The following is a 140,755-nucleotide window of genomic DNA, read 5'->3' on the forward strand; positions in this document are numbered from 1 at the left end:
CTAGTTCTGCTCCTTCCTTCGTTTTGCATGCCAAACCTCTGAACCAAGGGTGCTACAGCCTCTCTGGAGCCTCAGTTATTTGATAAAACAATGTCACTCTCCAAATAAGCCACAAAATGCAAATACTCATGGAACCTAAAGCATTCTACCAAAACAATATCCCTTAGAGCTAGCTAGCCTTATCTGCTCTATTCTGACCCCTTTTATATTCAGACTATTTAAACTTGTGTTAAAGTCCAAATTCCTGTTTCTTGTGGCTGGTGATGTGTTTGTTTAGAATCCTTTGTAAACTCCTTATGGTGAAAACTAGTACAATTTTCCTTCCACTTCTAGAGTCTTGGTGCAATTTTAAATTATCATCACTCTAATTTATTGTTTCTTTTAGAGCAAATTTCCTATAGAGTTTCCTTCCAGTGGACTAGACCTATACTAGAAAGTGATTTAGGTATAAGAAGATATGGCTTTTGAAACCAGTTTTGGTGTTTTTCAGCCAATAATGCCAAGATCTGATTGGTAACTCCTGGGAATAAGGAAGAGCTAGAATTTTCAGAGAGGTGGTCTCAACAAGAAGTTAGAGATAGATCTTGACCTAATTCACTCTAAAGCCGCTTGGTTATGCAAACGAAGCCATCAGAGGAGGGGGAGAGAGAACTCCTCTGAGGACCCTGAAACAAATGGGCCACGTGTGACTTTCAGTTTCTGTAGAGGTTCATGTGCACTGACTGAGAGTGTTCAGAGAGCATTAGAAACACAAAAGCCTTAATCTCAGACTTTCCTTCTCACTCTGAGAGCCATCACCCAATGCCCTTAGGGTAAATGTTGGTCATCCTAACTTCCAGGAGAAGCTCATCTCACTGCCCTGCCTCCCTGAAAAGGAAATTAACTATAGTCTATTAGGTCATCCCTAGAAGAAGGAAATTCTAGGGAGTCAAGAGAAGTTAAATTTTAGACAAGTTGGAGGTTGGAATATACTGCAGTTCAAGATCACTGGCTCAATGAGAAAGCAGATTAGTCTGCAATTAAAACAGAGCAAAAAGGTGATTAGAATCAAAAAGAGATAACGTATAGGGAAAGCAGGCTCTCAAAATATTTGGAGTGGAAATAGGTACAATGTTTCTGGAAACTATTTTGTCATCATGCTTCAAAATGCAAACTGTATACTTTTTGAGTTGGTAAATGATGCTTATATAGAGATCCTAATACCATGGGAAAATAATCAGGAGTAATGTTATATAAGAACTTTATAAAATAAGAAGGTATTTTGGGGGAAAAGTGTGTTGGATGGATGGATGGATGAATAGGTAATGTTAAGAAAAAATAAACTACAAATAGCATGTGCAATATGATCTCAAATATAAGAAAAATGCACAGAAAAATGGAAGGTAACATGCTCAAATATTAATGCCTCTGGAAAATGAGCTTATAATTGATGTGTTCTTTTTAATATTCTTCTAATTGAAAGTTTCTATAAAAATGTTCTTTTGATATCAAAAGAAAAATAAATTAAAATATTTAAACCTGGGAAAACAAAAAACTAAACTGAAACAAAACAAAACAAAACAAAGGAGCACACAAGTCCAGAGTGAAAGATATACATGCCAGTAGTCACCTTGAAGGCAGAGGGACAATGCCAAAAGTGTTACCGCCAATCTGATGCTGAGTGATCGACTATCTGGCTCTCTTTTCATCATCACTTGGTCAGAATCTAATGTCTCTAGTGCTGGGCAGAAGAGATGAGGAATCCCAGAGACCTAGAATTTTCCAGAACCACAGAATAAAATGTAAAATGTTAACAACGTAAAATGCTGAAGAAGAACCAGAGCTCTGAGACCTCTTAGAAATGACGATAGTAGATGAGAATTTCCCTGGTTAGACATGCAGCCAGGAAACTGATTATGGCTGGAAGACTTCACCACAAATTGGGTTACTTGTAAAGCTCACCCTGAAGCTTATCATAAAATAATTAGATTTCATTGAGGCCTAGAGTTTCTTGGGAACTTAACAAATAGCAACTAAGTTTTGTTGTTGCTATGGTTATGATATATTAAAGAAGACTTCTCTCTGGTTTCAGGGCCAGGGAATTCTCAATCAAAATCTCAATCAGAACCTAAGAGAAATTTGTAGTAGGCCAAATTTAGCCCCTCAGTTATACTCTAATTAGAGACAGTTGATAATTCTATCAGATTTCATAGTAAAGCATCAGTTAGGAATGAAGAGGACACAAGGAATATCACAAAGGTTACAGTCCAACAGATAAGCCAGACTTGAGTTTGCCACTTTGTCTGAATAACAGGATTTATTCTGAAAGTGGAAAACTATGATCATGTGCACAACAATGTTCATTGACAGCATTGTTAATAATTGAAAACAAACAACCTCAATATCAATCAATAGGAAAATAGATGAAGTGCGATGTCATCATATTGAATACTTTATAATATAGAAATGAATTCAATGTATGAAGTAGAGCTACCAAGACAAATCTTAAAACATTACATTGAGAAAAAGGGCAAGTTGCTGAAGAATATGTACCACTTACATAAAAATGTAAAACATATAAACCAAAACTAAACATTCTTCTGGATACTTACATATGTAGTAATGATATAAAAACATGCGTAGGAATGACAAACACCAAAGTCAAGATACTGGTAACCTCTAAGTAGGGAGGGGACTGATTGTGGAGGAGGGCACGAGAAGGTTTTGAATCTATGAATGGCACTTCTAAAAACACTGGAAGTTATTATAGCACAATGTAGTACTTTATAGAGGTAAATGGTGATACATATATATAATATTATCCTCTGTATTTTTGTCTATTTGCAACATTTCGTAATATAAAAGAAAGTATGTTCAATCAAAGGTTTATATCCACAGTAAATAATAACAACCCAAGGGACAAAAAGTAGGAGTTCCACCAAAACCCTGAGCTTTTATCCCATCAACAATGAAAAATCCTGAAAAGGGGACAGCGAATGACTCTAGGAATTCACCAGTTAGGATCTCCTTGTGGAAGATTTAAAGGAAAATGTAAGAAAACCTGGTAGGACTGAGAAGAGTCCTCAAGTGGGAAAAAGTTCAGTTGACAGTTAACAAGGCTGAATTATCTTTTCCAGCCTGGAAGAATACTGCAGAGGAAAGTGCTCCATGGTCTTCTCTCATCCCCTGCACTTACCACCATTTCTTCTTTTGCCAAATGTTCCTAGAAGATAAAGAGGGTCTGTCCCAACTGCTGTTTGATGATAGACATGGGTAATGACAGGATGCTGAGGTAGATGGCATTGTACCTTGTTGAAGGCAAATAATAATAGTAATAATAATAATAATAATAATAATAATAATAATAATTCCTCTGAGAAGTAGTGATGCACCACAGAAACAGCAAGGGCTGTGGAGTCCAAATGGATGCGGTTGGACAATAACATAATCTCCATGAAACTGACTCCCTTTATCTGTTGTGAGCAATAAATGAAATAATGCATGTAAAATGCCTGACAGGTAGACTGCACTGAGAGAAATAGAGTTATCTTCCATTTCCCTGGGGAGAAAAAGGAATGACCGGAATCCTGCTAGGCAATTAAGTAATGCTTTAAAAGAGAAATAATGAGAAAATACTGCTTCTTGAATATTCTACTAAGTGGTTATTTAAACTATGACTGACTTGTTATTTCTAACTAACATCCCCTAGACTCTTCCCAATCATAAGCGGGCTATAAAGTCTTCTGAATTTTACTCTGGTGTTGTCCCTAATAGTGTTTTATCCTAGCATGAGTAAAGATAGGAACCAAGGATTATTTAGTTTACTGATTCTACAACTGCTATTTATATTAACTCTTTGGCATAGTGGAGTTTGTAAGATGGCTGAACTGTTACTACTAGCAAGCATCGTTTTTCTGAATTCTGCTGCTCCATAGGTTGCTGGGAGGATACAAAAGGTGACCCCATGAAGATCCTTGCATTTGTAGTTTAATAAAGAGAACATTATAATACTGGAATAATTCTACATTTTAAACGAAGAGCTCTATGTATTTCTATTATTCCCTCCTCCTCTTTCTTTATACGAACACCGTGTGTGTGTGTGTCTGTGTGTGTGTAATTCATGTCACTTCCGTTTCCACCCTCCGAGTGAAGTGCATGGTCAGCCCTCACAGTGTATCTTTTGTGGTCGAATCAAGTCTGTAGGCTGCTGAAATTGCTAGAAAAAAAATAGGACCTGCTACAATAAGTACCCAAAGAAGCTGCAACTGCCCTCTGGTGTCCATTACACACCAGCCTTCAGGAAGACATAAAGATGGATACCTCTCCTTTCACATTATTGCTTGATGCAGTGGTGACTAAGTAAGAGCTACCACATTTCCATGCTGTGTGTGTCTGAACTGGATCACAAGGAATAGGAGGAACGCGGTTAAAGAAGGGGTGACCAGGCCATGGAAATCCCAGTAATCCTCCAGCTCAGTGATCTAGAGGTAGAGGCCATTTCAACCCTTGCTCACAGGGGCGATGGCAAGTGAGAGGCTTACTTCCTCATACTAAGACTGAAACTAAACCTTACCTCAACACTGACACTTGAAAGAGAAGAAGGCTTCCTCTTATACGAACTAGATTTGTTCCAAAAATGAAAAAGATCAGAGGCAGCTTCCAGAAAGACCTGTCTTATAGGAAATAAGAGCAGAGACCAAGACTGAAGCAGATGTTGGGTCTGAGCAGGGAGTGTATCCACCAAGAGTTTACAATAAATCTAAAGGTAAATTGCTGGATGTGCTTTTCTCAGCTAAAAGAAGCACAACTGAATGTGCTTTACTGGGCAGCTTCTGATCTAATTTACTGGTTATGCTATTCAGTTTCTTTAGAGTTTTATTTTGTTTTCTATAATTTGAGTCTTTGATGGTGAAGAGATAATTGGAATTCATTATGAGAACAAAAGCAATATTATTACAGAGATCTCGGTTCCTGAGAATAGAGCATTACTACTTGATTACCACTACTTCTGAGCAAACAAATAATTTTAATGTTAAAAGAAATCTCTTTGGGCTTTGAGTTGAATCTGAATGTTGGAAAGGACTCTCTTGGTTGTAAACCCTTATCAGTTTGTCATTCCTGTGAAAGACCATTTAAATCAGGGAGTCAGAGAAGAGAGCTATGTGGCAGAGTGTGGGGAGAGGTTTGTTCCTTTGTCCAATCTTTCTCGAAAGATCATTTACAAACCATTGAACCAATCCATCACCAGAAGACAAGGGCATCCACATAGTGAATCATTCCGAACATCCCCGGTGTTCCTTTAATCTATTTTTGTCCCCTCAGTATGATAATAGAACCTTCTACACCACAGGAAAGAGCAAAGCAATGGTGTGGATAGCCTCATGCCTCAATAAAAACCACTCCTTTGCTTTCTTGGTGTGAGCAATAATCTGTGCTTCACAGGTAGAAAAAAAAAAACCTGCTGACTTTATTTATTCTGCTTCCCTGGTGCCACCAAAAGTATAAAGAGTTTAGTTTTAAAGATAAATCACCCACCCCAAACAAAACTTGACAAGGAATGGTGATTTTTTTTTTAGTATTTATTTAGTGTCCATTTTTTGTGACGGTATTTATATTTTCACTTTACCTTTCTAATGAAAATTTAGAATTAGTAATATAAGATAGTGCATAAACTTTAAGCAAATAATTAATATGAAGTGTTGTTTTGTATGAATAAAAAAACCATGGTGACTTTTTTTTTAGTTAGTACTAATATCTTTATTATGGAAAGGAAATAATTTTTATCACTTAAAATGTTTCTTTTATTTAAATGTTCTACAAATTTTTATTTTTAAAATTATGGTAAAATACATATAATATAAAATGTATCATTTTAACCATTTATTTATTTATTTATTTTAAATTTTAATTAGTTTCAAGTATACAGTACATTGGTTAGACATCAATATAGTTAGTAAAATGTTCCCCCCAATTGCTCCCTCCCCTGACCCTCCACCGAGCCAATGTATTAATGCTAATTCCCATCCCCGTGACCATCCGTCAGCTACTAATTTGTACTTCTTTAACCCTTCACCCCATTCTTCCAGCCCTTCAAACTCCCCTTCCCTCTGTCCATCACCATATTGTCCACTATATTTGCTAGTCTGTTTTTGATTAGTTTGCCCTTTCCATTCCTTAAATTCCACAGATAAGTGAAATCATATAGTGTTTATCTTTCTCTGTCTGACTTAAATATCTTCTAGGTTCATCACAGCAATATCTTTTTCCATCCCCTTCCTTTTCATATGTAGAGGTCTTGTTTTCTTATCCTTTTAGCCGCTCCATCCCTTGGTTGGAGTACTTAATTCTTTTCCATTTAAGGTACTTATTGATAGGAATGTAGTTGTTACCATTCTTTATTCCTATTTTTGATACATGTTTTTTCTTCTTAAAGAAGTCCCTCCAACATTTCCTGTAATTCTGGCTTGGTGGTGATAAATTCTTTTAGTTTATTTTTGTGTGGGAAGCTCTTTATCTGTCCTTCAACTCTAAATGATAGCTTTGCTGGATAAATTATTCTTGGTTGTATATCCTGGGTCTTCATTCTTTCGAATATTTTTTTGCCAAGTCCTTCTGTCCTGCATAGTCTCTCTTGAGAAATCAGCTGCCAGTCGTATGGATGTTCCCTTCTATGTAATTATTTTTCTCTTGCAGCTTTAAATTTTTTTTCTTTGTATTCAACCTTTGGCATTTTAATTATGATGTGTCTTAGTGTGAGCCTCTTTGGATCCCTGATTTTTGGAATCCTCTGAGCTTCCTGGGGTTTTATGTCCATTTCCTTCACCAGGTTAGGGAAGTTTTCCATCATTATTTCTTCAAACAGTTGTTCAACATCTTGATTTTCTTCACTTACTTCACATGAATATTTGGAGCCTTAATAGTGTCCCATAGCCTCCTTAAATCATCTTTATAGTCTTGGCCTCTTTTTTCTTGCCATCCTGTTTGAGTGTCCTGATTGGCGTTCCTGTCCTCTAGAAAGGGCATGTGATCCTCTTCTATATTCACTTTGTTTATTCTTTTGTTTATTCCATTTAATATGCTTGTCATCTCAGATAATGTGTTCTCCATTTCAGACTAGTTCCCTCTTATAATCTCCATCTCCATTTTTATCTCTTTGTTGGAGTTCTCTACATTTCTCTAAAGTTCATTGAGCATCTTTATAACCAGTGTTTTGGACTCTGTAGAAGTTACGTTACTTGACTCCATTATATCTGGATCTCTGTTCTGTTCTCTCATATGGTTTCTGATTCTTTGTCTTCCCATTTTGGCTGCCTTTCCATGTCTGTTTCTATGTACTAAGCAAAGCTCCTAAGTTTCCTGGTCTTATTAGTGTGGATTTGTGAAGTAGGTGTCCAGTGGCACAGTCCCGAGAGGGGCTCAGCTGCAGGCCAAATTTAGCCCAAGCCTCTACCCCTCCAGGGCCACCCGTTAAGATTCAGCAAGCAATCCACAGATGCTGTGCTTATAGTTGCCTCAAAAGGCCACACCAGAAACCGAGGCCAGCTGCCTCCAGTGTGAGTCTAAAGACTGCTCAGCAAGGAGCACCTGACTTGCTGAGGATATACCTGGATGTGGCTTGGTTGGAGCCATGAATTGGGGGACATGGGGTTTCAGGAATCCTCTGAGTGGAGCGACCTCTGTTATCTAGTTTGATGACATCACAGTTATGGCGGCTCTGTGTCCGCGCACTGAGAGTGGAGTGGGCTCAACAGGGGACAATGGATACCGCCAGCAGTTCTGTACAGAGAGAGTCTTGCCTCAACTCTCACATCGACAATATCTTCCTGTAAGTCTCTCATGCCCCCTGCATGCAGACAAACAGGCACTGGTGCTCAGAGCGAGCAGGTCCGTCACCGTGAAAATCCCCTCGCAGATGAGGCCCCTTTTAAGAGATGTCTGCTGCTGCCACTGTCGCTGCCACTACCGCAGCTTCTGTCTCACTCAGCCACTCGAGACCGGGCAGCCCCGCGTCCTTGCCCTGTCCTGCCTTCTGCCGTTGCAGGTGATTTCTTAGATTTCTCCCTAGTTGTGTGGCTTGTTCACCTAGATCCCAGGTGATTTTTCTTTGCTGCTGCTCCTTGTTTCCATCGCAACTTTGATTTGGTCACTAGAGGGATGAACAGAGCCTCTATCGTCTATGCCATTTTTTTTTTCTCCCCTCTCCCATGGTGACTTTTTATAACTTTCTTTGCCTTTCTCTATTTCAGTTACCTAAACTAAATCTTTCCGGGGTACTGTAAATTTGGAGAGGCTAATCAAGTTACTTTTCATAAACGATCAGAGTTGACACCCATAAGAGTAAGACAGTTGCATCGCTTTTGCATGATGCTGTTTAAAAAAACTAATGTAATCGGAAAGATGGGGAAAAGCCAAAAACAAAAACAAAAACGACTCCCTCCCAAAAAATTATTTTTCAATTTTAAAATAAAGCTTTCATCCTTTATAGCTCAGCCAGTGGGTGATGGGCAAAATCGGTTGGGCGGCAGTTAGTATACGTCTATAACTGCAGGTGCAGCCTCCATATCCTTATTAGACCTCTTGGTTACAGACCTCAGTGGGACAATGTTTGAAAAATTATATTCACTGTCTAGGAAACTGGGAACTGAAAGTCCAATATCTGCCTCACTGGAGTTCTGGCACCTGCATTATCCCTTCTGGGGATATCAGGGTCAACAGCTGCACAGAGACTTTTGCTGTTCACAGATTCTGCATGTATCATAAAAGGGCAGTTAGTATAAATTTGCCTCTAGACATTACCTAGCACACAGGTACATGTCATTTGGCATCCAGAGTGCTCCAAGAACTCAGTTTATGTGAGTTCACAATGTAGAACCAATTCCTCCAATTCAATATTCATCTACTATACCTAAAAACTGACAGAGATAGGGGATGTGGAAGGTGGATGGCAAGGTAGGAAGAAGGTCTTTTGTTAGCTTTATAAGTTTCTGTTCCATTCGAAACTAGGTGGCTAGGCTGAGGGGGAACCAGGGGAGATGAGGATTAATGTGCTGGGTTGACAAGAACTTTCATTATCAACAGCAAACAAGTGAGCTCCAGAAATAAGAAGCTATGGCTGCAGTGATACTGGAGAGCATCTTTCTGAAGCGATCCCAGCAGAAAAAGAAAACATCACCTTTAAACTTCAAGAAGCGCCTCTTTCTCTTGACTGTGCACAAACTTTCCTACTATGAGTATGACTTTGAACGTGGGGTAAGTTTCTCTGCTGTGAAACCCGAGTATCAAAAACTTGGCCTTAGATATCCGTTGGGGAGGAAGTAGAGGCTTTTTGGTGGGAGGAGGAAGATGGAAGGGGCCCAAGTACATTTCAAACTCAGCAAAATGTTTCCTAGCCTAGAACTAGCTACAGCCATGCTGGAAAAAAAAATTCAAAGGTACTGGGAAGCCGTGGGGAAAATTTTACCATGGGATCTTGCCATAGGTGAGCACTCATTAAATGATTGTTGAGAATGAAATCTAAGACTTGGAAATTGCTTTCTTATTTTTTTAAGATAAAGACAGTCATCCACTCTTCCATAGTATTTCCCCTCCATCTGGTACTCAAAAAAGATTAGATTAATAGATCTGAAAGTTGATTTTTTCAAAATGACAGGTCCTGATAATAGAGTGTGGGTGTCACCTCACTATGTTGAATGATTAGATAACAAAATCTAATCATCTGGTTGCTTAATCACCCTTAATCTTTCTCCATTTTCTTCCTCATTCACTTTCTTAGAGAAGAGGCAGTAAGAAGGGTTCAATAGATGTTGAGAAGATCACCTGCGTTGAAACAGTGGTTCCTGAAAAAAATCCTCCCCCTGAAAGACAGATTCCGGTAAGGAGAGATTATTGTCAGAGGAATGGGGTGGGAGAGCAGTTAAGAAATTTGGAACACTGCAGTTCTCTGTAAATAAACTAGTGGTGTAATGTGGAACACAGAAAAGCTTCTGTATAAAATTCTTCACTCTGCCATGTATTGATTATAACGAGTCGTAGCATCTTTCCCCCAGATGCAGAACAACTCACTTAATCTAGAAAATTTGTAACACCAATTTTAAGATAACATCATATCAAGTTTACAAACTGATCAGAGATCATGGGTTTTACTCTTTCAGGTACCAGGATCAGATTTACAGGCTTGAGTTTTTCTCCACTAGCAACGCATACAACCACACTAAAATATATGTTATATATTTGAAACATAGAATTATACTACACATCTTGCTTTGCAAACTACATTTTCAATTTAACAACATATGAAAACTTTTCCCAATGACAATACTCTTTAATAACATGAGTTTCGTGACTGCATAGTATTCCTTATCTTGGGTATATTGTATTAAAATTTGTTTAATCCATTTACTATTATTGCACATTTAAGTTATTTCCAATTACTTGATATTATAAACCATGTTGGAGGAACATCTTTTCATGCATCTGTACGTGCTTTTATTTTTTTCCTTATAATAATTTCCTAGTAGTAAAATTTTGTCTTCTCTTTATGAAGTCTGTGCCTTTTGGTTACTTTTACCTTTTTTATTCTATTTTGTTTTCTAGAAGTGAAATTTGAATTTCATACTCTCCTACAAACTATGTGTGAGAGTTTCTATTTCTCTACATTCTTTTTTAATACCAGATTTTTTAAATTTTTGTTAATTTGGCAGCCAAGAAAAATGGCATTTCACTGCTGTCTTATTTTGCAATTGTTTTTGTTACTCATAAGGTTAAACAATTATACATCTATAGCTTATTTATATTTTTTCATTTGCAAATTGCCTGTTAATTTTTGCCCATCTTTCTACTGAAATGTTTACCTTATTCCTAGTAGTTTTTAAGATATTTCAATATATTAAGCATATTAATCCTTTAACTGTAATAATATGTTGAAAATGTTTTTTAACCTTTTCATTTATCTTTGAATTTTGTTTATGGTGGGGGTGTTTTTGTTTTTGTTTTTGTTTTTTACCATACAAGGTTTTAACGTCTATATCATCAAATTAGCTTACTTTTTCTTAATGATTCTAATCTTTAGCATTATATTAGAAAAGCCTTGCAAGATTATATAAATGGGTAAACTTTTTCTCAGTCATTCCTAGTTTCATTTTTTATATTAAGCTCTTGAATCCATCCAGAATTTACCTTGGCATATGGCATGAAATAGCTACCTAACTCCTCACTACCAATATCAGTGGTTAATGTTCTAGCACCATTTATTGAGTAACCTCCCTTTCCTTAATGATTTGAGATGCCCGATGGTTTTTTAAAATTTTATTTTATTATTAGTTTCAGGTATACAGCACATTGGTTAGACATTTATACAGTTTATGAAACATTGGTTAGACATTTATACAATTTATAAAACAACCCTCCTAATTGCTTTTTCTCTCCTCTGGCTCTTCACTTAGCCATTACATTAATGCTCAATGCATTCCCTATGCTATGCTCCCCATCCCCATGACCATCTACCAGCTACTAATTTGTACTTCTTTAACCCTTCACCCCATTCTCCCAGCCCTTCAACCCCTCTCCCCTCTGGCCATCACCAGACTCTCCTCTATATTTGAGTCTGTTTTTGATTGGTTTGTTCTTTTTGTTTCTTAGATTCTTAGATTCTTCATATAAGTGAAATCATATGATATTTATCTTTCTCTCTCATGTTCTGGATTCCATGGATATGTGTCCTTATCGGGTTATAGGAATTAGTCACTAAGAATTTGCATTGTCTGTGCAGGGGAGCCTTCTGAAGCTACAGCGAAGAATTCCCAGTACCTAAGAAAATCCAGAAAAGAACAATGCATCAACTAATAACCATGTTTTCTTCTTCTTTCATTGCAGAGAAGGGGTGAAGAATCCAGTGAAATGGAGCAGATCTCAATCATTGAAAGGTTCCCTTATCCCTTCCAGGTGAGGTATTTTCTCTCACCAGCTCTCAAAGGGACTTGTAATTGTTAGGGACGGAGTGGGAGATATAGGGAAGGATACTAGGTCCCAAGGAACAGAAGTTGAGGTAGACAAGAAGGTTGGACTGAGAAATGAGACTGCCATGGGCTGAGAGCATTTGCTTTTTTATTTTCCCAATCTAACATAGTTTCTTTTAGTCTCTACACCTCAGAGACTCCATAATGGCATTAATTCTGTTATGGTGTGTCTTGTCTATGATAACTACATTGAGGAAGATGCTGGGTTTGTTGAGTGAGCATTTCGCTTCCTTCTGGTTCTGCCTATCTGTCTAATGGTGGTCACGTGAGTTGAAAAGTCAGAAAAGGGGAGAGAAGGAGTAGTATTAGGAAGTTTGGTATGGGGAAGGCTTATTAGACTTACACATAAATTTAAATTCTATTGTAGTTTGAAATAACTAAGGAGGCACGTAGACATCTGTTTGGTTGATGCATTGTAAGCCATACAAGAGAACGAGAGCTTCAGATTTGGCTTGCTTATGTCCTGAGAACTCTGTAGGCCACATGTCATGAATATAGCAGCCTCTGCAACAGTGAAAGACAGAAAAGGAAGTGGAAAGTCTCAGGGGAGGGGTCTTTCTGTCATGGATTTATGAGCACAGCAAGACTAAAAAGCAAAAAGAAAAATGTAAAAGGATCTTGTCCATGTCCTTGATTGTATCAAAGTTTACAAAACCTGTGAAGGAAGGGTGTTTTAGACATACTTTTGCTACCGTTGTGTTTCAACAAGATGACATTGTTTAGCTGGGCTAGTTGATAATGGTAAACAGATAATTCAAAATTAATTTACATTTGACTTTAGAATCCATTATATGATATCTAGTAAGTCTGCGAAACATCTTATATGTTTTATGCACCTCCACAACACTTAGCACAATGCCTTGTATATGTGAAGTGTTAAAAAAATCCTGACTGTTTGATTTGATGACAATGCTTAATTTACTTTACTCTTTTTGAAGTAGGGTTGTGGTTCCAAGTTTGGTTTATTTTGGCAAATATTGGCAAGGGGAGACTACTAGGCAGTGAGGGGAAAATTAGCCATGAGTTAAAATTTTACTTCATATTTTCCAAGTGAATAATCTGTATGTACTAACCAAGACTTAAGTTATACAAATCATTACTTCAGTTCTTCCTTATACAAACTCAAAGTTTAATAAGGTCATAAAATAGCTTTTGTTGGTTAAACAAAAATCTTGTCTCCACCACAGCTGAAGGAAACGTCGTGAACTAAGTTTACATACAAATTGAAACATAACTCAAGAGAACCTAGGAGTATTCAGTAAGCTAAGACTTCCTAAGTCCTACATCCTGAATTTGAATTGCTTAGGAATTCTGCAGATAATTCACATGACACTGGCCCAGTTACTGACTGAAGACTTTGCCTTCCTTTGTTTTCCACTATGCATATACAAAGTTGTAGCTTAAGATTTGATCCTTCAAGGGTTTTCTTCTTTTTTTTTCTGAATTCTAATTGCTGAAGTCTGTGTGTCCATTGTCTCAGGTTGTATATGATGAAGGGCCTCTCTATGTCTTCTCCCCAACTGAAGAACTGAGGAAACGTTGGATTCACCAGCTTAAAAATGGTGAGAATTGTTTGTAAAATAAACAAGTTTCCAAAGAAAGAAAGAAGGAAAGGAAGAAAAGCGGAGAGAAGCGGGGGCGGCAGAAGGGGGAGAGATTGGAGAAAGAGAGGTGGAAGGGAAGGAGGACAAGAGAAGGAGGGGGAGCAGGAGAGAAATAATTTTCCCCACATTACTGATGCAGCTGAGTTTCACATTCCATCATATGAATAAAAAAATTACACGCTAGACTAAAAATTTCAACCCAGTTCCACCACTATCTCTGTAGTGCAATTTTGTCATTGTAGGTACCTCCATTTCCCTATTTACAAAAATCTCCATTCTTTACACTGATTACAAGGGTGAGGTGGGGTGGCATTTAAAGGTTATTGAAATATTTTGAATCCTAAGTATGTAATACTTGGTCCCAAAAAATTAAATAGATGATTATGAGAGTGCTTGAAGTCAGAGTGGGGAACCTTATTCCAAGCCCTCTTCTACCACTAATAAGCTGAATGACCTTTGACAAATAGGTCAACACACTTATTTTAGGCTCAGTTTCTTCTTCTGATATAGGAATAATAACGATGTCTGCCATACCTACCTCCAAGGTTGTCCTAAGGATCAAATGAAGTAATATATGTGAAAGCACATGGAAAACTGTAAAGCACTGTACAGAAAGCACTATACATATCTTCACTGTGGATGAATATTTTCCAAGGAACTATTTCATATTCCTAGCTTTGTGAAGACCTAAAGTTAAACAGTTTCAGCATTTCATATAAACCATACAGTGTGCTCAGATAAACTTGACTGTAAATGCTTGTAGCACAGGATGCATGCACACACATTTGAGTGTATATATAGCCACATGTCAAGTGACCGAGAGATTAACTGGTTGAATTAACATCAGGAAAGGCTGCCTAGAGAAACAGGAAGGATGGCAGACTGATAACAGCATGGTTGGGTTATTGCGTGACAGCAATAACCTTTGTCTTAATAAACATGTAGATTCTGATACCTGGTGGCTGACTATACCAGCTTTGTTCACTCCTTTGAATGCAAGTCAATTAGTTGAAATAAAAATGACCAAATTTTTCAAGCTGAAAGGGGAAAGGAGTAAGGAAGAAAAGGGTCATTTATTGAATTCTTGCTATGTGCTAGACTCCAAGCTAAATACTTTATATTTATTATTTCATTTAATTCTCATAGCTACTCTGGCAAAACAACAACAACAATAATAATAACACTTAATGAGCACTTACTGTGTACCAGGCTCTGGGCCAAGTGCTTTGAATATAATAGCTCATTAAATCCTCACAATAAGCCTATGAAGTATGTATTATTCTCTTGTTTACAGGGGAGAGAACTAAAGCTCAAAGAGATTAAGTAATTTTTTCAAAGGCACACAGCTTGTGAGTGGGGAAGCATGGATTCTTACCACATCCCTAGGTCTATATGATTCCAGAGACTAAGCTCATTACATAGTTTTATGCTGCTTAGTTCTCAAGTTCAGAAATTGCACTTGTGGTTGGTAGCAAGATACAGCCATGCACTGCATAAAGACATTTCAATCAACAACAGATCACATATGCGATGGTAGTCTCAAGATTATAATGGAGCTGAAAAATTCCTATTGCTTAGTGACAATGTAGCCACCATAATATTGTAGTTCAGTGCATTACTCACGTATTTGTGGTGTTACTGAGCTACCAGTTATATAAAAGTAGAGCACGTACAATTATGTACAGTACATATTACTTGATAATGGCAAAAGCGACTGTTACTGGTTTATGTATTTACTATACTATACTTCTTATCATTATTTTAGAGTATACTCTTTCTACTCATAAAAAAATGTTTTCTGTCAAAAAGTGTGCAGTGTTGTCTACAGCCATGCCACCCTGAACAAACCCGATCCCATCTGATCTCAGAAGCTAAGCAGGGTCAGGCCTGGTTAGTACTTGGATGGGAGACCACCTAGGAAGACCAGGTGCTGTAGGTGTAAAAAATAAAAAATAAGGGATTGTAAGCTGGCAAGGTCTTTGCAATCTGTGAGGTCAACTAAAGGTTGCCTCACCTAAAAAAAAAAATGTGTGCAATGTTATACAGGCAGCAGCCTCACACATCTCATGTTTACCACATCTCTTGATTACATCATTTTCTCTTATACTTGATTTCATCTCATGTAGTTTTATACAGTAACTTGCTGTACAGGCTTGTAGCCTAGGAGCAATACATTATACCATATAGCCTAGGTGTGTAGGCTCCACCATTTAGGTTAGTGTTGGGTGTACTCTATAATGTTCGCACAATGATTAAATCATCTAATGATGCATTTCTCAGAATTCCAGTCATTAAACAGTATAAGTCTGTATTCTAGAGTAAGGCTATGCTGAGTATTGCAAATGGGTGATATCTTGCACCATACAGTTAAGTTCTTAGTATGTTTTGAGATAAGAGGCCTGCATTAGACCTTGGGGTACAAAACAAGCAAACGCTTCAACAGTGCTTATTAGGATCCAGGATCCTCTAAGTTCTTTACATGTGTTAAGTTATTTCTTTCTAATATTAACCATATAAGACAGTTGTTTTCATTATTCCCATTTACAGATGAGAAAACTGAGGTACAGAGAAGTTAAGTAACTGGCCCAAAAGCACTCAGTAAGTGGTAGGGTCAGGCTTTGAATTTCATGCTCTGAATGAATAGGCTATTTCCAAGCCAGGGAAATATTTGCAGAGGCTGAAATAGGAGCTCCAGAGGTCATATATATTTGTACTTCTTCAGTTCTCTCCACAGTGCCACACACGGTGCCTTGCACACAAAAAGGGGCCAATAGTTCTGTTAATTGATTTTTCTGTTAGAGTACACAACTACCACCAACTTGTGCTCCACATTGATGGACAGCTAGGATTTAGTTTGGAAACAGGGGAAGGTGGATATGTTAGCTGAGGGAGAAACAAAAGAGAAAAAATGTGGCATGTACAAGTTAGTAACTCCTTTACACTTCAAATACTAATTTCAAAACCAGTCGTAGGTTAGCCCAACAAATATTTATTGACTGCCTACTATATTCGAGGTATGAGTAATGACCAAGGATAAGAATATCCAGCTTATAAACTTGGTTTATTTACTCAGATATTAACCTTACTATATTGATTAGGCACTGCTACTAAAGTTCATTAGGTAAAATTACAGTAAAAATAAAGCCAAAACAAAAATAGAACACCACCACTTCAGTTGGGTCATTAGCATGAGTAGGTGCAATTTTGCCTTCTCTTCCTTTACGTTTTACTGAAGGCATTTTTTTCCAGTTATTCCAGACCTGGGTGTATGTCTTGTTGAACCTGCTTGGGCTGACAACATGAGCCAAGATGTAGATGCCTTGCAACAAAGATCATAGTTGTTGGAAGATTTAGGTGCAAGTTCTAACAACCCCAGGGCAGCCCAAGGTGCTAGCAATGCCAATAGAAAAATAGTCTAGGAGCCATAAAATCCCACTCTGATGATGATGTCCCACTTTAGGGTAAAAATGCACCAATTAAAAATCACTAACATGAGAAGGGGACCTCATCAGAATCCAGGTGCTGTGAAGGGGCATGAGGGAGCCTTCTGAAGTGCTGGATCTGAGTGATGGTTAAATAATTGTAAACAAACGTGGTTAGCTACATACCTTAGATCTGTGCACTTTATGTGTAAGTTATATCTCAATTTAAAAAGTAAGGTCTAAGTAACCTAATATCTATCTGCTACCTTTTTTCCGCAGCACTTTCAATGAAAAGTTGTATGCCTGAGAACTTAGCCATGGGCTCTCTCCTTTCATTTCTTTGAACATGGTAGTGGACAATTCTACGTTACAGCACCACAGATGTTTGGCTATATTCACTCTAGAATCTTTGTTTAGTCAAGCTGAATAGAGCCTATCCTAATAGCAACTTCAAATATAATCAAATGATGTGACTTCACCAAAATGAATAAGCATGGCCTTGGCAAAACTCCAACAACCAATATGGAGAGGAATAATTCATTCATTCCTGAAACAGAATTTTAAACATTATCCTGATAAATATGTATATGAGACAGTAGACCATCAAGTATTTGCAGAATGTGTGCCAACCATAAGTGCTTCCCATACAGGGCTGGCTCTATGCGTTGGTGAAGTAAGCAGTCTCTCCTAGCATTCCCACTTGAACACTGTCTTAATCAGCTCTAGCTGTCATAACAAAATACCATAGACTGGGTGGCTTAAACATTTATTTTTCACAGTTCTGGAAGCTGAGGAGTCTAAGATCGGGGTGCCATGTGCTTTGGTTCTTAGTGAGAACTCTCTGCCTGACTTGCAGACTGGCCACTCTCTCATTGTGTCTTCACATGGCAGAGAGAATCTCTCTCTTGAGTCTCTTCTAATAAGAGCACTAATCCCATCATAAGGGCTCCTCTCTTATGACCTAATTACCTCCTAAAGGCTCCACTTCTCAATACCATCACATTGGGAAGCTTCATAATGTGAATTTTGAGGGGACACAAACATTCAGTCCATAATAGACACTCTGCTTTTGCAATTCTCTCCTAAGTAGCTAAAAATACCAGCTCCGGATTAGCCAACAAAGAAAGGGCAATCCTTTTAAAGGGACCTCTTCAGAGGCAGACATTATTTGGTAATGTAAGCTTGGTTTTTAATGAGTATGCTGGAGGTGAAGAGAGCAGGAAGCCTTATGTCCTCTCATTATCACATTAGCATAGCTTAGTTTACGAGTAACTAGTTGTTAAGAATTGTTAGCATATCTACTGGTGCCTAGGCCTGCATCTGAGAGTTTTCAAATCTCTGGGTGAAGTGTAGTGCCATGGGAGGAGGGGCAGAGTGTAGAGGCAATAGAGATAATCAGTCCTTGCTGGGAGAATTATACAGAATATTATTCAGAATTTCCAGTGCATGGTAATAATAAAAGTCAAACAGACTTTTGGTTGGTTTTACTATTATTTTAAAATTCTCCAACAGCCATACCACCCTGAACACGCCCAATCTTGTCTGATCTCAGAAGCTAAGCAGGGTCGGACCTGGTTAGTACTTGGATGGGAGACCACCTAGAAAGACCAGGTGCTGTAGGCTTTAAAAAAAATTCTCTACAGACTGTGCAGCTCCTCACAACCTGGACCCCATCTGAATAGCTCCCACCACCTTGCATTTGGTACAATGGTGTAAGGGAGTGCTGAAAAAGTGAAGGGTGAGGGTAGGCAGGGTAGAGTAGATACAAATCTTCAAATACATGTTTAGAAAACATTAAGATAGCATTTTTTTAAGACAGCACTTTTGTTCTTTTGCCTTTAAAAAGCACCTGGCCACCAGAAGCTTCTAGGCCTTCCCCCAAACCCTAAGTGAGTGGAGCGTGACTAGCAAGCTCTTAAGGGCTGGAGTTGGTCTCCACAAAGGAAGGTTTTGTTTGTTTTTTATCTTTTTAAAAAAGTTATGCAGGGCTTCCTAGTAGTAGTAAAGGCTGAAATGTGTATGTCTTCAAATGTGCATATTCTTAGACCACCCTAGGTCTTTGCCCTAATGCTAGCTATTGTCAATTATTTCAGTTGTCTTTGCTCCTCTGTTATCTAACAACATGATTCTAGGATGACTTGTCTAACCAACTTCATGTTAAGGTTCTTGAGTTGCCACAGTATTAAAAGCCATAAGACCAATTCCTCCTATCTACAGACCACTCTATTCTTTCCAAAGTACTTTGGCTTCTGGGATATCTTTTGAGCCTCACAACCCTGTGAGGGAAAAGGAGCCGCTGTGTTTATCTTCCGCAATGAATTCAACCCACCTCGGTGGCCCTAGGAAGATTGAAACTCTGTTTATTCTACAGGCAGAATCTAGAGGCAAAATCACCTTCATTTGCCCCTGAGCTCACTCTGTTGACTATTCTATGAACACAGAAATCCTGATGCAGAAGTTCTCATTAAGGCAAATATCGCTAAAAGATCACTCAAGGAGCTAGGACATTGGTATATTAGAAGCTGGAGTGAGAGTTTGGCTTGGGCAAATTGTGTCCCTTATCTGGAAAAGAACACCATAATCAACACCTGTCTTACAGGAAAATTGTAATGACTACCGGGAAAACATAGATAACGTGTTTTTGTTCTGGGCTCTGGAGACATCAGCTATTCTTATCATGTTGGTCAGGAGATAGTCATCATGGCTGACCACTGAAGATAACTGCACAGAAGCTCTCTGGGGCCAGACAACTGGCCCTGTTGTCTGCTTCCCTTCAGGGTAGCAGAAGAAAGTGCAGTTGTTTGAAGTTCACTACTAAGCTCAAAGAGGAAAACACGCAAATGTTGGATTTTCCCACATCTCAGATGTGATCTCTCTTCTCTCCTGTTACAGTAATCCGGTACAACAGTGATCTGGTACAGAAATACCATCCGTGCTTCTGGATTGATGGGCAGTATCTCTGCTGCTCTCAGACAGCCAAAAATGCTATGGGCTGCCAAATTTTGGAAAACAGGAATGGAAGTAAGAGATCTGATCAATACAATTTCTCCCTCTTTTGACTGTGTCATCCACTCTCTCAAGGGTCTATCAAACCCAGGTTTGTACATTTTGGTCACTGTACAAAAAGACCTGGGAGAAGGGATCTGTGGGGGCCAAAATTCAGCCGGTGCTCTACTCTCCACGCTGTGCAACTTGGCACAGGACTGTTATCCGCCCAGACTTTTCCTAACTTGCCTAAAGGTATTGTGGACCAAGAGCAAAGTCCCTAACCAAACCTAACCTGTCCCGGGACCCTTTCCTAAGATGCATTCTATACCATCACTGGTTTCTTATTTTGCAGGTTTAAAACCTGGGAGTTCTCATAGGAAGACAAAAAAGCCTCTTCCTCCCACGCCTGAGGAGGACCAGGTATACAGGGAAATTGGGTGCTGCTACTGCTCAAATGGAAACTTACAGTCACCCTGGAAGACATACCAGAGTCTTAGAATTCCCCTGGGATTTGGCACTGTTAATTGGTGCTCTTGCTGAGACAGGATTTATTCTAATTAGGACTTCCTTTTCAGTGGAATGATACAGGGCTGTTAGGAAGCTCTTGTTAACCATTTAATCCAATCATTTGTTTAAAGCAAAATAAAGCCCAGTTTTAAAAATAAAAAAATATTTTCAAACATAAAGTTGAAAGAATTTAATCACGAACACCCATATACCCAATACCTTGATCCTACCGGTAATATATTACTTTAAAACTTTACTTTTTGGTTACTTTTTGAGGTCTAGAAAGCCCTTCCTCATACCTAGGCGGACCTTGGAGATATTGTGAGTTGGGTTCCAGACCATTACAATAAAGCGAGTTGCAATTTTTTGCTGATGGGAGGTCTTGCCTTGAATTTGTAAAAAATGCAACATCTGTGAAGCACAATAAAGCAGGGCAGGAATTATGCTCATTTTACAAACAAGAAAACTGAATTTTAAAGCCACTTATTAGGTTCATGTACAAATTTAGTGCCAAATAGGTTTCCTGATCATATCTGTACATGGTTTTTGTCTGAAAAGTTTTAAAAATACTGACGGCTGGGCCCCATCTCCAGATATTTTGATGTAATTGTTCTGGGAAACTGCCTGGGTGTTGGGATTGTTAAATGCTCCCTAGAGATTCTGATATGCATTCCAGCTGGGAACCCCTGTCTAAGTACTTAAGAATGGCTGCTGAGTAAACTTTTATTATGCCTGATTTGGGTTAGAATGGTGTTTCTAGTAAGCCAGAGAGTTGGGAGAGGAAAGTATTTGATGTCTAGCCAAACTACCCTACTTTTTCCTCCTACCTACACAGATCTTAAAAAAACCACTGCCCCCTGAACCAACAGCAGCACCCGTCTCCACAAGCGAGCTGAAAAAGGTTGTAGCCCTTTATGATTACATGCCAATGAATGCAAATGATTTACAGCTGCGGAAGGGTGATGAATATTTTATTCTGGAGGAGAGCAATTTACCCTGGTGGCGAGCACGAGATAAAAATGGGTGAGTCCACTCCAGCCCTACACATGGCCACCTCTCCGAGTCTGTAGGGTCTGGCCCACATGTTATTGTACACATATAATCTATGCTGCATGTGCAGAAGCTACACACTTCATGGACCTAGCCATGTGTTAGTGACATGATCCTCTTTGAGGGAGAGGCGTGATTTATATACCTCCATTTGAGACTGGTTTTGAGCCCAGGGATGGGGAGTGCTGGAGGATCTACCACAATGTCTCCTCTACAGGCAGGAAGGCTACATCCCTAATAACTATGTCACTGAAGCAGAAGACTCCATTGAAATGTATGAGTGAGTATGCTTATGGTCCCAGCTCAAAATCTTCCAGAAGGAATAAAATATAGCATATACTTTTTTGTAGTTTCAACAAAATTTTGATTTCAAGATACTTATTAAGATCACTGCCAGCTAGGTCAAATGATGTCACCACCCCCAAGTTAGTAGTACCTACGTCTTACCCTCCTCCCAAACACCTTCTGCTTATGAGAGTTGGAGAGGTCACCATGCCCCCCAAATCCAGAAGAACCACACTCAAAGAAAGAATTGACAGCCTGATAGGAAACATTTGAAAGAGTGAACGTGTCAAACTTCTGCCGTCGTTTGTTCTCCGTAAATATAGAGGTGGATTGTCCTTGAATGCTCCATCCCTGATCCCTTCCCTGCAACCCCTGCCGCCTACCTTTGCCCTCTACTCTCCATATCTATGAATTTTCAGTGCCAACTAGGTTCTGGGAAAGGAATGCAATTGTGTTATGCACATGATAGGCACTCAATAAATAGGGGTTCAGTGAATTGACTGAATCACTGGCATGGATGAGCCCTAGAGGTCGCTCTAGTCTCAGAATCGCTTACACCATGGCATAGAAGCCACTCGAGCACTCTTTTCAACAGGTGGTATTCAAAACACATGACTCGGAGTCAAGCTGAAGAACTGCTAAAGCAAGAGGTAAGGGTGCGACCACAAACAAACAGCATTCTCCTTGTACAAGTGAGGATCTTGAGTTGAAGGCTTGCTGCTGCCTGATACCTCCATGCAAGGCAGTGTCAAGGCCATCATTTTATGGGGTTCTCATTACACTTTTCAGTATCATCACCTGAAACATGGAATGTGGCAGTGAAATCAGGGGTGGTTATATTTTCTCCCTGGTTTGGGCAGGTGGGATGCAGGTGTGGGCACCACTTCCTCCTTACAGTCAGCTTCTTTTTTTATTGTTTCAGGGGAAGGAAGGAGGTTTCATTGTCAGAGACTCCAGCAAAGCTGGAAAATATACTGTGTCTGTGTTTGCTAAATCTACAGGGTGAGTGCTACTGTTCCAAGGCCTTGGGGACAAAGGACAGGGGTACCCATCCAACAGCTCCTTAATGGCGTGTCTCTCCTATTTCCTTTGTCCCTAAACTCAAAACTCATCTTGCCTCACTTTTTGGGTCCCACTGACCCTTGTTCTCAAGTTGCTGACTCAGAATCCACTTCTTCAGGGACCCTCAAGGGATGATACGCCATTATGTTGTGTGTTCCACACCTCAGAACCAGTATTACCTGGCTGAGAAGCACCTCTTCAGCACCATCCCTGAGCTCATTAACTACCATCAGCATAATTCTGCAGGTGAGTATCAAGGGCACCAAAGATGAAGGAATGTGATAAGTAGCAGAAGTGATTCAGAACAAGGTGATGAGGGGAAGAATAAGCCTCACAGGGCAGTGCAAATCAATCAGTGAAAGTCAACTCTTGTGATGCTGGTGGAGGTCAACTAAAGAGTTGGTCAAAGGCAGACTTTATACCCATAGGGAGTGACTTCTTATTTGACGATTGATGCTCAGTACTAAGGATAGACATAAAAGAGACTGGTGATTAATCAATCAGCAAGTATTCATTGAGTTACTACTGTGTACTCGGTAGTAAAGGAGAATGCAGGAAAATTATTAACCGAGATCTTTGCCCTCAAAGAATATACAGGTTAGAAAACATCAGAAGACAGTTTCTCAGTACAGTAAGTCCACACTTAACATTGCCAATAGGTTCTGTGACTTTAAGTAAAACAACATATTACAAAACCAATTTTACCATAGGCTAATTGATATAAACAGGAGTTAAGTTCCTATGGTATCTCATCAACATTAAAACAAAATGACATTATTCAAGGACATGCTGTAGTGTAGACATTCTAAAAACTGGAGATTGATGAGGGAAAAAGCTTCATTGAGAAGGTAGAATGTGAGTTAAGCCTGGGCTGGGAGGTTGGGGTGTATTTAGTTGGGGAGTATATTTCAATTAGTATTTTCTCTTTTTTGTCCTTGAGAGCTCTTTTATGAGAGGAGACACTTCCAGACCAAAAACAAAAGGGTTTGTGGAGATCTTCTGGGATTCAAAATGTACTAGGAAAATGAACATCAGAAGTGTGAGGTTTCAAGTGAGGGTGTGTGAGGTATCCTACCTCCTATACTTCACTAGGAGCATGACCCTCTCTGTATGTTTCAGGACTCATATCTAGGCTCAAATATCCAGTGTCTCAGCAAAACAAGAATGCACCTTCCACTGCAGGCCTGGGCTACGGTAACTGCTTATTTCTCTAGGGTAGGGTGGACTAGCCAGCCATTTGTCCTTGCAAATCTACCTTTAGCAGATCCAATTAGACCTTGCCTCACAAGAGTCCTTGCAGCACACTGTTCTGCACCAACTGCCTCAAGGAAGGTTAAGACAGAGCCAAACACATTATTTAATGATTTTTCTCCCTCTTGTGGCTCCTACTGGAACTGCAAAAACATAGATTCATAAATTATTATTATTATTATTTTAAATTGTTTAAAAAAATCATAAAGGGTTTTAAGAGGTTGTCTAGTCTATCTTCTTGCCTTATGGCTGACTTGCATCTAAAATCCCCAGATTCTTCCAATCAGTAACCTCTTGTCCCTGACATTTACCCGAGCAAAGATGGATTAATACTCCTGAGAATTTCCCTTTTACTTCTTGCCTATTTCTGCACCCAGTAGGTATTCTTACCTATTGTAGGAATTATACATACATGATTCCCAAAGGCTCACACCAAGGCTTTGTTGTTATAGGATCATGGGAAATTGATCCAAAGGACCTGACCTTTTTGAAGGAGCTGGGGACTGGACAATTTGGGGTAGTGAAGTATGGGAAATGGAGAGGCCAGTATGATGTGGCCATCAAGATGATCAAAGAAGGCTCCATGTCTGAGGATGAGTTCATTGAAGAAGCCAAAGTCATGATGTGAGTTACAGACCAAACTCAACTCTTAATCCAGTGGCTGGAGTCTAGGAATTACCAGGACAACCGACTGTGGTTTAAGATGACTTTCAGAGTAAGAGATTTGGGACCAGGGCCTCCTTTGATTGGTGGGAGTCCTAACTGCTAGGGTAATCATTTATCTGCTTTAGATATTGGTTGAAATTAGTGTTGATCATGGTGTTTACCATCTCAGTAGCATTTGGGGGTGGTTGTGGAAAATGAGATTTTCAAAAGGAAGACTGATTCTGATTTACCCTTAGTGTTCATTCAGCCCTGGGCTTCTTTCCTGATCTATTAATGGGCTCCAAGTCCCTGCTCACTTCATATATTAGGCCCTCTTGGGGTTCAGAGTAAGAAGGAGGAAAGTCAACTTGCTATTGTCATCCCTTATCTGGCACTCTACACCCAGGCTGACCCCTTTCCACCCCAGCTCCTTTCTGACTGGTATGCAGAGCCAGAAGGTGTGGACTGGTTTGTGGCCTCTCCTATAGGAATCTTTCCCATGAGAAGCTGGTGCAGTTGTATGGGGTCTGCACCAAGCAGCGCCCCATCTTCATCATCACTGAATACATGGCCAATGGCTGCCTCCTGAACTACCTGAGGGAGATGCGCCACCACTTCCAGACTCAGCAGCTGCTGGAGATGTGCAAAGATGTCTGCGAAGCCATGGAATATCTGGAGTCAAAGCAGTTCCTTCACCGAGACCTGGTGGGGCCTCAGAAGGATTGGCCTGGGACCAAGGGCTGAGGGGTGGGAAGTAGCAGAGAAAGACGTGGATGAGGAGGGTTGCTGGAGCCATCATTTCAATTTTATCTAGAAAACACTAAAAGTTAGGTGAGCCTCTGCCCCAGTAGTCAGCCAGTAAGGATCTTCCTCCTCAACACTACAAGTTCTGTCATGGTGGGAGTTAGAGCATTCACTCACTCCCGGCCCCCTCCCTACCACATCAAGGAAATGGTAGGGGCCGAAGGACAATCCTGCTTCCCAATGGGACTACTCCTGGCACAGAGCCATCATTTGGTTAAAGCAGAGTCACAAACTGGGGGCCTGTGGGTATATATTTTTAATGTTATATATTATTTAGCAAGCACTTAACATTTCACATTAAAAAAAAAAAACTGAGTTTCCAGCTTTTCTTGAAAATCTAGACCATCTTGTAACACCGAGTCCACAGTCTCACACAGGGTATGCTAACAGTGGGCTGGAGTTGAGGAGCAGCTGCTTCCTTTAGACCAGCAGAGTGCTCTTAACTCTCCTGCAATCTCCACTCACCCTGCTTCACTCTTATCACTTTGCTGCCTGGCCTTCAGAAGCATCAGAGTTTTTGCCCCTGTTTATTTGTCAGGCCAAGGCTCATTGTCAGAAAAACAGAAAACAAAACACACTTGCCCTCTGTTGTTCTCCCTTAATTCTCTCAGCATTTCAGTGCAGACAAGGGTGTCATGGAATTGCCGACATGAATGAAATCATTCGCATGTCCTTAGTGTTTTACTTATGACTACACAGCAGGTTGCTTTACATGTGGTAGAAATACATCGACATTTCTCAGTGGCATCGATGGACTCCTATTAGGTGGGAAATGTCTCTAGTTGAAGGAGATGATGCTGTCCTGGCTTCACTCCCTTGGTGAGTGGAAGCTTTGGGCCTTTAACCTGTGTGCCAGGGATGGAGTTTCACTGCTATCTGTTGCATTACAGGCAGCTCGAAACTGTTTGGTGAATGATCAAGGAGTTGTTAAAGTATCTGACTTTGGCCTGTCCCGGTGAGTGTGCTTTTTCATTTTTCCCTCGAAAAGTAAAAATGGCACAGTACAAAATGAGGAGGCATTATAATTTGTAATCCTGTCCCTTTCTTTTATTCTCTTTCTAGTCTTTCCCGACATCTTTCTATACCTTTTCTTTCTCTGAATGATATGTCACTTCTTTCATCCTTTTGTTTTATTGTTTTATCTTTTTCTTCTCCTTCCCCTCTCATTTTAAGCGAATTTTCCCAATACCTTATCTTGATCCGATAGTCCTGTTCACTTTACTCCATCCCTCTTTCTTTCCTGATCAGTCTAAGTCCTGCTGGCAACTACAGAATAGAAGGTGGGGAAGGAGAAGAAAAAAAAGAGAAATAGAGGACGGGAGTACCTACTATATCTTATTTTATTCCATCTTTGCTGTTACCATATTGTCAATCAGGAAAGCTAAATCAGATAGGAAAACAGGAATATGTTAACAATAACATTCATAAAAGACACTGGCTGGCCTATAGATGTGTATTTATGTAACTCTTATGACTGTGCCAAGAAAACTTAAAGAAATATCAAGCTCTCCAAATCCTAACAGTAACAAGTCCTGAATCTTTTGCAGGTATGTTCTAGATGACGAATATACAAGCTCAGTAGGCTCCAAATTTCCAGTCCGATGGTCTCCACCAGAAGTCCTTATGTACAGCAAGTTCAGTAGCAAATCTGACATTTGGGCTTTTGGTGAGTGGATACGATTATATAGATTATACAGCTCAAAGGAAGAGGAAAGCATTGGGGAAATTGACACTTTGCAACCTGCACAGAGATTATTTGTTCTTGCTTTAATTCATCGAATCCTTAGAAAGTGCTTACTATGTCAGGAACCACAGGGTTTCTGAAGATAAAGCCAGCAAACTAGACATGACCCCTGCCTTCTTAGAACTTACAATATATTGAGGAGAACAAACAATTCATTCAGTGTTCGACAGCTTCTGAATACTGATTATGTACCAGGGACTCTGTCGGACACTATAATCACAAAGACAAATAAGATGCCGTCTCTCTCCTGGAAGAGCTAATGGCCCAGTGCAACCCTGATTATCCCCAAATATGGTCAGTACTATAGCAGAAGTTTGAAAAAAAAATGCAAAAAGCATAGAGTGGGGAATCAGATGAATCTAATATTCGAGGTTGATATAGAAAGATTAGGATCTCTACTCTCCGAAAAGACTGTAAACTGACTTAATACTTTTAAAAATCATTTTCTAGGGGTTTTGATGTGGGAAATTTACTCTCTGGGGAAGATGCCATATGAAAGATTTACTAACAGTGAAACTGCTGAACACATTGCCCAAGGCCTACGTCTCTACAGGCCTCATTTAGCTTCAGAGCGGGTATATACCATAATGTACAGCTGCTGGCATGAGGTAAGTGTTTTATTGAGACCTCTTAAATCATTTCCTTGAACCTACTTTCCCATTTAGCTGGCCTGGCATCCAGTCCCCACTCTCCCTGGCTGCATGGAGCTGCACACATTTTCAGACCGCAGCCTGCACCCCAACCCTTTGATGGCCAGAGGCTTTCCCAGGCCCACTCCAGTTCCCACTAGAGTATTACTAGCAGACCCCAATACCAACTCAGCCTTAGGCAGAAGGGTTGTTGTGAGGCTATGTCACCTAGCACACGCAGGCAGCCAAAGGCACTCAGACAAATTGGGCATTAAAAAAGAAAAGTCATTAAAATTCGTGTTCATTCCTTTGGGAGTCATTGGCTCTTTCTTTTAATTTACTAACTGCCAAACTTTTCTGGCTGTGGTCTTAAGTGAAATTTAAAACAAACAAATAAACAAACAAAAACTCCTATGACCTTAAAGGAAACTAAAATAGGTAGCGTTCTTTTTTTTTTAGTGTGGTATAATATGGGGCATGTAGATAGATGTGGTAGTTTGAAAATAAGAAGCCTGTCCCACTATTACTAAAATGCTTTGCTGCTATCACCTTGGATTCTTCCATTTTTCAGTAGATACTTGGCAACCTTACTTCAACAACCTGAATCTCTAGTAGGAAATAAAATGCTGTGCTCTTAGTTTTGCCCCTCTAGAAACAGGGAAAGACAGCATCCAACGAGCACATATGTGAATCTGGAGCCCATTCGATGGGGGTGAAAAATTGGGAATCTGGATCAGAGCGTGGCACTTTTCTCTTCAACAAATGACCGAGGTCACAAAGAAAGTGTGGGGAAAGGAAGACCCCGTTGGAGTTATGTTCCTTCTCTCCACTGTGCCATGCACGATTAAGGGCGATTGGCCATGCTCCCTCCTAACTAGGACATCCTCACCCTGCTAGTTAACTGCTTCAGACAGGCACTTTCTCCATAATTTGTTTAAAGTAGTAGTCTTGAAACTGGATGTACATCAGAATCCCTGGGGAACTCTTAAAACTACAGATGACTAGGCCTTATCTCCAGAGATTCTTATTAGGTAAGTCTGGAGAAGGACCCAGTAATGTCTTTTTAAACTTCCCAGGAAATTCTGATACTCAGCTAGTTTTGAGAACCACTAATTCAAAGTAACAAGAAATTGATGGCTTTTTGGTTCTGATGGATTGAGACCTTTTCTGGCAGGAATATGCCCTGAATCACTAAATACTTCAGGGGCTTATGGACCATGGCTATCACAAAGGGCCTTAGTCTGGAAGCCAGACAGTATAAATGAAAGATCCCAAGTGCTCAGGATGCCTGCCCAGTGATACAGCTGGTGGTCTTGAAATGTTAATTCTTTTGTTAACTTTGGCTATGAGATGGTAGAAACGATGTTTGAAACCAAATTAAAAATTATCACAGCTTGTAGTATTTCAGTTCTGTCAACCACTTAAACTTGTTTGGTAGCCATTTTTCAGTTGAAGATCCAAAATAAGAATGCATTGGTATGTAGTGATTCAGGACAATGAATTTGCCCTGTTTTAATCAATATGTTTGTCAGTTTAGTTTGCAAATTGTCCTCATCACATTAATAACCTGAGTTACTAAAGATGAAAATTTGTACAAGAATTTTATGGAACACAACTATTTTTTTTTCCTTTTTCTTTGTAATCTACAGGTTATGTTACTGGGCATATAGTGTATACTTAATAAAAATTTGCTGCTTACTACGTTTCTCTTAGATTCTGGATTCTAGCCCACTATAACACTCTACTTTTTCTTTGGTTATAGAAAGCAGATGAACGTCCCACTTTCAAAATTCTTCTGAGCAACATTCTAGATATCATGGATGAAGAATCCTGAGCTCACCAATAAGCTTCCTGGTTCTATTCTCCTCCACAAGCCCCAATTTCACTTTCTAGGAGGAAAACCCAGGCTACAGGTTCTGGAGCCTTTGTGCTCTAGCTGAATACACACAAACCCTTCTCTACATTTAGGACTGCCTCTCTTCTTTGATTCCCTGGGATAGTACCTCTGAGCAAAGGCTAAGGAATTATTGTGCCTGGTGCTGTCACCCAAGGAAATTTCCCAAGAGTATTAAGAGACTGAATTTGGGATAGAAACGGTTTGGGGGAGAGAGGGATGTAAATAGCCTCACAAGGGGTCCAACAGCTCTTTGGGTAGACATTAGAGCTTGGGGGAAGGGAGACCGAATTTGGCAAGAATATAACCATGTCATAAAAATGGGAGGAGAAGGTGTTTTGATAAAATAAAATTATCAGAAAGCATGAAAGTTTCTTGCTATCTCGATTAATCATGCAGCCTCCCTGGAGCACCCTATCCCAGTGTTCCAGGAAACTGTTGTCTGACATTGGTTTGGTATAGTCCTACTTCGACAACTGGACAGATCCTTGGCATTTAATCCCTCTGGCTCTTGAAAAATTCTGCCTCTGAATCAGAGATGAACTGACAAGCCAAAGCACAGTGCCCGGCACACAGTCAGCATGCAATATTCTGGAATGAAGTTGATGGTTGGGAACAAATTCTGCTGGAGACTCTTTTCCCCACATCAAGAGAGGACAACCATTACAGAGCCAGGGGCCCCAGACGGCTAAGAGATGAGCCTAGCAGTCCGGGCAGGGAATCAACACAGCAGCTGGGAAAGCGCGCGCCAATTTGGAAGCGGGCAGGGGCGGGGCCGTTGGGCCGGTCGGGAATGGGCCACGTGGTCTGCAGTAACTTCGTTTTCTACTTTTCTTTTGTTTTTGGAATAATGTCGGCCAGCGCAGTGACCCTGACACCTCAGGTGCTGGCGGGAGCATGGCCCGAGGGCAGCCGGGCAGAGGGCAGGGGTTGAGGCTGGGGGCGCAGTGGGGATCGGGACGCGGGGGCAGCTGGGGCGGAAGGTGCTCGGAGAAAGGGGTCAGGGGCTGGAGGTGTGGCAGATGGCACAAGCAGGGAGGAGGAGCGCGGCAGCAAGAGGGGTGGGGCGCATGGCTTGTGGAAAAAGGAGCACCAGTGGTGAGGGGCACGCAGCAGAGGGGCTGGAGGGCCGGCAGCGAAGGGAGAGGCTGACAGCTCCGGCAGGAGAGGACACATGGGCAGCCAGGAGGACCGCTTGGTAGAGAGTAGGGGGTGGGGCGCGCACGTGGCCTCGCGCAGGCGCATTGCGCTCACAGGGGGCGGTCCCTTAGGTGGTGGATTGTGGTTCCGGTTCCTTCGCCGAGACACGTGAAGGTCGGGGAGTTGGTACGGAGTTGGTCTTGGCACGCGTGGCGGCGCCGGGATGGATTCCTCCTCATCTTCCTCCGCAGCGGGTTTGGGCTCGGTGGACCCGCAGCTGCAGCATTTCATTGAGGTGGAGACCCAGAAGCAGCGCTTCCAGCAGCTAGTGCACCAGATGACGGAACTTTGTTGGGTGAGGATCCTGGGGCCGGGACCTGGCCACTGTACCTACGTTCCGCCTGTCCTTGCCCCGCGGGACTAGCTACGACGTCCGGGATTCGGGGAAGGGGAGCATTTGACAGTACCCTTTGGTTCCCTTAGGTTCTTCAGGCCCAGCCGGGTGGGGGAAAGGGTGACTTCGCTTCTCAGGGGACTGTCACTCCAGACTTCGGCTTTCTTGGTACAGAGGATTGGGGATCATAAGACTGGGGATTATACCACTGTCCCAACTAGCACTTTAGGCACTGAAGTTGAAGCTGCCTAGTGCTGCTCAGCAAGACTGATGGGAGTCCCCGATACTGGGCTCTAGTTTTTGGAACCCCCAGTCACAGGGAGTCAGTGAATCTCCTGTTCCGGGACTCCTCAGGGTTTACCTTGATTACCTAGTTCCTCTAACCGTTGTCCGTGAGAAACGAGTGGCTCTAGCCCACTATCCATAAAAGTAGTCTAATCTCTCCCAACATACACAGTTACTTGCCTTCTTGTTGGATTGTTGTGTAATATCAAGCCGTTTTGGATCTGAAGGTTGAAGAACTGAGTATGTCCTGTGAGGGGACTTGGGCAAAAGGGTGAAAGGCATCTGCAGTTTGGGATCAAAGTGTTCTCTGGCTGCCAAGGACAACATAACTGCCTTGACATACAAAATTCACAGAATTCAGAGGACAGGGGTAATTTTCCTTGGAGGCAGAGGTCCGAGGCTTCTGTACACAGCAGAGAATAATGAAGGAAATTCATTTGAATCGCTTAACTTGAATTATATACAGTCATCGGTTTTCATAGTCCTTTTCCCATAAACTTATGGTATTGCTGGACTCTGACCCTTAACAAATATTTAACTCTTGTCTCTTGGACCAGGGTGCTTTCTTCTTTTTTTTTTTTTTTTTAGAAATCTGTGATTCACTACATTTGGGCGAGGGGAGAGGGGCGGTTAAGGACTCCTCTAAGAATCTGTAAACTTTAGGAAAATTCATACCATTTCCCATTCATCTTTTTCCCCCATTCATCTTGAGAAGATTCAAGAACCTCTGGCTTAAGTAGACAAGGTCACTTAATTACAGAATCTCGGGTCATAGATTTTCCTTTTTTCCTTGGTAGGTTTTGGGGTGTCTTGCTGCAGTGATTTCTCCTTCCACCTCTTTATTCTGCAGTTAAAGGTATTTAATGTATTTGGCATTGTGGAGTTGTAACCAAATTCATTGGAGGATTAATTCACTTGTATTTTGCCATTTTCTTTGTTCTGTAACATCTCAGCTCCACAACTTTCTGGCCCTATGACTTTAGGCAAAATATCACTGTGCCACAGCTTCCCTCTTTGTAAAATGAGGATTAATAATAGTACCTATTTCATAGGTTTGTTATGAAAATTTGATGTAAGGCTATAGAAAATTGTTTGCCACAAAGTAAGCTGCTGCCAAATGTGAACTATTATTAACATATCATTTTACTATTTTTAGGTGAAATGTTTTCTTTAAACACTAAGAAGTTATTCCCCCTCGCCCTTTGTTTTCCCCCAAGTTCCCTTTGTGATTCTGTATTTTGTCCTGAGCAGGAGAAGTGCATGGACAAGCCTGGGCCAAAGTTGGACAGTCGGGCTGAGGCCTGTTTTGTGAACTGCGTTGAGCGCTTCATTGATACAAGCCAATTCATCTTGAATCGACTGGAACAGACCCAGAAATCCAAGCCAGTCTTCTCAGAAAGCCTTTCTGACTGACTTTAGTGTTACCTTTTTGTAAAAGGAAATTCGTTCAAGAAATGAAGAGTAGTTGATGGGATGGTTGAAGAAAAGGCCATGGGGGGATTGGCTCCCACCTTTGTCACTCTTGGGACATCCTGTCATCTGAGAATGAACAAAGACCAATTTTTTGTTTGTGTTTGGCGTTTGAGGGTTATATGCATATTTGGTTGTGTTTTTTTTTTTTAATGTTAATCTTGTGAAAACAATTGACAGATGAATGGCAAACTTTACTAGATGCATATTACTGTATGTGGGACTATGTTTTTCTCAAAGTCCCATTAACTGCTTCCTATAATTTGGGTAGTGGAACTGCTTTCTATAATTTGTTAGTGGGACCACATGGGTAAAATCTGTCATTTGTGTGGATTCATTTCAGATTTCTGACATGGATAAACATCTTTATGTCTCTGAGAAAGGGCAACAGTGAGGGAAGAGTAACTTGGTACTTAACCGTAGGCCTCCTGATCTAGTGTTTTGACCATCAGTGCTGGAAAAAAAATCTATGGGATATTCATACAATGCAGTTAGCTTTCTGAGTTATCTCCCTTCCTTATACTGTGATTGAGGTAGTACAGATAGCCTGAGTGTCTAGAGGCCTTTGGTTTTAAAGGCATCTAGCCAGTGAACATAATTCTCATTACTAAACTACCGCAAGGAAGAAGTGAACTTACCCTGAATATCAGGGTCCAAGAAATTCAAAGATGTGCCTAAATAAATTATGAAGATTTAGGCCTGTTGAAAACTAACAGCAGTTTCAGGTAGAGGTGCATGCCTAATGTTAGTCAGTATAGATTCCATTTACTGTGTTCTTTTGATTACTGAAATAAATGCTTCCACAAGATTCAACTCTGTGATTGAGAAGGCTTTTTATTCTGGTTATCACCTGCATCCTGGAGAGATTTGGTGTGGGCTGGTTCCAAGGCTGAAATGTAGTCAGTGTGGGTACCTGCTCTGGGCAAGGTACAATACAGTATTCCAGGGACCTCTCACCTTTTTGCAAGAAATGAGAACCTTTAAATGAGATGGGGAGGGAAGAAATTCAGTGCAGATAGTCAATTCCCTGAGTGTAGTATTAGAGGTTATATTGACTGGATTTCTCTCTTCTTCAAATCTCAGTAGACTGGAGTATATACCTGGAGTGGAACTATCTGTTGGGTGTTTCTAGTACAAGTCCATGAAAGTTGGGGAAATACACATTTCCAGAAGCCTCTAGTCCTTTTAGCTTTCCCCCATATAGGCACAACAACGAAATTTTTAAAAATCCTGATGAAAACAATTCGACCAACATTTAAGTGCTTACTTTGTGTCAGACACTGTTTTTGGTGCCAGGGATTCAGCAGTGCCCCAAAACAAAGTCTCTGCCCATTTGGAGCTTATATTCTAGTGAGAGGAGACAGGAAACAAACATGTAAATGTGTCAATATAATGAGTACCACAGAGAAAAAGCAAAGGGAATATTTGTGGGGTGTTGTTATTTGAGGTAAGATGGTTAGAGATGGCCTCCTTGGGTCAGTGGCATCTCAGCAGAGACCTGAATTAAGTGAACAAGCCAGGTAGGTATCTGGGAGAAGAACATTTCAAGCAGAGGTGGCGGCAAGTCCAAAGGCCCCAGGGTGGGAGATGCATTCTGTGATGCTATAGTAGAACAGTCAAAAGGTCAGTATGGCTGGAATGACATGAGTAAGAATGATAAAGTCAGAGAAATCTGCCTGAGATGGATTGAGGCTGGCAGTGGGGGTGTGCACTGATCACGTAGGGCATCGTAAGCCATTGCAAAAACTTGGCTTTTACCCAGCATGGGTAGCCATTTGAGAATTGTTAGCAGACAAGTGATGTGATATAACAAATTTTAGGAGGGTTTGGCAGCTGTATGGAGAACATGTGCCTGGTAAAGAAAGTAGTAGTAGCAGCAGCAGAGTAGTAAGAATAACGTCATTTTGAAGTCCAGGAGAAATCAGCCTTCTAGGTTAGGTGTCTTAACACATATACCTTGTATCTATATGCCCCTATTGATTTTTTTTCCGTACAAAATTTAGTGTGTTGATGTAAAACTTCAAGTCAAAGGAAGGGTCCTTTGGTCTTTTCCTTCTTCCTTTCTATTATATATTATTTATTATTTACTTTATTATATCAATATTCTTATTCTTTCATCTAGTATTAAAGTATTCTCATTACATTTAGAAACAAACTTAAATGTCTTCTACAGTTTTATTGCTTGCTCAGCTAATATACATAATGAGAAAGAGGTTCTGTCAGATTCACAAAATATGCTTAAGCACCAAGGATGTGTCCAACACTACTAGGCTCAAGACAATGAGAAAGAAGAGGTAGAATATCATTCTCAAAGAGGCAAAGCCTATACAATATAATTATGGTACTTTTGGCTACACAGAAACGCATAAAAGGGACAATTAGGATATAGCAAACCAGGATTCAGATGTGCTGATCAGGAGCACTAAAACAAAGCGGCCAACAATTTTGAGATGTATCTGCAATATGCTAATAATAGTTATGCTTTACTGGGGGTGTGCATAATATTTGCCACACATTGTACTAACTATGTTACATGGGTCATCTTTTTAAAAATTATACCAACTCTATGAGAGCGGAACTATTATTAACATACTCATTTTATAGATGGAGAAGCTGAGGCTCTGAGGGATAAACTTATTCAAGTTTACACAGCTAATAAATTGCAAGAATGGAATTTTAACCCAGGCAGTTTGACTCCAGAGCTCATGGTCTGAACTACTATACTAAATTGCCTCCTAATATGTATTTAAAGATAGGAAGTAATGTTTCTTTAAAAGGCAGGGCCGGAATGACCAAAACATTTCATTCCAGAGATAGCATGGTATAGTGGAAAGATCATACGTTTTAAAGTTAGCAGAACTGGGTTCAAATCCTGACTCTGCCAACACCTGTGTGACCTTAAGGAAGTCACTTAACCTCTTTGATCCTCAGTTTCTTTATAAAACTGAGATAGTAATGCCTACTTTACAGGGTTGAAGTATGAGATCACCTGTAGAGTGCTTGGTACACCGTAGATGCTTTAATTGATGATATTGGTATTCAGAACTGAGCATCTTTGATAACTCTGGCAGAGTCATCTGGGAAAACAAGAGAGAAGCAAGAAGTCACTTAATGAAGTTGACTAATTGATGAAGTGGCACAGCTAATGGAGCATGTAATATTAAGAATTTTGAGTTTTGCAATCAATGGAAACTGGAGGAGGAGTTTAAACAGTGGAGTGATATAATATTTGTACATTTTAATGACAAAAGTACTACACACTTGTTTTAAAATTTTAAAACGATATAGAATTACTTAGAAGTCCTCTTACTCTCACATATGCATTGAGAAAGATCACTTTAGCAGCTATATGGTAGCTGAATTAAAGCAGAGAAATAGTAATGAGTATTTCACTAATTCAGGCAAGGGAGTATGGAGGGTTCAGTTCAGATAGTGGAAGTGGGGATGGACAGGAGGAAACATTAGGAATATGGGGTTGCTGTGAGAGAGAAATCTGGAGTAAAGTGGAAAGGAAGTAAAACGGATGATAGGGAAGGAGGTAGGGTATAGAATAATGTGCCAATGCGAGGATGCTGTGGGGTTCGAAGGTCAGCAAAAGTGACTGGAAGAGAGGAAGATAACAGAACTGACCACGCTGAACGGGCCACAGAGAGGAAGTTACACAAATGGCACTCCCCAGTTCCATAGCTTCAGTATGTGGGTAAACCCTGGAGTTGTTTCTCATCACCTTCCAATTTAAGGACCATAAGAATACCCATAAAGTCAGAAATACTTAAAAGATTACTCACAAATATAGTCTTCTATATTTTTAACAGGAAAATTTAGAAACAAGCCTCAAGGGAAAAAAAGATAAAATATCACTTGAGTTTAATTTTTCCAATGCCAGATTTATAATTTATTTTTTAACATAGGGAATATTTTCTTTCTTTAAAATTAAGTTTATTGGAATAACATTGGTTAATGCAATTATATAATTTTCAGGTGTGCATTACAATTTGACATCTGTATATTCTATTGTGTGTTTACCACCCAAAGTCCAGTTTCCTTCAGCTACCATATATTTGATCCCCTTTACCCACTTCACCCTCCCCCGACGCCCTTATATTTGACCCTTTTAATCGTCTACCTACCCCCTCCTCACCTATCCTCTGGAAATCTCACTAGTCCATAGTACATGTCCATGAGTCTCTGCTTGTTTGTCCTGTTCATGTGTTGCTTTTAGGTTTATATCCCATATATAAGTGATATCATGTGATTTTTGACTTTTTCTGTTTGGCTTATTTCACTTAGCATGATTATTTCGAGATCCATCTATGTTGTCGCAAATGGCAGAATTTCATCTCTTCTCATGGCTGAGTAATATTCCATTGTATATATGTACCACCGCTTCTTTAGCCAGTCATCTGTCATAGGACACTTCGGTTGCTTCCATGTCCTGACATTGAATAATGCTGCTGTGAACATCGGTGTGCAGATATCTTTTTCAAATCTTTGGGGAAAATAACCAATAGAAGGATTTCTGGATCATATGATAGATCAATTCTTAGTTTTTTGAGGAACCTCGATACTGTTTTCCATAGTGGCTGTACATATTTGCAGTTCCACCAGCAGCGTATGAGAGTTCCCTTTTTCTCCGCATCCTCTCCAACATTTATTATTACTTGTCCTATTGATTCTAGCTATTCTAACAGGTATGAGATGGTATCTCATTGTGGTTTTGATTTGCATTTGCCTAATAGCTAGCAATGTTGAGCATCTTTTCAAATATTTGTTGGCCATTTGTATGTCCTCTAGGGGAAAGTGTCTGTTCAGGTCCTCTGCCCATTTTTTGATTGGATCATTTGGTTTTTTATTCTTATTGAGTTGTATGAGTTCTTTGTATATTTTGGCTATTAGGCCCTTATCGGAGGCGTTGTTTGCAAATATATTTTCCCATTCAAATGGTCTCTTTACCTTGTTGACAATTTCTTTTCCTGAGCAGAAGCCTTTTAGTTTGATGTAGTCCTATTCATTTATTTTAGCTTTTACTTCCCTTGCTTTTGAGGTCAAATTCATAAAATCTTCTTTAAGTTCAAGGTCCTTGAGTTTAGTTCCTATGTTTTCTTTTATGCATTTTATGTTTTCAGGTCTTATATTCAGGTCCTTAACCCATTTTGAGGTAATTTTGGTGTGTGATGATAGATAACAGTCTATTTTCATTCTTTTGCAGGTGGTTTTCCAGTTTCTCAGCACCATTTATTGAAGAAGCTTTCCTTTCTCCACTGTATGTTTTTGTCTTCTTTGTCAAAAATTATCTGCCCATATAAATATGGGTTTACTTCTGGACTCTCTATTCTGTTCCACTGGTCCGTGTGTCTGTTTTTCTAAAAATGCCATGCTGTTTTGATAACTGTCGCTCTGTAGTATAATTTGAAGTCAGGTGGAATGATGCCTCCAGCCTCATTCTTTTTTCTCAGGGTGGCTTTGGCTATTCGGGGTCTTTTGTGCTTCCATACAAATCTGATGATTTTTTTGTTCTATTTCTTTAAAAAAAAAAAGCTAATGGGATTTTGATGGGGATTGCATTAAATCTGTATAATGCTTTAGGTAATGTGGTCATTTTAACTATGTTGATCCAATCCAAGAACATGGAATATCTTTCCATTTCTTTTATCTTCTTCAATTCCTTTTAATAGGGTCTTGTAGTTTTAATTATATAGTTCTTTCACATTTTTCGTCAAATTTATTCCTAGATATTTTATTCTTTTTGTTGAAATTGCAAAATGAATTATTTTTTCCAATTCTTTTTGTGACATTTCATTATTAGAGTGTAGGAATGCTATGGATTTTTGAACATTGATTTTGCATCCAGAAACTTTACTGTGCTTGCCTATTGTTTCTAGTTGTGTTCTTGTGGAGTATTTAGGGTTTTCTATATAGAGAATCATGTCATCCACAAATAGTGACAGTTTGACTTCTTTGTTTCCATTTTGGATGCCTTTTATATCTTTCTCTTGTCTGATTGTACTCGCTGGGGCCTCCAACATTACATTGAATAACAGTGGTGATAGTGGACAGCCTTGTCTTGTTTCTGATCTTAGAGGGAAGGTTTTTAGTCTTTCACCATTCAGTATCATGTTGGCTGAGGGTTTCTCATAGATGGCCTTTATTATGTTAAGGTAGTTTCCTTCTATACCGATTTTGTTAAGAGTTTTGATCATAAATGGATGCTGTATCTTGTCGAAGGCTTTTTCTGTATTTATTGATATGATCATATGATTCTTATTTTTTAATTTGTTTATGTGGCATATCACATTAATTGACTTGCGTATGTTGAACCATCCCTGTGCCCCTGGGAAGAAGCCCACTTGATTGTGGTATATAATCTTTTTTACATGTTGTATTCGGTTTGCTAGTATCTTATTTAGGATTTTTGCATCTGTGTTTATGAGAGGTATTGGTCTGTAGTTTTCTTTTTCTGTGTTATCCTTACCAGGTTTTGGTATTAGACTAATATTGGCCTCATATAATGAGTTGGAAAGTATTGCTTCCTTTTCGATGTTTTGGAAGAGTTTGAGGAGAATCAGTGTTAAATATTCTTTGAATGGTAGAATTCACTGGTGAAGTCATCTGGTTCTGGACTTTTACTTTTTGGTAGGTTTTTGATGATTGTTTCAATTTTCATACTGCTGATTGGTCTATTTAAATTTTCCAGTTCTTCTTGATTCAGTCTAGGAAGGTTTCATCCTTCAAAGTACTGGTCCATTTCTCCTAGGTTATTAAATTTGGTGTTACAAACTTTTTCATTGTATTCTTGTATGATCCTTTATATTTCTGCTATGTCTATTGTAATTTCCCCTCTTTCATCCCTGATTTTATTTGTCCTTTCTCTTTTTTCTTTAGTGAATCTAGCCAGGGGTTTGTCAATTGTATTAACCTTCTCAAAGTATGAGAGCTCTTTGAACCATTTATTTTTTTCTATTTTTTTTTTTCAATTTCATTTGTTTGTGCTCTAATTTTGATTATTTCTTTCTTTCTTTCTGCTGACTTTAGGCTTATTTGTTCTTCCTTTTCTACTTTTTTAACATGAAGCGTTAGGTTGTTTATTTGGCATCATTCTTGTTTTTGGAGATAGGCCTATAATGATATGAACTTTCCTCTTGTGACCGTTTTTGCTGTGTCCCAAAGGTTTTGATATGTTGTACGATCATTATCATTTGTTTCTATGTATCTCTTGATTTCTCTTTCTATTTCTTCTCTGACTCAGTTATTCTTCAGTAGCATGTTGTTTAATCTACATGTATTTGTGCTTCTTCCTGATTTCTTTTTTGCAATTGATCTCTAGTTTCAAAGTATTATGATCAGAGAATATGGTTGGTATGATTTCAACCCTCTTATATATGTTGAGGCTATCTCTATATCTCAGTATCTGGTCAATTCTTGAGAACGTTCCATGTGCACTAGAGAAGAATGTATAAGCAGCTGTTTTGGGATGGAAGGCTCTGTAAATGTCACTTATGTCCAGTCGTTCTAATGTGTCATTTAAGGATGTTATTTCCTTATTGATTTTCTGTTTCGATGATCTGTCCATATCTGACAGTGGGGTATTTAGGTCCCCTACTACGATAGTGTTTTGGTCTGTTTTTCCGTTTAGTTCTTTAGTAATTGCTTTACATATTTCAGGGCTCCCATATTGAGAGCATAGATATTAATAAGTATTATGTCTTCTTGGGCCATGATTCCCTTTATCATTATGAAGTGCCCCTCACTGTCTTTATTTACCTTTTTTATTTTGAAGTCTATTTCCTCCGATATTAGTACTGCTACTCCCACTTTTCTCTAAATGCCATTTACTTGAAATATCATTTTCCACCCTTTCACTTTAAGTCTATATTTGTCTTTGGAGCTGAGATGTGTCTCCTGGAGGCAGCATATGGCTGGGTTCTGTTTTTTGATCCATTCTGCAACTCTGTGCCTTTTTATTGATGAGTTCAGTCCATTTATATTTAGGGTGATTATTGAAATATGAGGTCTTCTTATAGCCATTTTATCTTTTGTTTTCTGGTAGCTCAGGGTTTCCATTGCTTCCTTGTTCTTGTGTTTCTGTTTTCTTTATTTTGATTGGCTTTTGTGGGTTTTCCCTATAGTTCTTCTTGTTTTATGTTATATACTTCAGTTCTGAATCTTTGGAGTGTGGTTATCATTACAAATATGTAAAGAATAGTTATATATATACAGTCATCCATTTTCTTCTGCACATGTCTTATCTCCATTCCCGTTTGCGAATTTGGATCTTTGAATTCTCCCCTTTTCAGTCATTGTTATCTCAATTTGTCCCTATGTATGCTGAACATTCATTACTATCTTGCTATAAAAATTCTCTTCTTTTTATTTAAGCTTCTAATGCCCTGTTCTTAGTAAGGGTTGCACTCCTCTGCTTCTATTTGCCTAATTGTCACTTTACTCCTAATTATGTTTTGTTTTGTTTTGTTTTGTCATTTTGTTTTAGGTGAGCTGACTGCTTTTAGTATTTCCTGTACTGCAGGCCTCGTAGTGGAGAATTCCTTCAATTTTCTTATGTTTGGACAGGTCTTAATTTTTCCTTCATATCTAAAGGAGAGCTTAGCTGGATACATTATTCTAGGCTCATAGTTCCTTTAACTTAATATCAAATATTTGATTCTATTCCTTTCTGGCTTGTAAGGTCTGCGCTGAGAAGTCCGAGGATAATCTAATGGATTTTCCTTCATAAGTAACCGTTTTCTTCTCCCTGTGTGCCCTGAGAATACTTTGTTGTTGATTTTTGATAATTTTAATACAGTGTGTCTTGGTGAAGGCCTTTTTGGGTTGAGGTAATTGGGTGTTCTGTTGACTTCTTGAATTCCAATCTCCAGCTCATTCCTTAGATTTGGGAAATTCTCGTCAACTATTCATTTGAAAATGCTTTCTAATCCCTGTTCCTTTTCCTTGCCTTCGATAATGCCCATTATTCTTATGTTTCCTCTCCTCATGATATCAGCTAGTTCTTGTATTTCTCTTTCATTATTTTTCATTCTTTGGTTTCTGTTTTTTTCTTTCTGATTTATTTCTAGATTTCTGTCTTTGATATCACTGATCCTTTCTTCCATTTGGCCCAAGCTTGCTATTTAATTTTTCAACTCTTGCAGTGTGTGTGTGTGTGTGTGTGTGTGTGTGTGTGTGTGTGTTTTATCTCCAGAAGTTCTATTTGGTTCTTTTTGAGGGTTTCAATCTCCTTGCTCCGCTCATCTAGTTGTTTTTTTCAATTCCTGAAATTGTTGATAGGACTCGTTTCGAAACTCACTGACTTTTTTCAGAAGTACCATCTTGAATTCTCTATTATTTATGTTGCATATTTCTATGTCTGTAAGCTTATTTTCTGGAGACTTTTCTCTTTTTTTCTGAGATGCGTTGTCACCTTGGTTGTTCATGGTGTTTAATGGACTATTTCTCCACCTGGGCGTTAATGGAAATGTATTCTGCTGTTTTGTTTTTTTTTTTCCAGAAAGAAGATTTATTATATAAAGGTCTCTCTTTAGCCTGCTGCAAAGAAGGTGCTTTTCTTTGGTTTCCAGTAGGTGGCTTCTTGGATCTGCGCTTTATATAAAGCCTTAATAATGCCTTTATATAATTCCTTTATTTTCTTGTAGATATTTAATCATGCTTGCTACCCTCAGTTTCAGTCCCTGTCATTGTTAACAACAGTTTCGGTAGCATTTGCTCAGATTCCCTTGGGGCTCAGTGGTGATCGGTCTCAGTGGGTATGTGGGGAGGAGCCCTCTGCATCGGGAGTTGGGGGCTGGGGCTTAGCCTCGGTTTTGCAACCGCGGCTGGTAAAAATCAACTGTTGTTTCTCTGCCGTCCGCTTCTCTTCTTTCTGCCCTGATGACTGGGCCCTGCCACTGGCTGCGTGGAACTCACAGATTCTCCCAGGCAGGGCTGTTCAGGGAAGTTGCCAAACCTTCTCCCCTGCCTCTCCCCCTACAGGTAGCTCTGGCGGCTGTAGGAGGCCGCTTCTTTATTTCTCCCAGTCTGCCGCCTGACACCAGGGTTCTGACCCAGGTGGTAGCTCTTATGCACAGATCCCACATTCAGATGTGCTGCTGTGCAGTTTGGGTGTTTTTTGTTGAGTTTTAGATATTCAGCTTATTGTTGTTTCAAGTGGAGAGATCTGGGGATGTATATCACTCCTCCATATTTTTCAGGAAGCTCACTAGAGTTTTAACATTGTACTTTGATAAGGAAAAGAGGAAGGAGTAGAAAGACAAAAAAGAACAAAGGAAACAATGAAGAGTCAGGGACTCAACAGTATTTGTTAAACTGTACTTCAGACACATAGTTAATTCCTTAAGGCTTAAATTATTTGCTACATAACATGACTGATCTGTGTACTAAACCACTGTTGTTCAAATTAAAAATCTAATGTGGTCACAATATTGCTAGATATACCTTGTCACTACAGAGGAAACATCATAAACACTACCTAGTTCTTTTCCTAAATAGCTATCCTTCAGCGTCATTGTATGGCAGGATATACCACCAAGCTGAAAGAGCTGATCCCCATTTTTCAAGCACTTTCTTCTTCATAGGACAACGCACAGAATAAACATGGGGAAATTGCAAAGGTTGTGGAATTTTACACATCTAACAGTCAACTCTGACATTCCCTCCCTTATTGATATGGTGATTACCAAGATTTCCCTCCGTCTTTATTCTTGAGTGGGTTTTCATCAAGCTTCCCCACTTCACAAAAACTCAGGAGCCACAAAATAAAAGGTTGTGAATTTTGTCTACATAGAAAAATCTTGAACAGCAAAAACTTCCATAAGAAAAGTTTAAAAAAACAAAAACAAAAACAAATGGGGAACACATATTTGAAACTTTTCTATGAAGGACTAATTTCTTCATTATATAGGGTCCCCTAAAAGTTAATAATAAAAGACCATTCAATAGAAAATTGGGCAAAGGCTATGGAGGGACATTTCAAAGAAAGAGACATACAAATGGCTCTTGAACATGTGAAAAGATGTTTATATTTAATAAAAATTAAAAAAACCTACACTGAGATATCTCTCATGTATAAGACTGACAAAACAAAAATATGATACTATACTGTTGCGTGTAAGGAAACAGGCATTCTTACATTACTGATGGAAGTGTAAATTGGTATGACTTCCAGGGACAACAGTTTAGTGGTATCTACCAAATTATAGGTGTTAAAAGCTTCTATTCCGGAAATCTGACTTCTCAGAATTCATCCTAAAGATATACTCACATGTGCAAAATGACATATAAATAAAGTGATTCACTGCAGCATCATTTGTAGGAGAAAATGACTGAAAACATTAAATAATGATCCTGCAAGGGGATACTTACTATGTAACTTTAAAATAGAATGAGGAACCTCTTTATATACTGATATAGAATGAGCTCCAATACATATTGTTAAATTAAAACAGCAAGATTCAAGACACACTATGGGAGGATTAAAATATATATACACATTTGCTTGAATAAGCATACATTATCTGTAAAAGGATATTGTTAGCATTGGTTGCCTCCAGGGAGAGGAACTGGGTGGTTAGAGGGAGACTTTTTTACTCTATTTCTTTTCTCTTTGTCTTTTAAATTTTGAATCACATGAATGTATTACCTATTCAAAAATATTATTAAAAAATAAAATTTATCCCAATTTTGCAATTCTGAACTCTGTACTAAAAAGTAGAGAGGTGTGATAGAAACCACTTCCAGGAATAAAAGCCCTATATTTCAACTACAATACTTTCAAATGCACAGTAGTCTCAAAGAGATTATTTATATCTAAGGACCTCAAGTAGGGCTGGGATAAGGGTGGGGTGAGTAAAGCACTTGCTTTGTATGCAAGCGGTTGGAGGGAGGTAGATAAGAGTATAGGGGGTCAAATATATGGTGATGGAAGGAGATCTGACTTTGGGTGGTGACGCACAATGCAATATACAGATGACGTAATATACAATTGCACACTTGAAACCGATATAATTTTATTAACAAATGTCACCCTCATACATTTAGTTAAAAAAATTTAAGGGGATGCCAAAAATCTCAGTAATCCAGCGAAATACTATTTTATGCAATATTTTAAAATCAAAATTAATGCAAAATTGCATTATGAAAAAAGTATCAAAATTTTAAATAAATACAGTGCTATGCTGAGCCATACTGGAGCCTGAGGCAAAAGGAAAAATATGGCCCCCATATACATGTTTTATGTATTCTTGAACAGTTAATTTTTCCCAGAACATTAAAGCAGTTGAAAAAGTAGATTAAAACTCACAGCATTAAATTTAAATATTTTATCTACACCAAAAGCAGAATTTATTAAATTTTACTTTCCTGGCTTTAATGGAGATAAATTCATAAATAATATTTTCATTAAAACCAATAATATTTTCATTAACTATTTTCTTAGGCCTAATAAGAATACATAGAATTTGGGGGAAGTGGACTATTTAGTTATGCCATGTCCTTAGAGTTTGGATTTTATTTTGAAGGTGATGGGAAACTTCTAAAGTATTCTAAGCACGTGTTTTAAGATTATAATTACACCAGAGTCAAAGACTGAAAAAGGATAAGACTGGGAATAGAGACCTGATAGATTTTTAAGGTAGAAATGTAATCCTGAGGTACATAGACTAGGTTTTGATGACTAAATAAGAGGAGTAAGAGGGAAACTATCAGGATGACCAACCATTCAAGAGTTGCCCATTTACAACCTGTTCTGTATCAGATTATATTACACATTTGTTTCTGAAATGTGTGAAGGGAAATAAATTACTCTCTCCTTTCTAAGAAGTATGCCAAACATCTTTTATTTTTGTAGCAGAGCTTGCCAAAAAAAAGTTGAGAATCATAAATCTGATCAAATTTCCTCATTAAAACAACTCATCATATATATGGATGTGTGTGTGTGTGTGTGTGTGTGTGTGATGCATCCTCCTCACCCTCACTATAGTCCTTTACAAAAAACTTATTTTCAAGAAATGGGACCAAATCTGGTATTCTGCCAAATATGCCAAGATTAGGATAAAAAGTAAAGAGGCAACAGACCTTAGGTTACTGGTAGGTTGACAGTTTAGTTTTCTTTCTTAGGTAAGCAAAAATATTTAAGATGATGGAATAGGCAGAAAAAAATCCATTTACATTCTTCCGTGAAAAAAAGGAAGATGGCTTTTTAAATAAAGAATTAACATCTAAGCCAATGCTGCCTGCCATCCTAAGATTATTTTCCTTTAAAAATAAACTTTGTGCTCATTTCCAGTAACATGGTAGCCAAAATACCCTGAAAGTCCTCCCACACTACAAAACATTTAGAAATACAGAGTAAAATATAACATCCTTATAAATGCACAGATGAATTTCTGAGTAAGTAAAAGAAATCACTAGGGGTCCGAACAAAAATGGAAAACCAGAGTGTTTAGTAAGAGTTGAAAGTTTCAGCCGCTCTGATGGTGGCATGCAGTTGGTTTGGTTATCCACTAAGGTTTTGATGGCCATGTAGAGGCAAGAGACAGAACCTTGGACCTAAATAAGGTAGGGGTTTGAAACTGAGACAACTGTCAAAAGTTGGGACTTTCAAAGGACTAGACCTTCAGTAAGGGTGAACTAGACAAAAATCTATTCACTAGCTTAGGGAGATGACCTGAAATCTGGGAAGGCAGAAATAGGGTCTCTCCGTAAGGATTTGTAACCTTAAGCTTCTTTCACATAGGTTTGGGATTCAAAATATATACATCTTGCAAGGTCTGGGAATCCTCCAGGTCAAAAAATTAGCATGAAGTGGTTTCTAGCTGTTGATATCCATCAAACTACCTGGCAGAAGCAACATAAAGCAGCTCTAGAGGGACAAATCCTCCATAAGAACCCCACAGGTAAAGCTGCACCGAACACGATTTTACAGTACAAAATTACAAAACACATGAATAAATGTCCTACCACAAACCAGTGTCTGAAGACACAACAGCAGGATTAGATGCCAAATCTTCAGATAATAGAATCATCTAACACACATTATAAAATAACTATGTTTAAAATGATTAAAGACATAATTGAAAATATGAGAAAAGAACAAGACACCATTAAAAAAAGACCAAGTAGTTCTGAAAGAAAATTCTGAAATGAAAAATTCTGAAATGAAAAATAAAGTTTCAAAATTGAAAACTCAATGGATAGATTAAACCACAAATTGAGCATAGCTAAAAAGTGGTAAACTGGGATATAGATATACAGAATACAGCACAAGATAAAGAAATAAAAATATGAAAAAAGTTAAAGAGACAGAGGACAAATGGGAGAAAAAGTAATATTCAAAGAAGTAGTGGCTGAGAGTGTTCCAGAACTGATTAATTAAAGATGCAAATTATTAAATTCAGGAAGTATGAGTCATGAGCGAAATAAATACAACAAAATTCACATTTTGACCATTTTGGTGAATTTTCAGAACATCAAAACAAATTATCATAATGATAATACTTGACATATTCTATGTGCCAGGATTGTTCTAAACACTACTCAAAATATAATTATTTCAGTATATTAGAATATTTTCTTCCAGTCTTTTATTCATGCATGTTTATGTATATGTACAAAAATTTCAAAGCAAAATTGGAATAATACTGCACATATAATTTTGTATTCTACTTTTTTATTCAACATTTCTTCATAAGCATTTTCCTATGTCATTAAGCAGCAGCAGCAGCAGCAGCAGCAGCAATAGCATACATAACAGCTAATTTTAGTGTTGTGGTTATGAACATGGTTTTTGAAGTCAAACTTTCTGTGTTGGAATCCCAGCTCACCACTTGTCTATTAGCTGTATGACCTTGGGTAAGTGATCCATCGTCTCTCTGCTCCCATTTTCTTACCTGTAAAGACCCACATCCTAGAGTTACCGTGAGTTACTATTTACTAAGCTATCTGCCAGTCACTGTGCTAAACACATGAATAGTCTCATTTAATTTTCACACAACCTCTATGGTTAAAATGGTTATTGCTCCTACTATACAGATGAGAAAAGAGAGCTTAAAAGACTGTCAGGTGACTTGCCTAGAATCTCATAGCCAATGACAGCGCTCTGACTTGATTCAGATCTCTCTCCAAAAGCTATGCTCTTGATTTATTATGCTTCACTCCTCTTCTTCGATATCATTTGAGTGGCTTCATAGTATGTGCGAATCTTATATTACTATTATATATACCTAGCAAAGTATACATACCTAGTAAGGCAAATTCTCCTTCAGTATTCTTATTTTTCAGACTTGGCCACTCATTTTATCCAATTCTCCCTAAAAATCTCACTGGGATTCTAACTGGAATTGCATTACATTTACATATTAATTTTAGGAGAATTAACATTTTTATGATATTTTATGATATTCGAGAACACTGCATGTGCTTTTTCATGAGCTCATGAGATTGTTTTATATTTATAAAACATCCATAATGAGATCTTATAGTTTTCTTCATATAAGTTCTGTGTCTTTCTGGTTAAATTTGTTCCAAACTAAAATAGTTTGTTCTTTTAAAATATTTTTTCAGCTTTGAGGTGTACTTGACAAATACAGAAAGTATATATTTAAGGTGTAAAATGTGATGTTTTGATATATGCATATATTGTGAAATTATTGCCACAATCAATCTAATTGACATATCCATCGGCTCACAAATTTATGACTTTTTTTGTGTGTGGTAAACACACTGAGGATTAACTTTCATATCAAATTTTAAGTATACAATACGATGAATATGTCCTGAAAATCTAAAGTATTATGCTGTACTTCAGATTTTCAGAATATATTCATCTTATGTAAATGAACCTTTGTATTTTTTGACCAACATCTCACCATTTCCTCAACCTCCTAGCCCCTGGGAACCACCATTCTACTCTCTGCTTTTATGAATTCCACCTTTTTAGATTCCAAATGAAATACAAATGAAATTATGCATTATTTGTATTTTTTGCCTGGCTTATGTGTTCTTTTTTCTGCTATTGTAAATCTAATATTTTTCTCATTTTCATTTTTAAGTGTGTGTAGCTATAATATAGAAAGTTATTTATTGTTGGGTATTTATCTTGAATCCAAATTCTCTTAATGATATATATATTTTTTTACTAAAGTCTTGGGTTTTCTATGTATATAAGCATACATTAACAAAAAACATATAGATCATTTAATCTCATCTTTCGCATGCTATATACAGATTTTCTTATCTTACTTTATTCTCTAGAACTGCATTTTCCAGTAGAATTTTTTGTGATGATGGAAATGTTCTATAGCTGTGCTGTCTAATACAAGCCACCAGACATATGTGGCTCTTGAGCACTTTAAATATGCCTAGTGGGACTGAAGAACTACATTTAAAATGTTATTTAATTTTAATTAATTTAAATGTAGATAGCCATATGTGAATAGTAGCTACAATATCGAACAGCACTAGTCTAGAATATCAAAAATTATGTCAAATAATAAAATAATAATAATAATAATAATAATAATAATAATAATAATAGTGGGTATGTCTGATACTACTCACTTTTAATCAAAATGGATTTCGTCTTTTGCTACTTAGAATATTCTTCGCTGTTGAATTTTGATAAACAGACTATTATATTTAGGTATCTTTTTATTCCTATAAACTTAGAGTTTTTATTAGGAATTCCTGCTGAATTTTTCAAATTTCTTTTCGCTATTTATATATGTGATCATAGGGCTTTCTCCTTTAACTTGGTGATATAATGGATAGATTTTCTTATATCTAACCACCATCATTCCTGGAATAAACCATATTTGGTCATAGTCTAACTTGTTATTAACTGATTTTAAAATAGAAACCAAAAAGTGATTTTTAACTAGAAATTGTTTTCTAGCTTCTTCATCAGTACTCGGATCTTTCTGTTTCTTTGCCATCTGGGACTCTACACCTCCTCCTGGGCATAGACCACCATTACTGTAGAGCCCCAAATATTTAGGATACAGTCATGTTCCCTTGCATACTGAATTACTCATTCAAAGAGTAAGAAGTTAAAATGGAACTGTAGAAAACAGATCAAAGGTAAATAAACCTAGAATTCTTTCTCCAGATCTAGGTTAGGCAAGTCTAGGAATAATGGTAAAAAAATGATCAAGTTCATTATAATTTCCCTATACAACACAGATTTTTTTCTAGTGTTTCAAGAGGAATAAAAAAAAATGGCTGTTAATTTAATGAACGAAGTAAGAAGTAGCAAAGGACATATAAGACAGACAAATTAAACTAAAGAAAAAATATTGGAGAAGAAACAATTTAAGCAATGTTATAGTTGGTGGGCTTTATACATGGGAAATATTCATTGAAATATATAGTATCTTTTAGACACTCTAAAAGTTAAAATTTCTCCTAAATAAAGTAATAAGGGAAATAAAAGACCATTCTAGGCAAAAGTAAAATATTATCAGAACTAATTTGGGGGTATAAGAATTAAAAATAAGAATGAGAAAGCTAGAGTAAATATCATAGTGATACTAACAGAAGACCCAGATAAAGCACCTTCTGCTTACCTGACTAATATATTCAGTGAACCCAGGGGCTGCTAAAGCAAAGGCAGAGGCTACAAAATTGGCAGCTTCTACAATTCCCACTGCAAGGGGGACACAAAGTTCATAGTTAAGTGAGGGAATGACTATACACAAAACTTGGCATATCTGTCCAATTTTTTTGCATATACTACATTTCTTAAAGTTGAGTCCAGGCCACATAAAGAATCAAAAGCTCTATATATATATATATCATATATATATAAATATATATGTATATATATATATATATATCTGTGCTGTATGAACTCTGAACTTCTACCGAATTTCAGTTTAGCACTACCTTTTTTTTTCCAATTAAATAAATCCCAGCAGCTATGAAACAGGATAGTTCTTACTGATGCCCAAGTAGATTTTATCATTATTCCAGTGAGCCAAGATTGATAGTTTTTTAGGTTGATAGCTTCTAATAGGTTATGATTCACTAATCAGTAAATGTGCACAAATGACTGAAAAATAAGGATCAAATGCATCATGTTTTCCAGAGAAATGAGCAGCAGATAAGCATTTAATTTCTATTTTACTATGATTAAGAAAGCTCTACTTCTGCCAGAACGTAAGACCAAAAAGGAAGGATTTTATTGAAAGGCTCAAAGGCATTCCCAATTTCTAGAGTCTGATATCAACTTTATCCTTGTCTCTTTCTATTAATTGTTCTCAGGATGCCTCCCTCATTTGGATAATTTTCATAGGAACATTGCTTCCCTATAGTGCAGGCTTTGAGCAGTGAGATCCAACTGTAACTCTAGGCCAAGGTAATAAGAGCTGAAGTGAAATTTGCTTTTGACTTAGCCACACAGAAATAGATCTGAATGTAGGGAAAAAATAAACAGAAATATACTTGAGATACTTTTTTATTATAGGAAAGTAAATAAAAACATACTTACACTTATGTAACTATGTGTATGTGAATGTACATGTAATTATGGGAGGAAACGAGATTTTACTGAAAATATCTAGGAAAAGGAGAAACTCTGAATGCTTGTTGGCTTATTCTAAACCTGATTGTGATCCATGAAAAAAACAAATTGTTTTTTTAGTAGAACATTGAGTTAAATATAATTTCAATGTAAAAGTTAAATATAATTTCAATAGGTTGTAAGTTGAAGAGCACTTACTGAATATTAGTCCAACCCACCAGAACCATTCCTTCAGGTATGTATGGCCACCATGACCTAAAGAAAAGCAGAAAATTTTATTAATCTATCCATTCTAAAATACTGTAATATAATAAAGTAATACAATTATCTATATTTTTTCTTCAGGTGAAAAGACGATTAAAAAATGTAATTGTTCTTTATGAACTTTAGTAAGGAGCTTGAATTTTTTCCTCTGACATTTTCCTATTTTGAAACGCCTTGATTTTTTAATTATAAAATTAACATGTGTGTTAACTGCCAAAAAAAATCAGAAAATACGGAAAAGTAGAAGGCAGAAAATGTGCTAATGGAAAGAAAAGCAAGAGGAAGAGAATAAAAGATAAAAATCAATTTTTTAAAAAATGTAGAGATTATTCTAATAGAACTTCTGCTGGTTATTTTAAAAAGGCCTATCTTCTTTAAGATAAAGTTTCTTCCAATGAAAATGCTGCAGCTGAGAGACAAGACTAGGCCAACGTAGAAGTTAGAGTGGCCAGACATTGTTTCTTTCTAGCAATTATTCTCTGGTTGGATAAAATACTAAGATAGACAATTTGCCCCAAATTCCTGTATTTATGTGACATCAGAGATAATGACAGAGTAGAAAACACCAAAAGTTCTTCCCTTCACAAAAGTAGCAAATAAAGTTTCAAAATCAACTTTATAAGAACTCTGGAAACTAATCAAAGGCTTACAGAAAGTATGTTTGTCGAGAGACATCACCAAAAATGGCTATCATCATACCTAATAGTAAAAGACTGAAAACTTTTCCCCTAAGATCAGAAACAAGACAAGGATATCCCCTTTAACACTTCTATTTAACATGGTATTGGAAATTCTAGCCAGAACAGTGAGGGAAGAAAAAAAAGTCATCCAGATTGAAAAGGAAAAAGTAAATTTATCTCTGTTCATAGATCATCTGATCTTATATATAGAAGAACACAAAGCTTACACACACACACACACACACACACACACACACACTGTTAGAGCTAATAAACTCATCAATGTTGTAGGATATGAAATCGATACTCAAAAATCAGTTGCATTTCTATACAATAACCATGAATGATATGTAAAGAAAATTAAGAAAACAGTTCCATTTATAACAGCATCAAAAAGAATAAAATACTTATGAATAAATTTAAGAAGGCAAAAGGCTTATACACTGAAAACTATAAATATTGATGAAAGAAATTAAAGAAGACAAAAAGACATCCTGTGTTCATGGATTGAAATACTTAATATTGTTATGATGGAAGTACTACCCAAAGTGATCTACAGATTTAATGCAATCTCTATCAAAATTTCAATGGCAGTTTTACAGAAATAGAAAAATCTCTCCTAAAATTTATATGGAATCTCAAGGAACACTTAAATAGCCAAAATAATCTTGAAAAAGAAGAATAAATCTGGAGGACTTACACTTTCTGATTTCAAAACTTATCACAAACCTACAGTTATCAAAAGAATGTGCTATTAGAATAAGGACAGACATATCGACCAATGGAATAAAGAGCTCAGAAATAAACCTTTGCATATATGGTCATTTGATTTTTCACAAAGATGCCAAGTCTATTCAATAAGGGAAAGGACAATATCTTCAACAAATGGTTTTGGGGAAACTGGATAGGATATCTACATACACAAGAATGAATTTGGACTCTTATCTCATACCATATAGAAAAAAATAACTTAAATTGGATCAAAGACCTAAATGTAAGACCTATAACTATAAATTTTAGAAGAAAAAATAAAGGAAATCTTCATGATATTGGTTTTAGCAATGATTTCTTGAATATAACATCAAAGTTACAGGCAACAAAACAAAAAAGATAAATGGATGCCATTGAAACTAAAGCTTTTGCGCATCAAAGGACACTATCAAGATTATGAGAAAAAAAATCTACAGACCAGGAGAAAATGTTTTCAAGGCATATATCTGATAAGGAGTTAGTTTCTAGAATATATCAACAATTCCTGCAACTCAACTACAGCAGAAAATAAAAACCAACCAACTCCATTTTAAAAATAGGCAAAAAGATTCCAGTCAAGATGGTGGAGTAGGTAAATGCTGTGTTTGCATCCTCTCACAACCACATCAAAATTACAACTAAAGTACAGCACAATCATCATTGATAATCACCTGAAGTCTAGCAGAACAGAAGTCCTATTGCTAAGGACATACAAAAAAGGCCACCTCGAGACTGGTAGGAAGGGAGAAGATGCAGAATGAACTGATCCTACATCCATGGTGTGGCAGTTAAAAATAGAGAGGGATATCTCGGCTGCAGAGGACTCTTTGAGGAGCAAGAGATCCCTGACCCACACTAGGTTCCCAAGCCCAGGGCTCCAGTGCTGGGAAGTCCCCAAAACTTCTGGCTGTGAAAACCAGCTGAGATTATGGCTGCGTGAGATGGGGGGCAGCTGGATTCCCAGGCATCCTCTTAAAGGGCCCAAACACCAACTTGCTCGCTGACGGTGTCACTTGGTCTGAGCTCCAGTGCTGGGGCAGCAGCTTGAAATGTGCCAGAGACAAACAGGGAGGAACTGAATTGCCTGGCTTCTGGGTAAGGGCCAAAGGGGCAGCTTTCTTCCAGTGAGAAGTGGTGGCAGAAGCCACTGTTTCTTTGTTGAGCCCTCCCCGCACCTAGTCTACATGCAAAGGCAGGTCTACGTGAGTCTCCATTAACTTAGCTAATACTGTTAGTCTCACTCTGGTGATTCCCTAAGACTCCACCACACCCAATTTGCAGGCCCACACAAACTACTCCCAGAGGTTTTTCCATACAAATGACCTGTCTTGGCTCAGGTTGAGAACTTTCCTAAAATCTCTCAAAGTTTCACAAACCCAAAACAAACAGCTTCTGGCCTCTATGTGCTCTGTTCCACTTGATAAGAAGCTCTAAGCCCAACACTAGTGGCAGCTGGCCTTGGTTCTCAGCTTAGCCTCTCCCACACACCTCCAAGTCCAGTACAAGTGGCAATCATCTGAAAATCACTTCGTAGCTCATATTAAGTGGCCTCGGGCAGGGCACAGGCAGTGGCTGACCTTGGACTGCAACAGAGGCACTCCCAAGAGGCCCCAGAACTAACACACCTGGTGGCCAGCTTCAGACCACACCAGAGCACTACTCAACCACCTCCACAAAAGACATACCCAAAGGGCAGACTGAGCCAGCCCCAGAGGCCTGCCAAAGCAAATCCTGTTCCATAGGGTCAGCCTTTCCACAATAGCTCCTCCACTGTTTTTATGGGCCAATCTTCGCAACTAATCAGCATTAGGGTCAATCCCTTCCATTGATGTGCAAGTAGCAACCAAGGCTCAACTACAACAGGAGGGCACACACAACCCACACAAGGGACATAACTGGAGCACCGAGCTCAGGTGACAAGGGAGACTGCACCCCTGGGCCCCAGAAGACACCTACTACTTAAGGTCACTCTTCTAAGACCAGGAGACATAGCAGCTCTACCTAACACAGAAATAAACACAAGGAGGCAGCCAAAACGGAGAGACAAAGAAGCATGTTCCAGATGTAAAAACAGAAAATATACTCCAGAAAATAACTAAACAAAATGGAGACAAGCAATCTACCAGATTCAAAGTTCAAAACACTGGTTATAAGGATGCTCAATGATTGCAGTGAGAACTTCAACAAAGAGATAGGAAAGATAAAAACAGAGATAGATAGAAAACATAAAAAAGAACCAGTCAAAAATGAAGAATACAATAACTGAAATGAAGAATACATTAGAGCAGGGGTCCCCAACCCCCTAGCCGCAGACCGGTACCAGCCTGTGGCCTATTAGGAACCAGGCCGCACAGCAGGAGGTGAGTGGCGCATGAGCTAGCAAAGCTTCATCTGTATTTGAAGCTGCTCCCCAGCACTATCAACACTGCCTCAGCTCCACCTCAGATCATCAGGCATTAGATTCTCATAGGAGCACCAGTCCCTGGTGCAAAAAAGATTGGGGACCTCTGCATTAGAGGGAATCAACAGTGAATTAGATGAAGCAGAGGATCAAATCAGCCATTTGGAAGGCAAGGGAGCAGAAAACACCCAGTCAGAACAGCAACAAGAAAAAATAATCTAAAAAAATGAAGATAGTTTAAGGGGCCTCTGGAACAAACAACACCTAGCATACCAACAATTGCATCATAGGGGTACCAAAAGGAGAAGAGAGAGAGCAAGGAATTGAAAACCTAATTCAAGAAACAATGACAGAAAACTTCCGTAACCTGGTGAAAGAAACAGACACAGAAGTCCAGGAAGCGCAGAGTCCCAAACAAGATGAACCCAAGGAGGCCTGCACCAAGACACACCATAATTCAAATGCCAAAGGTTAAACTCAAAGAGAGAATCTTAAAAGTAGCAAAAGTTAACTACAAGGGAGCTCTCCTAAGACAGTCAGCTGATCTCTCAATAGAAACTCTGCAGGCCAGAAGGGATTGGCAGGAAATATTTAAAGTGATGAAAAGCAAGGATCTACAATCAAGACTACTCTTCTACCCAGCAAAGCTATCATTTAGAATCCAAGGACAGATTAAGAGCTTTTCAGACAAGAGAAAGCTCAAAGAGTTCATCACCACCAAACTAGTATTAAAAGAAATGTTAAAATGAGGAGGAGGAGGAGGAGAAGGAGGAGGAGAAGGAGGAAAAGAGGAGGAAGAAGAAGAGATAAAAATATGAATAATAAAATGGCAACAACTATCTATTTATCAATAATTAAATATAAATGGATTAAATGCTCCAATCAAAAGACATAGGGTAGCTAAATGGATAAGAAAAGAAAATCCTTACATATGCTGCTTACAAGAGACCCACTTCAGATTGAAAGACACACACATACTGAAAGTAAAGGGATGGAAAAATATTTAATGGAAATAGAAATTAAAAAAAGGCTGGGATCACAATACTTATACTGAACAAAATAGACTTCAAAATAAAGGCTATAACAAGAGACAAAGAAGTACCCAGTAATCTCATTTCTGGATATTTATTCGAGATACCCAAAACACTACTTTGCAGGGACATTTGCATCCATATGTTCATTGCAACATTATTTACAACAGCCAAGACATGGGGGCAACCTGGATGTCTATCAATAGATGAATGAATAAAGAGGTGGTACATATATACAATGGAATTTTACTCAGCCATAAAAAAGAATGAAACCTTTCCGTCTGCAACAACATGATCAAGCTAGAGAGTATTGTGCTGAGTGGAGTAAGTCAGACAAAGACAAATGCCATATGATTTCACTTATTTGTGGAATCTAAAGAATAAAATAAACAAATAAACAAACAAATCAGAAACAAACTCATTGGCAAATAGGAGGTGGGTTGGGTGGATGGGTGAAAAAGTGGAAGGGATTAAAAAGTACAAATTGGTAGCTACAAAACAGTCATGGGGATGCAAAGTATAGCATAGGGAATATAGTCAATAATGTACTATGTATGGTGTCAGATGGGTAATAGATTTATTGGAGTGATCACTTTGTAAGTTATATAAATATCTAATCACTATGTTGTACACCCGAAACTAATATATTGTATATCAACTGTAATTGAAAAAATTAAATATATATATTAAATTTTTTTTAATGTGCAAAAGGACTTGAATGGATATTTTTCCAAAGAAGTTATACAAATGGATCTATTATGAAAGGTGTTCATCAACACTAGCTATTAGGGAACTGCAAACCAAAAACACAATGATAATGATGGCTATATGAGTGTTCTGTGCAAGCTATTTTGACAAGAGTGTTATTTCAGGGATTGAATGTGATCACTCTCCTGTAATGTTTTAGGGATTTGTTAAGAAAATACATATAATAAAGATGGATATGAGTGCTAAAAACAAACAAACAAAAAACCAAATGAACAAAAAAAAAACAAGAAGCTACTACTACATACCCATTAGGATAGCTCTTATTTTTATAAATTGGAAAATAATAAGTGTTGGTGAGGATATGGAGAAATTAGAACTCTGTTCATTGTTAGTGGGATGTGAAATGGTGCTGCCACTATGAAAACAGTTTGGTGGTTCCTCAAAAAATTAAGCATAGATTTACCATATGATCCAGCAATTCCACTTCTAGTATATACCCCAAACAATTATAAGGTGGGACTCAGAAACTTGTACACCAACGTTCATAGCAGCTTTATTCACAATAGCTAAAATGTGGAAACATTCCAAATATCCATTGACAGATGGATAAACAAAATGTGGTATATGCATATAATGGAATATTATTCAGCCTTTAAAAGAAATGAAATTCCGATACAAGCTACAACATGGATAAACTTTGAAAACATTATGCCAAGTGAAAAAAACAAAAACAAAACAGATACCAAAGGACGAATATTGTATAATTCCGTTTATATGAGGTACCTAGAATAGGCAAATTCATAGAGACAGAAAGTAGAGTAGAAGTTGTCAGGGACTAGGGGGAGTGGGAAATAGGGGAATAATTGCACATTTTATTGTGTAGAGGAGGTCTGAGCATGCAGACATACATACAGAGTCAAATAGACCTGGGCTTAACTTAAGTATTGGCTCTGCCATTTGCTAGATGTGTGACATGGGTCAAGTTAATTAACTTTTTAAAATTTCAGTTTACTCATCTGAGAAGAAAAAAAAAAACCAGGATCACAGTCACACCAAACTCATCCAGCAATTGTGAGGATTAAATGAGATAATGCATATAGAGCACTTAGCAAAGAGCTTAGAACCTAATAAGTACTCAATGAATTTTATCTATTATTAATCTTAGAACAATTCTTGCCACAAAACTCAATAAATTTCTGTTGAAGAAATGCTTGCAACTGCATATTTGTTATAATAAGGAAATTGATTGAAGTTTTAGTTAGGGGAGGGGGAGGAGGACTTGAGAGAGGGTAGGTCCAGAAGGACTTATTGGAAAGACAGCAATGTGACAGAACAGAACCCAGAAATATACTCTGTAGGTATTTGACAACATGGTAGTATGTATATGACAGGTTTTTATTTGCACATCAGTGCTACTTCTGGGATCAGTTCTCCCCTATCAAGAAAAATCATAATTCATGTCCTTTCCTTTTTTGCACTCTTCATTCTTTTCTTCCTTAAGAAGGGGCTGGAAATCTGGCAATAAAGGAAAAATTACATGTGTATGCCCGTGTGTTAATTTTTGCCGCCTTCCATGAAACTCATCATATTTTATGCATTTGATATATACTTCAAATCAAGCTTGGCACATTAGATTCTCAATTAACATTTGTCAGATGACTGAATTTATAAGTGAGCATTTACTCGTTATGTTCCTCTCCTCCACCCGTAGGGATGCTTCCTACGACCCTATTTTTATTTATCTAATATGTATATCTGATTCTCTTTTTAAAAGGTTTTGAAGCAGCTTTCAGTATTTCTTATCACACAAGGTAAAAATAATCAGAGAATTGGGAGAAACTATGGTAATTTAAGATAAGTGAAACATCAACATATACCAATAAAGTTCACAGTTGTTATTGGTGGGTCGCAAAATGGTTTCTGAGTGTCCCAGCAGCCATCACAAGAAAAGGTAATTACATAATTCATATCGTCTATATGATTCAAAACACACAATTACTCTGATATTTCAGTTACTGAAAATGGAATATTTTTCTTTGAATTTTTATTAAAGAATTATTTTTGATGTAGTAAATGCCTTCAAGAATATTATACAGTCAAAGAAAAGAGAATTTTATTGGTCTATTTGTATTAAAATCCTCGATGTAGCCCCGCGACATAACGCCAAAGTAAGGATCAGCAGATGGATTCTAAAAGGATCCGAAACGATTTTGTCTAGGTTTGAAGCTCTTATCCAGAAAAAATTATTGTATAATAGTCTTCCAAATATATATATTCTTTACAATTAATTTTAGATAAGTGTTAGGCAATAGATACTTCGTGCTATAATCTCTAATAGTCGCCCGTACTGTCATTAATATTATCCCTATGTCTTTAAGGAGGATACCTTTGACATCATTTTTATGAAAGTTCTGGAACCTTTCAGGTCACGTGACTGAACCGGGAGCCATTTTAAGACTCCAACGAGGTAGAACATGGAGTACCCTGAGGGACAGCCCCCTGAACTCTCAGCAAGTGATTCAACACCAGCAACTTCAACATCAGCAGTAAAGAGTTTCCAACATCTCCAAATTCTTGTCGACTATGGAGCTGAAACTGCCGATGATCCAAGTGCCAAAACTGCCAGCGACCAAGGCACCCAAAATCCCGCCGACCATGGCGCCCAAGCTGATGCCGGCAACGGCACCCAGGCTGCTGCCAGAACTCTGGGAGTCTTACTGGAGGGGATAGGTAAGTGTCTTTACATTCCTGTCATCCCTCCCAAAAAAGTTAAGGATTTTTTTGGAGGAAACAAACTGCTAGAAGTATATTTGAACTGTGTGACACCCCTTTAGGATAAAAAAGTGGTGTAACTTGTATTCCTCTCCAAAAGATGTAAAATAATGACTGTGGAGGAGAGGAAGCGGCTAATATGTTAGAGTAGTTTGGGTGCGGATTCTAGTCATTTAATAGGTTGGAGCGGTGGTGTGTTTGTCACCAGGCGAGGTCGCCTCGCCGAGACGAATCGCTCCAACTTAACAGATCTGAGGAGTAACCGGATGTGGCGCCCTTTACAAGTATCACTGTGCACTGGTAAATGCTCTGTGGCCGCCCCGAAGGCTGGCTCTGTGTCAAGGGAATTTGCTCGGAAGCTTTGTTCCGGGAGGTCTCCGAGTGGCCGCGTCCGCGTCACGCAAAGCGCCCCTCGAGCCTTTCCGCCTGGGCACGCGGCGACCTCGCGGCCGCCTCGAGGCCATTAGCCTGTCTGCTCTGCCCGGCAGCCGTGGAGGCGTGGCGAGGCGGGGAGGGGCGGTGCGCGCGGCCCCTACCTGTCGCTGCACAGTCCACCCGCCGCCTGCCGTCCGACTCCACGGCCCGTCGCCCAGGAGCCCGGCACGTCTCCACCGGAACCCCCGGGGCAGAGAGGCGGGTACCCACACCTGCGCGGCCTTTCCGGTGCTGGCGCGAGTCAGCGGAGTTGAGGGTGAGTAGGGGTCGGAGAGGGGGGCCGGGGAGGGCTCCCGGGGCGGGTCAGCGCCCTGCGCCAGCGCACCTTGCTTCCCTTCCTTGGCCACCTTAACGGCAAGGCTGGGACCCGTTAATTTTCCTGGGAAATGGGATCAAAGTCTAGGAGCTGGACTCTCCCCTTGGAAGCTTAGTGCCCCTAGAATAAGGATGGAGTGGCTGTTGCCTCGAAACTGCAGCCAGCGGCTATGAACTTGAGAAAAATGCCTCTTTCTGCTGGTGCCGATTTGTGCCGCCTGGAGCATACTGTCAAGCGCCTTCCAGCTAACTATAATTCTAATTCCAAATCTAATTCCACCGACGCGAGGTGGAACTGGGACGGGGGTGAAAGTGGAGAGCGGTCCTGTTAATTTAATTAGGTATTAAAGAGTGCTTGCTGGAAAAAAAGTACATGCCTTTTCTTAAATACAGTACAACCTGTTCATTGGCTAAATGCAGGTAACAAATTTTAAAAAAAATATTAAAAACTAATTTCAGGCAGTGTTGTCCACCTTCTCTGAAATAGTTTCGGTTTTAAATTCTTTCATGGGAGAGGAGTTGCCAGAAAGGCATTGAAATGAACAAAATGCCCTAGTCTTAGTTCTGCTGAGAAATCTAAAAGTTACTACTGATGTGATAAAATCTTGCTTAGCAGCTCGTCCTCCAAATAATCTGTATTTCTCTTGCAAGTCTTACATGTTTGTTACTCTTTGTTCTGTTATGCAATGTTCCCAACCCCCAATTTTTTATTTAATTTGCTTTATTTTAATTAACTATCCTTCTTATGTTTGCATTGTGCGTGTGTGCGTGTAACTGTATGAAGGAGGAAAAAAAGAAATGATTATCACAAATAATCTCTTCTTGTCTACTACTGGCCTCTCTTGTGTTTTCTATGATTTTCTGGTAGTTTCTGAAGTCATACTAAGGGACTGAAATCAAAATTGGTGAGTGATTTCACCATAAGAGGGTCTCAGACTTACGTATATGTGTTATTTAAAAAAGATTTCACTGTTCTTAAATGATATCCAAATTCAAAACTCAGAGCCCAGTAAATAGTTTACAGAATTAGGAGCTGTACATTAATCTAACTTAAGGTATAAGATTTTATAACTTGATGTATAGTATAGTATTATGTCCTTAAAACATTAAAAAAAAGTCAGGTTTCATATATGTACATTGCTTTCTTTCTACCTTTGAGAGAAAAAGTCCTCAGAAGTGTGGGCCCCAAAACCTAAAATGCAAACCACTTCAGATATATCTCAAATAGATGGAAAATAAGATGAAAAATAAAGATTAACTTGGAGGGAATTATTCACTTTACAGAATGTGCAATATATAAATAGTTTTTAGGGGTATTTAAAATACTCATCGTAGTGGCCGTGCATAGAATGCATGAAATAAATGTTAATAATGAATAAATCAAATGTGATTTTATGTTCTTTCCTATCACCTTTCAGGAATGTGTGAGTCCCATGAAGTTAGGTGTACTCATATAGATACCCTAGCCATAAGAACTGAACTTTTCCCAAAGTAGCTCTGAGCTGTTTATGCTGGCTCTAGAGTCATAAAAAGCTGCCTGCTCTCCCATGGGCTTGTTAATTCCTACCAATCCATTAAAGTAAATGAAATATTGAAAATTAAGCTCTTGTTTTCCTTCTAATCATCATAGAACATTTTTGCCAGTGGTTTTAGGGTTGATTTCGGCCTTTGGTTGGCACACTTTCCTGCAGAGGTATGTAGTTTGCTTCAGTAGCCCCCACTGTGTTAATGAATTGCAGTCTTTTACCTGAGAGTCACTAAATATCATTAAAAAGACTAAGTCATGTTTCATAACAGCTCTGACTTCATTTGTTTTCATGGTTTTTAGATTAATTTTGGAAAATCTGTACATATTGGAGAGGAGATAAAATGACTTTTAGAAATTATAAAAAAGTTATGTCAAATGTATTTCAGAAGGGTACACACACCATTCCAGTGAAAATTATGGGCAAGATTTTGTAATTTAACCAGTACTACCAGATATGGTCAGCAGAGGATGTAAGGTGTTTTTGGTGACTTTCTGTTGGTTTTGTTTTTGTTTTCATGAACTCAAAAACAAGAGATGAGTAAAAGCCAGCATGAACCTCCTTATGAACTTGAGAACCAGTTTATATTGCGTCTGCCTCCGGTAAGAAACCCTTGTGTCTCAGAACAAATATCTTCAGTGCATAAGTATTTGATCTGCTTAGATTCTGTAGCATTTCTATTTTAGGTAGGCTATAAAAACTGAGAGCATTTGTTTCTCAGGAATCATGTTCTATTAAGAAGTCTTAGCCTAGTGTGTGCACTTTTAGCAGTATTTCTTTTGTCCCATACATACCACCTATTGTGTAGGTAGATTTCTTGACAAACAGCTGTGACAATGATGGATTCAGTCACTTATCACAGATGCTAACAGCCTGATCACTGGACAGCCAAAATAAGACTCTTCTAAAATCCTTTCTGTCACCTCAAAAGGGGCAGTGAGAAGGACCAGCACTGTGTCCTGCAAATTCATCACCATGCAAGGCTGTTGAAGCCCATCTCAATATTGTGTTAGATCCTCTTCCCCCATTGAGACCTGTATTCAACTATCATTTAGTCTATGAAAGCTATATTAAGTATGGGCTTCAGAAAGCTATTTCCCCAATTAGGGTTAATTAATATACTCAGTAAACTGCAGCTAAGCCTTTTCTTCCTTAGCAACTACAAATGAAGGGCAGCAGTGAGTGGCAGGAATATAGAGGTAGGAGAAGGCATTAACTGTAGCTACTAAAAGACAGAAATGAGATTAGAGTCAGTCTCATCCTAACTTGACTTGCACGATGCATGGTATCTCATGGTACATTGCATTGTTTCAAAAGTTTGGGAAGTTTAGGTTTTATTTAAGGGGCACTGTCTCTGAAATATCAATTCTATTAGCTTCCAAATAGACAATTCATCCTTCTGATTTGTCAATTTACCTCCTTTTTAGGAGCATGCTTCTACTGTCAGGGAGATGGTACATTCCGGAAGTGCTGCCATAAAGGATAAACTAAAAATTAATTTATCTCGTAAGTAGTTAATATCTATTCACCATACACTGAACAGTAATTTCTTAAGAGATTACTATGCGCCAGGCACTATGCTTGACTCTATGGATGCGACAAAGAATAAAATGTGCTCTCTGTCTTATGGATTCTAGGAGAGGCTTAAGTCACTCCCATCTCTTCTTTTAAAAAGGAAGGAAGAAAATATTATGCAACTCGTAATTGTCATAGTGTGTATAAGGAAGAACTTGGGGGTCAGCTGTGGGATTTGCATACTGCTGATTGTCTCATACATACAAGCTTTGTGACTTCTGACTAAGGGAACGACGAATATACTGTTCTTTGTTTGCAAAGGTAACATAGTTTTCTCTCTTTTTCAGTAACATTTTTTAGGTTTTGATGGAGTGACATAAACTGGAAAAAGAGCTTTATATACTCTGCGTTCTTTTCTCTGGGGAGTTACTAATTGCATACACAGTTGTGGTATTATAAAAATAGCAGGTTTCATTAAAAGACTAGTTTGTCCCACAGAAGTCTTCATTATTCAAACCCTAGGAGGGTTAAGAGTACATTGGGAAGATGTCAACTTTAATCTTTTCTGCTTCTCTTCAGCTGATGGACGTCATGCAGTTGTTGAGGTGGAAGATGTCTCACTAAATGCTAAGCTGGTTGACTTGCCTTGTGTTATCGGAAGCCTGAAAACTATCGATAACAAAACCTTTTATAAAACAGCAGATATTTCCCAGGTATGGACGAGTTTTCTTAATCTTCTAGCCCTCACATCCTTGCAGGTATCCCTTTCTCCCTCTTCTCTTTATTCAGTTCTCCTTTCCTCTTGGTGAATGGCTACCTGTCATTTCTAATTTCCAGCTCAATTGCACAGGAATATAGTGGTGTGTTCTGGTTTGGTGTTTGATCCATAACTTTTCACTACTTTATTTTGTCCAAATAGCTCTTCGAGCCTCCTGTTTGTCATTTATAGTGACTTTAATTATTTGAACATCTGGGATTTTCTTTTGAACTTTCTGCTAAAGCAGTACACTGTTAACTGTGGAGGTTAACACTGATTCTTATTCACTATCTCTATTGTTGATTTCTTGTTTCCTTTCTAAATCAAAATGCTAAGATATATTTATTTTCAAAACATTCCTTCTGCAGTAGTAAGCACTCAAGCTAATAAAACACTCAGAGCCTGCATACAGTGCTGCCGAGACAGAAAGAGAATGAATATGAACGTATATAATACTTGGTTTTCAGGAAATGCCAACTAACATTCTCCTTACTTCAATGCTCCAGGATTTCTAGTGGTAAGAATGATCACAATTCATTACTAACTCAAGGTTTGTGGCCATAGTCAACTTCTTTGTCTTCGTTAAATGTAGATGCTTGTGTGCACTACTGATGGTGATCTCCGCTCTTCTCCGGAAGAACAAGTTACCTCTACTGATATTAAAGTAATTGGGGAAAATGAAAAGGAGAGACAGAAAAAATATGTCTGGAAGCATGGCAGTAAGTCACCAACCCCCTACTCATTCTGGCTGACTACATTTATCTGCTGAATCCTAATTACTTGTGATCCAGGGACCCGTTTACCACACTTAAGTGTTTGGTTCATTAGGCATCCAGACACTCTTTAAAGGAATGTCATGAGCCAGTAGTTTATGACATGACCTTTTTCCTTATCAAATTCAGACAGATATGTGACTATCATCAGTCTTATATTCATTTCACCATGTTGAATTTATTTTAGTTACTCCACCACTTAAGAATGTCAGAAAGAAAAGGTTCCGCAAAACAACAAAAAAGGTTAGTTGCATGCTATTTCTGTGTCTACTGGGTGTATTGGAAAAGGATTATGAGTGTAGGGAAAGGGAGACAGTCAGTTGGAGATTAATTTGTTCATTCATTTATATGTTCAATAAATGTTTACTGAGTGTGAGCTAAATGCCAGGCACTATGTGCTAGCAAACGGGAATATATAGTGCAAGATCTGGCTTTAAAGTGAACCCATCCAGAACCCGAGAATTGGGAATTGTGGTTATGTTCCTAATCTTACCTCAGACTTGTGGAGCCTTGGGTAAGCTACAGAATCACTGTGGCTTGGCTTTTTTTCTCAATCAAACTTTTTTATTTTGAAATAATTGTAGATTCCCATGGAGTCATAAGAAATAAAAGAGAGATACTGTGTACCTTTACTCAACTTTTGCCATCGTAACTTTTTTGCAAAATTATAGTACAATTTTACAAGCAGGAAATTGACTATTACAATTCACCAATCTTATTCAGATTTCTCCAATTTTACTTGTACTCTTTTGTGTGCGTGTGTGTTTATTTCTGTACAGTTTTGTCCTATGTGTATGTTCATGTAAGCACTTAGAGTCAAGATACTAAACAGTTCTGTTACCAGAAACATCTCTCATCTTGCCCTTTTATAGCCATATTCACCTCCCACCTACCCTACAGCCCTAGTCTCTAACCCCTGGCAATCTCTAACATGTTCTCTATCTCTGTAATTTTGTCATTTCTGTAATATATAAATGGAATCATACAATGTATAACATTTGAAACTGGCTTTTTTTTCCCACTCAGCATAATTTCCTTAATATCCATGCAAGTTGTTGCATGTATCAAGAGTTCATACCGTTTTATTGCTGAGTAGTATTCCATGGTATGAATGTACCACAGTTTAACTGTTCACCGATTAAAGGACATCTGTGTTGTTTCCAATTTTTGATAATTATAAATAAAGCTGTGAGCAGGTTTTTGTGTGAATATAAGTATTCATTTCTTTGGGATAAATGCCCAGGAGTGCAATTGCTGTGTTATATGTTCATCACATGTTTAGTTTTATAAGAAACTACCAGACTGCTTTCCAGAGGGGCTGTACCATTTTACATTCTCACCAGCAATGTATGTTGATCTAATTTCTCTGTATTCTCACCAGCATTAGGTGTCATTGCTATTTTTTACTTTAGCCATTCTGATAGATGTATCACTATTCATTATGGTATTAATTTGCATTTTTCTGATGGATAATGATGTTGAACATCTTCTCATGTGCTTATTTGCCACCTGTATATCCACTCAGTGGAATGTCTGTTCATGCTTTTTGCCCATTTTCTAAATGGATTTATTTTAATTATTGCGTTTTGAGAGTTCTTTTTATGTTTTAAATACTAGTCCTTTGTCGTGTATCTGGTTTGCAAATATTTTCTCCCAGTCTGTAACTGGTCTTTTCATCTTTTTCACAGAGTCTTTCAGAGAGCAAAAGTTTTTGTTTGATGAGATCCAGTTTATTGATTTTTCCTGTTAAAGATCTGGCTTTTTGTGTCAAATCTATGAACTCTTTGCCTAGCCCAGATCTTGAAGATTTTCTCCTATTTCTTTTTTTCTAAAAGTTTTACATTTTACATTTAAACCTGCAATCCATCTTTGAGTTAATTTTGTAAAAGGTGTGAGGTTTAGTGCACGGTTATTTACTTGTTTGTTTGTTTGTTTGTTTGTTTGCCTTTGCATGTCCAGTTGTTTTAGCTCCATTTGTTAAAAAGGCTGTCCTTCTTCCATTATATTGCTTTTGTATCTTTGTCAAAAATAGGTTGGGCATATTTGTGTTAGTCTTTTTCTGGGTTCCCTGTTCTGTTCCATTAATATATGTGTTGCTCTCTCCAGTGATATCACAATGTAGTGATACAGTAAGTCTTGAAATCAGGAAGGCTGTTCACACTTTATTTTTCTTTGTCAAAATTGTTTTAACCATTCTAGAGCCTATACTTTTCCACATCAATTTTAAAATAAGTTTGTTTATAGAAAACCTTGTTGGAATTTTGGTAAGAATTGCATTAAACTTAGAGATTAATTTGGGGAGAATTGACATCTTTACTATGTTGTCTTTCAGTCTGTGAACACGATTGTCTTGGCTTTCATACTGTCAGTCAACAGCATTCATTGAGTGACTGCTAAATGTAAACTTAGGAATGTTTTTAGAACTATTTAAGCTTTAGTGAAGTAGGACATTCATACTATAACTTCATTGTTTATCGTGATTTATTTCTTAGGAGGTTGATTTCAACCAAGTCGAAGAAGTCAGCTTTACTGAGGTAGAGTGGTCATTATATAACTTTATTGTTTACCTTTAGTGTGTTTTATTTCATAGCTCATTAATTTCAAATAAATTAAATAAATTATAAAGGTTACTTTCAAGCCTTCCTTCCTACCTCTAACTCTCACTCCCATACACATACACTAAATTTGATTTACTGAAGAATGAATTCATTGTTTAATGTCTGATAACTCCTAGAGGAAAAGATACATCATGGTCAGTGACCATGTGTATTCTAATCTGCTTTTATTCTGTGATACTTATTTAGAAAGCCTTTTCTTGGAAGCCAGGGTTCACTTTTACCAGCAGTTGTTTGGAACTGCTTATTTCCCCTCAAAATTCTAATTTCTATTTGTGGCATGATGAATTGGTTGCTGTGGAGATAATTGTCTAAAACTAGATTTAAGGGAGAATATGTAGCTAAGACCCAGTTTTTATAGGAAAATCTCTAATAATAAAGATGTGGGGAAGTGGACTCTGGGAATTTGTATCTTTAAACCAAATTACTTCTAAAAAAAAAAATAAGGAATTATAGTTTTTTACCAATGTGGGTCAAGGCAAATAATTAATAACTGAGGCCTAAGGGCTGCACCTCTGAGAGAGGTCTTTACCATAGAGTTGCAGATTGGAAAGATTAAATGTCACAAGTAATTTGATTGGGAAAAAAAATAAGCTTATTGTACAAATCTAGATCCTGGTCAAAGATTCCTTCATATTTAGCATTACTTGAAGTAGAAATTTGGCTGGGTGGATATCTTAAAGAGGGCTTATTATTTGAATTCATTCATATGTAGGAAAAGGGCAATTCTGCAAAACGCAGGGTAATAAATGACATGACTGATATTCTCCCTTCCGCCACTCTGATTCAGTACATTGACTCTCCTGATGTGGAAAAAGAAGTGAAAAGACTACTGTGTTCAGATGCTGAAGCTGTCAGTGCCCGTATCCTTTTATACTAAATATGTTCTGCATAGTCTGTTCCACCCCATATGCACTAGTTGACAAGCCCTCACTTCTGGTATTTGCATGCCAATTTTGATATGTAGAACTTAAGATTTTTGGAAATGTTGTTTTCTATCTGAGAACAGTAAATTCACATAATAGAAATTTATTTACTTGTGTAATTCAATATAAGGCACTTCTCCATACTGGGAATCCAGATACAAATGGCCTGAAGTTGGACTAAATTAAATAGCATTTTCAGCCGGAGAGCCTTTTCCCTTTCAATGGGGCCTTCTTCTTTCTTTCTGTTTTTTTTTCTTTGACTACCCCTTCTTTCAGGATGGGAAGTCATTGCCGAAGGTGAATCCAAGGAAATAGAAAGTCACGGTTCCATTCCAGATGCAAGTGGCTATAAACAGGGTCATAGCTCATCAGGTACATTAATAAAAGCAAAGTAGGAGCTTCAGAGAAGATAGGTGTTGACTGTATGTAAGACCATTCTCCATAGACTTACAGGCCAATCACAGAAAAAGGATGCCTTTGCCCTCTTTCCTCTTATTGGTCCCTCACTATTTTAGAGATTCTAATCTCCCATCAATCCCTGGCATTCTAAATTGCTATGATCCCTTAGATTCTCTAAATATCTTGATCATTGAGTGCATGAATGAATGTTATGATGTTTTGCATTTCCTGTCCTTGTTTTTTGAAGAGAATAATCTTTCTACAAGAAAAATTATTTATAAATTTCATTGGCTGCCCAGGAAATTTTAAGGGAAGGAGTATAATTGCAGCTGGAGTGGGAATCATTGAAAACTTTCAGATAATTTCACCTTCCTCTTGCTTAAAACCAGTAGAATATGATATGTTTCGGGAGAAGCTCAGTGATTCTAGCAGCAGCGATGATGAGGACGAGGATGATGATGATGAGAGTGATGATGATGATGGTGATGATGATGATGAAGAGGAGGAGGATGACACTGATGATGAGGATGAAGAGGAGGAAGATTATTATGAAGAGAATCTGCAAAGGGAGCTACAGGCCAAGTTAATTGGATCTGCCCAGTATGAGGCAAAGGAAGGAGCCAGTTCAATAGGTAAGTTAGAAGAAAAATAAAGGGATGGGACAGAGTGGGTGGCAGTGCTAAAAATTGACTCTAAATACACATTAGATGCTAGAGTGAGTTTGAGAAGTTATTGCTTAGATGTGTAGTGGACTTTTAGTTGATTTGAAAATTGTTCCAATAGTTCAGGCTATGTTTAGATACATAAAGTTTCTGTCTGTCTCTGTCAGTCATGGAAATTCAGAAGCAGATTCATTACTTGGAGAAAAAGCTCCGAGAGGTTCAATGCAGAGCACAAAGACAGAAGGAACTCATCATGAAAGTGGAAAACCTGACACTCAAGGTAAATTCTTGGCTGTTAAAAAGATATTTTGGCATCTTTCAAAATTACATCTTTGTGTTTCCACTCATGTCATCTCTTTGCAGCATTCTCGTTCACTCGTGAACTTAAACAACCTCTTAGAAACCCCTAATAATAGATATCCCTATTTCCTTTTACCTGAGTGATTTTGATCATCTCATATAAGCAGTTTTGGGGAAGTGACCAGGAGACTTGAGATAATTGCCAATATCGAGCATTTCTTATGTGAAAGAGCTAAGCATTTTACATGCATCATCTCATTTCATCTTCATATCCCTGAATACAGGTATGGTCACTATTCCAATTTTATAGATAAGGAATTGAAATTCAAAGAGGTTAAGTAACTTGCCAAAGACCATAGTAAGTGCTAGAGCATAGATTTAACCCTGTCGTTTGTACCAAAATGTATTCATTGCAATAAAAGAGAATTAACTAAATTTATTTTGAAAAAATTTTAAAATAAATTTATTTATTTAAATTAGTTTCAAGTATACAGTACATTGGTTAGACATCTATAATGTTCATAAAACAATCCTCCAGTGGCTCCCTCCCTCTCTCAGCCCTCCACTTAGCCATCGTATTAATGTTAACTGCATTCTCTCTTCCATGCTCCCTGTGCCCAACTATCAACTACTAATTTGTACTTCTTTAACCCTTCACCCCATTCTCCCAGCCTCCCAACCCCCCTCCCCTCTGTCCCTCACCAAATCGTCCACTATATTTGTGAGTCTGTTTTTGATTAGTTTGTTCTTTTTGTTCCTTAGATACCACATATAAGTGAAATCATATGGTATCTTTCTCTGTCTGACTTATTTCACTCAGCATAATAACCTCTAGGTCCATCCATGTCATTGCAAATGGTAGGATTTCATTTTTTTTATTGGCTGAGTAATATTCCATTGTATATCTGAACCTTAATTTTTTTATCCAATCATCTTTTGATGGGCATTTAGGTTGCTGCCATATCTTGCCTATTGTAAATTGTGCTGCCATGAATATTGGGGTGCATAGATCTTTATGAATTATTTGTTTTGGTTTTCTTTGGATCAATACCCAGAAGTGCAATTGCTGGGTCAAAAGGTATATCCATTTTTAATTTTTTTGAGGAACCTCCATACTGTTTTCCATAGCAGCTGTACCAATTTGCAATCCCACCAACAATTAGGAGGGTTCTCTTTTCTCCTCATCCTCACCAACACTTGCTGTTTTTTGATTTATTGATGATAGCCATTCTGACAGGTGTGAGGTGATATCTCATTGTGGTTTTAATTTACATTTCTATGATGATTAGTGACCTTGAGCATCTTTTCATATGTCCGTTAGCCAACTGTATTTCCTCTTTGGAGAAGTATCTGTTCAGGTCTTCTGTCTATTTTTTAACTGGACTGTTTGTTTGTTTGTTTTTATTTTTAAATTTTATGATGCATGCTTGAACAAAAATAAATATCTTGCTTTATTTTTATTAATACACATCAACAAAAGGAGAATGTATTTTTACTCCATGTTTGCTTTTCTCCTTATAGTGAGGGAAATTCTGAAGCATCTGGATAATTTCTTACCAGATTTCATATTTTTTAGAGCTGTAGTCATTGAAGAATAGAAACTTGACGTGAAACTATACCTATTTAAAGTGTTGTCTTTTAGAATAACCAAGTGAGACAATAGATATGGACATACTTTGAAAGATACAGATATATGATATTGTTATGATTGCTGTCGCATGCAGTACTAGTTAGGAATGGTAATATTCTGCCCTAGTGCAGAGAAGTGAAGGAATCGGCACTAAATTCCAAGCTAGCTTTTTTAAATAGTTCACCACAGTTAAAGGATTTGTGCTAAACTAGAAAAAGGCATTTCAACCATTTATTTTAGGACAAGAAAAAAAATGCTGTATAGGGTGTATAAAATCAAGTTGATGATATTGTAGTTAGAAGGTGCCGTTTTTATACTCTAAATTCTTTAAAAAGAGTGTTCTTTTCTTGCAACTAAGGCCAAACTCTTTGTGTCTTCTGGTTCTTTTTTTTTTTTTTTAGATACTCAGAATTCATCATTTATACAATTTGTTTTCCAGACTCATTTATACTCCGTGCTGGAGCAGCTTAAGTTAGAGGAAAAACAAAAAAACGAGCAGGTAAGAAGTGTGTTATCAAATCAACCAGAAAACATTTGATACGAAGAATACCCCATCCTACCCTCAATCTTGTTTCTGGCTCTTCTTTACAGAAATTGTAATGGCCAAGTCTTCTAAACGAGGGTAGCAAGCTGTAACAAGGTCTTTGTGAAAATTCACTTATTTAACAGATATTGAACGCCTATTACATGAAAAGCCCTGGATGTACATACAGTGTTGAATAAGACAGATACAATACTTGTCCTCATGAAGCTAACAGTCTAGCAGGGAAGATAGACAGTAAACAAATTATCATACAGATTTAAAGGTGTGAATCGTGAAGAAGTGCTGTGAAGTAGAAAAAGTCAATGGTGCTATTTGAATAGAGTCTTGAATTAAATGGGGGAGAGGAGTCATGATCAGCCTTTCTGAGGATGTTATATTTAGGCTGAGATCTGAGGTATAAGTGCAGGCAAAGAGGGAATGAAGAGCTTCTTGGATGGAGCCCGTGCCAGGTACCACATTGGGAAAGAATTTGGCCTCTTTGAGGACCTCTGTAGTATTTAAAACAAGGATGAGGTTGGAGAGGTAGGCAGAAGCCATATTGTATGGTCCCTTGCAGGCCATGATAAGGAGGATGGGTTTTATTCTTTAGTGCAATTGAAGCCCTTGAAGAGTTCTAAGTAGGAGACCCACATTTAATTTAAACTTTTAAAAGATCACTGGTCCTTATCTGGAGAATGGATTGTAGAGGGGCAGGATTAAAAGGAAGGCCAGTTAGGAGGCTGGATAGTAGTCTAATAAGAGATCATGATAATTTGGACTAGGGTGGTGGGAATAGAGCTAGAGAGGATATATATTTTTTAACTGCAATAAAAAGGTTTTATAACAGCTTTATTGAGATATAATTTACAAACTCTACAATTTACCCATTTAAATTGTATAATTCAATGACTTTTAGTTTATTCACAGAATTGTGCAACCATCACCACAGTCAATTTTAGAACATTTTCATTACCCCAAAGAAAACTGTACCCATTAGCATTCATTTCCCATTTCTTCTGGATCACTCTCCCCTCACCCCTAGGCAACCACTAATCTACTTTCTACTAGTCTACTTTGTCTATTTTGGCTATTCTATATAAAAGAAAACATATATAGTCTTTTGTGTCTCACTTCTTTCACTTAGCATAATGTTTTCAAAATTAATCCATGTTGTGGTATATATCAGTACTTCATTGTATGTCTGAATAATATTTCACTGTATGGATATACCACATTTTGTTTATCCACTCATCCATTGACAGACATTTGGGTTGTGTCCACATTTTGACAGTCATAAATAATGCTGCTACGAACATTCACATGTGAGAGAATGCATTTTAAAGGTAGGGTTGATGGGACTTGGGTCAATTACTGGATGTTGAAGGAGAAGGAAATGTTAAGGTTGTGTGCCAAGTATCTAACTTGAATGGCTATTATTTAAAGCCACAAGGGAGTGAGCAGAGTAAAAAGAGAATAGGGAAGTGTGTGATAAGTGAAGGTCAAGTAGCTGTATAGAAAATGTATGCTGACTCCAGCCTTATGCTGTTGAGGGTAATAATTTTAAAGAGACTGGAGGTCGTATTATGAATATGGGCTTAGCATGGGTCTCTTAAGGTAGAGATAATGGTGTACCCTATTCCCATCCTCATCCAGCAAGGCCAGGGGAATTCTTAAGTTCCATATATTCCCTTCCCCTCAGTAAATGACATATCCAAGTACTGTTTATAAATAACCATTTGAGCAGTTAATGCCAAGATTGCTTTAGCACCCACTAAACATCTTTGTTATCATCAATGTAAGTAGTTAGTATTGGGGAGTGCTATTATCAACATAGAAAGATAGCTGTAAACTTTATTCACTCAGAGCCCTTTATATTAGCCCATTTATTCAATGAAGATTTATTGGGTGCTACTTTAAGCTAGGTTCTGCAGGAAGCTACAAAATATTTGCAACTCAATCTCTGCCTTCAATTGGGGAGAGATCCATGAAAAGGATAGGAATTTAAAGGAATGAGAGCTCACTCTTGCCCATGGAAATTAGGGAAGACTTCATGGAGAGATGGTGTTTGACTGGGGCCTTAAAATATAAGTAGGATTTTAATGAGATAGAGAAAGGAGGACATTCAATACAGAAAGTTGCAATCACAGTGGCTCAGAGGTAGTGATGCCAGGCTAAAGAGTTTAGATTTTTGATGTAGTTCATAATGAACCACCACAGCTTTTTTTTTTGACCTGGGAAGTAATGCAGGAAGATTTCTCTGCCAGAAGTATATAGGATAAATTTGAATAGAGAAAGACTAGAGGAAAGATGCAAGTAATAGAAGGAATCAGAACTCAACAATTGATTAGATTCATAGGATAAAAAGGGGAACAAAGAGGAGTCCAAAGCCTGGGCAACTAGAAAATGGTATGCCACTAACTGAAATGAAGACAACAGGAAAAGAATTATTGGGGATGGGGAATGGAGAAAATGATGAGTTGAGTTGGAAGCATGTTGACTTGGAAGTACTTGAAAATGGGAGTTTGGAGAATGGCTCATGTGTAGAAATGATCACTGAAGTTGTAAGGACAGGTGAAGTAGCCAGGTTGAGTGTTCAGCAATAAGTCTGAACGCAGGGAAAATTTTCCCTTTAGAGGGTGCTGGGAGGAGAAAGAGCCCATGAAAGAGAAAGAATTGGAGCAGTCAGTGGTTGTAATCATGGTCAGAATCCAAGTGAAAAGAACCTCTAAATTACTGCAAGTGGAAATTATAACAGTTTTCAGTAGATGGTGTGCAGTATAGGATCATTTTGTAATGCTCCATTCTTTCTATTTCACAGAATGAAAATCTACACTGGTATGGAGCTATCTAAATTGAATAACATTCAAAAACCACCTTTGTCCCAAAGACAGTATACCTCTCTGAGTGTTATTGATCATTTTGCCATTTCAAGTAAAAAATAAAATAAATCCTACACCACAAAAGGTTCAGGGCTTCTGACTCAGAAAGCATCAGGATAAGTAGAACACTGTCAGGCTTCTGACTGGTCAAGACTCTGAACCAGTTTCCAAGTATCTCATAATGTTGCAAGTAGCAGCAGCTAAGACCCTGTGTGTTCATTGAGACAAGAGGCTCTCCCAATTGCCTTTTCTTCTGACTCTTAGAATATGGCTACAGTGATCCTATCCCAATTGCCCCTACACTGAGCTGTGACCTCTGTACACTCTTCCCAGAAGTACAAATTCTTAACAGCAAGCATATTTAATTGTTTTAGCATATTCAATTTTAAAGCTTCCTTTGATAAGTTTGGCATAATAAAGGACAGTATCGTGGCCACAACATTGTGTATGCATTCTTGACTGCAGCACTGTTCTTTGGAACACCACAAGACTAAGATTAACTTATAAATGCCAAATTACAGTAGTTCTTTTTGGTTCATATAAATAAATTCTAGATCGATAATGGAGCTTAAGATTTCAGATGAATTTTTCTTGTTTTTTGTTTTTTGTTTTTTTTGCCTCTCCCTACAGATCATTTCCCTACAGGAAAAACTGAAATACTTTCTGAAGAAGTGACGAGAGCCTTCAGCCTGGCACATAAACCCTGGATTCCCCATCCAGACTGAAGAGTGCATGAAATTGTTATGTTTCTATTTATTTCATTCCCTTATGTTGAATCATTTTTATTTGTTGCTCTGAGCCTTTTTTTTTTTTTTGCTAATTACATTTGAAGTTTGTAGTCGTGTAGAAAGGAACAGAATATAAAAACGTAGTAGACCTAAAGAACCAACTCAACTATGGGACTTTGCTTCTCTTTATCAATTTGAGAATTACTTATATTGCTCTGTTCTATAGTGCCTTCAGATAATTCAGCCATGCTTGCCAAAGACAGTCTAGCCTGAAGACCATACAGCTGATTTGCATATATTTTAGCATTTTTGTCTTCTGTTTGCTTTAAATATTTCCTAAAACATAGAACAAATCAATTCATTTCTACCAAGGGCTAGGACTGGCCACAGTGAATTTAAATGCCTACCTCGTGGCAGCTAATAGGTTGTGTCCTGTCTCTGTTCAGCTAATAGGGGCTGCTTTCCTGCTCAGGGATTATTTCTTGCTGCTGCTCTTTGTTTTGCTGTTGTGTTTTTAGGACTGTGTCTGGTTATTTGCCAGCTATGGGACTAGAGCAGAGGTGGAATTCCGAGCTGTTGTTCTTATTCTGAGCCACTTCATCCTAACCCTCATCAGAAAAGGTTGGGAAAAACTAGATGCCTGTGAAGACTCCTTTAAAACCCCTAGGTGGGTTTGTTTTTTCAGCTATATCGTTAAGGTTTTCCACTCTGTATTCTTTAAGCAATAAATAAATTCCTCATTTTAAATGGATTGTTGTCACTTTATTAAACTTGTCATATAATCAGTGCACTCATATCCACACTGGAGGCAAGCAGTAAACTCCAAGATTAGGAAATGCCACAAGATGCTGTCAGTAAAGGAGTTCCGTCTAAAGAGCTATATTAGCCATAAGAAAAGATGAAACATTGCCATTTGTGACAACATGGTGGATCTTGACATAATCATGCTAAATGAAATAAGCCCCACGAGAAGTTGAGAACCATATGATTTCACTCATATGGGGATATAAAAAAAGCAACAAATGAACAAGACAAAGAAAAACTCATAGATACAACAGTTTAGTGGTTATCAGATGGAAAGGGAGTGGGGGGTAGATAAGAGTAAATGGGGTCAAATATATGGTGACAGAAGGAGATTTGACTTTGAGTGGTGAACACAATGCAATATACAGATGATGTATTGAAATCTATATAATTTTATTAACCAATGTCACCTTAATGAATAAAAAATAAAAGTAAAAAATTATTTAACTAATACTAAAAAATAGAACTCCTAGGATAATTCTTAATGAACTAAGCAAATCATCTCTTATTACTCATACAGCATTAGGATTTTGAGAGAGGGCAGAGAGAAGTGATAAAAATGGCAGCTTCAATATTTACATTGAATTCTCTCGTGATGGAAAAAATAGAAGGTTAGAGTCCCAGTTCTGCCACTCAGCTTGGGCAAGTCCCTACACCTCTTAGGGCCTCTATTTCCTCATCTAGAAATCAAGTGTGATAACATTACCAAGAGACATCTGAGAGTTTTCTAGAACTAGTCCAGCTACACCCAGGTATGGTCCCAATTGATGAAGTTGGTATTGCCCTAGGAAATATACTCCCAAATTTTCTCTGCAACATTTAGTGCCCCCATTCCAAGTTGAAGTTAATAATCCAAGGGCAGAGAAGAGTAGGTCAATATGTATGGGCAGGGCCTATGGAGGAGGGATGAAGAGAAGGAATGCTTGGGGTTAATGGAGGGAAGAATTGAGGCTAAGGGAGATAGACATGTTAAGGGCTAACAAAGATAAGATTAAATGAGAAGTTAGAGGACAGCTTGAAAACCAAGATGATATAAAAATGATTTCCACTGCAGAAAACCAGAATTTAAAAGAGAACAAAGAGAATGGGGAAAAGGAATTGACTGTCAGAGGCAGAAGGTGGGGAAGAGGCAGAGTTTGTAAAGAAGATGGGCCTTTCCAGATGAAGGAAGGCAGAGGACTGGAACAGAAACAGATAAAAAGTACCCTGGGGACATGGCTGGAGAGACTGAGGCCAGCGAGGGTGGCATATATGCTACAGGTGGCATCCGGGGGTGATAGAGGTAGAAGAGCCCTATCCAGCCTCTGTCTAATGCTGCTGCTGAAGAGCAACCGGAGCTCTGCTGAGAGGCATGAGGGAAAGGAAATAACAGGAAGGGGCAAGGTCAAATTCATATGTCTGCTGTACTCTTTCATTCCATGCTACCATGTCTCATTGTAACCCAAGGTAACTGCTTCAGCACTGCCTTCCAGTCCCCCAAGGCTTATTGCTGCCCTGACACTCCACCCCAACACACACACATGATATCTCATAAAGTTTTCTTTTTCTATAGCCCAGTGATTCTGACTTTTGCCTGTTAATAGACCTGCACTGTCAAATATGGTATCCACTAGCCACACCTTATTTGAGCCCTTGACATATGGCTAGTCTGAATTGAGATGTGTGGTAAGTATAAAATATACACTGGGTTTCTGTAGGGGGACTGCTCTGTGCCAGGGCTCTGACAACCTTGAACTATCCTCATAGGCCAAGGAGGCAAGGCTCAACTGCAGGCTGCCTTGGGCCTTGGTGGAATGTCCTGTAATCCTCCTGGAACATGAGAAGATAGTCAATCTCACGAAGAGCTTCTACAAGACCATTCCCACTCACCTCCCTATCTTGAGGGAGGCTGCCATGAGGCAATTTCTCATCCACCTTCCTCATCCTGGTGAGGCATGAGACTTTCTGCCTGCCCTTCACCCCAGCCCCAAAGGGAGCATCTGCAGGCCATATAACTGCTTAGCTGGAATTGGCTACTCAGCAGCAACAGGGTGTCCCATCATCCATGATACATGTCATTGGGTCTCTTTTGTTTCAATGTTGTTCATGGGACAAAGGATTCAGGGAGCCGATACCATTGCTGTTCTTGCTTTTGCCATCTCTATAAGTAATAAATTGTCTGGATCTATGTATCTTGTTTCTTTACCAGCAGAATATGTCAGGCTGTTTGAAAATTTCTAAGACTTATTTTTTAAAGGAATATAAAATATCTCATTAATAATTGTTTTATACTGATTATATGTTGAAATGATATTTTGGATAAAATAAATTATCCAAATAAATATATTATCTAAATAGATATTATCCAGTAAAATATATTATTAAAATTAACTTCACATGTTTGTTTTTACTTTTTAATATGATTGCTAGAAAATTTTAAATTGCATATGTGGCTCACATATTTCTATTGGACAGTGCTGTTATAGATTGGTGAGAAAAGAAAAATTGGTGGTAGGGAAGAGGGACTGACAGTTTTATTTTGCTAGAAAATAGCACTTGTAAAAAACTATCACCACCAACCAATTCACAGGGATGTTGTATATATCTATAATCTAAATCTAAGAGATAGACCTTTACATTGAATAAATGTTACTTTATGGAAACTCGCTGCGTTGTTCTTTTTCCAATATTTTTTCAGGCTGGTAAAAAAAATTCCTCAGATTGAGGATGGTATTGAAGAACTATTGCCATAAAGAGCTCGTTCCATGAGGGGTTAACTAGCTAATTTGTGTAAGGTCTTGAGAGGTAACCACTCCAGGTAACTGTGGTGGATGCAGCTAGTGGGGTGTCTTTTTGGTCCAGTAGGTGTTGGACCAGAGAGGGATGTGAAATATCAGAGTCAAAGAGTATAACCAGAGGAACCAAAGTAAACAAATACAAATTTATTCTTTTCAAAGCAGAATTCAAGAGAAAGGGGAAAAGCACCCCAGTGAGTGGCAATCGAAGTTAACCAATTTGTTCCCAGTCCTGCTCCTTTGTCCCAAACTTTTCTAGACTTATGTGCCACCCTTGCTACCTCCCCTGAATCCCTTCCCCAGCTCCCACCCTCATGACCCATTCTTGTAGCCAGCAAGGAGCATAGCAAGCCTCAGTCTGGCCTCAATACTGCCCTGGGGACAGCAAAGACATTTAGCAGCCCGCCCCCCCAACCAAATGCAGCAGCTGTGGGAGGAGATGGAGGCTGGGAGCTGAGCCCTGGCCTTGAGCCTTTCCCTCTCCCACAGAGTTGGTGTTAAAAGAGTAAGAAAAGAGCTGAAGTATTCCTTTGTTCCCAGGGCTGGATTTTGGCAGGGAGGCCCAAAGATAAAAGTACCCACTGAGCAGCTAAGTCTCCCTACCCCTTGGGCAAATCCCCCAGTTTCTCTCCCAGGACTGTTTTTCTCAGGAAGCTACTTTCTTGGTTATCTGTCACCTATGTCAAGGGAACTATGATGAGATTCTTGGCCTGAAATTGTCTCAGAGGCCATAATTCTGCCACTGAGAATGTGTATTAAAGGAACACTCTAGCCTGAAGCTGCATATGGATCCCAGATCCCAAACACACACCTCAGGCAGTACAGGTATTTCTTAAAATGAATCTGGAGGCAAAACATCTCCCAGGATTGGCCTCTGCCTGGCCCCCGGGTTTCTCATTACTGCAGTATGCCAGCCCAGTTCCTGGAGCACAAGAACTTAAACAAGTTTCTCTGAAAGAAAATATTTCCAAACTTTGGGTCTTGAAGGAATTGGGTACTTGAGAGCCTTGATTTCAGTCTTTCTGCTCTAGAGGGAAGTGCACATGTCATTCTGGGTAGGGCTCTCCTTAGGGAACCATACAGCTTGATGTCCTCCAGCCAATCAGCCTCCCTTAACAATTTCCCAGTCAACATGACTCCACCTTGCTCTTGCTTCAAGCAGAGGCATCCTCATAATGGCTTTTTGGTCTCTATCAGATTCTGTCAAGAATAAGTCTTCTATCAGTCCTAACTGTTCCCTGATACTATTTGACAACAACCCCAGCAAACGCTCACATTCCTTATCACAGATGCTAATCACAAGTCAGAGGTTTTCCTCAGGCTGCCTACCCAGCAACTGCCCCCACTATACTTCCAAATAAGACCATAAACTATGCAGCATCACATACAATACCTCTAGGAGACATGATACATACCAGATGCCTAATGACATACAACACTTCTCAGTAAATCCCACCCTAATTTGGATTGATAGCACCCAAGGATCCATTTACCTTACTGCGAGCAAAGAACCCACACATGCTGCAGTAATTGCCACTGGACCCTTGAGCAATACACAGGCATACCTCAGAGATATTTTTAATACAGTTCCAGACCACCGCAATAAAGCGGGTCGTAATATTTTTGCTGGTGGAGGGTCTTGCCTTCAATTTGTAAAAAAACACAACATCTGTGAAGTGCAATAAAATGAGGTATGCCTGTACTTACCTTGGGCATTAAGGTAAACACAAGACCACAAAGTGTCAGTGACCCCTTTAGTGAAAATTCAACTCTTGACCTGCTGCTTCAGTCCACCTACAGCACAAATCCTACGTAACAAGATCTATATCTTCCTACCATCCCTGGCCCAGTGCAGATGCCACAGGCCATCAGCAGCCCAAGATCTATTGAGCGGAGTGGGGGTTATGCAAAGAATTTTCCAGGACTTTCCTAGTAAGATTGTTTTATAACATCTACCCTCCTAAAGCTGAGGCAGGTATACACTTCGAAGACCTTGAACTCTCTCTTGTATAGCAAATTTCTTCTATCTCATTTCTGTCCACTATCTAGGCCCCTACAAATATAGCTTCCCCCTATTCATGAACAGATGCCCAGGCTCTGTGTTTGATGTCCTATGACCTGCCCATCACATACCCAGATACCCAAGTCCTCCTGCCCAGAGACCTTATGAGCACTAAGACAGACATTGTGATGAGGTCTGATACCCTGGACATGTGGCTTAGCGTCTCCCTGGCAATTCCAGAAGAAGGCAATCCTAGGCTTTTGGACCCAAGTTGCTGCCTTCTCTCCCCTGCAGCAGATTAATCTAGCTTCTCAGCAGTTCTACCCACTGGCCCACTGCTCGATTATAGCATAGTGCCCCAACTATCTGATACCCTCCTGACCTCGGTGGCAACCATGGCTTTCTTTAAGACCCTGAGCCAGACTTAAAAATTGGAATGAGCTAGAAGATATACTCTGTGCCTTAGCCTGACAAAGGCTAATAAAAACCTTATTTGTTCTTTCTTTTCTGGTTGGGGTGAGTAAAGCTAAAATTTGCTCTGTTTTGGTACCTGAACCATTGTTTAGAGGAGCCCAGGAAAATTCATCCAAGGCCTAGGTCTCAAAGCAAGATTTGGAGTGAGTGAAGAGAAGAAAGTGACTCTACCTGTTAGATTCCTCTGTAGCCATAGGCTTCTGTTGCTTTGGTCTTGATGACAGCTCACCCTAAACATGAATGGAGAGATATCCTAGGGGGAGAAGCCAAGATACATCTATCTGTTCGATCAGAGGCTTAGGCTTACAAAGAGTAAGGCAGAACATTAATGCTTCAAGAGGTATTAGAATTTAATGTGTGAGTGAGGCCAAGGAAGTACTGATGTACAGTACATAGGTAGGATAGATATGTAAGCATATAAACTTAGGCAAATGAAGTTGACTGCAGGGTTCTAGGTTATAAAGCCCCTTTTGATAGAAAGCTGCCTAAGTGGGCTCTGTCTCTGTTCAAAGTTCCAAAGCACAACACGCTACCCTTGCTATCTATTCTGAACAGTTTCTGGAAAAAGGGATCATGGTATATGCTGCTTAGGAATAGTTCAGTTTGAGGATCGGGTTCACATCCCAGAGTTAGAACAGTTTTATACACAAGGTCTTGCTATTGTCTGGGTGGAAAGTTGCCAGTGGCTCCTGGGAAGGGGCCACTATTCTAGGTGGCCCATTGCATCTATCTTATGATTAGCTAGGGACAATCAGCCACCTCATACGATTCGGTCTAAAAGAAACAAGGGTGTTGGGCAGTCACATTCTTCCAGGTTAGTAGATGGCTTCCCCTTCCTCACCCAAGGAGAACAAGAACCCCTTGCTGAGCAAGCTGCTGGCCTTCCCCCAAGGCTGTGAGGGTAGACTCAGAAGAGCCAAGAGTGGCTTCAGCTGGATTCTCAGAGTAACTCAGCTGGTCTCTCAGGACGCTAAGGGCATCAGGAAAGAGGAGGATCAGGGGGAAAAATATCTAAGCTCATAAGTATTTCTTTAATGTTTCCAAATATAAGATGGAAGTAGGAATCAGAATGAACTGTTCCTGCCTTGAGGAAGGTCTGTCAAGGACTGAGGCAGAGGAACTGAAGATATCTGAGGAAGAAACAACATCTAGGTAGCAGTAGGATGGCTAAAAATATGCCCTCAAGCTGAAGTAATATGACACATGCTGCCCAGCATTTTTCAGGGGCACTTTGCTAGAGAGGGGATATCTTGGGAATACCCTTTTACCTCCCTGAGTTGGGCCAGAGAGTAGGGCTAACTCTTGTGGATTCATAATGCTGGAACCCTGGGGTCATTAGGCTTCCCTATCTCCATAATTCCATGGAGAAGGAAAGACACCAGTGGGCACTGCTTAACTCTGCAAGGGAGTTTATCTCTTCCCCATCTGAATGGCTTCTGAGTGCCATTTGCCTGGGTTGCAACAGAAGCGTACTTAAGGGACTGGTCTCAAACTTGAGGATTAGAGAGCAGATTTCTAGTGTCAAAAGAATCATGCTTCTCCCTTCCCTGGCCCCCACACACCCACCTCATATTGCAACAGATCCTTGCTGCTACCCAGAGCCCAAAGAACTCTGGCTGAGGAATGTGGGGCCAGTGGGAACTGGAAAGGTTGGGTGAAGGCTGGGGGAAGGCTTTGACCAGAACTGGGAGGGGACTATGGACTATAGGATGGGAATCTGGCTCCATCAAGAGGCCAGCAGGGTGTTGGCAGTCACATCAGAGCTTCGCACACTGGGGAAGGCATGGCGGAGCTTCTCCATGATGTCCTCCAAGCACAGGCTGACATCTTGGCTCTTTGACCCCACATCATCTGCATTAGAAAATAGAAATTTAGGAAGAGAGCTAGATAAGAGTCCCTGATGAAGCCAGGGGGCTGAGGTAGGATGTGGCCAGCTGAAGGGCAAGTCCAGAGAATTTGTGTCTTCCCAGCACAATGCATAGTACATGGGAGGTGCTCAAAATATATGTGTAGAATAGAAAAATGAATGAATCAGTCAATAAGCCAATCATGCCTGATGCTAAACCCAAAGCCATGAGGAGAAACTAGTCCCAGATCTAGCAGAACCTTAGACAGAAGATATGGGGCAGGGCAAAAGCATGGAGGTAGGGGCCGGGAGGGACTGGAAGAACTCACCTGCAGCCTCAGTGTCTGGAGTAGTGAGTCCCTTCTCCTGGGGATGACTGCCTTCTGACTGCTGTGGAGATGAAGCTAGGGACGAGCTTGCAGAGCCATTGCAATCTGATTCGGTGGGTGGCTAGCAAGAAGTAATGCATGACTTAAGTGGCTTTGCTTTCCTGATATCACTTTGATAGACTCCTGAGCTTAAAAGGGGCCTTAGAGATCTCATGTCCATCCTTTTGTCCTTGGACTTTAAGAAATTTTCGTAGTGCCCTAAATGGTGGCTTCCCCTTTAAGGAAACTTCTTAGAATATTCAATTACTGATTATATCTTCTTCCTTCAACAACATGTGTCAAAGTTTCCTATATTATAAGAGTGGCATTGCACCTAAATGTCTCTTGCTGTCATTTTAGCTACAATTAAGCTATTTAAAACCCAATTCTCTCTGGAAATGCAGAGTTACACACTTGACCCTCAGTTTATCCATCATATGTTAGAGACCTCCGGCGTCTAGAAGCTATCCCTTGGAGAGTCTGGGGAAGTGTCAGGGGTAGTATCACCTGGTATGTATAACGACAATAATAGGTAACATTTATGAAATGTTTACTATATTGCTGGCATCATACTAAATTCTTTAAATACATTATCTCGCTTTATGTTCACCGCAATTCCATGAAGTTGGTATATTATTCCTGTTTGACAGATGAGAATATTGGAGCTTAATGAAGCTAAGTAATTTTCCTAACACCCCACAGCCACTAACAGGCAGAGCCACATTCAAGCCTAGGGCTGTCTGACTCCAGAGCTACACCACATCATATATACTACCTCTCGAAGAAGAAAAGGACAAAAAGTGACAAGAGCTTCCTTCACAGCAAAAATCTTTCTCTTGTCAAGCATGTCCAAAACTGCTTCTATCCAGCAAACATAATAATAGTAGAATCAATGTTTTGGATGATTCTTTGACCTTTATTCTTTTAATACTGAGTTCAAAAGTGTTGTAGGGATGTGAGCCTTCAGAAGTCCTCCCTTTGTCCCAGGCCCCACAGTGACTTGAGAGTAACACACAAGGGTGGAGTGGAAGCTAGGTGGAAGAGAATTGGCCAAGAAATGAGACATACCAGCCCCTTCCTTCTGCCACTTTCCCCAACTTTCAACCCAGTTCTCTTCAGAAGGTCATCTAACAGCCACTGCAAAGGAGCTCTTTCTTTTCTCTTCATTGTCATACTCCCCAGCTCCCAATCTCTCCTTCCTGTGCTCAGGGGCTGCTCGGGTCCTTTCTCTGGCTCCAGCCTTACCTGCAGGAGCAGCTCCCTTAAGCGATGCAACTGGGACTCTAGTTGCTTGTTGTGGTCTTCAAGAATCTGCATACGTGTCTCCAGGCGGCTCTTGTGCTGCCGAAGGATCCGGGCCTCAGCCAGAAGCTCCTCATTGCGGTGGTCCTGTGACACTTCACCAGAGCCCTCAGCCAGGGTTGGTGCCTCAGCAGCCTCCTCATGCTGCCACTTCAGCCGTCTCAGCTCTCCCTGGAGAATCCTGACAGGGACAGAAAAGCCGAGACCTATAGCCTTAATGAGGTGTTGACTGTCCAGGTCCCAGATGCCCCTTCATACCTAGGTGTCAGTAATCCTTTTGCTCTTCCATCTCCATCCCCACCCCAGCCATGTTCTTGCTTGAATGGCCATATCCACTTTCTCTCCAGTACATATGTCATTTATTCTGCCATCCTTGGGCCTCAGAGCAGAGAGAGTTGACATTTCCTATAACAAATGTCTCTGGGCATTGATGTGCTGCTTTGGGGATTAATTCTGACCTTAAAATCAGGCAGAAACACAGTCTGCAAATATGAGGCATTAGAGCCACTGACTCGCCTACTCCATTTTAAGATTTTTAGATTCCAGGGAAAGATAACATAAACAAAAGATCACCCATTTTGCCTCTTCTATCAACTGCCCTCCTCTTTGGCCTACTTTGAACACCCATGTTGAGTCATCAAGAAAACAAATGCCAAAAAGATGGTCTACTTTGGGGGATGTTATTATTTTTTTTCCACAACAAATTACTCTCTCCCCAATATTTTCCAGGGCCTGCCCACTGCTATTGTAATGCAGTGTTTCTCAAACTATCCATTGTGAAGACTTATTGGGGTGATCACTTAGTAAGTTATATAAATGTCTAATCACTATGTTGTACACCTGAAACTGATATATCATTGTATGTCACTGGTAATTGAAAAAAATTTTTTTAAACTATCCATAGTGATAAAAAAAATTTTTTAACTATCCATAGTGAAAAACAATAGTGGATTTTTCAATTCACTGTGGACTAATATGTAGTCCAAATGCACATAGTTAGTACACAGCTCATACCACATGTGACTTGCCACTCAAGTTCAACAAAACTCAAACTGGTCTTTACCCTATTCAATGAAGACAAATCTACTAATTATGTGCTGGGATGTCATGACAATGTCAAATTGAAATACAAGTTTCTAAAAGCTTACTCTTTATTTATGTATTTATCTTGCTTTCAACCAGTAAAGAACACCTCATAGACTGGCCCTGTTTAAAGGCTTGTGACTCCTAGTACAATCTGTGGGCTAGCAGCATGGATACGCCCCAGAAGCTGGTTAGAAGTGTAGGCACTCAGACCACCCCCTCCAAACCTGTGAATCACAATCTGCATCTTGTCAAACTCCCCAAGTGCACACTAATGTTTGCGAAGCACCGTTCTGAGGGATGTTACAGATTCTACTACATGCTCACAAAGTGGCTTGGACCCTCCTTAGGCCCTGCTGCCACTGGTACTTTATGGAGATTAATGCCATCCCCTGTCATCTTCTTTACCTTCCCTCATCCAGGCCTCAAATGGGCTATGCAGTGTTACCTTCCTCTTCTTTTATTACTTTCACTAAATGCTAAGTATCTCTTTCCATTCCAATCCTGACAATTCCTTGAGGGCAGAGACATGTATACTCTTCTGTATTCTCTGGATTTTCATTTTTCTCTTTATATCTAGTGAGTACTTGGAATTATTTGGGTTGAGTTAAAAAGATGCAAATAATTACTAGAATAGCTAGCATTTATTGAACCCTTACTGTAAGCCAGTTACTGGCTAACACATTATATGCCTGATCATTTGATCTTCCCAAGTGCCTCTAGGAGGGAGGTATTATTTTCATCATCCCCATTTTACATATGAGGAAATGGAGGATAACAAAATATAAGAAACTTGTTTAAGGCCACATAGCTAGGCTGTGGAAATGGCAGGACTTGAATTCAAGCTGTCTGACTCTAGAACCCACACAGAACTGTGCCATTACCACACCCACCTGTTCTCATTCTCTAAGTGGGCCAGGATCTTCTCTAGCTCCCCCTTGCTTTCTGTGGCCATGCTGCATGGAGCTAGCTGTCCGAAGCCTGGTTCCCGGTCAGTAATGGGGCTGGAGTGCCGCAATAGGTATTGATCCTCGTCTCTGCATGGGTGTGGGGAGAGGAAAGGAGGTGGCCAGGCACTGAACTGAGAAACAGCTCAGGGCATGAGTTCTCAGCTCCCAGCTCAGGCCTCAGGAGATGCATGCTGAAGGATTCGCTTCTAAGTCATGTAGAGAAGGAAAGGCCTTAGAGGAATCAAAGTGTTCGAAGGTAGAAGAGTCGTGGTTAGGGGTACTAGGAGAGAGTGTTTTCAGGATGTTGGGGCTTCTGGGTTCTATTAAAAGCCCCTGGGAAACAATGAGCAAATCACTCCCTATTTTGTGCTGTTCCCCTACTCTTTACTTTTCCACTCCCAGGGAAGGATCACAGCCTGCCTGAATCCCAGTCAGGGCCAGATTGATCCATGTAGCCAGCAGCTCCTAGGCCTCTGAGCAGGCCAGGTACCTCCATGGAGATGAAGGGCCACACTTTCGTCAAGTCCCTGGTGTCTCCCCAGGATTAATGTGGCACTAGATGAGGCTTTGGCATCCTGATCATAAAATAATGGCTCACTTTTGTAACTTTAGATGAGAGCATATTCTTTTTCTCTCAAAGTTGGGCATAGAAGGGTGGGATCTTGCAACAGGAAGGGATCTGGGCAGATGGCAGGGAATAGTGCATTATTAATTCCCCAGGTCATTTAATAGAGGGCAGACTGCTTCTCTTACTAAACATTGTGCCCAGAAATCATCCTTCTTTCCTTAGGGCATCAAGGACCCTAACCACCACACCTCCCTCCCCTTGAGGATATACCCTATCCAAAGGATGGCAGAGGGATCCTAAAGAGAGCTATTCCAGAAAAGAAGCAGCTGTGGAAACTCACATGCTGTCATCTGGGGACAAGCTGTCATTAAAGAAGGAGCAATTTTGACTTTCCATCTCAGCAAGCCTGGGAAAAAAAGATCAGGAACAGAAGGGAAAACAGGATGTGAGGCCTGCTTTCATTTCAAGGACTTTAATTCCACAATAGGATCATCAGCTTTGGAGGCTGCCCCAACCACCCGTAAGTGTTGGGTCTTGCTGGCTGCCATGTACCCCACTGTGCACGTTCCCATAGCCCTGACCCCATTCTCTTTGCCTCAACTGAAAACCCCTTCCCCGTGAGACTCCTTACAATCCCTCTCCCCCAAACCTGGTAGTACCTGCTGGCAAAATGCTCAATGCGGGAGTGTGTGTCAGCATGTGGCAGCCTTGGGGAAGAAGCCGGCCTAGAGGAAGGAAGCAAAGACTCAGAGGATCAGAGACTGGGTAGCTGGGCAGCCTGTTTCCTCGCCGCCACCCTCCTTGCCCCCTGTTACCACATTAGGGAGATGGGCAAGAGCTCATGGGAACAAGACACTGAGACTAGATTTACAGGGTCTATTTTTCAGGCCAGATTCCTGGTCATGCCCAGGTTGAACTGTCTCGTCACTAGTCAGGTTTGCCCTGGAACATACCCCTACCCATGTGGGACTCAAACCCTTCACATCCCCAGGCTCAGCCAGGCTGCCTTCAGCCCATGCCCAGCCACTAGTACTCACGTCTCACTATAGTCGGCCTCCAGCACTGATTGTACAGGCAGATAACCTCGCTGAGGGTGTTTGCTGAAATAATGCTTTGAGCGAAATTTGTTCTTTAAGGTTATGGCAAAATCCCTCATGTTCTCACTGGATGTGGTCTAAGGGGAAACAGGGTAGAGGAACTCACCTTAATGGCTTCAGGATATTCTGGGGGAGCTGTAGCTGTTTCCCTAGAGCAGGGAATGTGACTGGTAATCCACTTTTGTTCATGTCTACCATACCCTGCTCCTAGAAAAAGGTCTCAAAGACACATGCCAAACTGTGAACATTGGTTGCCCCTGAGAAGTTGGACCAGAAGGGTGTGGGCCAGGCTGAGGACAGAGGAGGACTTTCCTTTTATATTTTAAACACCTCTATGTAATTTGAACCTTTTACAATGAGCACATATTTGTTCATTTTTAAAATATCATTTGTATAAATTCTAGGGATGTAGAAGATAAGCCGGAGGTAGAGGATTACCAGTTTACCATCTTGAGCCAGTTTTCATGACTTTTAAAATGTTTACTTTAAAATGATAATGAAAGAAAAATAAAGGGCAAGGTCTCTGCTCCCACTGGGTCACACATGTTTCTGTGCCAAGAGAATTTAGAGAAGAGATGACATCTTGGAGGGTGGATTGTGGGGAAACAGATTGAAAGATGGGGAGGTAGGGTAGGAGAGTCAGTTCAGGCAGCAAAGCCTGAAGCTGTGGATCCTGAACACAGCAGTGTAGAAATTCTGTGGTTGGAATTCAGGGATGCTGACCAACCTGGACTCAGGTGGCTATGAAGTGCATGGTTGTCAGTGAAAACAAGGTGGAATTAGGGACCTAGGTAAAGAACACCCCCCGCCCACACCAAGAGACTGAGTAATTAATTTGAGTACAAACTTTGGTATTGACTAGAAGGGATGGAAGCAATGATAAAGCAGCAGGTAAAGACCAGGTGACAGGAGCAATACAGAAAACTAGGCCGGAAAAACTAAATTGAGCAATGAAAGGCTCATTCCCTAGAACTGCCTTTCTCTACTTTTTCCTGAGACCTCTGTCTAAAAATAATGAGTGCCTTTTAAATGGCTAAGCATATTCTGGGCTACTATAGCCAGCTGCCACTCTGGTGAGAGAGAAGCTCTGCTGGAAGAACAGAGAGGCCTGAAAATCTTGAACTGGTGAATCACCAGGACTGTTTGGAGAATGCTCCCCAGAGGAGAGCAGAATACAGATAGCTAGTGCTTGGCCAAGTAGGTCAAGGGCCCAGAACCTGAGATCTGCCCTCCCGCCCAGCCCAGAGGCTTCGTACCGGGTTGTAATACTCCATGATGGGGTAGTGCAGCTTGTTGCCTTTGCTGGCCCTGCCTGTCAAGAAGCAAGTCTGGCAGATGTCCACATTAAACTGTTTCAGACTCCGGTACCTGGAGGAGAGGACAGAGGATCCAATGTACCATAGTGACCTCCCTATTCCCCTAACATACAAATATACACACACATTAGAAGGGGGTGAGGCATGGAGCTATAACATACTCAACCTCCTATGCATAGCAGTGACTGAGTCTTCACTAAATGACTAGCCTTATCTTAGAGACAATAAATCTCCATGAAATCATATGCTCAGACTCCAAAAAGTGTGGGAAACAGCATTGTCTCACTATCTTTTTTAAAAGGAAGGGGTAGCAGGGGTAAAGAGATCATGACATCAAACAGCTTTCTAAACAAGAATGGCCCCAAAGGGTCCAGTCTCACAGGTACCACCACCTACATTGGAGAAGTTACGCTTTCAATACAAAGTGGGTTCTTCTACCAGCCCTGAGCAAGTTGGCTAAAAGTTATTTCCAAAAGTTATTTATAATAATAACTCTATTATTAACCAATATGAATTTGCTCTTCAGATCCAGGTCCAAAGCCAGGCTGAGCTGCCCAGACCTAGTAGTGTAGAATGGTGAAACACTTGGAGAAGTCAGAGGATCCAACATCTACTCCTGGATCTACACTGTATCTATATTATCCAGCTGCATGAACTTGGGCAAGTCACAATCCACCTCTCTGCCTCATTTGCTTATAAAAAGCAGGATGATTGTGAAAAGAGTGTGCGTTAGTGCTTTAAATAGTTATAAAAAAAATTGAGCATTTTATGATGAAAGCCAAATTCAGGATAGTGGTTATCCCTGTGGAAGGAGGTGGAGAATGTAATCAGAGGAACTTCAAATGTATTATAATAATGTTTTATTTCTCAAGCTTGGTGGTGGGCACACTCTATGGGGTGTTGAAGCTGGCTCATCACAGCTCATGACAGCCAGTTGTTAAAATTTCAAGGATTTTCCAAGTTGGCTGATAAATAGAGCCATTATTTAAAAAATAAATTATATAAATTCACAATTAAGTGAATTATATTAAAAACAAAAGTAATAAATGCTCAAAACTCATCACCTCATAATTAATTTACTATTATCTATGCTCTCGAGGTTTACGTCTATTGGATCTACATGGTGGAAATAAATGTGTAACTGCATATCTCTTCCCAACCTCCTATGGGTAGCCAGACATCGGCCACAGTGGGAGTATTTACATCATGGAAATCAGCAAATGCTGCAAATTAGGTTTCTTTCTTGCTTTCTAGAGAGTTGGTTGTGAACCATTTGCCAGCATACTATTTGGTACATAGGTATTCTTATGTCAGGATGATGGGGCTTCTGGGTTCTACTTAATGATTCCTGGGAAAACATGAGCAAATTATTTTCCTTTCTGTGATATTCCCTCACCCTTTCCCTTTTGCTTCTCTATACATTTTTGTAGGTCTAGAATATTTCATAATACAATTAAAACAAAAGAAAATATTTCATCATTTCCAATTTTTAAAAAATTTAAATATTCTGCAATAGAAAGGATTATGATGATATATAACAATGTATAATAGATTAGGTGTAATGATATAATTTTGTAATACATGATTTATATGCAACATGGACTATTTATTATTATTATTCTATCAGGTATTGTTTTCCCTACCTGAAGCCCTTGATGGGGCACTGCCTACAAATAGAGCACTTGGTCTGATGCTTCACTTGCTCAGCAATGGTGACCCGATGCAGAACAGCCAGCCACACCATGGACTGGGGCTCCAAGTTGACCCACTCTAGGAACTGTGAAGCTTCAATGACTGGCTTCCCAGTGCTCTAGGGAAACAAGAAGCCCAATGGCAATGATTGAGGCCTAAAATGTCTTGTGCTTAAAATTGCAGCCCTCAGAGGAGCAGGAGAACTAGCAAAGCCTGGGTTGGCCTATTCTCCAGAGGTGTCTACCTTCTGCCCTGTCCTAGGAGAGCTGGAGCTCTCTCTAGCAGGACTCTGACTCTAAAAGCCCAGAGAACCCTCTGCTCTGTTGTTCCATCCCAACAAACTCCCTTACATCTGAGTAGTTCAGATCAGAAGCTTAGCTCTTAGTCCTTCCTCTCTTCTTTCCACCCTCCCCCCACCATCCCTCCCTTCTACTCTCTCCAGTTCCATACTCACAAAACGGAAGCAACTACGGACACTGGGCTCCACGTTGCTGCCCCCAAAGGCTGCTACTTCCCCCAATTGACGAGGAACCTGAATGGCCTCATGAAGCAGGACACCAAGGTGGCGTTGGTCACACTGGCTGCCTGAGTTGGCAACTTGGCTGAAGAGATCTGCTGGCCCCACCATAAGTTGTAGCCAACCCAGATGCAGAAAAGGCCAGAGAATGGTATCAAGAGAAAGAACAGAAAAAATAAGACAAAAAAAAGCATACAGACTTAGTTAATGACTTTTGAAATTGGAATACCTAGAGGTCCATCCCTGACCTTCTAGAAGCCCAGGAGTTCTAAAAAGAGCATTCCCTGAGTTCAGAGAGAAAAACTGAGACAGACATGAAAAGAGGGAGAGAGAGAGATGAAGACAAAGAGTGAGCTGTGTGTGAAAGCAGTGCCAGACACAGATATAACACTGTTGGGGAAACAGATTCTCAAGAAGCAAGATGCGGGGGAGGGGCTCAAGGGCACCTGAACATGAGTCACACTTGGTCTGCTCTATCCTCTCCTATTCATATAGCTTATATAGTCTGATACTGCAGTAATCTCTCAATTATCCACATAAATGGAAAGAAACTCTGGCATAGATAATCCAAAAAGAGGAGATAAATCAAAGCATTTGATCCTCTAAGTAACTGTGGAATAGACTGTGGTACTTATATTTGAATATGGCTAACACCTGCCCTTTTGGGAACTCCCCCATCCTACCCCAATCTTACAAAAACTTCTCCAGAGATTATTGTCTGTCTGCTTCATGCTTCACCTAAGGCTTAGAAAACACAAATGTAGAAGGCAGAGAGCCCAGATTTTAGTTCTGGATCCATTACTGACTAGCTTTAGAAACTTGGGTAAGTCATGAATCTCTCTATGCTGCAGTTTCCTTACTTGTAAATTGAAGATAAATAATCATTGTCAATCCCAACTCAAAGGAATGTTGGGAGAAATAAATAATATCACAGCTATGGACATGCTTTGAAATGTAAAGTTTTCCCAGATCGCTGTCATATCTCTTCTGCGATCTGATGTAGTACATATCCTTTGCCATTCCGATTAGTCTAATTAGTGCTTTGTAAAAAATGTTTTCTGCGTGCTTCTATCTCCTACTCTGGACTGTAAACTACTTGAAGCAGGGACCATGTCTAATTGAACCTAGTACTCACCACATTTAGCACAGTGGTGAACACAAAGAAAGCACTTGACAACTAATGATGTTGCTGCAGAAAAGTACAAAATGCTGTACACAGATGGAGGGTGAAGAGGAAAGCAAAGGTACTAGACTCCAGAGAGGTTAAAAACTACAGAATGATATACTGTCTACCTCCCAGTAATGGATTATTGTGCCATTGCTGTGTAATCACATGGGAAGTCTCCAGTAGAATGTGACATGCTTGAGCTCCAGACTGGGAGAGGGCTAAGCCTGATAAGTCATGGGGGAATGAAACCAGGAAGTCTGGGTCCTGGGTACCCTAGGATGCCAACTCAGATCCTGGCCAAGTAATTACATCAAATCTGAAGGAACTAAACCCCTTGCAGTGACACAGGAAATAATAGCAGGCCTAAGGTCCATCTTAGCCTTTGGCTATCGTGGGTTCTTTGCAAAAGCCTGGACCAGGAAGCCTCACAAGGTAATCCAAGTAGCCCTCTGCTAAGTCATAAGACCTACCTTCTGCTTGTCTTATATCCCACACCTCTCCCTCCACCCAGCTCCACTCTAGACTTTGGAGTTGTACTCACACTGTAGTTTTTCCTTCACTTCTGTGCCACACAGGCATGCAATGCCAGTCTTAAAGGACAATGCCCGCATCTTTCCACTGCGACCACTAGGTTTAAAAGAAGAGACTGAGAACATGAATATATGGAAAGGGTTAACATATTGGCAGCCATTTCCCTCACAGAGTTGATCCCAGCAGGGCTCTGTGCCAACGATGCCCCAAGCTGAGCTGGGTGCAAGTTTACCATGAGAGTGAACCTTTTCCCACCAGGTCTACTCTAGATGTCCCATTGAATTTCATACTGGAGGCTGCCAGGGCTGCAAGCCCTTACCTATCAAAAACATTGAGGAGCCAGTTGAGGCTCATGTCCACACAGAGCGGCACGTTGACCAGGATGCCTCTTTCCTCTTCCAGCCGTTCGTATAAGGCAGTCAGGCAGTGAATGACCTCCACCACGTCCATCACATGCTCACTGGCCTGCAGATCATGTTCATTGAAGATCTCCAGGGCTGTGGTTAAAGTTACCAGGTCCACTGAGAAAGAGAGAGGGAGAAAGTATAGCCAAAAGAAGAACCCCAGGGGCTAGACAAGGAGATGAGGCCACCAGCTTCACCAAATTTGACAATCTCCAGACCAACTGTAAGTATGATACAAGCTTGCCCTTTACAGAGCTGCTCATACCAAGGAAGGAGGCAGCAAAAGGCCCCCTAAATTAATCCAAAATGTTTCTATACCCATATGTTCTTTGACATTAGTTTCAAAAAGATGGTGGGATGTGAGTAAACTCACCTCCTTTGTTGTGTTAACTCCCAAGAGGTCAAATCCCATTTTAAATTTCTCTGTCTTTACACACATTTCAACTGCAAATAGGTTTGTCCATAAACCTTGTTCTGAGAACCTACAGACCAGTTGTGAGGGCTCAGGTGCGCCTGGGTAAATGCGACATACCTCAGGAGGACTTTTAAATTGTCCCCAATGCTGGAATTAGTGAAGGCAGACACAACAAGAAGATTAAATGAACAGCATCTCTGAGAAAGGCCAGAAGGCACATTATATCTGCAACCATGTTGTCCCCTAACCACTGGCATTTGTTTCAACAGTTCTGCTGCTACATGCAATAACCCCAAGATGGCAAAAGAACACAAGCTCCCAGTGGCTCCAAATCATCAGCTAAGATACTTTCTGCCATAAAAAAGTTGCTTGATTATCCATGTTGGGCAGAGAAGGGACAAGGAAGAAGATAGCTGTGGGTTAATTTGGAAACAATTCCAGAGCTTGGGGAGAATGGAAGGGCCCTGGAAAGTGCAGGTTTCCACAGCTAGTATATCCCAGCCTTTGGAGGGTTCCCATCAAGCCAATCAACAACCCTGGTCAAGGTGGGATGAAAGTGGGAAATATCCGACAGATGAGGAAGAGCAGGAGTGGGTAGAAGGCCTTAAAGGAAGTGCAATGGGAGACTTACAGCGCAGTGCCTTCTGGACTCTGCGTAGCTTCATGGCAGTGCGGTAGGCTGAGAACTTAATGTTGTTGAGGTCGGCTGCAAAGAATGGAAAGAAACCCACTCAGATCAGGGAAATGCAAATTAAAACCACACAAGATACCATTGTATAACCACCAGACTGGCAAAAACTAAAAGTCTGACAATAAGAAGTGTCAGCTAAGATGTGGGTGAATGAGAACTGCTGTTAGAAGTGTAAACTGATACAATCACCTTGGAACAAAAATGTGGTACTACCTAGTAAAATTGAACATTTATGTATCCTACAATCCAGCCAGTTATTATCCCAGAGTAGTGATTTTCAAATGTTTGTTGACTAAGATGCATAGTAAGAAATTCATTCTACATCATGGTCTAATATACATACACTCATGTGTGCATGTATAAATAACTGAATCAAACATTTCAGGAAACAATGGATTTGATAAAGTAAAAACATAACAAAACTAATATCAAATATGACTTTTGCTAAGGATATGTTGCACCTTCATATTTCCTAGTCTATTTCAATTTTTAAAATGCTTGTCATAACATGCTGAAACAATGTTAGATCTGTAGACTGAAAAACATGCACACATGCACCAGAAGATATATACAAGAGCTCTTTAGCAGCATGGTTCTTATTAACTCCAAACTAGAAACAACCTACATCAACAGTAGACTGAATGAAGAAACTGTGGTATACACAATGAAAGACTACAGCAGTGAAATTAATGAACTATATTCGCATACATCAACATGGATAAAATTAATTTGTAACCTAATGGTTAGTGTCTCTTAGTAGCCAAAGATAGGGCATGTGAGAGTCACATTCATTGCATTCTGGACAGTGCCTTTTAAAGTAGACCTGATTCACATCTATAAGTATAATTCCCTAATGCGATGGTTAAATGGTCCAGGGGAAATGTAGAGCCTCCAGTTGAGGGAGGTCCAGACAGGATATGAAAGAAGGCTGCTGGGGGACAAGGAACTCACTTTCATTCCCACCTGTTTGTTGAATGGGATTCCCTTCTGTTCTTATAGAACAAAGGCAGATCTCCACCCTATACAGGAACCCCACATTCTTACCCAGGGTTTGGTATAACTCAGTCATCTTGGGATGGTCCCAGCATGTGGTCTGAGCCTGGTGGCTACAAACAAAAGCATCAATAGCATGAAGGTCCACACTACCATTCCCCCCACACATATGCATGCACCACTCAGTGATAGGTTGGATGCAAAGAGCTTCAGGATCTGAAGGTGAACCTTGAAGATCCCAAAGCACAAGGGTTCACCTTCGCCCAGGCAGAATCTTGAGATGAGTAGGAGGAAAACTTGGACTAAATGGAAGAATCCCAACAGATAAAGAACAACAGGGAAAGGTAAAAAAAAGAAAGGCGAGGGAGCAGGTGACTGACCCGCTTCTGATTCAGATGGTCACTCACTTGATGTAGTAGGGAACTTTGTTGGGTGAAATTGCTCTCTCCCAGGGAACCTGGACAGAGGCTGGTAGGGAAGAACAGAAAGAGAGAGAAGCTGGCTACTATTGCTCTTCAGGCCCCTGGTGACTCCCTTGATATATCCTCTCAAGTAGAGGTCAAGCCCCAAAAGGGGATTCCTGACTCTCATTGCCAGCTCTTAACAGCCCCTGAAGGTGTGGAAAAACTAATGAACGCACTACTCTCCCTGAGGATAAGGGAAAGAGAAGAGGTTGTTACTGATATGCTCATGTGCCAGAGACAGGGCAAGGGCATGAATGGGAATACCTGGCCTCTACCACTATTACAATCTTCTCCTTGAACAGGCTGCTATTTCTATCCATTCAGCTGCAGGCAGCTGGAGTGCTGCTGTGGATATGAAGTGGACTCCACTTTCCTCCTGGGGCTTAAAGCTCTTTCCCTAGAAGTTCAAGCTTCTCAGTCTTATGGGACAATGGGGACTGGCACTGTCCATTTCTCCCTGGTGAGGAACTCTGGAAAAGGATGCTCCTCTCTGCTTCATGTCTTTATCTTCCAGATCTTCTAGGAGAAGCTCAGTTACCTGGCCAACTGCCTCATTGCAGTTTCCCTGGATACAAGAGCCCTCTGCAGGTATAGCTGCATACCAGTGATTATAATAGCAATGGTTCTAACTGCCATTAACATTTATTGAGTTCTTACTATGTGACCAGATACTCTGTTAAATGCTTTGTGTACATGTCTAATTTTCAGATCTATATATTGCTACCACCTCCACTGCTGCCGCCCTGATCTGGGTCACCACAGTACCTCACCTGGATCATTATTATATGCTTCCAAATAGGTCTCCCTGCTCCCACTCTTGCCCCCAATACTCTGACTCTTTTGAAACATAAGTCGGATCATGTCAACCTTCTGCTCATACCCCTCCAAATGTTCTGCATTCTATTCAGAACAAAATTCCAAGTTCTTACCCTAACCTATAAGGCCCTCTGCGCTCTGGCCTCCTGCCACTACTCTGACCTCCCGCTCTCTTTCTTCCTTGCTCATTTCTATACTGGCCTCCTTGCTGGTCCTCAGGCATGTTCCTGCCTTAAGGTCCTGGAAACTGTTGTTCCCTCTCCCTGGTATGCTCATCCCTCAGAAATCCACATAGCTCATTCCCTCACCTCCTCTCCATTGCAACACTCTCATTGATGCCTTTCTTGACCACCCTATTCAGAATTATATTGCCGCCCTCCTTAAGTCCAGCACTTCTTATTTATGCCTTTCCTGCTTTGCTTTTTACCATAGCACTTGTCTCCAATTTACCTTATATATTTTATACTTATTTGCTTATGGTCTGGCTTCCCTCACTATAATATAAGCTCTACAGATCTAAAGACTTTTATTCACCGATGTAGCCTCAGTGTTTAGAATACCTGGCCCACAATAGGCCTTCAATAAATATTGTTGAAAAAATGAAGTCATTTAATACCCATAACACTGTGAGCTAGGTAATATTTTTTCCTTCTTTTTACATATGGGAAAACTGAGGTTCAGAAAGTTTAAGCTATTTTTTTTCAAGCTTGCACACCTATTAAGTCAAGGAGCTGTGACTCAAACCAAGGTCTCTCACTTAAGAACTTGTCCTTTAAACCACTATACCACACTGCTTTATCTTTACTATGTCTTGTATGTCAAGGTATACTGGGCTCCCACTAGGCTCCCAAGAGACAACAGTAGACTCTCTCGGAAGGTGGCTGAGTTTCTGCTAAGTGAGGTCCAGTTTGTCTCACGTACAGGAAAGGAAGTGCTGTGACCCAGGCCCAAAGTCCCGGTGGGCATCCTGGAGCTGCTTAAGCCTCTCGCCAACTGATACCTATGGAAAGAACAGGTAGGAAGTCAACAGATTCATTCCAGATATTTAGTGTGGGATTTCCAGGTACCTCCAGGAATCTTTGTGAACTCCCTCATTGGCTGGTTCTTCTCCGATTTCAGCTCCTCTCACCGTCACCCAACTGCTAGTCCTCCCACAGCATTCCCAAGGGTAAGAGAAGAATACCATTAATTCCAGGCCACAGTCACTCTTCAACTGTCCCTGTCTATCCCAAGTGCCCACATTTAGACAGGACCCTCTCAGATCTTCATTTCAATTATTACCCGGTGGCTTAGAGGTTGAGAAGCCTGTTCCTTGGCCCCTAATTCTCTACTATTCATCATGTAGATCCCATTGCAATGCCCCTTTACTTCCTTTTGGCCTGAAAAAGTTTGCCCTAAGCCTATTATATTGAGGCTCTTCCACATGACTCATTCCAGGCTTCTCTACCTGCAGCTGTTTCCACCGGATGTTGATCTGCTCCAGGGCTCGGGAATTCTCCATTGACAAGTGCACATCAGAAATGGCAAGTTGATGGGCCAGATCATTCACCAACTTTATTCCATCTTTCACGGGGGAGATTTCTTCTTTGAATAGCTGTAGAAACAGGGCCCAAGTGCCATAGGAGACAGGGAGTGGGAAAGAGGAACCATTAGTCATTCACTGCAACTCCTCCCTCTTCACTCAGAGATTTTGTCTCAATAGCACAACCTAGGTGCTTGCCTATTAGGGCAACAGGACTAAGATGTGGGTAGCTACTATCTTTATCCTCTTCCTTTCCTACTCTCAGAAAATACCAGAGAAAGAGAAGACAGTAGAATGACAGAGGCGACTCTAGCAAAACCAGCCCATGAATTCAGCACATAAACTGATAAGCACAGTTGTAGTATAGGTCAACAACGGAGTCTCATCAGTAGGAACATTGTCAAGGTCTGAGAAGAGTTTCAGGTCTCAGGGTGGACTGTAGCCAGGTGAGGGGACCTGCATACCTTAAGAGTCTGGATGTGGTCAGGGAGTGAATCAATGAAGAGATCCCCAATGGGCTCCCAAGTGGCTCTGACTCCCTCAGCCTGGGTCAGAGTAGTGCTTAATTCCTCCATTGCCCCTTGGATCTCCAACAGCTGCTCTAGAGTGCGCTCAATATGGCGGTGCTGATCCACACAGCGGGCTGTAAGCTTTTCCCATAGTTCACTGGCCACCGTTGCCTGCTTCCACACAAAGCGGCTAAGGTTCTGGATCCGCTGTCTGGGAGAGGTATCTGCAAGGGCAGGCAGGAAGCCAGGTCAGGCCAACCACGCAGGGGGATCCCAGGAAAAGACAGGGACAAAGACAGCCCTTTGTAAGATGTGCATGTGTGTGCACACGTGTGTGGATTTGTGCATATATTTATATACATGCAAATATACATATTTTCCATGGTTGAACTCTTTTGCACATTCAGGTTTTTTTTTTTAGTTCAGCTTTTTATTTTGAGGTCATTATAGATCCATATACAATTGTAAGAAATAATACAGAGATCTCATGTACTCTTTACCCCATTTCCCCAAATGGTAGCATCTTGCAAAAGTATAGTACAATATCATAACCAGGATATTGACATTGATGTTATTCACTAATTTTGTTCAGAGTTCCCCAGTGTTACCCATACTTGTGTGTGTGTGTGTATTTAGATCTATGAGATTTTATCACATGGATTCACTATCATAGCCAAGAGATCATGTTGTTGTTTTCCATCTATTATATCATGGATCTCCTCATATTCTTAAAAAATGGGCAAGGTAAATAGTGAGTAAAATATTTTAAGAGGCACAGTGAGGCCAATCATTCAGAGTCCTATTCACATGACCCTGGAATGTGATTTTGCATTAGTGTCTGCAGCTCACTTCCATCCAAAGAAGGGGTGCCAAGAAGGCGTGAAGACCCAGCCAAGGAGAGGTTAGTATAACTTGACCAGTTTTGCCACCTAGGCTCCTAAACTATAGGTTACCTCTTCCTCTCTAAGACCTCCCATCCTCAGAGGTAGATTCAGAGTCTTAAAACTTCAGGGTATTTGGAATTGTCCTGCTCTCTCTTGAGCTTGTCCTATCTGAGGCCTGTCAGGCTGTAAATTGTGTACCAGCCTCCTTTTCAGGGACTCAAGGTAAATGAGAGGTTCAACAGCATTGACAAAGGGCTCAATTAACATAAGGCTATTCATAGCCAATCTAGGAGGGTTTAAGACTCTTCTGGAAAAGAGGGCTTGCTGAGCCACCACTCAGACCTAATCCCAGCTGCCTTATGTGAATCTAGACCTAGAGTAGCCCACTCTATTGGGGGAAGGGGCCAGAAGTCATCAGGGTCAGTATCAGTATTTACTTCTCAAACATCACCACCTAACTTTTTAGATTTTAAAAAGCTTTTTTTAGTTCCTGGTTCATTAGAGCATTGCCACATGTCTCTATGTTAGAATAAAGCAGTATGTTTTTAAAGGACATATTAATAGTTTGATTCACTGAGCCAGTTCAATGCATTTCAATCTTTTGTTTATTCTTTTTCATGCCTCATTAGAAGGCCACACATGATGCTCCAGAGCCACATACAGCTTTGGGCCACACACTAGTCTCCCTTGCTCCACCCTCTAATCTCTTTACTTTTTCTTGCAGTATGAATCTTGCTCCTCTCCAGCTTTGGACTCCTAGGAGAAAACTATCCTTCTAGATAACAGCTGAGAAAATGAGTTTGGGGAGGGCAGGAAGGTGTTTAACAGTTCAGAGTTCAAGAAGGGGAAAGAGAGAAATACTACCCACCTTTCCTCTCCAAACGAGGCTCCTCTAATTCCTCAAATGGGTGCTGGGACAGAAAGGCCTGAGCTGACTCCAGCACAGAGTAGATATAGGGGCCTCGAGACTTGACATCTTCCATAAAGGCCTGTGAAGTTTAGCAACATGGTCAACAAGGAAGAAAAGTCTTTCGATCACTTTAAATTCCATCCTGCAATGGACAACCTTTCTTCTCCTAAGTGTAACTTGATCCTTTGGCATTATCATGTATCTTTGGGTTACCCAGACAAAAAGAGGTACAGTCTTCCCTATGGGCAGAATAACTATGACACTGGGATGTCTATGTAGTATAAACTGGGTCTGTCTATGCCACAGGGTAGAGAGAAATGTGGGATTTGGGGTTGGAAATTTTGCTTCTCTGCAAGACTCAGAAAGTCCCCTGTAAGGGACTTAGAGAAATCAAAATGAGAATGGGCAGGATTTATATTAAGATTTTAATTAATTTTTTTCTTGAAATGCACATAGAAAAAAGTACAAATATAAAAAGTGTACAGCTCAATGAATTCCATAAAGTGATTCCATCTCTGCAACCAGTATTGAGATCAGGAATCAGAACTACACCAGCAACCCACAAGTCTCCCTCATGGTCCCTTCTGGTCACTATCTCATCCCCTCTACTCCCCCGGTAATCACTATCTTGACTTGTAATACCACTGATTAGTTCTTTCATTTTTGAACATTATATAAATGGATTCATACCATATGTATTCTTGTTGTATCTTTTTTTTTTTTGCACTCAACATACTGTCTTTAAGATTCATCCATGCTGTGGCATGTAATTATAGTTTATTTTCTTGCTATATTATATTCCATTCTGTATGAATTTTAATTGTGATATGATTGTCATATAACCTTGTGTAATTTTAAGGTATATGACATATTCATTTGATATGTTTATATTGCAATATGATTGTCATTGTAGCATTAGCTAACATCTCTGTCATGTCACATAATCATTCCAGTGCATTCTGTATTTATTTTTAAGAAACATCTATTGTTATTTTCTGATTATAGAGGTGATGTATGTTATAGAAATCTTAGTAATTTCAGAAAAGTATGAAGAAAATTAAACAATTTCATCACCTAGAGTTAACTACTGTATTTTGATACAGTACCTTCTTATATTTTTATATGCATGTATAAACATCTATATAGATTTTGAAATCTACCTGTATATAGTTTTATATCTTATATTTTTTTCTTAATATTACATTATGTTCATTTTCTCATGTTCCCATTAAAAATCAGGGCAGGATTTTAAGGGAGGCCAATATTTGATGGGAGGAATAGAGAGGAAAGTTTAACTTTTTCTGTGAAGAAAAAATCCATAGACTAAAGAGACTGCACATAGCTTCCTGTTACTTTAAGTGTCTAAACAGAAGCTGGGTGTCCATCCGTCAGGGTATTGCAAGAGATCCCTTCCAACTTAGAGGCTATACACCACAGCCTCCATGATTCTAACCTACCACATGTATCTCCTTCTCCTGTTGCACCAGGGCCACATCCCCTTGTAGCGGCAGCTGAGCTGACAATTCCTCATCCTTTTGGCTGAGCCAGTCAATAATCTCTTGGAGAGGGAGCTGAAGCTTTCCACTGTGGTCTGAGAAAGCCTCTAGGCGAGCACTGCACACAATGGGTAAGACCAGTGATTTTCAATCTTCTTTTTCAGTGGTAAAACATTTTTTTTCCAAATGAATACTTATGTATATCATTAACATATAAAACATATTAAAGAGGAGCTGTGCTAGTTGAAGTGGCAGGAAGTCCGGAGCCCTCCCTCCTACCCACCCACAGAGACACCTTCACATGGTGCTCAGTGCTAAAATCAATGGGTAGGACTATGGGTGGGGAGGTATCCCAAACTTAACCACTTAACATGTCACTTTGTGGACATCAGTTAACACAGTTGGGTGCCCAGCATCAAGCTGGAAAGGGCAGGAAAGTGAGCAAGGCATTAGAGGTGATGGCTGTCTGCTTGCCCTCTTGCCCAGGAGGAACTCCAGTCATGCCAAACTGCTCTTCCTCAGAGGCTTCTCAGAGCCTGCCCTCTGAGCAGGAGAGGACGCAGTAAGTGGAAAGGGCAAGTCTAGGGGTTGAGTGTGGCACACATGGGAGGAAGCACCAAAAATAAGAAGCCCAAGGGTCCCAAAGGATGATAGCGACAAAGGCTAGAGGTTTAACATATGAAAAGTGAAAAATGTGTACTGTATAATCATCCCTCTCTGCCTTGCTCAATAAATGAATTATGAGTTGAGGTCCAAGTGGTAAGAAGCCAGAGGCGAGCCTAGGCTATGTGCAGCCATTGAGCTCATTCCCCTTAGATGACAATAATAATTATTCATTGCCTCCTTACCACCTGAGCCAAGCCCTTTAGCTACATTTTTGCTTCCACTAATTTTTAAAGCAACCTTATGAGGCAGGCACTACTATTACTCAGAGAAGTTAAGTAATTTGCCCAAGGTTACACAGTTAAGTCATTGATAGAGCTATGATTTGAATTTGGGTTTGTCCGATGCCAGAGTCTGCATTCTTTCAACTTCTTCACACTGCTTCATCCCTCCCAGAGCCTCCCAGAAGCCAGGGGGTTAGGCTTTGATGATAGGGAGTGGAGAGGAAAAGTATATGTGTGTAAGAGGGAAGGTTATACAGAGGAGTACAGAAAAGAAGAACAACTGATATAGAAATTGTCTTCCAGCTCTTACTGACTTGTCCTTAGTATGGGGGAGGGCTAGGTGGGCTATATAACCATTGGATAGGAATAGAAGGATGAATGGATGGGAGAGAGAGCAGATGAGATCTACTAAGATGGAGGACAGTTATGAGAACAAGAGGAAGAGAGTAATCATATCCTTCATTTATACACCAGTGCTCTTCATATCAGAAAACATTTTCATATCTTATTTGAATATTCACAACAACACTGTGAGGTAGTTAGGGCAGGTATTATTATTCCACTCCTTTAAAAAAAATCCAAACAAATGGAAGCTAAAATTCAGATAACCCAAACTACTTATCCAAGGTGATACAGCTACTTAAAACTGAAGCTCAAGTTCAAGTCTCCTGACTTCTGATCCAAGGTTATTTCCCTAGCACCAGAGAAGGAAAGGGAGGAAAGGGGATAGTGAGACTGATGAGAGGGTGACACATAGGCTGAGAGGAGATTGGCAAGCTACAACACGCAAAAGGAGCCCAACACCTTCAGAGCATGGTCCCTAGATCCTGTTTATAGAGGCCCGGCCTTACCGGAGATTGTGAGACTTCTTCTTGATTTCATTCCAACACAGATTCATGGCTGGTAATTCCAAGGGTCCAGTGGCACCAACAGACCCGTTGAACAGCTTTGGGCTTAGACAGGAAATCCCAGCACCATCCTGAGGAGGTGCAGGGAAGGTGGCAGCAGCTCTAACCTGGACAGAAACACAGACATCCTGTGATCTCTGGTGCGTGCCACACTTTGGTCTGCACCAAGCCAAGAGTGGGATAGGTGTGAAGAAGAGGAGAGAAGGGCTTGTCCCATGGTGTATTCGGGAGTGAGATAAAGGAAGACTCAGTGGCTCTGTTCATTATAAGGTCCTCTCTTGGTATAGGTTGGTCGCATATAACTGCTGACTACTATCATTATTACTCTTATTATTGTAAGTTCTGCCAGGACAGCTGCCTGGATAGAATCCCGGAAGTCCTTGCATTAGGTAAGAAATGTTCAGAATTTCCAAAACACAGGCAACCACAACATTCAAGGCGAGCTATAGGTTCCTATTTTAGGGTCCCATAGTTTACCCAATCTTTTGGAAAAGGAAGCTGAGGGGCTGCCCCATAAAAATTCGGAGAGAGAGAGAGAGAGAGAGAGAGAGAGCGAGCACGAGCGCAGACCAGCCAGAAAGAGCTATTTGTAGTAGATGTCCTACTCCCCCAATAAATCTAGACCTTGATGTCCCCTCTCCCTCTTCCCCACCTGCATTTCCCACCACAGTCAGGAAGCCTGGAAATTATCCTAAAGAGTATTGTTTATCTTAGGGGGATTGAGAAAGGGCTAAAGCAGCATTTTGGATCCTTCTCTCCAAAGGACTCTGACCAGAGTTGGCAGTTAAGAGGACCAGCCATAGAGCCTGCCAAAGTCTTGCTTTGGACCCTCAAGCTCAGAGCCCATCACTTGCTCACCTTCTGGGGTAACGTGGGGTTTGGGAAGTTAGCTACGTCCAGCACAGTGCCAGGACTGCACAGCTGAGATGGGGGACAGTCAAGGGTGGAGGGAGGGAGAGTGTGGAGGAAGATATGTCAGCTGAGTTGCTCCATGCCAATCTGGGGAAACCCACCAGCCTGCCTACCTGTCCCCATGCTTGCCTGGTCCAATTGGTGGCTGAGACTCTCTGGTCTCCCTTTCCCCCAAGACTTCTTTCTCACACAAGACTTCTGCCCCACAGGCAATTTAGGAAACCGATCATCCCATTAAAACCACAGCTCACAGCCACATACTGAAAAGGAAGTAAGGGAGCAGACAGGCTCTGGGGCAAAGCTCTGAACTCAGTCACCATGTGTTCCCATGAGCTAATCTTACCTGTACTGCCTGGGTACTCCATTGCAGGATTGAGTAGCTCCATAATTATCTCTTAGCATGAATCTGAACCCAGAGCCTGGTGAGCCACAGGCAGAGTCCTGACAGGCTCTGGGCAGGCTCCCTCAGAGGGCAGGAAGAGCTGGTCCAGGCCAGGAGGCAGGAGCTGTCACCCTGTTTGTTTACTGACTCCTCAGGAATCTGGAGGGGGTGGCTATATCAGGGCTCGGCCCCTGAATCAGAGCTTTGTCTGTGGAGAATTCCGGCTTGCTCCCAACTGAGCCCGCCACACCGGGGCCTGGAGGGCCCTCCTAGGCTGGCAAGGTTGGCAGGAGTGGGACTGGGCATTCCATGGTGCTGAGGAGGGCATGTAGAGGGCAGCTTCTGTTGATTTATTTTCCCTTGCTATGGAAGACACAAAGGACTCACTCTGCCTCCAGGCCCACCCTTCCCTGTGTGGAGGAAAGGATCAGACCATTCTGATGACAAACCTCTAGTAAGCCATTTCTCTAAGAACTGGCAGAATGATGGCCTTGAAAACAAGCTTTGTCTTTGACTAAGTAAGTGTCCTCAGAGGCAGTGAAGGATGTGTGTGGCACACCTGAGGACTGAGTCATGGGATAGCAGGATCAGGTTGTTGGGCAGCAGATTTATCTGAGCCTACGGTAAAAATGTGGGGGTGCTCTGTCCTGCCTTTAGGAGGCAGACACAGTGGAGGGAGTGTCATATCCTCCCAGACCTCTCACTGCACCCTAAGGCCAGGGGAAAACAGATGGTCTATGGGCATCCCCTTGGACCTCTCCAGGGGAGGGAGAGGGCAAAATGGAAATAGCAGCTCCATATGGGGATCCAGTGTCAGGGAAGCTCCTATGGCTTGCCTGTGCTGCCTTGGGCCACTGGCCTGAGAGGCAGGGCCCCTTCTTGAAGCAACCACTCTCTTCCAGCTGATTTGCCTGGGGGAAAGTTTAACATTCTCAAACTGGGCCCCCACCCCTCAGCACTGAGGGAAACACTTCGTTTTTACCAAAAAAGATTCTGTTTCCACCCTCATTTATCTCCCACAGAGTCTTCTGGACTTTCCACAATTTCACATTGTTTTCATGTTGAAGCCAACCTACAGGAATAGTTGGAGCAGCTGCCTGACCCTTTCTCGGGATCTGGGGTGGAGCCATCAGGGGTGGATGGGGGATGGCAGGGGATGGCAGGCCAAGAATAGGGAGTGGCTCTAGCTCTGGGTCACAGCTTTGCTTATGCTGGCATAACTGGGTTCAAGCCAATCTCGTGGAGTTCTTAGACTAGGAATGCCCCAGATTTAGAAACCACCCCTTGTGACCAACTTGCCACAACCAACTTGTCCTGGTTCAGAAGGAAGCACCCATGTTGAGCTGATTCCGCCCATGTTAGCTTTTCATTCCCTCTAGTCTTCTTCTTAGTTTCCAAAACCCCACTTGACTTCCTTACTGTGTCCCTTCACCATGTTTTCCCCTCCTAGCTCCCCCTTCTACTCACAAGTTCCCCTAGCAGAGTCAGGCACATAATAGGCAAATAATGAACAGTAATTGTTTTCTTTCCTTATCAATGGCCTACATCCAGTCAAGATGTTTGCTTCTCACCCCCACTCCACACAGGGCTCTCTCTTCATCTCTTCAAACTTTAAGATAAAGTCAGGGCTGTAGGGAAATAAGAGAAGTAGCTGGACAGTGGCAAAGGAGAAAGGTTGGTTCCACTATTCTCAATCACAAAATGAAGGCCTCAGGTCCCTGTGCTTAGCCTGTTAAGTTTGGAGGGGGCAGACAATGAGCAAGGTGAGCCTTTTGGAAGGACCTAGGCTTCTCAATTCCATGATCCTATGAAAGTCCCACTCTGGGGAAGGGGTAGGTACACTGAGGGTCTCTAAGTTAACACTGGCTTTGAGAATATGTTAGGGTCAGTCCTTTCTCTCTGGGTAGATGTGGGAAAACAGCTCGGGAGGACCTGGGTCTTATGCCTCTTTAGACCTTGACTCTCTCTCTTTATTTTCCTCATATATTCAGCTGCTGACTGTAATCCCAGCAGGGACTCAGCACCATAGCCCTTCTGTGAGATACTAGGAAACATAATACTTTCTCACACCTTCATGGCCTGTGGATCCCAAACATTGTAGGGAAGGCAAAATATGCTTATGCTTCTTCTTTGTCCACTCGACTTTCCTGTGGACGTCTCTGTTGTTAGGAAAGGAGGCTGCCCTCTTCAGATTACTACCTCTTACACATTCTCTGCCCACCCACCAACATATACAGGCAGGCACACACAGCACCACCTCTCCACTCCTAGAGCAGAGAGAAAGGAGAGGCAGGTATGAAGCTCAGGAGATTCTTAGTGGGGCTGAGACGGGAGCTTCAAGTAAGACTAGGGACTTGAGAGGAATAAATGGAAAGAGAGAAAATATTCTACAGATGCAGAATATGAGATACACCAAAGAGAAGCCAAGGCAAAGGAAGGTCCTACTTTGCCTAGGCCATGCTCTGAAGGATCACGCTCTTCTGGGATCCCAACTTGGGAAGTTAACATGGAAGCAGTCCTCCTCTCAGCTCAGGTGGACCCTTTGGCTTGCCCAGCCCAACGTACTTCCTTGCCCCATGCTCTCCATAAAAGGCCTCACGAGTGACAATGGATGGGCCAGAAGGAATCCCCATGTTATCCAAGGGGTTTTATGTATATTGAGTATCCCTGAGCCCTAGAAAGCATAGATACCCACAAGAACATACACAGATCCCATGTTCACCCTTTCTCCACACATCTTTCTTTTGTTATTGGCCTCTTACCTGAAGCTGGGGACAGGCACTTCGGAGGCTGCTGCTGTGATGGAACTGGTCAGCTGCCTGCCAATCATGACATCTTGGGAAGGTGTAAGGGCATCCCTGCATGACCATAGGTTATGTCAGAACCGAGGATCATGGGAGGTGAGTATGGGTAGTGCACCAACCATTGCACATAAGCACCTGGAAGAGTAACGAGGAGAAATTTAGAGTCGAGACCTATAAAAAGCCTATGAATTCAACACTTACCCAGAGGTGCCTTGATCAGTTATGTAAATAAGTATGCAAAGCTTACTAATTTACCTCATAGTTTTTCCCAGGCCATCGTGTAACATAAAAGACTTTATTTAATTATTGATCAATAAAGTATTTATTGTTTATCTATTGCACTTTGTGCTAGAAACACAAAGATAATTTGCTGTTTGAAATCTCATAGCCTATGGATGGGGATGGGGGAGATACAGGGGCAGTCATGTAAGCTGATAATTTAAAAAAAAAAAACATTTATGTGGCAAATGCTATAATCAAGGTTTGACCAGAGGGTAAGGGGAGCACAGAGTGGAGGACAACTAACTCTATCTGAGAATGTAGAAAGATTTCAGAGAGACTGCATTTGAGATGACTCTTGAAGAATGAGTAGATATTTGTCTTTGCGGAGAAGGGGAGAAAAGAAGAACAGTCCCTATTCAAGAGTGAATGTCACAAAAGACTTAGAATGTTCAGAGAACAGTATATTCATTATGGCTAGAGTTTAAAAGGCACAGAGATGAAAAAGACATGCTGCCTGCTCCTGAGGAGTTCACATACAGAGAGAACAGATATGGGAAAAATAAGACCATAAAGTGTCACTTGCGTTAATGACAGAAGTATTGATGTGATGGAGTGAAGGGATAGATGAAGTGAGTTCTACCTGGTTATGTCAAGAAAAGTCTCCCTAGAAAAAGTGTACTTGAGGTGAGTCATGAATGAGAAATTGGATTGTTATTAGATAAAACAAACAGAAAAAAAAAACATTAAAAACAGCATGGAAGTAAAATGTGTAATGTGACCAGACTTTAAGGTAGGTGCCTTGTAGGGAGTAGCAGACGAGGTTAGAAAATGAGACTGTGGCCAGATTGAGTCATGCCTTGAATGACAAGCAGAGGATCCTAGGCTTTCTCTTGTAGACAACAGGGAGGCACTGAAGACTTTAAGCTGGAGAGTGACATGATCAGATTTGCATTTTAGAAAAGGCCCTCTGGTTGCCTTGCGAAGTGATTCTCCCAGGGGAAGAACCCATTGAGAAGCTCTTATAATAGGGAGGCAGTTGCGGTAAGGATGGAGCAGAGAGCATGGCTTTGAGATACACTGAAGAGGTAAAATACATTGGGCTTGCTGATCAGTTAGATGTGAAATGAAGGGTGAAGGAGGTAAAGGAGTCAACTGTTTCTAATTTGGAAGCTGGGTAGAGAATGTTGCCAACAGCAAGAGAGAAAAGGCAGGAGAAGGAGCAAATTTGGTGAGGCAGGGGGTGTAATAAGCTATACTTGAGACGTAGATTTATTTTATTTTATTTTATTTTTAAAGTCATGAAAATATAGTTTGAGCATAGCAATTTTATTTTTATTACTTTATTTTTAATTAATTTATTTAATTCATTAATGTCACCACATATTTGACCCCTTTTATTTCATCTACCTCCCTCCTCCTCCCTCCCTCCTACCCTCTGTTAACCACTAGTCTATTATCCATGTCCATGAGTCTCTGTTTGTTTGTCCTGTTAGTTTGTTGCTTTTAGGTTTATATCCCACATAAAAGTGATATCATGTGGTTTTCGATTTTTTCTGTATAGCTCATTTCGCTTAGCATGATTATCTTGAGGTCTACATGGGTTGTCACAAATGGCAATATTTCATCTCTTCTTATGGCTGAGTAATATTCCATTGCATATATGTACCACCACTTCTTTAGCCAATCGTCGATCATAGGACACTTCAGTTGCTTCCATTTCTGGCCACCGTGAATAATGTTGCTATGAATATCAGTGTGAAGATAGCTTTTCAGATATGAGTTTTCAAGTCTTTGGGGTAAATACTCAGTAGAGGGATTGCTGGATCATATGGTAGATCAATTCTTAGTTTTTTGAGGAACCTCCATACTGTTTTCCATAGCGGCTGTACCAATTTTCAGTCCCACCAGCAGTGTATGAGGGTTCCTTTTTCTCCGCATCCTCTCCAACACTTCTTATTACTTGTCCTGTTGATAACGGCTATTCTAACAGGTGTGAGATGATATCTCATCGTGGTTTTGATTTGCATTTCCCTAATAGCTAGCGATAATGAGCATCTTTTCATATGTTTGTAGGCCATTTGTATGTCTTCTTGGGAGAAGTGTCTGTTCAGGTCTTCTGCCCACTTTTTGATTGGATCGTTTAATTTTTTGTTGTTATTGAGTTGTATGAGTTCTTTGTATATTTTGGATATTAGGTTCTCATCAGAGGCATTGCTTGCAAATATATTTTCCCTTTCAGATGGTTGTCTCTTTACCTTGTTGACAGTTTCTTTTGCTGTGCTGAAGCCTTTTAGTTTGATGTAGTCCCATTCATTTATTTTTGCTTTTACTCCCCTTGCCTTTGAGGTCAAATTCATAAAATCCTCTTTAAGTCCAAGGTCCATGAGTTTAGTTCCTATGTTTTTTTCTATGCACTTTATTGTTTCAGGAGACATAGATTTAGATATAAAGAGCTAAGCTTAAAAGGAAGATATGAGTGAAAAAGTTAGATTTTCAAACCAATTGACGGCATAGTGAATGTACACGAGTATGATGAGAATGGAAAGCAAAGACAATACTTGCAAATAATAAAAGTGACATCTTTTAGTGCTAGGCAAAAACATGCAAACCCTGATCCAAAGGGTAGAAAATGAGCATCTTTGACTCCTGATTCTGATGATTAAATAGCTACCACTATTTCAGTGGTTCCCAACACTTTAGGTATAAAGGCCCCTTCTTAAGATTAAAATAAAAATCTCACTTCACCCACTCATACCTACAATAGATGTCCTTTTAGTACTTACAGACTGAGAAAAACACTTATCCATTTAAAGATCTGTAGACTCCTTGCATTAAATACCTTTCCCTCCTCTTCAGGGGTCCATGGTCCAAAGACTGGAAACTATTACAGATCATGGAGGTGCAAGAGTTCATGGACATTTTATTGTAGTCAAAGCCCCTATAGATTACACAGCTACATAGCTCCTCATCTGCAAACAGATTCCCAAAGAGTGCTTGAAAAGGTGGCTCTCCTCTGATTCAACATCCATACAAAAGAATTGGTACCTCCGATAAAAACGAAGTATTAGTATGGATGTGTTATAAGCATGAAGGCTACAAAAGGCTTGCTTTCAGACATCTTTTTATATTAATATTTTGATTTTTGCTGATTATTCAAGTAGTGTATGTCCTTTATAGAAAAACTGGAAAATACAAAGAAATCATAAAGATGAAAATAAAACCAGCCTAGAGATACTACTACCACCTAGAGATAATCATTACTAACAGATGTGAAGCCTTACATAGTTCTTCTATGAAAAAAATACACTTTTAAAATAAAATTGTCATCATATATGCATCATTTTGTATTATGCTTTTTTTCATTTGCCGTTTATATCACAGTTATTTTAGAATGTCACTATTACTCTAAAACATAATTTTAATGGCTACAAAGGTGATAGAGAGCTATGGTTGAGGCCAGGGGCTTTGGCATCAGACAGATCTGGACTCAAATGCATACTATTCACCTATTAGCAGTGTGGCCTGGGACAAGTTAACCTCTCTGAACTTTGGTATCCTCATCTGCAAAAGGAGATGACAACAATACTACCCTCATAGAATTGTTCTAATGATTAAAATTAATAATATATTTAAATAACTTAGCATAGTGTCTGGAAATAGTATACTGCTCAATAAATGTTAGCTACAATCATTGTTGTATACTATGCCATTTAATGAATATATCATAATTTAAGAATCAGACATAAGTCACACTGCAATAAATAGCCTTGTGCACATTCATAATTATTTCCTTAGGATAGTTTCCTAGAAGGGAGAATTCTTGGATCAATATGTATGAACCAATTTCAAGCTTGTGATTGGACACTTCTAAATTGCCCTAGAAAAGAAGTTAGATCACTTTATACTACCACTAGCAATGTATGAGAGTGCCAGTTTCCCAGCACATTTGCCAACAGTGAAATAATCTTATTTTAAAAATATCTTTGCCAAATTTGTAAATGAAGATGGCATCTTGAGGATTACTTTGTAGTTCCTTAATTACTAGAGATGCTTAATATTTTCCCTACGTTTTTAGTGGCCAAGTATATTTCTTCTTTCATGAACTATCTATTTTTATCTTTTGAGATTCACCTCTCCACAGATTAACTTCCTCACCTGATCTTAAGTTGATGGTTCACAAACAAAAATAAAACAAACCCAGGGGTCAGAGAACTTGGATCTTCGAATCTCAATACAGGCAGAAAAGGAATAAACTGCTTCTGGTCCTAGCATGACTATCTTCTGCTATTTTCAGACTGCCACTGACTGTGACTTCAAGTCATTTCACCTCTGTAGACCTTGGTTTGCTGATCTGTAAAATGTTAATCTTTAAGAGCTGCCACATATCAAAACCTTAGCACTCCCAGCATTTGTATAGCATGCTTTCGTATCCTGTTGTATTGTCTTTCCTGATTCTCACTGCAACCTGGTAAGGTTGTCCCAGTCGGAATTATGATCCCATCTGACAGATGAAGATGCTGAGACACAAGTGAAGCTGGGCTTCCTGACTCCTGACTAGTGGTCTTTGTTCTACACAAAGATTCTCCTTTCTGCTTCTCTACCTCCATCCTGTCCCAAATTACCATCTGTATATACTGAATCTCTTCCTATTCCTCCTTCTAATTTGCAGAGGCTGTGAGGAATTGGAGGTGAATCCAATTTGGTCCCCAACTGGTCAAGTATAGGAAATAAGACATATAAACAAAAGAAGTATAACTTAAGGGAGAAAATTATTTACATGTCAAGTGGGAAATACTATGAGAGTCTTCCCCTTAAGCTAGAGGGATTTAGGATGTATTTATGGAAGAGATGCTTTTGAGCTAAGGTGAGAAAGAATATTTGGACATGTGGAGTAGTGTGGAGGATGCTTTTGAGGTGGAGCTAACTCTTCTGTGCTCTCCTCTAGGGTTCCTGATGAATATCGAGCTGTGGCTGTTTGTCAGTAGGAATACACTTTTCCTGGTTCTCAATGCCACACACACACACCTTTCCAGGAAGACTGGTGGTGGGGGTGCGAGTGGGGGTGGTGGAGAGACATTGTGTCTCTTGGGCAAAGATAAAAGCTTTAAAAACCCATGAGAAATACCAGGATTCCAGCATGAAAGCAAGATTATTGGCTCATGGAGGACAAGGTCCATGTCCGATATCTATTTCTATCCCACATATTTTTAACACAGTGCGAGGCACAGTTGATTTATTGAATTGGACTCCAATTAGGTAAGTGTATAGGATTTCAACTTTGTAGGTACAAACCCCAGGAGACATGGAGAGAAAGGCTTTGGATGTGTGCGTGTGTGTGTGTGTGTGTGTGTGTGTATCCTTGCACTTCTGTGAAATGATATATGCAGAATGTTAGCATTTGAGCAAGGTATGAAATGGGGTGTGTGTGGGGGAAACTCTGCAAACAACCTAAATGTCCATTACTAGAGACTAGTTAAATAAATAATTGTATATCCATATAATGGAATTTTATACAGCTATTAAAAACAGAATTAAGAACTCTTTATATGCCAATATGAAATGACTTCTTAAGATATATTTTTGAGTAAAAAAAAAAGAAAGAAAAAAATAAGGTGGCTAATTTATACTTGTGTAAAAAAAGAGGAAAATATGTGCTTATATATACAATAAAATATCTTTAGTAATATTACAAAAGAACCTGTTAACATTGATTGCTTTTGGAAAAGGGAAGGAAGTGGCTACTAGACAGAGGTGGGACAATTCTTTCTATCCCTCTGTGAATTTTCCCTCTTTTTAAAACTGAGAAATATAATGTGGTTATTAAAAAAGTCCATAAAACATACATGTAAAATATATTGAATTATTATAAAGCAAATCTCCATATAATCACTGCTCAGGTTGAGAAATAGAATAATAACCCACATCCACAAAAGCCCCATGTCACCAATAAGAGATGTAGTTTTTACAAAATATCCTCTTGTACCTTTTGAATATTCAACCATGTGAACATATGAGCTATTTAACAGCTACTTCCTCCCTCTCTCCCTCCTTCCCTTCCTCCCTCTGCACTCCTCACCAAAATGCCATAGACATCTTCAACTATTTTTTTGAGGACTGGTGTAGCAGCTTTTCTATAGCCAAATAAATAATAACAATTAGACTGATTGTATTCCATATTTTATATATATTAACTAATCAATCTACATACATCAAGCCATTTAACTCTATAAAGCAGTTACTATTGTTGTCTTCATTGTATAGATAAAAACATGGAGGCACAGAGGTAGTAAGTAACTTGTTCAAAGTGATATTGTGAACATGAGATGAGGAGCTGGGCAGGTGTGTCCCAGAACTCAAGCTCTTCGCTGTTATACTATTCTGCCTCTGTAAATTCTAGAACCCAGGGTCTGAGGCATTGTAGTCACTGACCCCTAGCAAGTAGAGAAGATTTTGACTATGGGCTACCGGGGGAGGCGGGGAGCCCAAGTGCTGACTCAGTCATGCCCCACCCAGGCAAAGACAGGAGCAATTGAGAAAAAAAAAACAGAATGCAGTGAGTCTGGAGTCTAGAGTATCACCCAGCTGACAAATGCTATAGAGCATTTAAATGACCTTCCTAGGACATCTGAGAAGTTAAATTCTGTTCAACTCTCCTAGTGTGAACTGAGAGCTTCCCCAGTATCTTAAATCCCAGTAAATATTTTTTGAATGAAAGAATAAGCTCTTTCCACCTATAAACTGAACAAGTCTAGGAACCTATCCTACAGAAATACCTGCAGAAGTGGACAAGGATGTATGTTGTGGTATTGTTTGCAATTAGCAAAACTCTACAATCAACTCAAATGTCCATTCACAGAGGGCTAGTTAAGTGAACTATGTCAGAGATGCAGCACAACATGACAGTTAAGGGTACGGGCTCTGAGCCAGGATGCTTAGGTTTGCATCCTGGCTCCACCACTTCAGCACAAGTTTGGTCAAGCTCCCTGACTCTACTGTGCTTCATTCTCCACATCTGTAAAACAGGGATAACAAAACGACCTACCTCTTAGCCTTGTACGAAGTTAATTCATAGTTTTTGACATGGAGTAAGTGTTCGAATCCTATCTATTATTGTTGGCACTCACACAATGCAATATTGTGTAGCTGTTAAAAAGAAAGAGGTAGATCTGTATGTGCCGATTTGAATTTGAAATGTCTGTTAGGTCCAGGAGGGCTCTATCCCTACTCCCGTAGTGTGGAAACTAGACTCCTCCCTTACCTTTGTGTGAGAACCAGACCTTGTATCCGGGTTGACGACACTACATGCTCACTCATGTTTCACTGGACTTTTCTCCCTTCCCTGCCAATTTACCCAGCTAAAATATTCCCACCAAAAAAGCCCTCCTCAAGCCCCATATAAGTTTCAGGTCCCCTTGCACTCGGGGCTGACGCCATCTTTGGCTCAACCCAGCTGTCACTCTGCTCCAATAAACCTTGCTTAACCCCTTCGGCCTTGTGAGTTCCTCCTTCGGCAAACCTAACAATGTCAAAGATGTATATTTTAGGTGAAAGAAAACAAGTAAGAATAACATGTACAGTACAACTCCAATTTTATAAAAACCTTTTGGAAAAAATCTATATATGTGTGTATATACACAGAGAGAAAGCCTGCAAGGATACATAAAACCGATTAGCGACATTACTTCTGGAAAGTTGTATGAAAGGGATTCTCCTTTGACTTTTCAACTTTATACACTTTGTGTGTGTGTGTGTGTGTGTGTGTGTGTATAGAGAGAAAGAGAGAGAGAGAGAGAGAGAGAGAGAGCGAGAGAGCGAGCGAGAGCGAGCATTTATTATTCTTGGAAGAAATAAAGAAATAGGGAAGACTTCTAAATCATGAGCAGCCTGGGAAAGAACAGGGCAGTGGAAGGAAGGACCCCTTCCCGTAGACTGTAGATTCATCTTTCCAATCCAAGGTAATGCTGCATTATGGCCCTCTAACAGCACTACTTTTCTACCTGAGAGCATAGAACTAAGAGATGAGACACACATATCATTGGTACTGAATCTTGTTTTGTGTTTCTAAAATAATTCCTGCGGTGTAGTCAAAGACCAAGGTTCTGCTTCAGATGCTCTCACTTAATGAATAAATCATGGAAACTCGGATTGTCAAGCTGGAAGAGATGTTAGAGATTATCTAGGCCAACCCCCTCCTTTACAAACAGAAACAATAAAATATGTTCCTGAGAAGTTATTAGCTGTCAAGCAATTTAGAAAAATAAAATGTATTTTCCAGTGATAAAATCAGAGACTCATCCCATGGGCAGATTTTATTCTAAGAGCCAATTAATGCACTGTATCTGAAACCATTAGATACTGCTGGTGGGATTGTAAATTAGTAAACCATTTGGGAGAGCAATTTGATGGTAATTCCCAAAGGTAAAGATTCTCAGACTCTGCGATAGGACAATTCCCTCCTAGATATATACCTGATAGTAACAGTCACATAAGAATATCTACACAAGAATGATCATAGTAGTCCTATGAACCAAACACTGGAAACAGCCTAAATGTCCATAAACAATAGAATGGATAAATAAATCGTGGTATATCCATCAAATAAGATGCTATATGATAGTGAAAAAATGAACTAGAGCAACATGTCACAATGTGAATGAATTTCACAAATATAGCACTGAACAGAAAAAAAACAAATCGGAGATGTCATACCATTAATATAAATTTTTAAGACATATAAAGCAGCAAGATATGCTATTTAAAGACACAGAAATATGTAGTAAAAGTATAAATAGATGCATGAGAATAATAAACACCAAATCCAGGAGAGGGGTTACTTTGGAGGGAGGGAGGGAAGGAGGAAGGGAGGAAGGAGGAAGGGAGGGAGGGAGGGAGGGAAGGAGAGAGCTTTAATCACAGATGGATAGGCAGGGGGTTTCAACTTTACTGGTAATGTTTTTTCTTAAGCTGGGTGGTGGGTAAGCTGATTTTCATTATATTATTCTTTATATCTCTTCAAATATATAAAAATTTTCATAACACATTGTTTAAAAGAATGCAACAAATCCCATGATGAAAGGATAATACATGGTTTTCAGATATAACAAAATACTAAAAAGAAATGAATATGATATAAATATTGTACTCAGAATGGCAGGATTTTTCCTTAAATCTGCTTCATTTTCCTGTGACTAGTTTCACCAGAAGGAACCTGCTAGAGAAGCAGCAGTTGGGCACAATAAACTAAGAAGTAGGAGGTTCCACTCTCTCAGATACTCATTGGCTATATGAAGGAAAGCAATTTGATTAAATTCTCAATCTTTTTCACATTTAAAAAATGCGGTATTGGACTATATCATCTTACTAGTTTTTTCCTATGTGACAATTTCTCCCAGCTTTTTTGTTTGTTTGTTTTTGAGCAGCAATTCCCAAAACTGTGTCTACAAGATGCTAAAATGTTTCACATGTAGAAATGTGTTCCCTGGTCAAATCAGTTTGGAATATATTGGGTTAAACAAAATAAAATAGATTTACTTACAGCAGTGTTTCTCAGAACCTTTAATATGCTTATATATGATGTGATTCTCCAAGAGAATTCAGTTTTAAAGCATTTTCAAAAAAATTATTGGACCATAGACTGCACCCTGCATTACCACCACCACCACTCCTTATTTTAAAACAGAATCTATTAACATTCTCTCAGAAGAGTGTTGGCTTGGTAAAAGCTGTCCTCGAAAGATGTATCTCACTTGCTATTTTAGTCATTGCTGTGTGTTTAGAATCCTTTGTAAGAGAGGAATGTAGTTTCATAGTATGATTTCCACAGAATGGGTTCCCTTTGAGTGAGTGAGTGTCCCTGGCAAGTTTAGAAGTATATTTCTGGGGTTGTATTAGTGAGAGCCCATCCTATCTGGCTTTGTGGCAGGTTTAACATGAGAAACTTCTGCACAGATATGGTTTGAAGTGCTGAATCCCAGATGTGTTCTCTGTGTCTGGCTCTTGGGCCTTTGCTAAGTTTGCTGTTTCAAGCCCCAATCCCCTGCTTGGGATGACTGTGGAGTTGAAGGGCACTCAGAGCTACTTAGCAAAGGACAAACACCTGGGGGAACAACTCTCACAGAAGGAGCCCTTTTGATGTGCCTTCATCTCCCAGCAATAGTTTGCAGGAAACAGGACTGTAGGGCGGAGGCTGGCTCACCAGGCAAAAAAGGGGCTCAGTCTTATTTAAAGAACAGAACACCTATCACTTCTCACAGCACTACATTTTTTTAGGGGTGGGGGATCCTTAGAATGCCCTGAGGTTCTCTGGAACCATCTCCCCATCTAGATCTTAGAGGGCAAACCTCCTGAGGTTTGTGGTCCCTATAGGGCTTTTTAAAAGGTAATTTACCTGAGGGCCTTTCATCTAGAAATAAGGATTCCTTTGGAAAAGTCAGGAGCTAAGGTGAACTAGACATAGAGCTTTTTAAAGGTTTTGGTTCTTTTGAACAATCAAGAAAACAGAGAGAAAAGTATGTGTTTTTTTTTTTTTCCAGACAGCATGCACCATGCTCTCAATGAAAACAAGTGACTGCAACTGCTGCCATCCCTCTTTTTCTACTTCACTCCACACCAGCCCAGCCCCAGCCCAGCTACCTTCTTGGACCCAACACCTAGGAGGCCTACATACCAAAAGCGGAATAAGCCTTAACTCCCCACACAGTCTCAGGCCCGCTTTCCAGGCTGGGGCTTTGGGCCTGATACCGGGGCAAGGTAAGGAGAACAGAAGGAACTGGGTAGTTGACTTCAGGAGTGATAAGCCCGATTTCAAAGCACTCCAAGCTATGATCTCAAGAATACAGAGGTGCGTCCTGATTACAGCGGGTAGAAAGGAAACCAAAGCAAGAGCAAGGGGAAAAATGCAACAGGGAAGACAGATTAAGACGGGAAGTAAATGCAGAGATGAGGATGTGCCTTCCACCCCTAGGTTAGAACCCACTTTACTCCAGGGAAGCACTCCTGTGTCCTGTCTGTAGGCCAGACACTCATTTATTTAGGGCACCTGCTCCGAGGTCCCATGTTTCCTCTCACCTCCCTTTTCAGCCAATGCTTTCCATACCCCTTCCTTTCTCTCCCAACAGGAGATACACTCACGGACAAAAAGCATGTAATTGAGAACAAACATAAATAAACAAATGAACAAATAAATAATACCCCTCTCCTCTCAAAGAAGCAAACTGTGGACCTTCCTCTTATCCATTAGTTGCTCAAATTGGCTTGAGTTTCTATTTCTGGGCATTTTTCCCCTCTCTATGAATCCAAGTGGTGGCCACTTCATTACAGGTATGTTTTAATGCAAGTTTTTCCCCAAAGGCACACGCAGGCAGCAGGTAGGCTGGGGTGTGCACAAGATGCCACAAGGCAAGACACACACACACACACACACACACACAGCACCTCTGGAGCTTCCTTTCTCTCAGTCATTTCTCCTCAGCCAGTAGAAAAAGGGTGAAGCTTAGAAATCATTTCTCTGTGGCCTACCTTCAGAGTCCGTCAGGTCTGAGGAGCAGGCGGCAGCTGGGAGCTGGGAGGCTGGAGATGGACTGCCTCTGTGAATCAGCAAAGAAGTCCCTGAGACAGGGATGCTGACAGCTGCTGTATGCACACTCTCCCTCTGTCTCTCCCACCTCCCTGCCCTCCTTCTCCTTCTCCTCCTCCTCCCCTCTCAGAGCTGCTCTGTGTTGCTATGCAATCATATCACTAGAGCTAACAGCATCACTCCACCCTCAGGCAAAGATACCCTTGACTGGGCAAATGCAAAAAAAGCAAGGACAGTTTTGTCAAACTCCCAGAACCTTGGCAGCTCTCGGAGATTTTAATTCATTAGAAGCAGAGGAGGAAAGCGGAAGAGGCTGAGAGGCAGACAGGGAGAGGGGGAGAGGCTTCCACCAAGGAGGAGGAGACAAAAGAGGCCCAGAGATCAATGCAAGCTGTGGAGTGAAGAGACTGGGCCCCAACTTCCACAGATGAAGCCCAGAGCCAAAGCCAACTTCAGAGCCAGCAGCTGGCAGGGCTCTTTAGTAGCCAGTCCGGGATTCAGTTTCTGTGTCGGAGGTTGAAACACTCAGCTCTAGAATCTGCTCTGGTAGGTACCCAAGGTACAATCTCGTGCCCAGGGCAGTCTGCCAGTCACCCCTAAGTTCTGTACTCACCCCCTCTTAGATCTACGTGTAGAAAAAGCCTCAACAATGAGGGAAACAAAATGGACCTTGTATGATTTAAGAAAATACAGCTCTTCCATGTCTCCCCTCAACAATTACCCCAGTTACTCTCCCTCCTTCTGTCCACACCAGCCTTATTCTTTTCACTGTCATCCCTGTTAGAGAGTAGGATCTCCAAACACACTGAGAGACCTGGGTGAAGCCACTAAAAGGATGGAGGGGATTATACCCCTTTATAGAGTACATAGCACACAGTAGTTAACCTAATAAATATTTGTGGGATGAGTAAATTAGATGTATGGATGGAGAGCCATCAGAAAGCCCTATCCCCATCCTCCTACATAAACATACATACACGTAAAGCCCTAGAAGCTCCATGCCAAGACAAAGGATAAGAGTAGCATTATTCTGAGAACAGAATATGTATATGAGAGAGAGAAACAGATTGGTTTGGGGGTGGGTTGCTTAACTTCATTGATTTGCCTGTAAAAACTCTATAAGTTCTGATGGCACTGGGATTTAGTTAGAACAGAAAATACTTCCCAGCCCAAAGGACCTGGGACTAGTGTTTAAAAAGTGTTTATAAAGCTGAGTATTATTATTAATATCATTATTATTAAAATCCTCAGCTAGGAAATAACTGGTGTGTATGTGTGTGCATTTTCTTTTGAGAGGAGATTTTAAAAACTTAAGCTTCAGGTTTCAGTGAAAGGTTAGTGATAAGGCCTCATTTCCTCTTCAAAACAAGCAAACATAATGGAAACCGACTGTTCCCTCTCCCAAGCTCAGCTTTCAGAGCTGAGCGAGTGGCTCCTCTTGCCTGGCCAAAGTGGCTACAGCCAGGCCCCCATGCAGGCACAGAAAGGGCCTTTGATTTCTGAAGGAGCTTTTGGAATCACATCTGGCTTCCTAGTCTACCTAATATCAACAGTGCATTTCTTAACTACCCAGCCCCACCCAGGTCTGGCCCTGAGTCTCAGCCCATCTTAACCCTGGCAACTTGCAGAGTTTCTCAACACCATCCAGATCAAGGGCCCCAGTAGTCCTTTACAACTGACTTGGAATGACTTGGAGAGGTGAGCTGGCCAGAAGACCAGAGGAAACACCCTGAGAAATTGTTTTGGGTAATACACATACAGAATGACTACGACAGACACACATCAAACACATGGGAACCTGACTCACTGCTCACCCCTAGCACCAGCTCATTAGCATGCTAAACAACACCAGAGTCTAGATCTCGAAGTTGGAAGTATAGTGAGCTGGGTGGGACACTTGTTCCCCACTTTGGCTGCAGCTGGATTTGCCCACCCAAATCACAAGGAGCACTTGGAATAATCCTTTACTTTTCTCTTTCTACCTTTAGAGAAAGCATTTGGGCTGCAGATAAAAAAATACAGTACCAGTCTCCATGAAAATAAACCCAGAGTTTCTTTTGAGGAATGTAACAATAGGCTTCCCAAAATCTCTCTCCCGCCGACCCCATTGTGATGAAAAAGACTTCCCTCCTCGTTCCTTTGCTTAAGGCACTAAGAGCTCCTGTGAAAAATGAGATTATGCATGAGACAAAAAAAAAGCCATTCATTATTAGCTAACATCTAAGATTTAGGCCTAGGTAGGTCATTAAGACAAATGTGACTAACATAGTCACAGAATAATTCCCCAAATAGTTTTTCTTTTCTCAAGCTATTTCATCGACTCCAAATGTCTTCCTTCCCTTCAGAGGTCAGAGACACAAGGAACCTTAGAGGTCAGACTTCTCTCTCTGAGGAGTCCCAAGTGAGCAGACTCTACAAAAAAAAAAATTGTATACGGCTATGAATGGAATATTAAAGGGAAAAGACAAACAACCTTGAGATGAGGTGGAGCTCTCCAGTTTGCTAGGGTCCCCGCACAGCCTACTGTACCCCTCTACTCATTTATACTACCTTCTTTGCTCCTGCGGGATTTTCAGTATGTGCTATTTCATAGAGCACTGACAATGCATTTGTTACTGTTGTTGGTCTTCTGGGGTATTTGGAGGAGAGTTATTTGGTTTTTCTCCTTGGAAGTGTTGGGATGGATAGAGTTTCTAGTTGTGTTTTGGGAGATGCGACATTTTCACCCAGGGGAAATCTGGACAAACCAGGGCAAGCACATAGACTAGCTTCAACTATTTTTCTGAGGAGGCTAAAGAAAGATCAAAGTGGTTAAGCCACAAGCTTTGACTATGGCTCCACCCTGAGAACCTGTAGGAGGATGTTTGAGACCCACCCTGGTACCACTGAGCAAGACTTTGCTAGGTGGACAAGGGTAAGTAGAGCATTTCAGGTAGAGAGAAAGCATGTGCAAATATACAAAGGTCAGAGAACGCAGCTTGCTAAGGGGCCTGCAAGTGCTAGTTAAGTATGGCTAAGTTAGGATAGGGTAACAGGTTAGAAATGGGAAAAGGTGGCAAAAGATAAAGCTATGGAAGCACATAAGGAAGTGCTAGAACACTGTGCTAAGGATCATTTAATATATATTTTTTTAAGGCAAGCAGCCTTTTGGTGGTGATCACTTTGTAGTGTATACAGATGTTGAATTATAAAGTTGTACACCTGAAATTTATATAATGATATATACCAATTTTATCTCAAGGAGCATGGTCAGATTTATATTTTAGAAATATTATTCTAATGGCTTTCATCTGAAGAGCAATTATTTTTATTATTATTATTTATTATTATTATTTTATATTAGTTTCAGGTATATAGTACAATGGTTAGACATTTACAGTTTATGAAGTGATCCCCCTGATTAGTCTAGCACCCAACTGGCACTACACATAGCCATCACAGTAATATTGACTATATTTCTTATGCTGTAGGGAATACTATACGTTAGGTCTGTGCTAGATTCCAGGGGCACAGAGAAGACTAAGAAACTGCCTTCAATTTATAGCCTAATGGGCGAGACAATTATCATATACAATAGAGTGGTAAGTGCAATGAAGGATGAATTGGAGGGGAGACAGGCTGGAAGCTTGGACTCCTAGTAGGTGGCCGTTGCAGTACTCATTTGATGAGGGTCTGAAGCAGGGAAGTTGGTAGTAAGAGTGAAATGATGCCCCCTCCCTCCTCCCGCCAGTGGATCTTATTTATATTTTCCTTTCCTTTTATCATTTCTTCCTAGCCTTACTACATGCTGAATTGCTAAAGGAGAAATAAACTGTGAGCAGCATTTTTGTCCTTTGGCAGTGGGAGAAGTGGTATAGATAATTCCCACTGTCATTCCACAATTATATTCACTGGCTGCCTGACCATGTTTACCAAAAGTACTACTTCGAATCGTTTCTACTTTTCTCAAATGCCCAACCCGAGCCCACCTACCTCAGGCAATAACCTCCCTTCCTGCTTTATTGAGAGGTGGAAGCTAGCCCTGCAAAATTCTTCTCTACATCAGAATTTCTTCTAGTTTTCTTCCCTTTCCATCAACCTCAAAGTAAAATCCTTTTTCCCCCCTCCCTAAGGTCAATACCTCCACTCATGATCTGACACCAGTCAGATCTCTTCTTATCTCCTCTGGGAACTTCTTCATAAATTTTCTCTCTCTTGCTTTCATCTTCAATCTTTTCCTTGCCTCTGACATGATCCCTGCTATCTAAAAATATGTGAAGAGCAGGAATTTTGTTGACTCCTGTGAGCCAGAAGTGGGAAGACTATTTCCCCACTAGAGAAAGCCCTTTCACTGCACACACACACGCACGCACACATATACACACACAACCAGGTCAAGAATGTTTTACCAACGAGTTGGAAAAAGTTTGGAGGGAAGTAACATCATCAGGACAAAGAATTTCTAGGTTTTAGGTAAGGCCAGGAAGTAAAATGCAGCACTAAGAAAATGCAAAGGAGAAGAATAATAAATCTTTGTCAGTTATTTGTAGTGTGCTTCTTTTGCCACATTATTTTGTTTATCTGGCAGAGATTGCTTCCAATGAATGGGACTTTCATGCAGCAAAACCAAAGGGGTTAAGTGGAGGGGCAGACAGAGGTGAAATGCCTCAGGAGAAGTTGGGATGTGAGAATGAGTCAGACAGTATGAGGGAGGGAGTTTTGCCAAGTGTGTATGACATGGACAAGGAAGCAGGAAATTGGGAGCTATGTTAGAGGTGAATATGTTAGGAATGTTGGGGCACAATGTTGAAAAGGCTGGATTTTGTCACTGGAATTGATAAAGAATAATGAAAAAACACGACAGTCTAAGGGTTGAAGGTTCAGTATTGTCTCAGTCAATGTTCTAGGCACCCTCTGCCACTTTTGTTAAACATCTCAAAATGTGGAACTCAACCTTACGCACTTGGTTACCTTCCACCCTCTTCTGGTGTTCTTCAAGCTTCTGTGAAAGCAGTCCCAGTAGCTGGGATGTTATGTGACCAGATATTATGTTCTATTTATATTTTCAAATATATTCTACCGAGACCAAAACCATTTAAGCTCCAGTTTAAGTGCTACAGTGGACAGAACACTAAATTAGGAGTCAGAAGACATTAATCCTAATTTTGTTACTTAATTGTTGTTAACCTTTTTGAGTCTTGGGTATTTTTTTTTCTCTACCAGAAAGGATAATATCTTCCCTGTCACTTGCTTAGGCTGAGACTCAAACAGGATAATGGCTGTGAATATATATTGAATATACTGCAATTATAAAGTACTATTCAAATGTAAGTTTATTGTTTCCATTGTTTCGAGGTCCTGGTGGTTTTCCTATCTGCAGAAGACATAAAGACCCAGAATAAGTTATAGCAGTTAAGGAAGCACTGCCAGGAATGTAATTAGCTCCCTATTTCCACCCTATTCACAATCCTTCACATTATCAACCTTTCCACCTTTCTGCCAGCCCAGAATACTAGACATACATGCACACACACTAATAATTCTCACATATGAGGTTCCATGATAGGCTATACAACACAACAATAACTACTTGGTTTCTAGGCTAAAGAGAACTGCTACTGATTCGTACTTTCATCATGTTTAGGTTGCTGGGGCAAGGTAGGTGTTTCTTGCTTGTAACTTTCATTGAGAGGAGAAGAGAACTAATAGTTTTTAAGCTCATACTCTGGGCCAAACACTGTGTAAGGCACCTGACATCTGTTACCTCCTATAATGCTCACAACTTGATGATTGGATTATTGTTCCCAACTCTACAAACAAGGAAACTGCAGTTCAGAAATGTTGAGTAACCTGTTCAAGTTCATTTAGCTAATAATAAATGCAAGCTGGGATTCCATCCCAAGTCCATCTGATTCAAGCACTGATGCTCTTTTCAATTCTCTCCTTCTTCCAGGAATGGTCTCAATATTAAAAGTAGGGCTCATCCTAAAAATTATCATTTCTTAGTACACTCGAAGGCACAGATGGATATAATATCTGGCAAGTACCTTGGCCGCCAACAGGTAGAGGCCCCTTTCTGAGATACCTTTAAAACCTGTTGTTGTTTTGGAATCTAAAGCAAAGCCTGGGACTCAAAGACAAGAGCCATCTATCTTTTAAATCTAGTAGTGAGCTCTATGCATCTCTCTAAAGAAAGGCAAGATATTTACCTGACAGAGACAAAGTGACAATTTCAAGGTGAGGATCTGTCAGTGATAAAAGGATGGCTCACATAGTGTTGTCTGACCAATAACCAAACAAACTCAGAAATACCTCCTTAGATTCCATCTTAAACTCATCATATGGCGGGGAGGATAGAGTTAATAGGTACCTATTTGTTATGATTTGAAGGGGACTGAAATGCTATCACTAATTAAAATGACTTTTCCCACTGGCCTTGCCATGAGACCTGAAATTCCATATAAATCACTTCTTTCAGGGTAAGGCATTTGTCGAAATATAAGCGCTACCTTTAGTCACTATATATATATATACTCATTAGTTTATAACTTTCATTCTAATCACCAGACAGGTATGGAATACAGGGCAAGTTATTTTGAAAGGGAAGAGGCCGAGGGAAATTCAATGTAATCTATGATGGGCAGCTAAAGTCCAGCAGGGCCAGACTGAGACATTTAGAAACCTCAAACACTGAAGAGATAATGGTACAAACCCTACACAGTCATATATAATTTAAGATAAAACTAATACTTACCTGTAAAATAAATATAAGATGGTTCAACAAAATCTGACCTTTCCCATAATTACAACTGCAATTCTTTTTTCTCATCATATAATTCACCTGTTAAAGTGTACAATTCAATGGCTTTTGGTATATTTAGATTTGTGCAAGCATCACCACAATCAATTTTAGAATTTTCATCACGCTTTCCCTTAAAACACTCCACATTAGTCCCTCCCCATTTCCCTACACCCCCTCACAGCCCTAATCTACTTTCCATCACTGTAGATTTTCCTATTCCGGGCATTTTACATAAATGGAATCATACAATATGTGGTCTTTTGTTACTGGCTTCTTTTGCTTAACATATCATTAAGGTTCTTCCATGTTGTAGCATGTATCAGTACTTCATTCCTTTTCATTGTCGAATAACATTTCATTGTATTATGCCATATTTTATTTATTCATTCATTTGGGTTGTTTCCATGTTTGCCGCTATGAAAACTTGTGTACAAGTTTTTGTATGGACATATGTTCTCAATTCTTTTAGGTATATACCTAGGTATGGAATTTCTGGGTTATATGGCGACTCTATGTTTAACTTTTTGAGGAACCACCAAACTGTTTATCAAAGTGGCTGCACCATTTTACATTCCCACCACACCAATACTTGTTATGCCTATCTTTTAGATTATAGCCATCATAGAAGTTATAAAGTTGTATCGCATTGTGTCGATCCTTTTTTGATATATCAAATATCCAATTCTTAAAAAAAAAAATCTAATGCCTGTTCTGTATTTAGCTGATTTATTAAGCATATGCTTGATCTGCCTATTATTAGGCCATCTAGGACTGGGGTCAGCTTGAATGGATTTGGTTCCTGTGGTTGGAGGGCATGTAAGAGAGGGCTACCATGTAAAATATTTCCAACACTGAACCAAGACACAAAGATAACTAAGCCACACTACCTAATAGGGGAGGCAGACACCTACTCAAATAACTATAAAACAAAGTAGAATGACAGAGGTACTATAATAAGGCAATGGAAGTACAGAGGGTGCTAGGACAAACCAGATACAGTTCTTCCAAAGGGCAGTGTTAAGCAGCCCCACATGTCACCAAAGCAGCCCAGTCTACCCAGCCACAACCTGAAGCCAGAGTCTTCTTGGAAACAATTATAAGAGCAGGAAACAAGGCTCTTAGAGGCATATTGTTTTGGGCCTGAGAGAGATATTTGTCATTTTCTCATTTCAATTACTATTCATGCTTACTACCCACTGGCTGACTCTTTCAGACTTGGTCTCATTACTTTTAGTCTTATGTCAATGTGTAGGACTGCACTGAGGAATGGCTATAAAGTGCTTTGTAATTCTAAAGTGCATTATAAATAATAATCTCCCCTTGCAACCTTCTTACCAACAAGCAAATTCTACTCCAGCAGTTCCTTATTGCCTTCTCTCTAATCTCCTATTTTACCTGAATCATTCCCATTATGCCTCTTTGCATCAGTACACCCTAACTTCTGGAGATAATGCTTACAATCAGCTAAGCCTTCAAAGAGCCTTTGCAGTTGCAGAAACACTTTGATTCAGTATTTTGCTTTGGAAACAGAAAGCAAGCCATAGAGACTGTTCTCATTTAATAATAGAGATGCTGAGAATAAGTGACCCAATAATTAAAATCATGTTATCAGACTGAAATTCTATGTGTCCTCCCTGTCTTACCTCCACCTCTTACCATGAGGAAACTGAAGCTATTAAGGTTGTGGGTTTGGGGTACCTACTCCCCAGGTCAGAAGCCTTTTTCCTGAGAGTAGCTAAGAGTAAGCAGGCTGCCTGAGTACAGCTAACTTCTATTCAACAGACCAGAGAAGGTAATTTCACTTTTGGACTGCTCTCTACTTTCCTAAGTGGGACTCAATTGTGCTTGAAAATGTCAAGCACAACCTAATTGCCCTCAACCATCTGTCTAAACCCTGCTCAGAGGAATGGGCCAGCATGTTATAAAAACACGACTCTGCCTGAGGGAGGTCTTGAGGGAAGACCTTTGAAAATTAGAGCCCTCTAATCATTTATTTATTCAAATATTGATTGAGCACCTACTAATTTTAATACTTCAGAGTAGTAATAGTATAATGGTTACCAGCATGAGTTCTGGAGGCCGACTGCCTAAGCTCGAATCCTGACTCTGATACTTGCTTATTGACTTTAATTTCCCTCTTGGTAAAATCAAAATAATAAAATTACTCACACCATAGGGTAGGTGTGAAGATAAAATCAGATCCATATGTGAAGTGCCTAGCACATCGCCTGGCTCATTGGATAACTAACACTTATCATTGTTATTCTTGCAGAATCAGAGCAAACCTCTTAGGGATCAATGAAGTGAAATTTTACAGTCCTTTAGCTCGTTTCATGGGTCCATCGCTGGAACCACTCTGGAGAAGCAACACATGCTGAGAACAGTGGTAAGAAAGGTGTCCTGATTGTAGAAGATAAAGTAGGAATGACACTTAGACACCAGAAAACTACTTGGTGCACTACGGAAGTTTCAGAAGAACATTAACACCAAAGAGGAAACGATTGCCTATCAGTACATTCTGTTCTAGGGTAAATGATTCCTGCTAAAACAGCTAAGCCACTAGCAGTCCTGTTTTCCATCACATGACTAAGAGCACAATGCAGACTCAGGACAGTGATTCCTAGGTGCAAAGCCTGGAACCTAACAAATTTTTTCAACTTTCTCTCGGTAGCATGTTTCCTGGAATTAGTCCTGCAAGTTGGGGTACCCCAGTTGACTCTAAGAAAAGGCAAAATGTGGCAGAGAGGAAATCCAACTGATGAGCTAACTGAGGAGAGGACTGATTTAGCACTAATTTGAGAGGGTGGAGGGGTCTTTTGTTGGGACAAGGCTCAAAAGGAACTAGGGAGGGAGGGTAGGGAGTGAAGATAAAAATACTGTTTTGATCATGCTAATGGCTGTCAAGCAGGAATATTTAACCCCATTCCTGGCTTTCATGCTTATCAGGTGTCTACTCTGAGCAGATCCGTGCTAAGCATTGCCAGGGACACAAAAGAGACAACAAATGAGCTTCCTGCTTCTAAATTGTGATTAAACTGAAGTGAGAAAAATATTCTTCATTTACTGCCTGCAAATTAATTCCAGATTAGAGAGTACAATGGTAACAGCTGCACTAATTGCTTTTACTTTACATACAGCACTTAGAGTTAGGGCCTATTGAACTCAATTCATAAAGTGACATAAAACCATGCGTGGGCACTTCTGTCTATTATAGGTTTGCAGCCAGAATTGTATAATTCTGTTTGTGTTCTCTGCTGCACCAGTCTCTCACTGAAATGGCATTCCATAATCTTTAAACAATAACTAACCCAATGAAGCATCTCTGGTCCTCCAGGGAAGGGCTGGAGAGCCCCAGCGGCATACACAGAATAGTTTCACATCATTGGGTATTCTTTTGCTAGCTCTGCTGTTTTCTCTCAAGTCTCTTTGCCATTTGGAGGCCCTGTTTTTGTTTTCCACTCCCAATGGGCTGAACCTCAGAAACAGTAGGCTGGTGGGCAATCATTTGTGAACAATTTAATTGTGAAGGAACCAGGGCAAAGGCAGACTGCGCAGAATGAACTCTGAGCACCGTTGAACTACCAACCCACACACTGGTACTCTCTTCAGATTCCTGTGTCTGAGTTTCTCACACCTCCCACTTAGGGTAAGAAGGTTCACAGTGAGGAGGAGGTAACAGGTGAGGCAAGTCATGTTATATGATTACTTTCTCTTTTATAAGACAGTCTCAAAAAGTTCTTTTTTGCTGATCAGGGGTAGCTGTAGTTCTTAGTTCTGCTGAAAGCAAAGAGACAAGTTCTTCTAGCCACGTGAATCCCTGGTTATACTTCCTGGCTCCCACAAAGATGCACCAGGTTTAGTGCCCATGCTGTCTAGTCTTTTTTGTTGTTCAAACCTACCAAGGGCCAAGTTATCCAAAAGATCTCTGTTTATTGAAGGCTTACTGTTACTGCTATTACTACTACTTTTTAAAACATTTTTATTGAACTAAGTTGGCATATAATATTATTTTAACTTCAGGTGCACAACACAGTGATTTGACATTTATATAATTTATAATGTGATCACCCCAATAAGTCCAGTAAACCACCTGTCACCATGCAAAGTTATTACAATATTATTGTCTATATTTCCTGTGCTATGGGACTAAGAAGTAAAATTTCCAATTACAAAGTAAAGCTTACTACTACTTTTATCACTGTTTCGTCCTTTTGGGGAAGCTCACTCAGCCTGATTGCACAGTGACTGAGAAATTAATACTAACCTCAAGGGGAGAGAGTCTATGAGACTTCCAAGGGGAGCTGATATTTAAACTGGTCACTAGGCAGAAAAGGGCATTCCAGGCTGAGAGAGCAGCATGAGCAAGGACATAGAGGTATAAAAGTGCATGGCAGGTTCAAGAAAGTGAACAGCTGAGTGGGCTACAGTGGAAGGTATGAGAGTGATGCCCAAAAGGGAAGATGAGTTTTTAGTTAATTTCGAGTATGGCCTATGCAGCAAGCATATCTACAGAAGCAGAACAAAGAGCTGATTAGCCTTTTGAGTAAAAATTCCTCTTCATTGGATCTTATCTCTGAAAAATAGTAATTCCAATATAAATGTTAGGCTCAGTCCTCATTCATTCAACAAATATTTAATGATCTTGTACTATGTATACTAGATTCCTTGGGCTACCACGACCAAATACTATAGGCTAGATGGCTTCAACAACAGACACTTATTTTTTCACTGTTCTAGATGCTGGAAAGCCCAAAATCAAGGTGCTAGCCAATTTGGCTTCTGGTGAGAGGTCTCTCCCTAGTTTGCCTGCAACCCATAGCAACTTCCCCACTTTGTAACCATCTGAAGACAAATTAACCAATCAGCCCATGCCAAATAAGTTCTATATAAGGAATGTTGCAACTGAGCTCTGGGCCCAGATCTTCAGAGCGCTAGCTCCTCTGGGACCACATGTAATAAACCTGAGTTCTCCAACTCTCCAAGTGCTGTTTGGTTTCTCGCGGGTCTGATTTTTGCAACTTTTCTGCAACACTAGTAGGACATCAGGAAGAAACAGGAGTAAAGAGCGGCTCCATATGATAGATCTTTGGTGGTGGATTTTCTCTGTGGGACTACTGAGGGGTTTCTCGCCAGGGTTTACAACGACATCACTAACTGAGCCTCAAAAATACCTTTTCCTGAGGATCATCATATTCCACTTCCTCCATTTTTGATTTAGGACGTTAGGAATGCAACGAGAGAATTACAAAAGTAGGCATCAACTTAACAAAAATCTATTGAATCTACTGTGCTATACAATATATCCATTATAATATTATTTTTACCACAAGCCAGAGAGATAGTTCATATTATCCCATTTTGCCAATGAAAAAATTGAGGTTGGTAGAGGCTAAGCGATTTGCTCAAGGTCATCTTATAAGTGGAATCACACATTTAAACTCCTGTTTGACTTTTAAACAGATTATCTTCTCCCGTTCCTTACCCCTACCAACCAGTAGAGTGCCTCTTCAGCTCAAAATCTTTCCTTCACCTCTTAGCTTCTGTTCATTTCAATATGGGTGTATTGTGCTAACGGCTCTATATGCATTCGTTTATTTCATTCTCATGGCAACCCTATACATCTAGTGCAGTAGCTAACTCATGGTAAATATTCGATAAATACTTTCTGGAGGGATGACTGTCATAATAATAGCAACTAACACTTATTGAGTCTTCTATGGGTCAGCATCCATTCTAAATACTTTACATGCATTAACTCATTTAATTTCCACAACAACGCAATGGGGCAGGAACTGTTATCCATATTTTAAATATACCTACTGATTAACTTTTTGGGTGTTTCACAGGTATTTCAAATTTATAATGCTTAAAACTGAGTACCTCTTCCCCATAGCTCCTTTCCATACAACCACCCTTCCTTCTAACACATCCTGCTCTCCTGAGTAGACATATCCGTCTGCCCAACATCCTATTGTCCCTGTTTATGGAAAAAGCATGTATCATTCTTTGAGGAAACTGGCCCTCTCATTTCATTGGTTCTTGGAATTATGAATCACAGTACCTCCACCTCTCTGCCACAGTGGGGGGCATGTGATCTGAGCAAGGGCAGATTCTCTCTCTTAGGAATCTGAATTTCAAGTGCATATGAAGACGGAAGTTGGCTAGGGTTTGGATATCTAATGACAATACCCTAGATACATACACAATTTCCTGTTGCAGAGAAACCCACAGTTGCTCTGATCCTGTCCTTTCTAAAGTCTGGTAGCTCAGCTCTTCCTTCAGGTGACTTATCCTGTGTCCTTCTAATGAATTTTATATTTTTGTTGTTGTTGCTGTTGTTGAAGTCAGTTTGTTATTTTTTATTTTTATTTTCTGTTTGCAGCTGAAGGACTCTGGTTAAACCAAACTCAGTGAATTGGTACCATTTTATTTACATAGTAGCTTAGGTTAGAAACCTGAGAATGCTAGGCTGAATCCTATACCATCAGTCACAGTCTGATATTGATTCTACTTCTTAAATCTTTCTAATTTGTGTCTCTATTCTTATTGCTACTGCCTTAATTCAGGCTTTTATCTTGCCTTAATTGCAACAAAAACTTCTTAATTGGTCTTCTTGCTTCTGGTTTAGTCCCTTCAAATATATTCATACTGAGGTACATGTTTTCTGAAAACCCAAATCTGATCATGTTACTCCACTATTTAATACTCTTTATGGTTCCCCCACCATTAAAGATGAGTTTGAATTCCTTAACTTAGCACAAAAGACAATTTATAACTAAGACCCTCTCCACAATTCTTATTGAATAAAAGATAAAATAATATCAGTTTTTGTGTTAACATGAAACTACTCCCCCATTCGCCCACACACATAGTACAAACCAATAGGCAGGAGATATTTTCAAAATATTCCTCCAAAAGACCTTAACTCTCGGAGGGGAAGACTCTGTTTTATTCATCTTTGTAGTCATAATGCCTACTCATAGTAGATGCATGATATTTAATTCCCTTCACTCTCTTTCCTATGCTGGATATGCCCCAGTAATTCCTCAGTGGCATTATTTCATTCTATTTCTTTGTTACTTTGACTTTTCTCCCTAAACCAAAATGTACACTTTATGAGGCAAGGTCAAAAGAAGCCTTTCAGCTTCTTCCTGGGCCACTTGGACCACTCTCTCTATGAACCCAGCCATTATGCTGTGATAAATCTAAGGCACATGGAGGGGGCACATGTAGTTGCTCCAGTTGACAGGCTCAGCTGAGTTCCTAGCCCACAGCCAGCATCAGCCACTAGTGATGTGAATGAGCCACCTTGAACATTCAACCCAAACTTTTCAGTGAGCCCAAGCCTAGTCAGCCCATAAGGGAGAGAAACAAAAATAATTTTAACTTTGGGGTGGTTCATTACACAACAAGAGATCATCAGAACACTTTTCCTCATTCTACCGTGCAACTAAAAAAAAATTCTCATAGGTAAACTTGCTCATGTTATAGAATTTAATTTTCCTTTCCAGTCATACTATCATCTAGTCTAACAAGTTTTTCCTATTAGGACAAGCATTCGGAGAAGCTAACCTAGATGGTTCAGCCTTAATCTACATTTCAACAGTATTGATTTCCTCTTTAAAAGATTAAATATATTCATTTAATTTTTTAAAAAAATTAAGGATAATACTGATTATAGGATTTCAGTAATTACAGGCTTGTGATGAAGTATTCAGAAATTTGGGTACTCTGAATGTCTAGCCTAGAACTCTTCTATTGATAGCTATTAAACTCATAGATAGCTTCATCCCTACACTTGGTCTCCAGGGGCCAATCCCTCTTCTCTTTGCATTAGAAAGATATTTAACAACAGTATACCACTGACATCTCCTTCCCATTTCTTAAGACAACATCTCAACAATCTGTAAGAAATTAATTCTAGGGACCTGTGCCAATAATTTACCCATTGCCCCTCAACTCTACTACCATCATTCTATACTTTGCTCTGTATATTTCCCAGGCTCTCTTGCCAACTTAGCTTGCTCTTAGGGTTTTCCAATAGAAGGCACTGGCAGATCAGAACAGAAAGCCAGAGGAAGAGAAATGTTTCCTGCTTTCAGCTCTAATGAGTGGAAGTTGTTGGCAGAAGTTGTAGTAGCAGCAGTAGTAGAGTTTCTACTCCTGGTTAAGGTGATGCTACTTTCGCAGATCTACAATTGATAGTGATCTCTCTAACAGTGCAATAGTAGGTACAATCTTGTGAGCTTCATTCCAGGAATATTAGTTTCTGATCTCTGGGTATCATTTCTTCCCTTGCCCACTCCTCTTTCCCCTACCATTCCTTTCAAAATCTTTGTAACTAATTCTTTTTATTAAATTCTCTGTTTGAAACCAGGAATAATTTCTCTTTACCTGGCTGGACCCTAAGACCACAAAGTACTCACAGTGAGACTATCTGACCCACTGATGATCTTCAAGAAACTGATACAGAAATAGCATCGGAAGACTTAAAGCAGCAAAATATTGTACTGTTTAAAAGAACGTTTGTATTGTAATGAATAACACATACAGAAAAGTGAGCAAACAGAAACATATGGCTCAATGGTTTACCAAGAGTCAGTCATGCAACCAGTACCCAGATCATGAAAGAGAATGTTACCAGCACCCGAGAATCCTACTGCCTCTCTCTTCAACAAAGGTAACCATTAACCTGACTTCTATGAGAATCATGACCTCATCTTTTTTTATACCTTTACTACCGAAATATGTATCCCCAAACCTGAATCATTTAGTTTTTCTATTTTTTTGAACTGTTACATACATATAATCAAACAATATGCATTCTTCTGTCTGGTTTCTTTCACTAAACATATTTGTGAGATTCGGCCATTCATTTTTTTCATATTATTTTTCTTTAACTAAAAGTCATCTCCAAATGTATCTTAATGTATTATCCAATAAAATTTATGCAGTGAGAAATTATTTAAATGGCTTCATCAGCATATCTTTGGTAAAACTCCTGATATAGAATCCAGTTCAAAAAATGCTTCATATATGTTAGCTGCTACTACTATAGAACTTGGTAACATATTACTTTATATAAGATCTTATACTGAATCATACAAAATTTTGCACAGAGATTAATTTTATTATACATTTTACATACCTTATTTTTCTTAAATTCTCATATCAATTTTGTGAGTTTTTTTATTTTATTTATTTTATTTTTATTTATTATGGTGACACTGGTTAACAAAATCCATTAAGTTCCAAGTGCACAATTCAACAGTAAGGCATACATATATATATTGCATTGTGTGTTCGCCACCCATAGTCAGATTTCTTTCTGTCACCACATATTTGACCCCTTTTATCCCATCTACCTCCCGCCTCCCCCAACCCTCTGGTATCTACTAGTCTACTGTCCTTGTCCATGAGTCTCTGTTCGTTTGTTGCTTTTAGATTTATATCTCACATATAACTGAAATCATATGCTTTTCAGCTTTTTCTGGCTTATTTTGCTTAGCATGATTATCTCAAGATCCATCCATGTTGTTGCAAATGGCAGTATTTCATTTCTTCTTATAGCTGAGTAATATTCCATTATATAAACGTATTACATCTTCTTTATCCAATGATCTATTGTAGGATACTTTGGTTGCTTCCTGTCCTGGCCACTGTGAATAACGCTGCTATGAACACTGGTATGCAAATATCTTTTCAGATACATGTTTTCAATTCTTTGGGGTAAATACCCAGTAGAGGGATTGTGGTTTCTGTTCTCATTTCCGTAATAATTAATGGTGTAGAAAATATTTTCATGTGCTCATTGGCCACCTGTATATCTTCTTTGGAGAAATGTCTTCTTTTCTCTGGCTGCCTTGAGAATTCCCTCAATTTTTGTATGTCTGGAAATGTCTTTATTTCTCCTTCATATCTGAAGGATACCTTTGCCAGATACATTATTCTGGGCTGGTAGTTCCTTTTATTTAATAGTTTGAATATTTGATTCCCTCCTTTCTTGCTTGTAAGGTTTGTGCTAAGAGGTCCAACAATAATCTAATGGGTTTTCCTTTATAGTTTACCATCTTCTTTTCCCTGGCTTCCCTGAGAATTCTTTTTTATGTCATTAATTTTCGATAATTTTAATATTATTTGTCTTGGAGAAGGCCTTTTTGGGTTGAGATAATAGGGTGTTCTGTTAGTTTCTTGGATTCGAAGCTCCAGTTCATTCCTTAGATTTGGGAAATTCTTGTCAACTATTTATGTCTGAAATGCTTTTTGACCCCTCCTCTTTTCCTCTCCTTCTGGAATACTCACTATTCTTATGTTCCCTTTCCTGATGGTTATCAGCTAGTTCTTGTATTTCTCTTTATTTTCCATTCTTCACTCTCTTCTTTCTTCTGATTTCTAGATTTCTGTCTTCAATATTACTGATCCTTTCCTCCATTTGGTAAACTCTGTTTCCTAAGCTTGCTATTTCATTCTTCATCTCTTTTAGTGTGTTCTCCATCTCCAGAAGTTCTATTTGGTTCTTTTTAAGGGTTTCAATCTCCTTGCTACAAAACTCATTCTGCTGATCTAGTTGCCTTCAACTCCTGGAATTGTTGATATGCATTATTTTGGATCTCACTGCGTTTTTTTTCAGAAGTATCATCCTGAATTCTCTGTCATGTAAGTCTCATATTTCTATGTCTTTACACTTATTTTCTGGAGATTTTTCTCTTTCTTTCTGAGCTGCCTTGTCATCTTGGTTGTTCATGGTGTTTAATGGAAATGTATTCTTTTTTCTTCCAGAAAAAAAAAAAAGATTTATTACTTAAAGGTCTCTGTTTAGCCTGCTGCTAAGGTGTTTTTCTTTTAGTTTCCAGTAGGTGGCATCCAAGCTTTGAGACTTAGTAATTCCTTTTTTTTCTTATAAGTATTCAATCAGGATCGCTACCCTCAGTCTCAGTCTCTGCCAGTGTTAGCGACAGTTTTGGTAGCATTTGCTCAAATTCCTCTGGGGCTCCACAGTGTTAGGTTTTGGAGGATATGAGAGGGGAAGGTGCCCTATGGGTTGGTGGGTGGGGGTTGCTGCTAGTCTCGGTATCTCAGCCTCTTGCTTAACCACCGTGGCTGCTAAGAACCAGCTGTTAACTCTACTGTTAGTCCCTGCTTTGCTTTCTGCCCTGATCCCTGGGCTTCACTGCTGTGTGGAACTCACAGATCCCTCAGGCAGGGCTGTTCAGGGAACTGGCCACAACTTCTCCCCTCCCTCTCCTCCTGCAGGGAGCTCAGGCTGCAAGAAGCAGCTTATTTTTCCTCCCAATCTACCACCCGACTCCTGAAGTTCTGACCTCTGGAAGCTCTTATGCACAGATCACTCACTCAGACATGCTCATGTGCAGGTTGGGTGTTATTTGTTAAGTTTTAGATGTTCAGCTTATTGTTATTTCAAGGGGAGAGATATGGGGACATCTCTCACTCTGCCATGCTTCTGACGTCACTCGAGATTCACCCATTCTGATGCAAGAAACTGTAATTCATGCATTTTATTGCTCTGTAATATTCTATTGTATGAACAACAATGGCTACCACACAAGGTCTGATCTGAGGTTGTATTAATAAAGTAGGTAACATTAGGTAAAATACCAGTGAACTAGATGGCACACTATGAAGGATGACCAATATGGTAAAGTTCTAGTTTACACTATTCTGGAAAAAGAGAAAGCTTGGGGCATTGAAGAAAAAGAGCCACAACTGCCTTTAAATGTTTAAAGAGCTACCAAGTGCAAGAGGAATTGAACTTATTCTCTGTACTATCAGTAGGAAGAATTAGGACAAATAGGTAGACAGTATAAATAAGTATATTTCAGCCATCTTGTCACTATATTCCTGTCCTTATCATCCCATAAAGTTCTTAGAGATAATCTGGTCACACAGGCAGGCTGTGTCAGCCTATCTAAAAATCAGTAAACTAAAATGATTTGCATGGCTAGTTGCGTGAGTCCAGGGTTTTCAAAATGCAATAAAATAGTTACTGAAATAATCCTCATATTAGCATTCCATGCAGGCTTTCTGTTGAGAGAGACTTTTCAGCTGGAGCAAGCAGAGGCAAATCAATAGAAAAGATAGGCTAGGAACTACAGTAATACTGTCTGTATGAATCATGGGAACTAAATGTGAAGAACTCTGAATTGTTAAATTAAGATGCCATTTGAGTTTTACACTAACTTAAAAATCAATTCCTGTACCAGGTAATGTTGGAAATTTTTCTTTAAAAAGTGACCTCAAATATATAAAGTTAGAGGGAAACGATAGCAGGAACTTTGGGGGCCTCTGTGTATGTAAATGCTATCTGCCTTACAGAATTATAAAGTTCAAACAAGATAAGTATAAGCACTTCATAAACTCCAAGGCACATTAAACTAAGAAGATGAGC

General features: G+C 39.8%; 4 protein-coding genes, 1 non-coding gene and 1 pseudogene across 6 annotated transcripts in view; 5 read left to right on the plus strand and 1 right to left on the minus strand.

The window, feature by feature from the left end:
* Positions 1–30,248, plus strand: part of BTK (Bruton tyrosine kinase) — a 31,717-nt gene extending 1,469 nt beyond the window's left edge. The window contains exons 1-19 of one of the 2 annotated variants that reach the window (XM_039873998.1): positions 3,388–4,744; positions 9,058–9,228; positions 9,752–9,850; positions 11,851–11,919; positions 13,474–13,555; positions 19,912–20,040; positions 20,360–20,427; positions 21,350–21,537; positions 21,782–21,844; positions 22,445–22,499; positions 22,772–22,851; positions 23,030–23,157; positions 24,031–24,105; positions 24,615–24,786; positions 25,296–25,512; positions 26,502–26,566; positions 27,159–27,277; positions 27,806–27,963; positions 29,747–30,248. In XM_039873998.1, the coding sequence (XP_039729932.1) occupies positions 9,088–9,228; positions 9,752–9,850; positions 11,851–11,919; positions 13,474–13,555; positions 19,912–20,040; positions 20,360–20,427; positions 21,350–21,537; positions 21,782–21,844; positions 22,445–22,499; positions 22,772–22,851; positions 23,030–23,157; positions 24,031–24,105; positions 24,615–24,786; positions 25,296–25,512; positions 26,502–26,566; positions 27,159–27,277; positions 27,806–27,963; positions 29,747–29,818 (1,980 nt within the window). In that variant the 5' untranslated portion in view covers positions 3,388–4,744; positions 9,058–9,087 and the 3' untranslated portion in view covers positions 29,819–30,248. Of the gene's footprint in view, positions 1–3,387; positions 4,745–9,057; positions 9,229–9,751; positions 9,851–11,850; positions 11,920–13,473; positions 13,556–19,911; positions 20,041–20,359; positions 20,428–21,349; positions 21,538–21,781; positions 21,845–22,444; positions 22,500–22,771; positions 22,852–23,029; positions 23,158–24,030; positions 24,106–24,614; positions 24,787–25,295; positions 25,513–26,501; positions 26,567–27,158; positions 27,278–27,805; positions 27,964–29,746 lie in introns of those variants that run through there. The other variant, XM_039873997.1, reaches the window with a different exon arrangement.
* LOC120611584 (5S ribosomal RNA) lies at positions 15,418–15,536 on the plus strand. The gene has a single exon (XR_005655231.1). It is a non-coding gene; the product is annotated as a 5S ribosomal RNA (ribosomal RNA).
* Positions 18,524–18,642, plus strand: LOC120611590 (uncharacterized; annotated as a pseudogene).
* A 901-nt stretch (positions 30,249–31,149) lies between the features above and the next one.
* TIMM8A (translocase of inner mitochondrial membrane 8A) lies at positions 31,150–33,980 on the plus strand. Its single transcript, XM_039873999.1, has 2 exons — positions 31,150–31,373; positions 32,949–33,980. The coding sequence occupies exons 1-2, from the start codon at positions 31,242–31,244 to the stop codon at positions 33,108–33,110; spliced, it is 294 nt and encodes a 97-aa protein (XP_039729933.1). The 5' UTR covers positions 31,150–31,241; the 3' UTR covers positions 33,111–33,980.
* A 25,981-nt stretch (positions 33,981–59,961) lies between these two features.
* Positions 59,962–76,347, plus strand: TAF7L (TATA-box binding protein associated factor 7 like). The gene is made up of 13 exons (XM_039874000.1): positions 59,962–60,257; positions 63,110–63,177; positions 64,003–64,081; positions 64,670–64,803; positions 65,440–65,566; positions 65,808–65,863; positions 68,113–68,154; positions 69,026–69,098; positions 69,438–69,533; positions 69,950–70,192; positions 70,390–70,502; positions 72,592–72,651; positions 76,185–76,347. Exons 1-13 carry the CDS (start codon positions 60,002–60,004, stop codon positions 76,227–76,229), a joined length of 1,392 nt encoding a protein of 463 aa, XP_039729934.1. The 5' UTR covers positions 59,962–60,001; the 3' UTR covers positions 76,230–76,347.
* Positions 76,348–81,546: 5,199 nt separating this feature from the next.
* DRP2 (dystrophin related protein 2) lies at positions 81,547–121,670 on the minus strand. The gene is made up of 23 exons (XM_039874001.1): positions 121,511–121,670; positions 109,730–109,906; positions 105,617–105,780; positions 103,840–103,996; positions 102,341–102,461; positions 100,544–100,812; positions 100,005–100,151; positions 99,479–99,557; positions 97,685–97,745; positions 97,329–97,390; positions 96,225–96,299; positions 95,094–95,295; positions 94,785–94,870; positions 93,013–93,170; positions 92,510–92,676; positions 90,807–90,918; positions 89,491–89,627; positions 89,113–89,178; positions 88,794–88,859; positions 87,829–87,972; positions 85,796–86,033; positions 84,512–84,632; positions 81,547–84,187 (listed from the first exon to the last, which is right to left on the minus strand). Exons 2-23 carry the CDS (start codon positions 109,835–109,837, stop codon positions 84,063–84,065), a joined length of 2,865 nt encoding a protein of 954 aa, XP_039729935.1. The 5' UTR covers positions 109,838–109,906; positions 121,511–121,670; the 3' UTR covers positions 81,547–84,062.
* Positions 121,671–140,755: the final 19,085 nt, after the last annotated feature.

The sequence above is a fragment of the Pteropus medius genome, unplaced genomic scaffold (genome assembly GCF_902729225.1).
Source record: "Pteropus medius unplaced genomic scaffold, Ma_sr-lr_union100, whole genome shotgun sequence".
Taxonomy (NCBI): Eukaryota; Metazoa; Chordata; class Mammalia; order Chiroptera; family Pteropodidae; genus Pteropus; species Pteropus medius.

Bases quoted from the DNA above. Each gene is read 5' to 3' on its own strand.
- TAF7L (XM_039874000.1), top strand. From the start codon at position 60,002: ATGGAGTACCCTGAGGGACAGCCCCCTGAACTCTCAGCAAGTGATTCA. The intron at 60,258-63,109 runs GTAAGTGTCTTT...CTCAAAAACAAG, and splicing joins AGTCTTACTGGAGGGGATAG to AGATGAGTAAAAGCCAGCAT. The intron at 69,099-69,437 runs GTATCCTTTTAT...CCCTTCTTTCAG, and splicing joins TGCTGAAGCTGTCAGTGCCC to GATGGGAAGTCATTGCCGAA.
- TIMM8A (XM_039873999.1), top strand. From the start codon at position 31,242: ATGGATTCCTCCTCATCTTCCTCCGCAGCGGGTTTGGGCTCGGTGGAC. The intron at 31,374-32,948 runs GTGAGGATCCTG...TGTCCTGAGCAG, and splicing joins AGATGACGGAACTTTGTTGG to GAGAAGTGCATGGACAAGCC.
- DRP2 (XM_039874001.1), bottom strand. From the start codon at position 109,837: ATGGTCATGCAGGGATGCCCTTACACCTTCCCAAGATGTCATGATTGG. The intron at 96,300-97,328 runs GTAAGAATGTGG...CATTCTTTGCAG, and splicing joins TGAGTTATACCAAACCCTGG to CCGACCTCAACAACATTAAG. The intron at 95,296-96,224 runs GTAAGTCTCCCA...TCTCTTTCTCAG, and splicing joins AGTCCAGAAGGCACTGCGCT to TGGACCTGGTAACTTTAACC.